The sequence below is a fragment of the Salvelinus alpinus genome, chromosome 2 (assembly GCF_045679555.1).
Source record: "Salvelinus alpinus chromosome 2, SLU_Salpinus.1, whole genome shotgun sequence".
Lineage (NCBI taxonomy): Eukaryota > Metazoa > Chordata > Actinopteri > Salmoniformes > Salmonidae > Salvelinus > Salvelinus alpinus.
The window spans coordinates 6,081,895-6,226,073 of NC_092087.1; the positions used below are offsets into that span (position 1 = coordinate 6,081,895).

The following is a 144,179-nucleotide window of genomic DNA, read 5'->3' on the forward strand; positions in this document are numbered from 1 at the left end:
TCCCTCCTCCTCCTCCTCCTCCTCCCCTCCATTTTACCTTCTCTGTATTATTCACACGGGAGATAGAGGGAGTGGGAGATAGGGGAGTGGGAGAGGGAGTGGGAGATAGAGGGAGTGGGAGAGGGAGTGGGAGATAGAGGGAGTGGGAGAGGGAGTGGGAGATAGAGGGAGTGGGAGATAGAGGGAGTGGGAGATAGAGGGAGTGGGAGAGGGAGTGGGAGATAGAGGGAGTGGGAAAGGGAGTGGGAGACAGAGGGAGTGGGAGACAGAGGGAATGGGAGACAGAGGGAGTGGGAGACAGAGGGAGTGGGAGACAGAGGGAGTGGGAGACAGAGGGAGTGGGAGAGGGAGTGGGAGACAGAGGGAGTGGGAGACAGAGGGAGTGGGAGACAGAGGGAGTGGGAGAGGGAGTGGGAGACAGAGGGAGAGGGAGACAGAGGGAGTGGGAGAGAGAGGGAGTGGGAGACAGAGGGAGTGGGAGAGGGAGGGAGTGGGAGACAGAGGGAGTGGGAGAGGGAGGGAGTGGGAGACAGAGGGAGAGGGAGACAGAGGGAGTGGGAGAGAGAGGGAGTGGGAGAGAGAGGGAGTGGGAGAGGGAGGGAGTGGGAGACAGAGGGAGATAGAGGGAGTGGGAGAGAGAGGGAGTGGGAGAGGGAGTGGGAGAGAGAGGGAGTGGGAGAGGGAGGGAGTGGGAGACAGAGGGAGAGAGAGGGAGTGGGAGAGAGAGGGAGTGGGAGACAGAGGGAGTGGGAGACAGAGGGAGAGCGAAAGAAAGAAAGAACTGAGGTCATAACATTTTTGTTTCACTAAGGTCACATGCTCAATGCAGAATATAAAAAGTAATATGACCAACTGTTATCCTCCTCTCCTCCTAGATATTATCCTCCTCCGAGATATTATCCTCCTCTCCTCCTATATATTATCCTCCTCTCCTCCTAGATATTATCCTCCTCTCCACCTAGATATTATCCTCCTCTCCTCCTAGACATTATCATCCTCTCCTCCTAGATATTATCCTCCTCTCCTCCTAGATATTATCATCCTCTCTTCTGAGATATTATCCTCCTCTCCTCCTAGATATTATCCTCCTCTCCTCCTAGATATTATCCTCCTCTCCTCCTAGATATTATCATCCTCTCCTCCTAGATATTATCCTCCTCTCCTCCTAGATATTATCCTCCTCCTAGATATTATCCTCCTCTCCTCCTAGATATTATCCTCCTCTCCTCCTAGATATTATCATCCTCTCCTCCTAGATATTATCCTCCTCTCCTCCTAGATATTATCCTCCTCTCCTCCTAGATATTATCCTCCTCCTAGATATTATCCTCCTCTCCTCCTAGATATTATCCTCCTCTCCTCCTAGATATTATCCTCCTCTCCTCCTAGATATTATCCTCCTCTCCTCCTAGATATTATCCTCTCCACCTAGATATTATCCACCTAGATATTATCCTCCTCTCCTTCTAGATATTATCCTCCTCCTAGATATTATCCTCCTCCTAGATATAATCCTCCTCCTAGATATTATCCTCCTCTCCTCCTAGATATTATCCTCCTCCTAGATATTATCCTCCTCCTAGATATTATCCTCCTCCTAGATATTATCCTCCTCCTAGATATAATCCTCCTCCTAGATATTATCCTCCTCCTAGATATAATCCTCCTCCTAGATATTATCCTCCTCTCCTCCTAGATATTATCCTCCTCTCCACCTAGATATTATCCTCCTCTCCTTCTAGATATTATCCTCCTCCTAGATATTATCCTCCTCCTAGATATTATCCTCCTCCTAGATATTATCCTCCTCCTGGATATTATCCTCTTCCTAAATATTATCCTCCTCTCCACCTAGATATTATCCTCCTCTCCTTCTAGATATTATCCTCCTCCTAGATATTATCCTCCTCCTGGATATTATCCTCCTCCTAGATATTATCCTCCTCTCCTCCTAGATATTATCCTCCTCTCCTTCTAGATATTATCCTCCTCCTAGATATTATCCTCCTCCTAGATATTATCCTCCTCCTAGATATAATCCTCCTCCTAGATATTATCCTCCTCCTAGATATTATCCTCCTCCTAGATATTATCCTCCTCCTAGATATTATCCTCCTCCTGGATATTATCCTCCTCCTAGATATTATCCTCCTCTCCTCCTAGATATTATCCTCCTCTCCTCCTAGATATTATCCTCCTCCTGGATATTATCCTCCTCCTAGATATTATCCTCTTCCTAGATATTATCCTCTCCTCCTAGATATTATCCTCCTCCTAGATAGTATCCTCCTCCTAGATATTATCCTCCTCCTAGATATTATCCTCCTCTCCTCCTGGATATTATCCTCCTCCTAGATGTTATCCTCCTCCTAGATATCATCCTCCTCTCCTCCTAGATATTATCCTCCTCTCCTCCTAGATATTATCCTCCTCTCCTCCTAGATATTATCCTCCTCCTAGATATTATCCTCATTTCCTCCTAGATATTATCCTCCTCCTAGATATTATCCTCCTCCTAGATATTATCCTCATCTCCTCCTAGATATTATCCTCCTCCTAGATATTATCCTCCTCCTAGATATTATCCTCATATCCTCCTAGATTATATCCTCCTCCTAGATGTTATCCTCCTCCTAGATATCATCCTCCTCTCTTCCTAGATATTATCCTCCTCTCCTCCTAGATATTATCCTCCTCTCCTCCTAGATATTATCCTCTTCCTAGATATTATCCTCCTCCTAGATATTATCCTCCTCCTAGATATTATCCTACACTCCTGGATATTATCCTCCTTCTAGATATTATCCTCCTCCTAGATATTATCCTCCTCCTAGATATTATCCTCCTCCTAGATATTATCCTCCTCCTAGATATTATCCTACACTCCTCCTGGATATTATCCTCCTCCTAGATATTATCCTCCTCCTAGATATTATCCTCCTCCTAGATATTATCCTCCTCTCTTCCTAGATATTATCCTCCTCTCCTCCTGGATATTATCCTCCTCTCCTCCTAGATATTATCCTCTTCCTAGATATTATCCTCCTCTCCTCCTAGATATTATCCTCCTCCTGGATATTATCCTCCTCCTAGATATTATCCTCCTCCTAGATATTATCCTCCTCCTAGATATTATCCTCCTCCTAGATATTATCCTCTTCCTAGATATTATCCTCCTCCTAGATATTATCCTTCTCTCCTCCTGGATATTATCCTCCTCCTAGATATTATCCTCCTCTCCTCCTAGATATTATCCTCCTCTCCTCCTAGATATTATCCTCCTCCTAGATATTATCCTCCTCTCTTCCTGGATATTATCCTCCTCCTAGATATTATCCTACTCCTGGATATTTCTCCTCCTCCTAGATATTATCCTCCTCCTAGATATTATCCTCCTCCTAGATATTATCCTACACTCCCCCTGGATATTATCCTCCTCCTAGATATTATCCTCCTCCTAGATATTATCCTCTTCCTAGATATTATCCTCCTCTCCTCCTAGATATTATCCTCCTCCTGGATATTATCCTCCTCCTAGATATTATCCTCCTCCTGGATATTATCCTCCTCCTAGATATTATCCTCCTCCTAGATATTATCCTCCTCTCTTTCTAGATATTATCCTCCTCTCCTCCTGGATATTATCCTCCTCTCCTCCTAGATATTATCCTCCTCCTAGATATTATCCTCCTCCTAGATATTATCCTCCTCTCCTCCTAGATATTATCCTCCTCCTAGATATTATCCTCCTCCTAGATATTACCCTCCTCCTAGATATTATCCTCCTATCCTGTTAGATATGATCCTCCTCCTAGATATTATCCTCCTCTCCTCCTAGATATTATCCTCCTATCCTCCTAGATATTATCCTCCTCCTAGATATTATCCTCCTCTCCTCCTAGATATTATCCTCCTCCTAGATATTATCCTCCTCTCCTCCTAGATATTATCCTCCTCCTAGATATTATCCTCCTCCTAGATATTATCCTCCTCTCCTCCTGGATATTATCCTCCTCCTAGATATTATCCTCCTCTCCTCCTAGATATTATCCTCCTCCTGGATATTATCCTCCTCCTAGATATTATCCTCCTCCTAGATATTATCCTCCTCCTAGATATTATTCTCCTCTCCTCCTAGATATCCTCCTCCTAGATATTATCCTCCTCTCCTCCTGGATATTATCCTCCTCCTGGATATTATCCTCCTCCTAGATATTATCGTCCTCCTGGATATTATCCTCCTCCTAGATATTATCCTCCTCCTAGATATTATCCTCCTCCTAGATATTATCCTCCTCCTAGATATTATCCTCTTCCTAGATATTATCCTCCTCCTAGATATTATCCTTCTCTCCTCCTGGATATTATCCTCCTCCTAGATATTATCCTCCTCTCCTCCTAGATATTATCCTCCTCTCCTCCTAGATATTATCCTCCTCCTAGATATTATCCTCCTCCTGGATATTTCTCCTCCTCCTAGATATTATCCTCCTCCTAGACATTATCCTCCTCCTAGATATTATCCTACACTCCCCCTGGATATTATCCTCCTCCTAGATATTATCCTCCTCCTAGATATTATCCTCTTCCTAGATATTATCCTCCTCTCCTCCTAGATATTATCCTCCTCCTGGATATTATCCTCCTCCTAGATATTATCCTCCTCCTGGATATTATCCTCCTCCTAGATATTATCCTCCTCCTAGATATTATCCTCCTCTCTTCCTAGATATTATCCTCCTCTCCTCCTGGATATTATCCTCCTCTCCTCCTAGATATTATCCTCCTCCTAGATATTATCCTCCTCCTAGATATTATCCTCCTCTCCTCCTAGATATTATCCTCCTCCTAGATATTATCCTCCTCCTAGATATTACCCTCCTCCTAGATATTATCCTCCTATCCTGTTAGATATGATCCTCCTCCTAGATATTATCCTCCTCTCCTCCTAGATATTATCCTCCTATCCTCCTAGATATTATCCTCCTCCTAGATATTATCCTCCTCTCCTCCTAGATATTATCCTCCTCCTAGATATTATCATCCTCTCCTCCTAGATATTATCCTCCTCCTAGATATTATCCTCCTCCTAGATATTATCCTCCTCTCCTCCTGGATATTATCCTCCTCCTAGATATTATCGTCCTCCTGGATATTATCCTCCTCCTAGATATTATCCTCCTCCTGGATATTATCCTCCTCCTAGATATTATCCTCCTCCTAGATATTATCCTCCTCTCTTTCTAGATATTATCCTCCTCTCCTCCTGGATATTATCCTCCTCTCCTCCTAGATATTATCCTCCTCCTGGATATTATCCTCCTCCTAGATATTATCCTCCTCCTGGATATTATCCTCCTCCTAGATATTATCCTCCTCCTAGATATTATCCTCCTCTCTTTCTAGATATTATCCTCCTCTCCTCCTGGATATTATCCTCCTCTCCTCCTAGATATTATCCTCCTCCTAGATATTATCCTCCTCCTAGATATTATCCTCCTCTCCTCCTAGATATTATCCTCCTCCTAGATATTATCCTCCTCCTAGATATTACCCTCCTCCTAGATATTATCCTCCTATCCTGTTAGATATGATCCTCCTCCTAGATATTATCCTCCTCTCCTCCTAGATATTATCCTCCTATCCTCCTAGATATTATCCTCCTCCTAGATATTATCCTCCTCTCCTCCTAGATATTATCCTCCTCCTAGATATTATCCTCCTCTCCTCCTAGATATTATCCTCCTCCTAGATATTATCCTCCTCCTAGATATTATCCTCCTCTCCTCCTGGATATTATCCTCCTCCTAGATATTATCCTCCTCTCCTCCTAGATATTATCCTCCTCCTGGATATTATCCTCCTCCTAGATATTATCCTCCTCCTAGATATTATCCTCCTCCTAGATATTATTCTCCTCTCCTCCTAGATATCCTCCTCCTAGATATTATCCTCCTCTCCTCCTGGATATTATCCTCCTCCTGGATATTATCCTCCTCCTAGATATTATCGTCCTCCTGGATATTATCCTCCTCCTAGATATTATCCTCCTCCTAGATATTATCCTCCTCCTAGATATTATCCTCCTCCTAGATATTATCCTCTTCCTAGATATTATCCTCCTCCTAGATATTATCCTTCTCTCCTCCTGGATATTATCCTCCTCCTAGATATTATCCTCCTCTCCTCCTAGATATTATCCTCCTCTCCTCCTAGATATTATCCTCCTCCTAGATATTATCCTCCTCTCTTCCTGGATAGTATCCTCCTCCTAGATATTATCCTCCTCCTGGATATTTCTCCTCCTCCTAGATATTATCCTCCTCCTAGACATTATCCTCCTCCTAGATATTATCCTACACTCCCCCTGGATATTATCCTCCTCCTAGATATTATCCTCCTCCTAGATATTATCCTCTTCCTAGATATTATCCTCCTCTCCTCCTAGATATTATCCTCCTCCTGGATATTATCCTCCTCCTAGATATTATCCTCCTCCTGGATATTATCCTCCTCCTAGATATTATCCTCCTCCTAGATATTATCCTCCTCTCTTCCTAGATATTATCCTCCTCTCCTCCTGGATATTATCCTCCTCTCCTCCTAGATATTATCCTCCTCCTAGATATTATCCTCCTCCTAGATATTATCCTCCTCTCCTCCTAGATATTATCCTCCTCCTAGATATTATCCTCCTCCTAGATATTACCCTCCTCCTAGATATTATCCTCCTATCCTGTTAGATATGATCCTCCTCCTAGATATTATCCTCCTCTCCTCCTAGATATTATCCTCCTATCCTCCTAGATATTATCCTCCTCCTAGATATTATCCTCCTCTCCTCCTAGATATTATCCTCCTCCTAGATATTATCATCCTCTCCTCCTAGATATTATCCTCCTCCTAGATATTATCCTCCTCCTAGATATTATCCTCCTCTCCTCCTGGATATTATCCTCCTCCTAGATATTATCCTCCTCTCCTCCTAGATATTATCCTCCTCCTAGATATTATCCTCCTCCTAGATATTATCCTCCTCCTAGATATTATCCTCCTCTCCTCCTAGATATTATCCTCCTCCTAGATATTATCCTCCTCTCCTCCTAGATATTATCCTCCTCTCCTCCTAGATATTATCCTCCTCCTAGATATTATCCTCCTCCTAGATATTATCCTCCTCCTAGATATTATCCTCCTCCTAGATATTATCCTCCTATCCTCCTAGATATTATCCTCCTCCTAGATATTATCCTCCTCTCCTCCTAGATATTATCCTCCTCTCCTCCTAGATATTATCCTCCTCCTAGATATTATCCTCCTCTCCTCCTAGATATTATCCTCCTCCTAGATATTATCCTCCTCTCCTCCTAGATATTATCCTCCTTTCTTCCTAGATATTATCCTCCTCCTAGATATTATCCTCCTCTCCTCCTAGATATTATCCTCCTCCTAGATATTATCCTCCTCTCTTCCTAGATATTATCCTCCTCCTAGATATTATCCTCCTCTCCTCCTAGATATTATCCTCCTCCTAGATATTATCCTCCTCCTAGATATTATCCTCCTCTCCTCCTAGATATTATCCTCCTCCTAGATATTATCCTCCTCCTAGATATTATCCTCCTCTCCTCCTAGATATTATCCTCCTCCTAGATATTATCCTCCTCCTAGATATTATCCTCCTCCTAGATATTATCCTCCTCCTAGATATTATCCTCCTCCTAGATATTATCCTCCTCTCCTCCTAGATATTATCCTCCTCTCCACCTAGATATTATCCTCCTCTCCTCCTAGATATTATCCTCCTCTCCTCCTAGATATTATCCTCCTCTCTTCCTAGATATTATCCTCCTCTCCTCCTAGATATTATCCTCCTCTCCTCCTAGATATTATCCTCCTCCTAGATATTATCCTCCTCTCCTCCTAGATATTATCCTCCTCTCCTCCTAGATATTATCCTCCTCTCCTCCTGGATATTATCCTCCTCCTAGATATTATCCTCCTCCTAGATATTATCCTCCTCTCCTCCTAGATATTATCCTCCTCTCCTCCTAGATATTATCCTCCTCTCCTCCTGGATATTATCCTCCTCCTAGATATTATCCTCTTCCTAGATATTATCCTCCTCCTAGATATTATCCTCCTCCTAGATATTATCCTCCTCTCCTCCTGGATATTATCCTCCTCCTAGATATTATCCTCCTCCTAGATATTATCCTCCTCCTAGATATTATCCTCTTCCTAGATATTATCCTCCTCTCCTCCTAGATATTATCCTCCTCCTAGATATTATCCTCCTCCTAGATATTATCCTCCTCCTAGATATTATCCTCTTCCTAGATATTATCCTCCTCTCCTCCTAGATATTATCCTCCTCTCCTCCTAGATATTATCCTCCTCTCCTCCTAGATATTATCCTCCTCCTAGATATTATCCTCCTCCTAGATATTATCCTCTTCCTAGATATTATCCTCCTCTCCTCCTAGATATTATCCTCCTCTCCACCTAGATATTATCCTCCTCTCCTCCTAGATATTATCCTCCTCTCCTCCTAGATATTATCCTCCTCTCCTCCTAGATATTATCCTCCTCTCCTCCTAGATATTATCCTCCTCTTCCCAGATATTATCCTCCTCTCCTCCTAGATATTATCCTCCTCTCCTCCTAGATATTATCCTCCTCTCCTCCTAGATATTATCCTCCTCTCCTCCTAGATTTTATCCTCCTCCTAGATATTATCCTCTTCCTAGATATTATCCTCCTCTCCTCCTAGATATTATCCTCCTCTCCTCCTAGATATTATCCTCCTCTCCTCCTAGATATTATCCTCCTCTCCTCCTAGATATTATCCTCCTCCTAGATATTATTCTCCTCTCCTCCTAGATATTATCCTCCTCTCTTCCTAGATATTATCCTCTTCCTAGATATTATCCTCCTCTCCTCCTAGATATTATCCTCCTCTCCTCCTAGATATTATCCTCCTCTCCTCCTAGATATTATCCTCCTCTCCTCCTAGATATTATCCTCCTCCTAGATATTATCCTCCTCTCCTCCTAGATATTATCCTCCTCTCCTCCTAGATATTATCCTCCTCCTAGATATTATCCTCCTCTCCTCCTAGATATTATCCTCCTCTCCTCCTAGATATTATCCTCCTCCTAGATATTATCCTCCTCTCCTCCTGGATATTATCCTCCTCCTAGATATTATCCTCCTAGATATTATTCTCCTCTCCTCCTAGATATCCTCCTCCTAGATATTATCCTCCTCTCCTCCTGGATATTATCCTCCTCCTAGATATTATCCTCCTAGATATCATCCTCCTCTCCTCCTAGATATTATCCTCCTCTCCTCCTAGATATTATCCTCCTCTCCTCCTAGATATTATCCTCCTCTCCTCCTAGATATTATCCTCCTCCTAGATATTATCCTCCTCTCCTCCTAGATATTATCCTCCTCCTGGATATTATCCTCCTCCTAGATATTATCCTCCTCCTAGATATTATCCTCCTCCTAGATATTATTCTCCTCTCCTCCTAGATATCCTCCTCCTAGATATTATCCTCCTCTCCTCCTGGATATTATCCTCCTCCTAGATATTATCCTCCTAGATATTATCATCCTCTCCTCCTAGATATTATCCTTCTCTCCTCCTAGATATTATCCTCCTCTCCTCCTAGATATTATCCTTCTCTCCTCCTAGATATTATCCTTCTCTCCTCCTAGATATTATCCTTCTCTCCTCCTAGATATTATCCTCCTCTCCTCCTAGATATTATCCTCCTCTCCTCCTAGATATTATCCTCCTCCTAGATATTATCCTCCTCCTAGATATAATCCTCCTCCTAGATATTATCCTCCTCCTAGATATTATCCTCCTCCTAGATATTATCCTCCTCCTGGATATTATCCTCCTCCTAGATATTATCCTCCTCCTAGATATTATCCTCCTCCTAGATATTATCCTCCTCTCCTCCTAGATATTAATTGAAACAAATACAAAGAATGATTGTGTTCTGTCCCTCATTCTGTCCCCCATTCTGGCCATCATTCTGTCCCTCATTCTGTCTCCCATTTTGTCCCTCGTTCTGTCCCTCGTTCTGTCCCTCATTCTGTCTCCCATTTTGTCCCTCATTCTATCCCTCGTTCTGTCCCTCGTTCTGTCCCTCATTCTGAGTGTTTGTGTGTGTGTGTGTTTGTGTGAGAGTGTGTGTCTGTGTGAGTTTGTGAAGGTGTCTGTGTGTGTGCACGCTTGTGTCTGCATACCACCTTGAGGACACACAGAGTGAAAAAAACTGGCATCAATACGTCTCCAAACTCGCACTTCTCCGACATCATTTGTCTGCTTGACACAAACTAAGAGGATTCAGATATATTGATCTGACCCTGATTCCCACTGGACTGGCCACATCGGTCCAGCACACTGCATGGTGACAGTGACCAATTGAATACTGAAACGTCGTGGCCAATGAACGGTCAATACTGCTGGAGGAAAAGAAGGGGAAGATCGGGTCGTAACTGTTGATAGACAGAGAGAGAGAGAGAGAGAGAGAGAGAGAGAGAGAGAGAGAGAGAGAGAGAGAGAGAGAGAGAGAGAGAGAGAGAGAGAGAGAGTAATCTCGGCTGGTCTAGTATCACCTTATACATCCAATATCAGTCTCAATGACCTGTTTCCCCTTCTGTTTCCCCTTCTGTTTCCCCTTCTGTTTCCCCTCTGTTTCCCCTTCTGTTTCCCTTTCTGTTTCCCCTTCTGTTTCCCCTTCTGTTTCCCTCTCTGTTTCCCCCTCTGTTTCCCTTTCTGTTTCCCCTTCTGTTTCCCCCTCTGTTTCCCCTTCTGTTTCCCCCTCTGTTTCCCCCTCTGTTCCCCCCTCTGTTTCCCCTTCTATTTCCCCCTCTGTTTCCCCTTCTGTTTCCCCCTCTGTTTCCCTTTCTGTTTCCCCTTCTGTTTCCCCCTCTGTTCCCCCCTCTGTTTCCCCTTCTATTTCCCCCTCTGTTTCCCCTTCTGTTTCCCCCTCTGTTTCCCCCTATGTTTCCCCTTCTGTTTCCCCCTCTGTTTCCCCTTCTGTTTCCCCTTCTGTTTCCCCTTCTGTTTCCCCCTCTGTTTCCTCTTCTGTTTCCCCCTTCTGTTTCCCTTTCTGTTCCCCCTCTGTTTCCCTTTCTGTTCCCCCTCTGTTTCCCCTTCTAATTTCCCTTGTTTGCCCTTCTGTTTTCCCTTCTGTTACAATGAAACAGTGAATCAGTCTGGAACTATTGCAGTGTCACCTTCCCTCTCTTTGTCCAACAGAGATGAACACCACCACCTACATGTCTGTCTGTCTGTCTGTCTGTCTGTCTGTCTGTCTGTCTGTCTGTCTGTCTGTCTGTCTGTCTGTCTGTCTGTCTGTCTGTCTGTCTGTCTGTCTGTCTGTCTGTCTGTCTGTATCTGTCTCCCTCTGTCTGTTTGTCTCTCTCTGTCTGTTTGTCTATCTGTCACTCTCTATCTCTCTCTCTGTCTGTTTGTCTATCTGTCACTCTCTATCTTCCTCTGTCTGTCTGTCTGTCTGTCTGTCTGTCTGTCTGTCTGTCTGTCTGTCTGTCTGTCTGTCTGTCTGTCTGTCTGTCTGTCTGTCTGTCTGTCTGTCTGTGTCTGTCTGTGTCTGTCTGTCTGTGTCTCTCTCTCTCTCTCTCTCTCTCTCTCTCTCTCTGTCTGTCTCTGTCTCTGTCTCTGTCTCTGTCTCTGTCTCTGTCTGTCACTTTCTATCTCTCTCTGTCTGTTTGTCTCTATCAGTCTCTGTCTGTCTCGTTAGCGGACATTGCATTCATGGTAAACGACGCTGCATATGTATTGGAAATGCCCTTTACATTTACTTCAGGGAATCTGTAACTCGTCAGCGATACGGATTAAATAGAGCTCTTAAAGAGGAAATCTACAGGTTCATTTCAAGGACACGCTAATGATTTTTGTAGAAGTATTTTAGCTGTCAGTACCTTGATTTCCACCGGACTTGATTTCCACTGCATGGTGACGGCGACCAATTGAATACTGAAAATGTAGTGGCCAATGAACGGTCAATAGCGCTGGAGAAAGTGGAGAGGAAGATGAGGTCATTTAACTGTTGATAGACTTGGAGAGAGCCTCTTGTGGCTGGCTGTTGTTGCAGTATCTGGCATGAAACAGAGATGGACTGAACACATCACTTCTTTACCAGTTTGGCCAATGCAGATTTTTCACCTTCAGTCCTTGGACTTTGGTTTCAGAATAAATGATAACTTTGCTTTTTATTTGAAGCAACAATTCTAGTTCTGGAATGTTATATCACTTTCCTTCTGCATCTACCAGATATCACATCACCATTACAGCAGGATATTTAACCTTCATTCTTCAGACTAGACTTTGTTTTCAGGATTAATTGAATAACTATATATATATTTATCCAGGGAAGTCAGTTAAGAAGAAATTCTTATTTATAATGACAGACTACCGAGGAACAGTGGGTTAACTGCCGTGTTCAAGGGCAGAATGACAGATTTTTAACTTGTCAGCTCGGGGGATTCGATCTAGCAACCTTTCAGTTACTGGCCCAACGCTCTAACCACTAGGCTACCTGCCTCTCCTCATACAGCTAAGAATAATTGAAATGAGAATGACCAATCAGCCAGACACAGAGTATTTACTAAGGCCTCTACTCACTACAGCTTTAATAGTTGGCTCTAATGTGTAATCTCGCTTCTCTAACACTTCCTGTTGCTTTAATGAGCTGAGGGGAAATACTGTGAAACAACACCGGCTAGATGAACTAGCTGGAGGTCTGTTGATCTGCCGTTCTATGGACCAGCAAGACTCATTTCACAGCCGTAGAGTGGCCAGTCCAAAGAGGGGTATTAGGATTTATTATGGCAAGGATTCTATCCAAGGGGCGTTGTATATTGTTTGACATTTAAAAGGTAGACTGAACAAAAACAGAAACGCAACATGCAACAACGTCAAAGATTTAACTGAGTTACAGTTCACATAAGGAAATCAGTCAATTGAAATTAAATTCTTTAGACCCTAATCTATAGATTTCACATGACTGGGAATATAGATAAGGTGTCTGTGACCAACAGATACCTTAAAAAACAAAATTGGGGTGTGGATCAGAAAACCAGTATCTGGTGTGACCACCATTTTCCTCATGCAGCACGACACATCTCCTTCGCATAGAGTTGATCAGGCTGTTGATTGTGGCCTGGGGAATGTTGTCCCGCTCCTCTTCAATGGCTGTGCGAAGTTGCTTGATATTGGCGGGAACTGGAACACGCTGTCATACACGTCAATCCACAGCATCCCAAACATGCTCAATGGGTGACATGTCTGGTGAGTATGTAGGCCATGGAAGAACTGGGACATTTTCAGCTTCCAGGAATTGTGTACAGATCCTTGCGATATGGGGCATTGCATGAAAAGGCTGAAACATGAGGTGATGGCGGCGGATGAATGGCAGGGCAATGGGCTTCAGGATCTCGTCACGGTATTTCTGTGCATTCAAATCGCCATCGATAAAGTGCAATTGTGTACATTGTCCGTAGCTTATACCATAACCCCACCGCCACCACTGGGAACTCTGTTCACAACGTTGACATCAGCAAACCGCTCGCCCACCATGCCATACATGCTCAGTGCCATCTGCCCGGTACAGTTGACACTGGGATTCATCCGTGAAGAGAAATTCTTCGGTTTTGCAAACTCACAGTTTCATCAGCCGTCCGGGTGGCTGGTCTCAGGTATAGAAGCCCGAATGTGGAGGTCCTGGGTTGGCGTGGTTACACGTGGTCTGCGGTTGTGAGGCCGGTTGGACATACAGCTAAATTCTCTAAAACGACATCCTATGGTACTGAAATTAACATGACATTCTCTGGCAACAGCTCTGGTGGACCTTCCTGGAGTCAGCCAATCGCACGCTCCCTGAACACTTCTGTAGCATTGCGCTGTGTGACAAAACTGCACATTTTAGAGTGGCCTTTTATTGTCCCCCAGCACAATAAAGCATCCGCTTTTTGATATGCCACACATGTCAGGTGAACGGATTATTTTAATAAGGAGAAATCCTCACTAACAGGGATGAAAAACAAATTTGTTGGCAACATTTGACCGAAATAAGCTTTTAGTTTATATGGAACATTTCTGGGATATTTTTAATTTCAGCTCATGAAACATGGAAACAACCATTAATATGTTACGGTTATATTTTTGTTAAGTGTCATTTCCGCCTGAGCATCTGCAGTGTTTACTGTGATCTCCACGAACATTGGGGAAATTGCCTTTAAAAAGCCGCAGTGTCTGTAGTATAGTGCAACGCTCCTGAGATTGAATCCCTGTCTGTCTTTCGTTTTTCTGAGATTTATCAAATCCTATTTCCTTGCCTCTTTTTTCAACCATTATGGAGGACAAGTTCTCTCCCTTCATAACTTCTCCTCCACTACTTTGAGAATGAGGCTCTAGGACAGAGAAGGGGACAAATTGAGGAGAGATTTAGACAGGACTTTTTGTAGCTGTCACATTCTGCAGTCAAGCTTCACAGCAACCAGCTGTTCATGCTGTTTTCAGCTGGTCTAAACCCTCTCTGTGGTGGTTGCAGGAGAGATCAGAGGATAACAGATCAGGGGATAACATGCTGACCAGACCGGACACGTCGCGTGCGCGAGCGTCGCAAAATAAATTTAGAAGTCCATGTTATTCAATTATTGCACCCACACTGCTCGCGCGCACCAACGAGCATCTGCGACGCCAAGGGCTAAAATAGAACTCATTCCTATTTCTGACGCAGATCGCGCTGCAGGTCCTGCCTCTCCCATCTCCTCATTGGTTTATAGATGTATACATGTATGTTTTGTTCGGTAAAGTTCATATTTATATCAAAAAATCTCAGTATACATTGGCGCGTTATGTTCAGTAGTTCCAAAAACATCCGGTGATTTTGCAGAGAGCCACATCAATTTACAGAAATACTCATAATAAACATTGATCAAAGATCAAGTGTTATACATGGAATTTTAGATCCACTTCTCCTTAATGCAACCGCTGTGTCAGATTTCAAAAAAGCTTTACGGAAAAAGCAAACCATGCAATAATCTGAGGTCGGCACTCAGACGCATCAAGATAAAAATATGCCCGCCATATTGTGCAGTCAACAGAAGTCAGAAATAACATTATAAATATTCACTTACCTTTGATGATCTTCATCAGAATGCACTCCCAGGAATCCCAGTTCCACAATAAATGTTTGATTTGTTCGGTAATGTCCATCATTTATGTCCAATTAGCTACTTTTGTTAGCACGTTTGGTAAACAAATCCAAAGTCACGAAGCGCGTTCACTAAAAGCAGACGAAATGTCAAAAAGTTCCATAACAGTCAGTAGAAACATGTCAAACGATGTATTGAATCAATCTTTAGGATGTTTTTAACATAAATCTTCAATAATGTTCCAACCGGATAATTCCTTTGTCTTCAGAAATGCGATAGAACAGAGCTCGCTCTCACATGAACGCGCTTGGTCAGCGCATGTTCAGGTCATGGTAGACCTTACTCAATCCCCTCTCATTCGGCCCCACTTCACAGTAGAAGCATCAGACAAGATTCTAAAGACTGTTGACATCTAGTGGAAGCCTTATGAAGTGCAAAATGACCCATATCCCACTGTGTATTCGATAGGCGATTAGTTGAAAACCTACAAACCTCAGATTTCCCACTTCCTGGTTGGATTTTTTCTCAGGTTTTTGCCTGCCATATGAGTTCTGTTATACTCACAGACATCATTCAAACAGTTTTAGAAACTTCAGAGTGTTTTCTATCCAACACTAATAATAATATGCATATATTAGCAACTGGGACTGAGGAGCAGGCAGTTTACTCTGGGTAGCTCTGGGCACCTTTTCATCCAAGCTACTCAATACTGCCCCTGCAGCCATAAGACGTTATGGAAGGTTTAGGAATCACTTCCTTTTAGGTGGTTGTAGAATTTAATGGCTCTTTTATGGATTTGGATAATTAGCGGGTATCGGCCTGCAAGCATTATTTGGTGTTTTATGTTGTACACTGAGGATATTTTTGCAGAATTATGCATGCAGTCTCAATTTGGTGTTTGTCTGATTTTGTGAATTTTTGGTTGGTGAGCGGACCCCAGACCGTTCAACCATAAAGGGCAATGGGTTCTATAACTGATTCAAGTATTTTTAGCCAGATCGTAATTGCTATGTTGAATTTTATGTTCCTTTTGATGTCATATAAGGCCCTTCTTGCCTTGTCTCTCAGATCGTTCACAGCTTTGTGGAAGTTACCTGTGGTGCTGATGTTTAGGCCAAGGTATGTATAGTTTTTTGTGTGCTCGAGGGCAACGGTGTCTAGATGGAATTTGTATTTCTGATCCTGGCAACTGGACTTTTTCCCCAAAACCACTTTCCATCAATTTGTATAGCAGACCCTGATGCGAAATTGAGTCAAAGCCCTTTTTGAAATCAACAAAGAATGAGAAGTCTTTGCCTTTGTTTTGGTTTGTTAGTTTGTCAATCAGGGTGTGCACGTGGTCTGTCATACGATAATTTGGTAAAAAGCCAATTTGACATTTTCTCAGTACATTGTTTTCACTGAGGAAATGTATGAGTCTGCTGTTAATGATAATGCAGAGGATTTTCCCAAGGTTGCTGTTGACGCATATCCCACGGTAGTTATTGGGGTCAAATTTGTCTCCACTTTTGTGGATTGGGGTGATCAGTCCTTGGTTCCAAATATTGGGGAAGATGCCAGATCTGAGGAAGATTTTAAAAAGTATAGTCAATTGCAATTTGTGGTCTGTATATTTTATAATTTCATGTAGGATACCATCAACATCACAGGCCTTTTTGAGTTGGAGAGTTTGTATTTTGTCCTGTAGTTCATTCAAGTTCACTCACAGTCTCTCTCAATTCAATTCAATTTCAATTCAAGGGGCTTTATTGGCGTGGGAAAAATTTATGTTAATCTCCCCTTCTCGTTCTCTCGCTCTGTCTCTAAATTCAAAGTGCTTTATTGGCATGGGAAACATATGTTTACATTTCCAAAGCAAGTGAAATAAATAATAAACAAAAGTGAAATAAACAATATAAAATGAACAGTAAACATTACGTTCCCAATTCAAATTGGCTTTTTATGAAATTACCACGAGGGTCTGCTATACAAATTGATGGAAAGTGGTGTTGGGGGTAAAACATCCGACATTATAAAATCCATGTAGACAAACAACAGATGTGCGGTTAAAACTGGCAAAAAAACACACACATTTCTTCCCACAGGGCCGTGGGGTGAGACAGGGATGCAGCTTCAACCCCACCCTCTTCAACATATATATCAACGAATTGGCGTGGGCACTAGAAAAGTCTGCAGCACCCGGCCTCACCCTACTAGAATCTGAAGACAAATGTCTATTATTTGCTGATGATCTGGTGCTTCTGTCCCCAGCCAAGGAGGGCCTACAGCAGCACCTAGATCTTCTGCACAAACTCTGCCAGACCTGGGCCCTGACATTAAATCTCAGTAAGACAAAAATAATGGTGTTCCAAAAATAGGTCCAGTTGCCATGACCACAAATACAAATTCCATCCAGACACCATTGCACTAGAGCACACACAAAACTATACATACCTTGGTCTAAACATCAACGGCACAGGTAACTTCCACAAAGCTGTGAATGATCTGAGAGACAAGGCAAGAAGGGCATTCTATGCCATCAAAAGGATTATAAAATTCGACATACCAATTAGGATCTGGCTAAAAATACTTGAATCAGTTATAGAACCCATTGCCCTTTATGGTTGTGAGGTCTGGGGTTCGCTCACCAACCAATAATTCACAAAATGGGACAAACACCAAATTGAGACTCTGCATGCAGTGTACAACATAAAACACCTAATAATGCATGCAGAGCAGAATTAGGCCGATACTCGATAATTATCAAAATCCAGAAAAGAGACGATAAATTCTACAACCATCTAAAAAGATGCGATTCCCAAACCTTCCATAACAAAGCCATCACCTACAGAGAGATGAACCTGGAGAAGAGTCCCCTAAGCAAGCTGGTCCTGGGGCTCTGTTCACAAACACAAACAGACCCCACAGAGCACCAGCACAGGAAAACAATTCGAACCAACCCAATCATGAGAAATATAAAAGATAATTACTTGACACATTGGAGAGAAAAAAAACTGAGCAAACTGAAATGCTATTTGGCTGTCACAGCAGCAAGATGTGTGACCTGTTGCCACAAGAAAAAGTCAACCAGTGAAGAACAAACACCATTGTAACAACAATCTATATTTGTTTTTACTTTTGTACTTTAACTATTTGCATATCGTTACAACACGGTATATAGACATATGACATTTGAAATGTCTTTATTCTTTTGGCACTTCTGTATGTGTAATGTTTATTGTTAATTTTTTATTGTTTATTTCCCTTTTGTTCATTATCTACTTCACTTGCTTTGGCAATGTTAACATATGTTTCCCTTTACAATAAAGCCCCTTGAATTGAATTGAGATTCACGCCACCCTCGTGCTTGATTAATTAAGGTCACTAATTAGTAAGGAACTCCCCTCACCTGGTTGTCTAGGTCACTAATTAGTAAGGAACTCCCCTCACCTGGTTGTCTAGGTCACTAATTAGTAAGGAACTCCCCTCACCTGGTTGTCTAGGTCACTAATTAGTAAGGAACTCCCCTCACCTGGTTGTCTAGGTCACTAATTAGTAAGGAAATCCCCTTACCTGGTTGTCTAGGTCACTAATTAGTAAGGAACTCCCCTCACCTGGTTGTCTAGGTCACTAATTAGTAAGGAACTCCCCTCACCTGGTTGTCTAGGGCTTAATTGAAAGGAAAAACCAAAAAGCTCTTTGTGGAAAGAGTTTGACGCCCTCGTGCTAAAGGGTTAGAGTCATGAAGGAAAGACGGGAAAGATATGAAAGATGTTTTGTATCACATTCCAATGATAAAACTGGGGGGGGGGGCAAACATGCAATTTCAGAATGTGTGGTACATGTCCCCAGTGAAAGTTGCACCCCTGTGCATATCTGTATTCCCAGTCATGTGAAATCCATAGATTAGGGCCTGATGAATGTATTACAATTGACTGACTTCCTTATACGAACTGTAACTCAGTCAAATCTTTGACATTGTTGCATGTTGCGTTTATATTTTTGTTATGACAACAGAATTCTAAAATATCAGTTGTGGAAATCAGCTGGTGAAACTAGAAACATGTGGGAAGGTTTTAGTGGCGGAGGGAACCGGAGAAATTCATGTTCATCGAGATAATCCCCCCCAAAAATGTATCTCTGCGAAAACAAATCAATGCTAGCTAGCTAGCTTTCAAATGTACCTACAATTTCAGTTTGTGTGGTTGTTGGTTTAGCTTACAGTAACTTTGTAGCAAGTACAGTCTGCATGTGTAGGTGCTTATTGCATCAAAGCCACCCAATTATCTGTCCCGTTATCTGGTTTTAACCTCCATTCTAGAATGCCCTTCTACCCAATCAGGAATGAGTATTTAACAATGCTGTGGTATAACAGTTTAAAAGATCCCTTCCCCCCCCAATTCATCTTCTTGAATCATCGCATCCGTTCACCACGTATCCATCTCAAAACGGCTTGGAGAAGGTCTGAGGGGAGGGAACTTGGACTTTCTTCACCAATATGGTTGAGGAGGCAGGAAGTGGGATGCGAGGTATCACGGAAAGACAAATTAAGATAGAGCCCATGTACTGTAGGATCCAAAGTTTTAAATGTTTGTTAACTACTGTTTGGGGACCACTCCAAGGGTGCAGAATAGTGTTGATAGGGGACCACTCCAAAGGTATAGAATAGTGCTGATAGGGGACCACTCCAAGGGTGCAGAATAGTGTTGATAGGGGACCACTCCAAAGGTATAGAATAGTGCTGATAGGGGACCACTCCAAAGGTGTAGAATAGTGTTGATAGGGGACCACTCCAAAGGTTTAGAATAGTGTTGATAGGGGACCACTCCAAGGGTGCAGAATAGTGTTGATAGGGGACCACTCCAAGGGTATAGAATAGTGTTGATAGGGGACCACTCCAAGGGTATAGAATAGTGTTGATAGGGGACCACTCCAAGGGTGCAGAATAGTGTTGATAGGGGACCACTCCAAGGGTATAGAATAGTGTTGATAGGGGACCACTCCAAGGGTATAGAATAGTGTTGATAGGGGACCACTCCAAGGGTATAGAATAGTGTTGATAGGGGACCACTCCAAGGGTATAGAATAGTGTTGATAGGGGACCACTCCAAGGGTATAGAATAGTGTTGATAGGGGACCACTCCAAGGGTATAGAATAGTGTTGATAGGGGACCACTCCAAGGGTATAGAATAGTGTTGATAGGGGACCACTCCAAGGGTATAGAATAGTGTTGATAGGGGACCACTCCAAGGGTATAGAATAGTGTTGATAGGGGACCACTCCAAGGGTATAGAATAGTGTTGATAGGGGACCACTCCAAAGGTATAGAATAGTGTTGATAGGGGACCACTCCAAGGGTATAGAATAGTGTTGATAGGGGACCACTCCAAAGGTATATAATAGTGTTAATAGGGGACCACTCCAAGGGTATAGAATAGTGTTGATAGGGGACCACTCCAAAGGTATAGAATAGTGTTGATAGGGGACCACTCCATGGGTGTAGAATAGTGTTGATAGGGGACCACTCCAAGGGTATAGAATAGTGCTGATAGGGGACCACTCCATGGGTATAGAATAGTGTTGATAGGGGACCACTCCAAGGGTATAGAATAGTGTTGATAGGGGACAACTCCATGGGTGTAGAATAGTGTTGATAGGGGACCACTTCATGGGTATAGAATAGTGTTGATAAGGGACCACTCCAAAGGTATAGAATAGTGTTGATAGGGGACCACTCCAAGGGTATAGAATAGTGTTGATAGGGGACCACTCCATGGGTGTAGAATAGTGTTGATAGGGGACCACTCCAAGGGTATAGAATAGTGCTGATAGGGGACCACTCCATGGGTATAGAATAGTGTTGATAGGGGACCACTCCATGGGTATAGAATAGTGTTGATAGAGACCACTCCAAAGGTATAGAATAGTGTTGATAGGGGACCACTCCAAAGGTATAGAATAGTGTTGATAGGGGACCACTCCAATGGTATAGAATAGTGTTGATAGGGGACCACTCCAAGGGTATAGAATAGTGTTGATAGGGGACCACTCCATGGGTATAGAATAGTGTTGATAGGGGACCGCTCCATGGGTATAGAATAGTGTTAATAGGGGACCACTCCAAGGGTATAGAATAGTGTTGATAGGGGACCACTCCATGGGTGTAGAATAGTGTTGATAGGGGACCACTCCAAGGGTATAGAATAGTGTTGATAGGGGACCACTCCATGGGTGTAGAATAGTGTTGATAGGGGACCACTCCAAGGGTATAGAATAGTGCTGATAGGGGACCACTCCATGGGTATAGAATAGTGTTGATAGGGGACCACTCCAAGGGTATAGAATAGTGTTGACAGGGGACCACTCCATGGGTATAGAATAGTGTTGATAGGGGACCACTCCAAAGGTATAGAATAGTGTTGATAGGGGACCACTCCAAAGGTATAGAATAGTGTTGATAGGGGACCACTCCAAGGGTATAGAATAGTGCTGATAGGGGACCACTCCAAGGGTATAGAATAGTGTTGATAGGGGACCACTCCAAAGGTATAGAATAGTGTTGATAGGGGACCACTCCATGGGTATAGAATAGTGTTGATAGGGGACCGCTCCATGGGTATAGAATAGTGTTAATAGGGGACCACTCCAAGGGTATAGAATAGTGTTGATAGGGGACCACTCCATGGGTGTAGAATAGTGTTGATAGGGGACCACTCCAAGGGTATAGAATAGTGTTGATAGGGGACCACTCCATGGGTGTAGAATAGTGTTGATAGGGGACCACTCCAAGGGTATAGAATAGTGCTGATAGGGGACCACTCCATGGGTATAGAATAGTGTTGATAGGGGACCACTCCAAGGGTATAGAATAGTGTTGACAGGGGACCACTCCAAAGGTATAGAATAGTGTTGATAGGGGACCACTCCATGGGTATAGAATAGTGTTGATAGGGGACCACTCCATGGGTGTAGAATAGTGTTGATAGGGGACCACTCCAAGGGTATAGAATAGTGTTGATAGGGGACCACTCCATGGGTGTAGAATAGTGTTGATAGGGGACCACTCCATGGGTGTAGAATAGTGTTGATAGGGGACCAATCCAAGGGTACAGAATAGTGCTGATAGGGGACCACTCCATGGGTGAGAAGGGCTTTATAAATAAATTCGATTGATTGAAATTTGATCGATTAACATTTTATCAGTATTCACCTTCCTTCATTTGAAAAGACACCGTCATCGTCCCCACACAAACCTCTCTGCAATGTCGCAGCTACAGAAAAAAAAACACGTGTTTCTTAAACCCATATAAAGTAGCTTGAGGGATATATGTGACGGAAATGAGACAACAAATGCTGCTCTCACACAGCGTCTTTGGGTTCAATATATATAATATATAATATATAATATAGGTATAAGTTCATTGAAGGCTACGTAGATCACAATAGTACTGCTTTCTGCTATCACAAGGATACAGGACAGTTAGCGTTGAGTACGACACGCTTCTAGTTGCAGTCGAGATACATTTTTGTTGTTGTCGAGCTTTCTGGTACAAATAAAATACATGTCCGTCAAGGATGAAACACTCCCATTGGTACAAGACCAAACAAGCCAATAAGAGAAGGTCACAATAATAGTTGGGTGAAAACACTTTTTTTTTTTAATACAAGATTTCAACATACAGTGTCTAGTGGCATAAATAAAACAATGTTATTAAAACACAGGAGAAGAAAAATGCATTTTTCACCATGCATTGTTTACTCAAGCATTCATACATGTGTACATCCCTCTTCTCTAGGTTGTAAGTTCCCTGCGGTCAAGGACGATTGTCAGGCTTTTCCCGACCGCTCCAGATGGAAATCCGTTTTCCTTCAATCTGCATTTTCTCAGTCCATGGGGTATCATCCCTCTATTTCCTCCACATGGGGTATCATCCCTCTATTTCCTCCACATGGGGTATCATCCCTCTATTTCATCCACATGGGGTATCATCCCTCTATTTCATCCACATGGGGTATCATCCCTCTATTTCCTCCACATGGGGTATCATCCCTCTATTTCCTCCACATGGGGTATTATCCCTCTATTTCCTCCACATGGGGTATCATCCCTCTATTTCCTCCCCATGGGGTATCATCCCTCTATTTCCTCCACATGGGGTATCATCCCTCTATTTCCTCCACATGGGGTATCATCCCTCTAATTCCTCCCCATGGGGTATCATCCCTCTATTTCCTCCACATGGGGTATCATCCCTCTATTTCCTCCACATGGGGTATCATCCCTCTATTTCCTCCACATGGGGTATCATCCCTCTATTTCCTCCACATGGGGTATCATCCCTCTATTTCCTCCCCATGGGGTATCATCCCTCTATTTCCTCCCCATGGGGTATCATCCCTCTATTTCCTCCACATGGGGTATCATCCCTCTAATTCCTCCCCATGGGGTATCATCCCTCTAATTCCTCCCTCCTTCCTTCTTCCCCATGGGGTATCATCACTCTAATTCCCCCTCCTTCCCCATGGGGTATCATCCCTCTAATTCCTCCCTCCTTCCCCATGGGGTGGCTTACAAAGAGGCTAGCTCTTTGTCATGTGTTTTAGCATGTCAATTGAACGTCTGTCTGATACGTGGCAATGTGTTAAGACAAGCCAAAATAACTTTTCACTGCGCTGTACTTTGGCAACCATTTTGTTTGCGAACCAGAGGAGTCCCATTTTTATTGGGAAGGCGGTGGGGGGGTGGGGAAACAGGTATTTCAAGTAACAAAATGACAAAAATGAAGGACAAACAGTGTATAATGTCCCCCTGAAACCATTATGATAACCATATTATTCTTGTAATTATTATAATCATCACTATCACTATTGTTACTATCATCATTATTCCAATCGTAAGTACTAATTCACTCATGAATTTAAAAACTAAATGAAGAAAACATTCTCTATAGCAAACAAAATAATATAGTAAAATATGCACCTTGTCGGGGCTTTAGGAGGCCTTCAGTCAGTCCTGCTTGCTGCATATGAAGAAATTAATTTCTAAGGCTGATTTGATTTGACACACACACACACACCAATCTCTACATTTCAAATGGGCCACAAAAAAAAAGGAAATCTAATGAAAGAAAATGGACAACACAGAAACACAGAAAAGCTAATGAGATGGAGGGCACTCGTCCATCGGCTTCAACAAAACGTAAAGGTTGACACACCTTAACGTGTATCCTTCAGGACCGCTATCGGGTTCTAAATGAAAAGAATAATGTTTTTTTTTGTGTGGATTCCATATCTTTTGCAATACCGTTGCTGATATCTGAACTGTAATGCAACTGAAATGTAGCCAACAGATATGATATTCTGTCAACAAGGCATTTGAACCAGTTACCGACTGCGATTACATTTCAAATTTTTTTTTGCATCGTTGGTTTCTTCTCCGTTAAGCTTCGCACAATCAGAACATCATCATCATCTCCTCTTAATTTGAGTCAAATGGGAATAAAACCCGAATTTGAGAAACATACGTCACTAACACTTTCTCTTATGGACATGTACGGGTTTTTAACACAACATGTGTGCTTGAGTGTGTCACACGTGCTTATCTTAAGTTAGGATTTGACTCAGTGTAACTAAGCCCGATTATTTTGCTAGCCTAATGAATGAATGGAGCTTAATGCTGAAATGACTACGCCACTAGAAAATATATATAAATCAACAAAACAAAAAAACTTACCTATTGTTCTATAAATCTCACTCAAACGTGGGAACAAAATCTTTGTCGATCTCAGTAACTGTCATATGTAATTATGTATTTATTATCTGACTAACTAACAACCCTATTGGGATAAACCATTTAGGACGATTACTGCAGCTTGTTCCTCGTCAGAAATCAAAAGAGCTGAAGTGATGACATGATCTGTGGACGCAGGGGGGGGGGGTCAGCAAGTTACTTTACATATAACTCATAAACCTAATCTGTATTTCACGGTGGTGAGTGTGATGGAAACATTGAACTGAAAGGAGATCTACAAACATGTTAACCTTTTTTTGAACGGTTCGAGGTTCAACGTCAAAATGTGTCATCTAGTCAAGATTAATAATACCAGTTTTAGTTCAAGGAGACAGAATTATGAACCAGTTATTGTGACAGGAATCAAGGGGTCTCAAAATGGCTGACATGATTAGATAGATGGATAACACGTCTTAATGAAACCTCTATGTACGTAGACATATTGACTCATCAATATGGGGAAGCATTAGAAAACCAATTATAACCCAAACTCATCAATAAAAAATAAATCTCTATATTATAATGTACGGCAACATACCAAGCAAGATATACCATCATAATCCACTCTGTTATATATATATATATATATATATATTGATGATTCATTCATTCCAATACTATTGGGACTTGTTGGATTAGAATTTCAAACGTGTGAAGAAGGAAGAATTATCTGGATATAGATAGACGGAGGTCGGCTTCCAGACACTCAAAAAGCAACACTTGGTATCTGACAAAAACAAACTATGGAGGTACATCGTCATCATTATGCGTGCACATCATCATCATCATTATGCGTGTACATCATCATCATCATTATGCGTGCACATCATCATCATTATGCGTGTAGTACATCATCACTCATCTAACCTGCATTGACCACTCACCACCACCAACACCAGGCAGCACCTTACGTTATTGCAAAGGGTCACTTTCAAAGTCGTTAGTGAAGAAGAATTTGAACATTAAATAAAACAGGTCATTCCGACTGTATAACAGGAGGTACATTTCAATTCGACAATATGGCAAAAAATGTAAAATAATCCTTTGAAATAGGTGACCAATGAGAAAAGGTATATAATAAGGAATCAATTGTCTACTCTAAGATTTTACAAATTGCAGTACACTATTCATGTATTTATAGATTATTTTTTTTAAACAATTTGATGCTGTATCAAAAACGGTGTAAAAAAATTAGATAGAGATTTTATTAACCATTTTTTTCTGTGTTTTCTGGTAATCTTGTAATTGGGATATTCCCATTTCTTTCTTTCTCTCCCTCTAACTCTCTCCCTCTAACTCTCATACCCTCCTCTCAACAATGACCTTTGAGTTGTGAATACATGCTGTATCCCTTTCAGGACATTCTCAATCACTCTCAACAGCCCTAAACTGTTTCCTGTGAAAACAAGAGCATCATCACTACATAAAAAAATAATGACCCCCTTGTCTAAAATAAACTGCAGGAGGCTTTTTTCCACATCTGACTTACACAAAACGTTGTTTTTTTTGGACTAAAAATACACACAGGCCGATCCATCGTTATTTACAGAAGACACTTGTCGCATCACCATAAAGGCAAAATGGCATTCAAATTGTCAATGTTATGATCATATTCGGATCATGATACTCGTTTTAACCCATTTTAAACAAGAATAGTAAAAAAGGGGCATTGTATTGTGTTATATTTCTCTCTTGAATGATTTTGGGTGGCTTTGGGAAACTCAGGCAAAGTAAAAACAAGAAATATAATAATAATAACCAGGCCAGGGTAACCATCTGGTAATAACCAGGCCAGGGTAACCATCTGGTAATAACCCGGCCAGGGTAACCATCTGGTAATAACCAGGCCAGGGTAACCATCTGGTAATAACCAGGCCAGGATAACCATCTGGTAATAACCCGGCCAGGGTAACCATCTGGTAATAACCCGGCCAGGGTAACCATCTGGTAATAACCAGGCCAGGGTAACCATCTGGTAATAACCAGGCCAGGGTAACCATCTGGTAATAACCAGGCCAGGGTAACCATCTGGTAATAACCAGGCCAGGGTAACCATCTGGTAATAACCCGGCCAGGGTAACCATCTGGTAATAACCCGGCCAGGGTAACCATCTGGTAAGAACCAGGCCAGGGTAACCATCTGGTAATAACCCGGCCAGGGTAACCATCTGGTAATAACCAGGCCAGGGTAACCATCTGGTTGTCATTGCCTTCCATGTTAACGTTCACTAACCCTGACTAGGCCTACCTACTAAGTGTACCGTTCATTTCTGATCGGGGGAAAATGAGATCCTGCAGGCTATTTCAGTCAGGAGATCTGCTCCACCGCCACCAAAACAATCCTATCTATCTATCTATCTATCTATCTATCTATCTATCTATCTATCTATCTATCTATCTATCTATCTATCTAATCTAACCTTAAAATATATAAAGTTTAGAAGAAAAAAAACAGAAAAAAACTTTTTTTTCTAATTCTTCTTTTAGGCTACCTTTGTTATGCTCATCTTGACTAGACATTGTGTGAATAAGGGTAAACATATACAATTAGTGTTAAAAGGCAAACCTTATTGAATCCAAACAGCCACCGCCACATCGATCAGCCATTGTGTTTAGCTGTCTGCAGGGCTGTCCCAGATCAACATGATTATGTTTGTGTTTCTTTTCATTCACAGAACTCTCTATCTCATCATTAAAAACCTTTTTGCCCGCAATGTGTTTGTTTATTGTCCTCTTGTATTATTCAAGATAAAAGAAGATTAAAAAGGCAAGTAGTTTGATCTTAAAGTCAAAAAACAGAAGAAAACCAGAACCAAAGACACAAAATAAAACAAAAAGGCCATTTAGTTTCAAATGGAGAAAAAGTTGCTGGGACAGGAGGGGCGTGTCTTCTCAATCTAGCTGTTCAGCTGTAGCCAATGAGACGACGAGAGACTGAATAGTGTCATTGTTGTGGCTACTGTTGCCGAGGCTACCACCTAGTTCTCCCTCCCTCCCATCGTTCAACCTTAACTCAGCCTTGATCAGATCAGCACAAAACCCTCCCAACCCAAAATGTCCGAAGTTCATTACCACTTTGCAGAGCCTCTACCCTCCTCCTCCCACCCCTTACTCCCAAACAGACAACACTGGTGTGAGACGGTTACAAGTCCCCCCTGCTTCCCCTCTCCTCCTCTGGAGGAGCCAGCTAACCTTAGGGTGGTACGTAAGGTGGTGGGGATCTGTAGGGGGTCATGTTCTTTGGACGAGAGCCTTTACCTTCCATGGGGACAGTGAAAGGGGGTGGAGGCTGGTAGGGAGGGGCATTGGGATCCTCATCCCTCAGAGCTGTGTACTCCCCCAGAAGGTCCTGGTTCAAGGGGGTGGTCTCTGGACTGGCCATGTTGGGGTACTCTGGCGGAGGCAGTGGGGGTTTCTCCTCCTGCAGGATGAGGGGCATGGAGGAGGACGGAGGGGGCTTGGAGTCGTCAAGCTCGTCTGCAAAGATTATGGGCACCCCCTTCTTAATGAAGGTAGCCTGGTCCTCGATGGTCAGCTTTCCCTTGCGCTTCTTACGGTAGCAGATCATGGCGATGATGCCGGCGATCAGCAATATGGCTGCCACCACCACTGCAGGGATGACCGTGTGGAGGTAGACGTCGTCCGTGCTCTGGCGTCCGGTGCCGAGCGTCGGGGTGACGGCCGGGGGTATAGGAATGGTGATTTCACTTGGCGGCACGAACATGTAGTTCCGGCAGGCAGCTGTCCCTTTGACCTTGATGTCGATGGGTTTGAATTCAGGCTCCATGGTGGAGATGAATGTCTGGGAGGGCCTTCCCTGGGCGTCAGAGATCCTCCTGGACATGGTCTGGATCTGCTCCTTGGGACAGGGGTTCTCTTGAAGGCTGTTGTTGGTCCACGCCACCATGATGGATCCCTTGGTGATGTTCCTCAGGGTGACTGTGCTGCTGTTGCGGTCCCCGAAAGAGTATGCCAGTTTCTTGATGAGCAAAATCTTCTTGTGGATGTCGTTGGTCACCTGGTGAGGTTCCCCGTGGAAGCGAGCCTGGAACAAGACCGGGGACTTATCGTTGGAAGCCCAGCGGTTCACACGGACCTCAAAGGCGTCGATCGCGTTCAGACCGCCCTTATCGGTGGCCTGCATGAAGTACTCGTGCTTCCCGATGTGGTTCGAGTCAGGTAGACCGTACAGCAGCTGACTTGTGCTATTAAACTGTATCCAGGAATCATCTCCGACCACTTCGTTGTGGTTCATCCTCAATGTCAACCTCAGCTTGTCTGTCGTACCGTCCTCCTTGTCAAAGAAAGTATCGGATGGGATTTTCACTTCAAAATATGTGCCCACAAAGGCATTGACCTGATCGATGGGGTTGCGGAGATCTGGTTTCTCGTTTCTTGGGTCAGGCACGATGGACGAAGGGGTGGTGCGCCTGACTGGTTTGACTGTGGTGGTCTTGGGCTCCCTTGGCATCGGAGTGGTCTTCGGTCTCTTTGGTTTCTTGGTTGGCTTTCTGGTGGCGACTGTGGTGGGTGGAGGGAGTGTCGGCGTAGCTTCCACAACGGTGTGCCTGGTCATGGTGGGTTGAATGGAGATGGTACTAGTGGACTCCATCACTCTGGTTGGCAGGGGTGCACCCTGAGTGGGAGTGTGGGAATAAGAGTCTCTGACACGGATCGTGGGCTTCATGGGCAAGGGCACAGGCCCTCTCATGGGTGGGGCAGAGCTGTCTGTGGGGGCAGCAATGGCAGGTGACGATAGGGTGGGTACAATGCGAACAGGGGGCTCGACGACAGACGTTGGGGGAAGCAAAGCTAGAACAGGAGTAGGGGTATTGTTGAGCTGGCGCCTCACCCGTTTTGGGATATGAGGCTTCTTGTTGGCGATGTGCCAACCGACGACCGGATATCCCAACTGAGCCGACATAGTGCCCTCTTTAGCCGGCGCCTGGACGCTACTAATATTAGGGACGTTACTCTGGTCCAGGGAACAGCCCAGCTTCCAGGATAACAGGGCTCCGTTCTCCACCACCTTTTTGGCATTTCCTGGTCCGGCCATGAAGGCGGACATATCGAACAATCTGTTGTTGACCACGGGAAGTATCTTCATGTGCTGGAGCGCCACGCCAGAGAACTTCTTCATCTTGCCCAGCAGCTCCACCCTCTGCCTGGAGCTCATCTTGGTCAGGTCGGCATCCAGAATCACTGTGAGCACCGTCACCGGCTCCTCGTTGCCACAGACGAATGGCTGTACCTCGTTGTTGGAGTTGTTGGACGCTGACTGGATGGCTACCTGGATCGGGTCGGTGTCAGCGTGCTCTTCTGGGTGAACCTCGACGGAGAAGATATCCTGGCTGCCGTTGGATGTGGAGACGGAGATATAGTGGACACCCTTGTCCTCCCCCAGTGGTAGACCCTGTAGGATGTTTCTCCTCCAGTCCCAGTGCAGCCATGTTGGTAGCGTCTCCTTGCCTGACTCAGTTATCTGGGGAAAAAAACAAAAGATAAAGAGTTGATAAGTCCCTTTTGTTTCAATTAATAATTTAAGATAAAAGAAAAGAAAACAACATAAAAAAAAAATACGTTCACGCCCACAAAATTTGCAACTTCTGTTCTACTTACAGAATGACTGTTTTCTTGATTGTGTAACTAGTTTATAAATCATTAAAGATGAACTATGCATAAATCACTCCGCCATTTCCTGGTTGCAAAAATTCTAATAGTTTGCCTTATTTCTGTTTACGTGACAAAACAAGCAAGTATAGTGTAGTATAGTATTTTGCATTGTATCATCAAAAACAGTTTTCAGTTGTTTGAAGCTGGTGTACAAAACGGAAAGCAAAAGACAAACATTTAACTTAAGAACGGGAAGCATAGAAATAACACACATGGAACAGATCTACCGCTTCTTAGACTTGCTTTCAATGAGAATGACAGATCTATAACTCAAATTTCTATGTGAATTTGGTCAGTTGCTCCCAAAAGTTTCATATTGCAGCCTTTAATAACAGAGAAGAAAATAACAGGAGATCTTGTTGTTGTTGTTGTATCTTGTGGGTTTATAAAAAATAGGAGATCTTGTTGTTTTAATCATTATAAATTTTGTACAAAGCTGCTACTGGTGATTTTCTTCACTCAATTTAAATTGTTTCTATTAGATTAGTGCAAAAATATGTTTCTCGATAAGGTTAAAGGTGAAATATAGTGAACAATTCACAAGATACAATTCAATTTTAACTTGTTATGGCTGCAGGGGGCGTATTGAAAAACTGGAAAATATGTGCCCATTTTCAAATGGCCTCTTACTCAATTTTTTTTTATTTTTTTTATTTCACCTTTATTTAACCAGGTAGGCTAGTTGAGAACAAGTTCTCATTTGCAACTGCGACCTGGCCAAGATAAAGCATAGCAGTGTGAACAGACAACACAGAGTTACACATGGAGTAAACAATAAACAAGTCAATAACATGGTAGAAAAAAGAGAATCTATATACAATGTGTGCAAAAGGCATGAGGTAGGCAATAAATCGAATAATTACAATTTAGCAGATTAACACTGGAGTGATAAATCATCAGATGAACATGTGCAAGAAGAGATACTGGTGTGCAAAAGAGCAGAAAAGTAAATAAATAAAAGCAGTATGGGGGGTGAGGTAGGTAAATTGGGTGGGTAGTTTACAGATGGACTATGTACAGCTGCAGCGATCGGTTAGCTGCTCGGATAGCAGATTTTTAAAGTTGTTGAGGGAGATAAAAGTCTCCAACTTCAGAGATTTTTGCAATTCGTTCCAGTCGCAGGCAGCAGAGAACTGGAAGGAAAGGCGTCCAAATGAGGTTTTAGCTTTAGGGATGATCAGTGAGATACACCTGCTGGAGCGCGTGCTGCGGGTGGGTGTAGCCATCGTGACCAGTGAACTGAGATAAGGCGGCACTTTACCTAGCATAGCCTTGTAGATGACCTGGAGCCAGTGGGTCTGACGACGAACATGTAGCGAGGGCCAGCCGACTAGGGCATACAGGTCGCAGTGGTGGGTCGTATAAGGTGCTTTAGTAACAAATTTTGCTCGTACAATATGCATATTATTATTACTATTGGATAGAAAACACTGTCTAGTTTCTAAAACAGGTTTAATTATTTCTCTAAGTGAAACATAACTCTTTTTACAGCCCATTTTCTATCCGGAAGTGAAATTTCCAAGAAGCTATGTCTCTCTTCAAGATACTCTCTATAAAAGGCCTTGGCACTTAGGACTGTAGAAACACGTCACACGCCTTCCCCTGGGTGTCATGCGGAAGTGAGAGAAGAAATGACTTGATTATCTCTGTCAGGGACTGAAAACAACATCTTGGAGTGAGAAGTGCGCACTTTATTTTTTTTTCTGGGCGCGAAGTAGGAACTGGACTGCGCTCCTGGAAAACCCTCGTTATAGGTGAATATGACCTCCGGCTTCGATTTTATTTGATACATGTCACAATATCATCCTAAAGTATGTTTTTTCAATATACTTTAATTATATTATTGAAATTTATTCTGGACTTTAGACGTGATGCGACGCAAGAATTTTGTCAAGACGGAGAGGTTAGCACGGCATGGCCAGTGTGCATGCTAATTCAAGAGGGACATCGTTCGTTCTGGGTCCAAATGAAGACGGTTCTGAACAAAGGACCCTTTGGAGAACATTCTGATGGAAAATCAACAAAGATAAGGACCCAATTTGGGATGCTTTTTCATATATCTGTCGAACTGTGCTATCGCTAGCGTTTGACTAGAATCAATGCTGCTGTGTGTTAGCTATTGTAGTAAGCTAATATAACGATATATTGTGTTTTCGCTGTAAAACACTTCAGAAATCGGAAATATTGTCTGTATTCACAAGATCTTTCTCTTTCATTAGCTATCCACCATATATTTTTCTGAAATGTTTTCTGATGTGTAATTAGTAGTTGACGTTGGTGTCTGTATTTTCTCTGGCTACTCCCGTGCGATTTCTGACTGTAGCTATGATGGTAGCAGTAATGTAAAACTGATTTATAGCTAAAATATGCAATTTTTTTGAACAAAACATAGATTTATTGTGTAACATGTTATAGGACTGTCATCTGAGGTAGTTTTTTCTAGGTTATTTAGGTTGGTTCTAGGTTAGTTAGGTTGGCTTGTGCATGCTACTTGGATCCTACTTGTGCTGTGAAAAATGTCTGTCCTCCTTTTTTATTTGGTGGTGAGCTAACATAAATATATGTGGTGTTTTCTCTGTAAAACATTTAAAAAATCGGACATGTTGGCTGGATTGACAAGATGTTTATCTTTCAAATGCTGTATTGGACTTGTTAATGTGTGAAAGTTAAATATTTAAAAAAAATAGATTTTGAATTTCGCGCCCTGCATTTGAGCTGGATGTTGTCATAGGTGTACCGGTGTCGGGCTGCAGCCATAACAGGTTAAAGTACATCTAGCCGCTGGAGAGCACCCTTACTTGCCGATCTATACATTTAATTGATCATGTGTAAATAACGTCTCCGTAATCGAGCATGGGTAGGATGGTCATCTGAATCAGGGTTAGTTTGGCAGGTGGGTTGAAAGAGGAGCGATTATGATAGAGGAAACCAAGTCAAGATTTAACCTTAGTTTGCAGCTTTGATATGTGCTGATAGAAGGACAGTGTACCGTCTAGCCATACTTCCAAGTACTTGTATGAGGTGACTACCTCAAGCTCTAAACCCTCAGAGGTAGTAATCACATCGGTGGGGAGAGGGGCATTCTTCTTATCAAACCGTATAACCTTTGTTTTGGAGGTTTTCGGAAAAGAAAGCTTGTTGGACAATAAGAAAGCTTTGTTGTAGAGGGTTTAACACACAATCCGGGCAGGGGCCAGCTGAGTATAATACTGTATCATCTGCATATAAATGGATGTGAGAGCTTCCTACTGCCTGAGCTATGTTGTTGCTGTAAATTGAGAAGAGTGTGGGGCCTAGGATCGAGCCTTGGGGTACTCCCTTGGTGACAGGCAGTGTCTGAGACAACAGCTGTTCTGACTTTATACACTGCACTCTCGGAGGTAGTTAGCAAACCAGGCCAAAGACCCCTCAGAGACACCAATACTCCTTAGCCGGCCTACAAGAATGGAATGATCTACCGTATCAAAAGCTTTGGCCAAGTCAATAAAAATAGCAGCACAACATTGCTTAGAATCAAAGGCAACATCATTGAGGACCTTTAAGGTTGCAGCGACACATCCATAACCTGAGTGGAAACCAGATTGCGTAGCCATGAGAATACTATAGACATCAAGAAAGCCAGTCAGTTGACAAGTTTTTTCAACACTTTTGATAAACAGGGCAAAATAGAAATTGGCCTATAACAGTTAAGATCAGCTTGATCTCCCCCTTTAAATAAAGGACACACTGTGGCTGCCTTTCAAACAATGGGAACCTCCCCAGAGAGGAGAGACGGGTTAAAGGTCAGAGATAGGCTTGGCGATGATAGGGGCAGCAACCTTAAAGAAGAAAGGGTCTAAACCATCTGACCCAGATGTTTTTTGGGGTGTAGTCTAAGGAGCTCCTTTAGCACCTCGGACTCAGTGACCGCCTGCAGGGAGAAACTTTGTAGCGAGGCAGGGGGAAAAGAGGGAGGAGCATCGGGGCTAGTCACATTAGAAGGAGTGGGAGATGAGGACATGTTGGACAGGCAAGGAGGCATGGCTGAGTCAAATAGGAATCCTGACTTCATGAAGTGGTGATTAAAGAGCTCAGCCATGTGCTTCTTGTCAGTAACAACCACATCATCAACTTTAAGGGACAAGGGCAGCTGTGAGGAGGAGGGTTTATTCTCCAGGTCTTTAACCGTTTTCCAGAACTTCCTGGGTGAGACACACAGAGAGAAAACTGCTCCTTAAAGTAACTAACTTTGGCCTTCCGATAGCCTGAGTGCACTTAATTCTCATTTGCCTGAACGAGAGCCAGTCAGCCTGAGTATGCCTGTGACGATCTTTCGCAAAATGCAATTCTTGAGGTGGAGTAACTCTACAAGATCACGGTCGAACCAGGGACTGAACTTGTTTTTATTTCTCATTTTCTTCATGGGGGCGTGTTTGTTAACAATACCACAGAAAATATTAAAAAATAAGGTCCAAGCGTCTTCGACAGAGGGGATCAAGTTTACAGAGGCCAGGTCATGAAGGAAGGCTTGCTCAAATCAGGACAGGTCGTTTCACTGAGCAGCCATTACGAACACAGGCTGTAAAACAGTGATCACTAAGATCATTACAGAAAACACCAGACTGATACCTATCAGGATTATTTGTGATGATAGCATCAAGGAGAGTAGCCTTTTCTGGGTGTTTGGAGTCATACCTTGTGGGATTGGTATTAATCTGAGAAAGATTGAGGGAGCCGCATTGCTTTAGTACTTGGTCAGGTGGTTTAAGCATGTCTCAGTTTAGGTCACCTAGCAGGACAAATTCAGACTTAGTGTAAGGGAACAGGAGTGAGCTTAGGGCAGGTAGGGTACAGGCCGGTGCTGATGGAGGACAATAACACCCAGCAACAGTCAACAAAGAGCTATTTGAAAGTTTAATGCTTAAAACTAGCAAATCAAATTGTTTGGAGACAGAATTGGTGGAGACAACCGAGTACTGAAGGTGTTCCTTGGTAAAGATTGCCACTCCACCACCATTGGAAGATCAGTCTTGCCGAAAAAAGGTTATAACCAGAAAGACTAATATCGGTGTTCAGAACACTTTCTTAACCAGTAACGACCAACACATCTGGATTGGAGCTGTGAACCCACACTTTCAAATTAGGTAATACGCTTCACTGAGCAGAACTCAGTGAAGCAGATATCAGAGCACATGTCAGAATTGGGGCTAGCAACAGTAGATGGGCCAGGGTGTACATGCACATTTCCAGATATCATCAACAGTAATACAATCAAGGCACGGCATTGGACAGGGAGAGCTCTGCAGTCCTGATTTCAAATCAAATCTAATTTTATTTAGTCACATGCGCCGAATACAACAGGTGTAGTAGACCTTACAGTGAACTGCTTACTTATTTGACATTTGAATGTGCAATAGATGACAACAAGATCATATTATACAGCAATTTCATCAGGTAACATGAATACAAAGCCGGCCAGTGGTGGGTAGAATAGGATAGGAGGCCCAAAGTCTGTGTAACCAATAGAGAGTCAGAGTCCTGAGTGTGGGAACAAACAGACTGTCCCACGGTTGGGTAAACAAGAAAGTTCATAGTACCACAAAGCACACAGGAGTCGTGAGGCAAAATAGCATTAAGCACAAGAGAAAAATATAACGACTTGGGGCTAGCCATTGTAAGTTCAGAGTCACTCGTCCCAACAGTGTGTGTGTGCTAGAGGTGAGTGAAACCTCGGGAAAGAGGGGGGAGTGTGAGGGGGTACCTGTACCAAACAGGGGGAGACAACCAGGGCAGACGGTGAACAGATCGCTAGGTGGAATCTAAGCAGCAGTGCAGTAGGCAACGGGAGTAGGTCTCACACACACTGGAGAAAAGCTTTTTTTCGGGAGGCAGATTCCTTGTAGAAAATCCCAGCTAGCTAGCTAACGTAGCTAGGAAGTCTCTGTCCACCCGGTCTTTCAACGTGGAAAAGGAGGTCGTTAGCTAGCTATATCTCTTCAGATTCGGCGGATGGTCCTTTACGACATCCAAACAAAATTGTCCTGTGGCTGTCGTAATTTGGGGATTGCGAGGAGGATATCTGATGTGATCAAAGCAACAATATCGTTTCTTATCGAGGTCATTTACAATTGAAGTGTCCTGGCTGCATATCAGTTCAAAAAAGAGATGAATCCAAGGGGTACTGTATTGTAATGACCTCTGCACAGAGGGAGGGAGCTTCAAAGGCCTCTGAATTTTGGTCGGAGGGCTGGGAAACTCTCCTGCCATTGTTGGGCTCAACGGCTTTGACACCTCTCACTTCACACTTCAGTGCTACTTGAAGTTGCACCTGGATCGGTTCTGTCCTAGCAAGCCTTACATTCAGTCCTTATAAAGTACAATATATCATTGTAATTGATTTATCTTCTTGGCATAAAAAGTAGCTTCAGACTAAACATTACTCACTCAGTTCCAGGTTGGATGGTGTTTTCAGGTTTCTTGTTCTTCTTTTGCCTGTCGTTGGTTTGCCATAGCATTTGCTGTACAAACCTTGGAAAAATGAATTTTTTGGTAGTAGGAATCCTTCCAGGTAATTTTGTCCAAAATCAGGTTGTAGGTTTGGAGTTTTGATTTGGAGTGAAGGTTACGTTGCAGAGGGTAGTATCCTGCATACAGTTGAAGTCGGAAGTTTACATACACTTAGGTTGGAGTCATTAAAACTTGTTTTTCAACCACTCCACAAATTTCTTGTTAATTAACAAACTATTGTTTTGGCAAGTCGGTTAGGCCATCTACTTTGTGCATGACAAGTAATTTTTCCAACAATTGTTTACAGAGAGATTATTTCACAGATAATTCAATGTATCACAATTCCAGTGGGTCAGAAGTTTACATACACTAAGTTGATTGTGCCTTTAAACAGCTTGAAAATTCCAGAAAATTATGTCAAGGCTTTAGAAGCATCTGATAGGCTAATTGACATCATTTGAGTTAATTGGAGGTGTACCTGTGGATGTATTTCAAGGCCTACCTTCAAACTCAGTGCCTCTTTGCTTGACATCATGGGAAAATCAAAATAAATCAGCCAAGACCTCAGAAATGTTTTTGTTAGACCTCCACAAGTCTGGTTCATTCTTGGGAGCAATTTCCAAACGCCTGAAGGTACCACGTTCATCTGTACAAACAATTGTACGCAAGTACTGTCTCCTAGAGAATTCTGTCTCCTAGAGAATAACGTACTTTGGTGCGAAAAGTGCAAATCAATCCCAGAACAACAGCAATGGACCTCGTGAAGATGCTGGAGGAAACAGATACAAAATTATCTATATCCACAGTAAAACGAGTCCTATATCGACATAACCTGAAAGGCCGCTCAGCAAGGAAGAAGCCACTGCCCCAAAACCGCCATAAAAAAGCCAGACAACGGTTTGCAACTGCAACATGGGTATGAAAATCGTGCTTTATGGAGAAATGTCCTCTGGTCTGATGAAACAAAAACAGGCCATAATGACCATCGTTATGTTTGAAGGAAAAAGGGGGATGCTTGCAAGCCGAAGAACACCATCCCAACCGTGAAGCACAAGGGTGGCAGCATCATGTTGTGGGGGTGCTTTGCTGCAGGAGGGACTGGTGCACTTCACAAAATAGATGGCATCATGAGGTTGGAAAACTATGTGGATATATTGAAGCAACATCTCAAGACATCAGTCAGGAAGTTAAAACGTGGTTGCAAATGGGTCTTCCAAATGGACAATGACCCCAAGCATACTTTCAAAGTTGTGGAAAAATGGCTTAAGGACAACAAAGTCAAGGTATTGGAGTGGCCATCACAAAGCCCTGACCTCAATCCTATTGAAAATGTGGGCAGAACTGAAAAATCATGTGCAAGCAAGGAGGCCTACAAACCTGACTCAGTTACACCAGCTTTGTCAGGAGGAATGGGCCAAAATTCACCCAATTTATTGTGGGAAGCGTGTGGAAGGCTACCCGAAACGTTTGACCCAAGTTAAACAATTTAAAGGCAATACTAATTGAGTGTATGTAAACGTCTGACCCACTGGGAATGTGATGAAAGAAATAAAAGCTGAAATAAATCATTCTCTCTACTATTATTCTGACATTTCACATTCTTAAAATAAAGTGGTGATCCTAACTGACCTAAGAGGGAATTTTAACTAGGATTAAATGTCAGGAATTGTGAAAAATGGAGTTTAAATGTATTTGGCTATGGTGTAAGTAAACTTCCGACTTCAACTGTATGTCCTGGTGACATAGTGAAGGTTATGTTGTGGAGGGTAGTATCCTGTATATGTCCTGGTGACATAGTGAAGGTTATGTTATGGAGGGTAGTATCCTGTATATGTCCTGGTAACATAGTGTCGTGGAGGGTAGTATCCTGTATATGTCCTGGTGACATAGTGAAGGTTATGTTATGGAGGGTAGTATCCTGTATATGTCCTGGTGACATAGTGTTGTGGAGGGTAGTATCCTGTATATGTCCTGGTGACATAGTGAAGGTTATGTTGTGGAGGCTAGTATCCTGTATATGTCCTGGTGACATAGTGTTGTGGAGGGTAGTATCCTGTATATGTCCTGGTGACATAGTGAAGGTTATGTTGTGGAGGGTAGTATCCTGTATATGTCCTGGTGACATAGTGAAGGTTATGTTGTGGAGGGTAGTATCCTGTATATGTCCTGGTGACATAGTGAAGGTTATGTTGTGGAGGGTAGTATCCTGTATATGTCCTGGTGACATAGTGAAGGTTATGTTGTGGAGGGTAGTATCCTGTATATGTCCTGGTGACATAGTGAAGGTTATGTTGTGGAGGGTAGTATCCTGTATATGTCCTGGTGACATAGTGAAGGTTATGTTGTGGAGGGTAGTATCCTGTATATGTCCTGGTGACATAGTGAAGGTTATGTTGTGGAGGGTAGTATCCTGTATATGTCCTGGTGACATAGTGTTGTGGAGGGTAGTATCCTGTATATATCCTGGTGACATAGTGAAGGTTATGTTGTGGAGGGTAGTATCCTGTATATGTCCTGGTGACATAGTGAAGGTTATGTTGTGGAGGGTAGTATCCTGTATATGTCCTGGTGACATAGTGAAGGTTATGTTGTGGAGGGTAGTATCCTGTATATGTCCTGGTGACATAGTGTTGTGGAGGGTAGTATCCTGTATATATCCTGGTGACATAGTGAAGGTTATGTTGTGGAGGGTAGTATCCTGTATATGTCCTGGTGACATAGTGAAGGTTATGTTGTGGAGGGTAGTATCCTGTATATGTCCTGGTGACATAGTGAAGGTTATGTTGTGGAGGGTAGTATCCTGTATATGTCCTGGTGACATAGTGAAGGTTATGTTGTGGAGGGTAGTATCCTGTATATGTCCTGGTGACATAGTGAAGGTTATGTTGTGGAGGGTAGTATCCTGTATATGTCCTGGTGACATAGTGAAGGTTATGTTGTGGAGGGTAGTATCCTGTATATATCCTGGTGACATAGTGAAGGTTATGTTGTGGAGGGTAGTATCCTGTATATGTCCTTGCGGAGAACATTAAATCTATATTTTTTGTAAAAACATGCTGAAAGATGCGGGTGGCCATCTACAAAGGGTTTTACATTTACTCCTGAGGTGCTGACCTGTTGCACCCTCGACAACCACTGTGATTATTATTATCTGACCCTGCTGGTCATCTATGAACATTTGAACATCTTGGCCAAGTTCTGTTAGATTTTCCACCCGGCACAGTAAGAAGAGGACTGGCCACCCCTCATAGCCTGGTTCCTCTCTAGGTTTCTTCCTAGGTTCTGGCCTTTCTAGGGAGTTCTTCCGTGCTTCTACACCTGCATTGCTTGCTGTTTGGGGTTTTAGGCTGGGTTTCTGTACAGCACTTTGTGACATCAGCTGATGTAAGAATGGCTTTATGAATACATTTGATTGATTGGTTTCTTCAACATGGGGTTTCTTCAACATGGGGTTTCTTCAACATGGGGTTTGTTACATCTTTTTTAAACATGGTCTAATACAGTTCACATAATAACTTAAAACATTCCAAGTGGATGACGGAGAAATACATCACAACAACAAACCACCAATGCGTCCTCTGCTTCTCAACAAGTTCATTTTGCGGCTGATAAATCGTATAGTTGATAAATGATGTAGATACCGGCGCTCCCTAGACGGATCATTAATGGTCTAACCAATACAGAGCCATCACCAGGGGAAGACACGAAACAGCATCTGGGCTTTTAACAGCATTCAGTCCCTCAGCCTCCGTGCTTTTAGAATCACTCCACGCACGCACGCACGCACGCACGCACGCACACACACTTGCATGTAGGCCAGTACGTTGGGACACGCAGACAGACATGTACGTAAATACATAGCCACACACACACACCATCTTCCCAATAATGCTTCTACACCTCCTACCGCTGCATCAGAGCAGATGTGGCTATTTTGGAGAGAAACTTTAATAACTATGATGATGGGTAATGTGGTGATGTATCAAAAAGCTTCTGGGTGCCATCACTTGAAGATGATGAGATGATGTGTGTGTGTGGGTGTGTGTGTGTGTCCGCGTGTGGGTGTGTGTGCGTGTGTGTGTCCGCGTGTGCGGGTGTGCGTGTGTGTGTATGCGTGCGTGTGTGTGTGTGTCCGCGTGTGGGTGTGTGCGCAGGTGTGTGTGTGCATGTGTGTGTATGCGTGGGTGCGTGTGTGTCCGCGTGTAGGTGTGTGTGTGTGTGTGCGATGAGTAAGCAGCAGTAGGTAGCTGCTCTGGCCCCTTCCTCCCCACCTTAATAGTTAATTAAACCAGGGGGCTGTTAATCTGGCCCCTTCCTCCCCACCTTAATAGTTAATTAAACCAGGGGGCTGTTAATCTGGCCCCTTCCTCCCCACTTTAATAGTTAATTAAACCAGTGGGCTGTTAATCTGGCCCCTTCCTCCCCACCTTAATAGTTAATTAAACCAGGGGGCTGTTAATCTGGCCCCTTCCTCCCCACCTTAATAGTTAATTAAACCAGGGGGCTCTTAATCTGGCCCCTTCCTCCCCACCTTAATAGTTAATTAAACCAGGGGGCTCTTAATCTGGCCCCTTCCTCCCCACCTTAATAGTTAATTAAACCAGGGGGCTGTTAATCTGGCCCCTTCCTCCCCACCTTAATAGTTAATTAAACCAGGGGACTGTTAATCTGGCCCCTTCCTCCCCACCTTAATAGTTAATTAAACCAGGGGGCTGTTAATCTGGCCCCTTCCTCCCCACCTTAATAGTTAATTAAACCAGGGGACTGTTAATCTGGCCCCTTCCTCCCCACCTTAATAGTTAATTAAACCAGGGGGCTCTTAATCTGGCCCCTTCCTCCCCACCCTAATAGTTCATTAAACCAGGGGGCTGTTAATCTCATCAAAGACACTAACTCTCCTTTCCCAAATGGCACCTTAGTCCCTATGTAGTGCACTACTTCTGACCAGAGAAATAGAAGATAGGGTGCCATTTGTGACGCGTCACTTCCTGTTTGATGAACACTGTTCTGATTTTTCCTCATAGCCCCCACACCCGCCGTGACTATCAGCGTCTCTGGCTATCAGTGTCTCTGACTATCAGCACTATCAGTGTCTCTGACTATCAGCACTATCAGTGTCTCTGACTATCAGTGTCTCTGACTATCAGCACTATCAGTGTCTCTGACTATTAGTGTCTCTGATTATCGGCACTATCAGCATCTCTGACTATCAGAACTATCAGTGTCTCTGACTATCAGCACTATCAGTGTCTCTGACTATCAGCACTATCAGCATCTCTGACTATCAGCACTATCAGTGTCTCTGACTATCAGCACTATCAGCATCTCTGACTATCAGCACTATCAGTGTCTCTGACTATCAGCACTATCAGTGTCTCTGACTATCAGTGTCTGACTATCAGCACTATCAGTGTCTCTGACTATCAGCACTATCAGTGTCTCTGACTATCAGTGTCTCTGACTATCAGCACTATCAGTGTCTCTGACTATCAGTGTCTCTGACTATCAGCACTATCAGTGTCTCGGACTATCAGTGTCTCTGACTATCAGCACTATCAGTGTCTCTGACTATCAGCACTATCAGTGTCTCTGACTATCAGTGTCTCTGACTATCAGCACTATCAGTGTCTCTGACTATCAGTGTCTCTGACTATCAGCACTATCAGTGTCTCTGACTATCAGCACTATCAGTGTCTCTGACTATCAGTGTCTCTGATTATCAGCACTATCAGCATCTCTGACTATCAGCACTATCAGTGTCTCTGACTATCAGCACTATCAGTGTCTCTGACTATCAGCACTATCAGTGTCTCTGACTATCAGTGTCTCTGACTATCAGCACCATCAGTGTCTCTGACTATCAGCACTATCAGCATCTCTGACTATCAGCACTATCAGTGTCTCTGATTATCAGCACTATCAGCATCTCTGACTATCAGCACTATCAGTGTCTCTGACTATCAGCGTCTCTGACTATCAGCATCTCTGACTATCAGCACTATCAGTGTCTCTGACTATCAGCACTATCAGCGTCTCTGACTATCAGTGTCTCTGACTATCAGCACTATCAGTGTCTCTGACTATCAGTGTCTCTGACTATCAGTGTCTCTGACTATCAGCACTATCAGTGTCTCTGACTATCAGCACTATCAGTGTCTCTGGCTATCAGCACTATCATCATCTCTGACTATCAGCACTATCAGTGTCTCTGACTATCAGTGTCTCTGACTATCAGTGTCTCTGACTATCAGCACTATCAGCATCTCTGACTATCAGCACTATCAGTGTCTCTGACTATCAGCACTATCAGTGTCTCTGACTATCAGCACTATCAGTGTCTCTGACTAGCAGCACTATCAGTGTCTCTGACTATCAGCACTATCAGTGTCTCTGACTATCAGACATTTCAGTGTCTCTGACTATCAGCGTCTCTGACTATCAGCATCTCTGACTATCAGTGTCTCTGACGATCAGCGTCTCTGACTATCAGCACTATCAGTGTCTCTGACTATCAGTGTCTCTGACTATCAGTGTCTCTGACTATCAGCGTCTCTGACTATCAGCGTCTCTGACTATCAGCACTATCAGCGTCTCTGACTATCAGCACTATCAGTGTCTCTGACTATCAGCGTCTCTGACTATCAGCGTCTCTGACTATCAGTGTCTCTGACTATCAGCGTCTCTGACTATCAGCGTCTCTGACTATCAGCACTATCAGCGTCTCTGACTATCAGCACTATCAGTGTCTCTGACTATCAGCGTCTCTGACTATCAGCGTCTCTGACTATCAGCGTCTCTGACTATCAGCGTCTCTGACTATCAGCGTCTCTGACTATCAGTGTCTCTGACTATCAGTGTCTCTGACTATCAGTGTCTCTGACTATCAGCGTCTCTGACTATCAGCACTATCAGTGTCTCAGACTATCAGCGTTTACACACTGTATGAGGAGAAAAGAGATCTATGATGTGATGGAGGAAAAGAAGGGAGGAACGAAGGGATGAGAAATTACAAGATGAGTGAGTGGTGTAGAATCAACATCTAAAGTATCAAAGACATTCCGTACTGTTTGTATTAATGATATGCTCTGCCCTAGATATAGGCCTATGTACACCACCGCTAACTAACCATGTCCTCATTCTGACATACATTAGCTAGGCATCATTTGGCTATAATATATTTGACATACACTATCAGCCTAGAGGAGGAGGAGAGGAGGTGGAGGAGGAGGGAAAGGAGGAGAGGTGGATGAGAGGTAGAGGAGAGGAGGAAGAGAGGATGAGGAGAGGAGGAAGAGAGGAGGGTGAGGAGAGATGGAGGATGAGGAGAGGTGGAGGATGAGGAGAGGTGGAGAGAAGGAAGAGGAGGAGAGGTTGAGAGTTGGAGGAGGAAGAGGGGAAGGAGGAGGAGAGCATGAGGAGGAGAGGAGGAGGATATGTGGAGAAGAGGAGGAGTACAGATGGAGGAGAGAGAGAGGAGGAGAGGTGGAGGGAGAGGAGGAGAGGGGGAGGAGAGACAGTTAGGGTGGGTAGCTAGACAGACCGTTTGGTTAGGTAGCTAGGCAGACAGTTAGGGTGGGTAGCTAGGCAGACAGTTAGGGTGAGTAGCTAGGCAGACAGTTAGGGTGGGTATCTAGACAGACAGTTAGGGTGGGTAGCTAGGCAGACAGTTAAGGTGGGTAGCTAGGCAGACAGTTAGGGTGTGTAGCTAGGCAGACAGTTAGGGTGGGTAGCTAGGCAGACAGTTAGGGTGGGTAGCTAGGCAGACAGTTAGGGTGGGTAGCTAGGCAGACAGTTAGGGTGGGTAGCTAGGCAGACAGTTAGGGTGGGTATGTAGACAGACAGTTAGGGTGGGTAGCTAGGCAGACAGTTAAGGTGGGTGGGTAGGCAGACAGTTAGGGTGGGTAGCTAGGCAGACAGTTAGGGTGGGTAGCTAGGCAGACAGTTAGGGTGGGTAGCTAGGCAGACAGTTAGGGTGGGTAGCTAGGCAGACAGTTAGGGTGGGTAGCTAGGCAGACAGTTAGGGTGGGTAGCTAGGCAGACAGTTAGGGTGGGTAGCTAGGCAGACAGTCGGATGTTTATGAGAGACTGGTCTCTCTTCAAATCCAACCCATTTTCAAACTGTTAAATCATTCATATATCACTCTATTCTATTGCTGTTCAGCACTAGAGCGATAGTATTATACCCCAGAGCACAGTCCTAGAATACACCCTTCCTTCTTTTAGTTTCCACTGTCAAACACACTGTGGATAACGGAAAATTATGATATCTATGCTGTGTGTCCGGGAAAAGTCTGAGAGAGCGAGAGAGAGCGAGAGAGAGAGAGAGCGAGAGAGAGCGAGAGAGAGCGAGAGAGAGCGAGAGAGAGCGAGAGAGAGCGAGAGAGAGAGAGAGCGAGAGAGAGAGCGAGAGAGAGAGCGAGAGAGAGCGAGAGAGAGCGAGAGAGAGAGAGAGAGAGAGAGAGAGAGAGAGAGAGAGAGCATTAACGGCAGACTCGTACATTTCCTCAGTGAAAACAATGTTTAAGGCAAATGTCAAATCAGCTATTTCTTACTATTATTTTAGGGGGGAGTTCGGTTTTAATGTTGCAGATAGATAGCTCTCTCTTGCAGATAGATTGTGGCTTCCATCAATGAATCATTTCCAATCCCCCATATTTTTTTGTAAATATATATTTTTATATCATTTCCTTTATTATATTCCCCTAAACCTACCACCTCTCCCCTAATTGGAGTAAACTAATGGACGACAACACTTAGGCTTCTACTTCCAGCTAATACATACTATAAACATTTTACAGACACAGTATATTTTACATTGATTATCATTTGCTTGTTATTAGTCCCTTCAGCATCACTCAACCCCTCCCATCTATCTCTGAACACAATCCACGTTCGGGAATTCCATTTGCCATATATTTTTCAACTGTGCTTTGATGTTTCACATCATATGGACAGTACCAAAACAAATAATCTAAAGTTTCTGTCTCTTTGCAGCAAAATCTGCAGAGCTGAAGTCAGAAGTATACATACACTTAGGTTGGAGTCATTAAAACTCATTTTTCAACCACTCCACACATGTATTGGCAATGCTACCAAATACTAATTGAGTATGTAAACTTCTGACCATGGCAATGTGATGAAAGAAACAAATCATTCTCTCTACTATTATTCTTACATTTCACATTCTTAAAATAAAGTGGTGATCCTAACTGACCTAAAACAGGGACATTTTACTTGGATTAAACGTCAGGAATTGTGAAAAACTGTGTTTAAATGTATTTGGCTAAGGTGTATGTAAACTTCCGACTTCAACTGTATATATAACATTCTATTGGCAAAATGTTGTATAATAATTTAAATTGAAACAGTTTTGAAACAGATCTGGTGTTTCTGTCCCCAATCCAATGAGGGCCTACAGCAGCACCTAGATCTTCTGCACAGATTCTGTCAGACCTGGGCCCTGACAGTAAATCTCAGTAAGACAAAAGTAACGGTGTTCCAAAAAAAGGTCCAGTTGCCAGGACCACAAATTCCATCTAGACACCGTTGCCCTAGAGCACACAAAAAAAACGTTACGTACCTCGGCCTAAATGTCAATGCCACAGGTAACTTCCACAAAGCTGAGAACGATCTGAGAGACCAGGCAAGAAGGACATTCTACGCCATCAAAGGAACATGAAATTCGGACAAACCAATTAGGATCTGTCTAAAAAATACATTAAAAAGTTATAAATCCCATTGCAATTTACGGTTATGAGCTCTGGGGTCCACTCACCAACCAATAATTTACAAAATGAGACAAACAACAAATTGAGACTCTGCATGCAGTGTACAACGTAAAATACCAAATAATGCATGCAGAACAGAATTAGGCCGAAATCCACTAATTATCAAAATCCAGAAAAGATCCATTAAATTCTACAACCACCTAAAAGGAAGTGATTCCCAAATCTTCCATAACAAAGTCATCACCTACAGAGAGATGAACCTGGAGAAGAGTCCCCTAAGCAAGCTGGTCCTGGTGCTCTGTTCACAAACACAAACAGACCCCACAGAGCCCCAGGACAGCAACACAATTAGACCCAACCAAATAATGAGAAAACAGAAATATAATTACTTGACTCATTGGAAAGAATTAACAAAAAAAACTGAGCAAACTAGAATGCTATTTGGCCCTAAACAGAGAGTACACAGTGGCAGGATACCTTACCACTGTGACTGACCAAAAACGGAAAGCTTTGACTATGTACGGACTGAGCATAGCCTTGCTATTGAGAGAGACCGCCGTAGGCAGACCTGGCTCTCAAGAGAAGACAGACTACGTGCACACTGCCCACAAAATGAGTTGGAAACTGAGCTGCAATTCTTAACCTCCTGCCAAATTTATGACCAAATTAGAGACACATATTTCCTTCGGATTACACAGATCCACAAAGAATTTGAAAATGAATCCAATTTTGATAAATTCCTGTAGCTACTGGGTGAAATACCACAGGGTGCCATCACAGAAAATGGAAACCAGTGAAGAACAAACACCGTTGTAAATACAACCTATATTTATGTGCATTTATTTTCCCTTTCATACTTTAACTATTTGCACATTCTTACAACACTGTATATAAACATAATATGATATTTGAAATGTCTTTATTCTTTTGGAACTTCTATGAGTGTAATGTTTACTGTTAATTTTTATTGTTTATTTCACTTTTGTTTATTATCTATTTCACTGGTTTTGGCAATGTTAACATATGTTTACCATGCCAATAAAGCACTTTGAATTGAATTGAATTGAGAGAGAGAGAGCGACAGAGTGAGACTTCAGTTCCCCAATAAACTCTAGTTTCCTCTCACTCAGGTAACCTCTAAGGATGCGTCAAAAATGACATCCTATTCCCTATGGGCCCGGGTCCAAACGTAGTGCACTATGTAGGGGATAGGGTGGCATTAGGGACGGAGAAAGACCCGAGGTGACCCTTAACCCAGGAGACACCAAGCTGTTCTGAACAGAGTAGTCATGAAGTCTTTTTCTAAAAGGAAAAAGCCACAACAACATTTGCTTGCAGTTACCATAATGAATAGTTATTGAGAAGGCGAACGAAGACGAGAGAGAGAAAGGAGGAGGAGGAAGAGGAGGACAAGGGAGACAAGCTACAGAGTACATGGAGAATTGAAGGCTGCAGAATAACACACACAGGGAATATTAGTGGTCTCTATGTTTTTGGCCGTATCACAGGGTATGTCCCAAATGCACTCTATTCCCTGTTTAGTGCACTACTTTTGTTCATGGCTCACAGGGCTCTGGTCTAAAGTAGTGTCCTATATGTATAGGGAATAGGGTGTCATTTGGGACCAGTGTAAAATAAAATGTGTAAACTCAACTCCACTTCTGCCAGGGTTCACATACTAACGCAGCTTTAGGAAAGACTTAGTCAACAGATACATATTTCAGTTGTGGGCTGTTGTGTTGTTGTGTTGTGTTCACTAAATAAAATACTGATCTTCCCTTAGTGTGTGTGTGAGGGCCCCCCATTTTAGTCGCCCCCTTTTTGACGGAGGAGAGAAAAATACATTTTGCCATGTGGTGTTGAGAACATTTTGCAGTTTTAAAGCTTTGATGATTTTCTAGAAGATAGTGCAATTTTATAACAAATGTAATGCAATTCTACAAAAACAAATGTTTAGCAGTTATACAGCTAATTTACTGCAAATCTATTTATTTTGACATGAAGTGGAGAGAGATTTTTGCAGTTTTAAAGCTAATTTCCTGCAATTCTACACTCCTGCCATGATTTACGCGATGTTAATATGATGGATTTTGTCAGTCTATGGAGGTCAGGGCCCTTGGGCATGTGCCCTGCATGCCCGGTCAGTATTCAGCCATGATTACTACACATGTAGATGGCTGGCTAGACTAACTACCACTCAGACAACTGTTATTTGACATGGCTAATTGAGTGACTGTCAGTGACGGACATAACACGAACAACTGATGAATGACGGACAACCACATTTCTAAATTGCACCTGGTGTATACTCTTACTCTCAATAGTAAGTTGAGACCCCGACAACACCTGAGACCCGGACTGAGACCCTGACTGAGACCCGGACCGAGACCCCGACCGAGACCCCGACCCCGACTGAGACAACACCTGAGACCCCGACTGAGACTCCGACTGAGAACCCGATTGAGACTCCGATTGAGACAACACCTGAGACTCCGACTCAGACCCCGACTGAGACCCCAACTGAGACCGCGACTGAGACCCCGATTGAGACCCCGATTGAGACAACACCTGAGACCCCGACTGAGACTCCGACTGAGACCCCGATTGAGACCCCAATTGAGACCCCGATTGAGACTCCGACTGAGACCCCGATTGAGAACCCGATTGAGACAACACCTGAGACCCCGACTGAGACTCCGACTGAGACCCCGACTGAGACCCCGATTGAGACAACACCTGAGACCCCGACTGAGACCCCGACAACACCTGAGACTCCGACTGAGAACCCGACTGAGACCCCGATTGAGACCCCGATTGAGACAACACCTGAGACCCCGACTGAGACCCCAACTGAGACCCGACAACACCTGAGACACTGACTGAGACAACACCTGAGATCCCGACAACACCTGAGACCCCGAATGAGACAACACCTGAGACACTGACTGAGACAACACCTGAGACCCCGACTGAGACACCGACTGAGACAACACCTGAGACAACACCTGAGACCCCGACTGAGACCCCGACTGAGACAACAACTGAAACACCGACTGAGACACCGACTGAGATCCCGACTGAGACCCCGACTGAGAGCCCGACTGAGACCCCGACTGAGACCCCGACTGAGACCCCGACAACGACTGAGAGCCCGACTGAGACCCCGACTGAGAGCCCGACTGAGACAACACCTGAGACAACGACTGAGACCCCGACTGAGACAACACCTGAGACAACGACTGAGAGCCCGACTGAGAGCCCGACTGAGACCCCGACTGAGACCCCGACAACGACTGAGAGCCCGACTGAGACCCCGACTGAGAGCCCGACTGAGACAACACCTGAGACAACGACTGAGACCCCGACTGAGACAACACCTGAGACAACGACTGAGACCCCGACAACGACTGAGACCCCGACTGAGACAACGACTGAGACCCCGACAACGACTGAGACCCCGACTGAGACCCCGACTGAGACCCCGACTGAGACCCCGACTGAGACAACGACTGAGACAACGACTGAGAGCCCGACTGAGACCCCGACTGAGACCCCGACTGAGACCCCGACTGAGACCCCGACTGAGACCCCGACAACGACTGAGACCCCGACTGAGACCCCGACTGAGACACCGACTGAGACCCCGACTGAGACCCCGACTGAGACCCCGACTGAGACCCCGACTGAGAGCCTGACTGAGACAACGACTGAGACCCCGACAACGACTGAGAGCCTGACTGAGACAACGACTGAGACCCCGACTGAGACCCCGACTGAGACAACGACTGAGACCCCGACTGAGACGCCGACTGAGACCCCGACTGAGACCCCGACTGAGACAACGACTGAGACAACGACTGAGACCCCGACAACGACTGAGACCCCGACTGAGACCCCGACTGAGACAACGACTGAGACAACGACTGAGACCCCGACAACGACTGAGAGCCCGACTGAGACCCCGACAATGACTGACTCCCCCTCTCCGCACATGTTTTTTATGCTTGGAGCCGGACCTGGACATGAGCTACATAACACCAGCAGCAGATAGAAGGGCTTGCCTCCAAACCCTGGCTGTTGCTACACAATTATAACATAACAAATAGAAAGGAATGGAGGGAGGCAGGGAGGGAGGCAGGGAGGGAGGCAGGGAGGGAGGGAGGGAGGGAGGGAGGCAGGGAGGGAGGCAGGGAGGGAGGGAGGGAGGGAGGGATACACATCTGGATTGAATGAACTGGATATATCTGACCAGAAACACATAATGAGTCACATATTTGACTCTTTTATCTGGTCATCCATCCTACTAATACAAGTTTTCCGCTGCCACGCCGCCAAGCCTAACTGGGTTCAGCGCAAGCCTCTCTGTGTCAGAAAGGGAGGGGTTTCAGGGAAAGAGAGGGAAATAGGAGAAAAAGAGAGTCCTGTCTGGTGACGGGTGAAGAGGAGAGAGAATATACACTGGAAAGAAAAGTAGTCTCACAAAGCCGTTTCCCCAGGGACGTCTAGGCAACAGGGAAGTCTAGGCAACAGGGACGTCTAGGCAACGGGGAAGTCTAGGCAACGGGGAAGTCTAGGCAACTGGGACGTCTAGGCAACGGGGAAGTCTAGGCAACAGGGGACGTCTAGGCAACAGGGAAGTCTAGGCAACAGGGAAATACACCACCGTTCAAAAGTTTGGGGTCATTTAAAAAAGTCCTTGTTTTTGAAAGAAAAAAACATTTTTTGTCCATTGAAATAACATCAAATTGATCAGAAACACAGTGTAGACATTGTTAATGTTGTAAATAACTATTGTAGCGGGAAACGGCTGATTTCTTTATGGAGTATCTACATAGGCGTTGTGTTAGCTAATCAACGTTTATACAGCGTTTATACTAGTCTAAAGAAGGCAAGTTTTATTGCTTCTTTAAATCAGGACAACAGTTTTCAGCGGTGCTAATATAATTGCAAAAAGGGTTTTCTAATGATCAATTAGCCTTTTAAAATGATAAACTTGGATTAGCTTAACACAACGTGCCATTGGAACACAGGAGTGATGGTTGCTGATAATGGGCCTCTGTACGCCTATGTAGATATTCCATTAAAAATCATCTGTTTCCAGCTACAAGAGTCATTTACAACATTAACATCCATTTGATGTTATTTTAATGGACAAAATCATTTGTTTTCCTTTCAAAAATATCAAAGTAAACATTTTTGAAGTGACCCGAAAACTTTTGAACGGTAGTGTATGTCTCAATTTTTGAGAAACGACCTGATTTCGCTGTAACATATTGACAAGTATCTGGACATTTCATTTTCCTTCTGCATCTTTCGGTGTTAAAAGGAGTTAAAAAGGAGATTTTAGACACACAGTTTTTCCTAATTATAATCGTGTGGCCGTGGGCTTGAAAACAACAAGAATCTCACAAGATGAAAAAAGGGTTGTGATGTATAAGTCTTCTACAGTTCCATTTCTTGTGATCTAACAAGCCATGCAAAACATAAGCTACTCCTATTCACTGAAGTAGCCACGCCCGCGAGTAGCCACGCCCGCGAGTAGCCACGCCCCCGAGTAGCCACGCCCCCGAGTAGCCACGCCCGCGAGTAGCCACGCCCACGAGTAGCCACGCCGTGAGTAGCCACGCCCGCGAGTAGCCACGCCGCGCCCGCGAGTAGCCACGCCCACGAGTAGCCAAGCCCGCGAGTAGCCACGCCCGCGAGTAGCCACGCCCGCGAGTAGCCACGCCCCCGAGTAGCCAAGCCTGCATGTTCTTGGAATCATCTAGAGGCTTCTTCCAGCCTGTGTTTCCTAGGTTGCGAATTCAAGGTTCACATGTATTCCTTTGTTGCCCGAGGTGACCTATTTTAAGAAATGCCATTGGTTTGTGGAGGAAAATGTTTAAGATCTTTGATAGGCTGATGAGGAATTTGTTACAGGAAATACAATCACTGCCACCTGGTGAGGCTAGCATAGGGCTAACGTGTGCCAGGTTATCTGATGGGACCAGCTACAATGTAGCTTACGACCACGTGACAGTACTTAACCATTTTAATTGGCCGATGCTTAAACTTAACATTGAAACATGTTGGCAAGTATCTGGACATTTCATTTTCCTTCTGCATCTTTCGGTGTTAAAAGGAGTTAAAAAGGAGATTTTAGACACACAGTTTTTCCTAATTATAATCGTGTGGCCGTGGGCTTGAAAACAACAAGAATCTCACAAGATGAAAAAAGGGTTGTGATGTATAAGTCTTCTACAGTTCCATTTCTTGTGATCTAACAAGCCATGCAAAACATAAGCTACTCCTATCCACTGAAGTAAACACGCCGCGAGTAGCCACGCCCGCGAGTAGCCACGCCCGCGAGTAGCCACGCCCGCGAGTAGCCACGCCCCCGAGTAGCCACGCCCCCGAGTAGCCACGCCCGCGAGTAGCCACGCCCACGAGTAGCCACGCCCACGAGTAGCCACGCCGTGAGTAGCCACGCCCGCGAGTAGCCACGCCGCGCCCGCGAGTAGCCACGCCCACGAGTAGCCAAGCCCGCGAGTAGCCACGCCCGCGAGTAGCCACGCCCCCGAGTAGCCAAGCCTGCATGTTCTTGGAATCATCTAGAGGCTTCTTCCAGCCTGTGTTTCCTAGGTTGCGAATTCAAGGTTCACATGTATTCCTTTGTTGCCCGAGGTGACCTATTTTAAGAAATGCCATTGGTTTGTGGAGGAAAATGTTTAAGATCTTTGATAGGCTGATGAGGAATTTGTTACAGGAAATACAATCACTGCCACCTGGTGAGGCTAGCATAGGGCTAACGTGTGCCAGGTTATCTGATGGGACCAGCTACAATGTAGCTTACGACCACGTGACAGTACTTAACCATTTTAATTGGCCGATGCTTAAACTTAACATTGAAACATGTTGGCAAGTATGGCCCCCGTTACATTTCAGAGAATGAAAGAGAGGCGAGTGGGAGTGTGAAGCCAAAGTAATTACACCAATAATTGTGAATAACTAGGCCCCACTAGATGGCTGTGAGAGTATCCCTTGTGTCCAAGGCCATTACAGTAACTGTGTGAATTGTTATCCATTATACATATGAATACCACATTCACAATACATAATGCATACCACATGCATTATACATGTTTAAACGCTCTGTCGTGCATCTCTGATTTTACACCATAAAACTTTAGACCTTATTATTGGTCTTGTGGTAGTCGAACATTGACGATCGCTTTGCTCTACAGCCTTGAGCTTAGGCTACCTGTGTATATGGGTGTGTGCCCATCAGATTTAGTGTGTGTGTGTGTGTGTGTGTGTGTGTGTGTGTGTGTGTGTGTGTGTGTGTGTGTGCGAGCGAGCGAGTGTGTGCTTGTCCTTTATTGCGTATATGTGTGTAAAAAAAGCAGGCTCTACTCTTTAGAAAATGGTGATAGGGCTTGGCGATAGGGCTTGGCGATAGGGCTTGGCGTTAGCATTCTTTAGCCCAGCTGTCAGGGATCCATATTCCCAATATGCAAAAGGACTCATGGTTTGGTGTATTGTACCAGGGACTTTTTTAACATGTGTTTGACAGGGCAGAACAGATCCCGTGAATACAGGACTACACCCGGAGACTGGGAGACACAGATTGTTATCATGGGACGAGGCCGGAATAAGTGCTGGGGTCATGCATTTCAAACAGTTGGAATGTTTCACAATCAATCCCAGACCAGCGTCTGTGGGGAGTCTGGGGCCCTCGTGGAAAGACATGGACAGATAACTAACTACAATCCAGCTAGTGTCTCTAAGCTAGTCTTAGGACAGGAATGTTTTCCCCATTTGACATATGTGTATATATATGCTGTAGAACTACTGTACCAGTCAAAAGATGTCAACAAGGCAAAACGGGTGGCTACTTTGAAGAGTCTCAAATATAAAAATATATTTTGATTTGTAGTGACCACTTTTTTGGTCACTACATGATTCCATATGTGTTATTTCATAGTGTTGATGTCTTCACTATTATTCTACAATGTAGAATATAGTAAAATAAAGAAAAATCCTTGAATGAATAGGTGTGTCCAAATCTTTTTGACTGGTACTGTGTGTAATGGGGAATATATACACTGCTCAAAAAAATAAAGGGAACACTAAAATAACACATCCTAGATCTGAATGAATGAAATATTCTTATTAAATACTTTTTTCTTTACATAGTTGAATGTGCTGACAACAAAATCACACAACAATTATCAATGGAAATCAAATTTATCAACCCATGGAGTGGAAAACCACACAACAGGCTGATCCAACTTTGATGTAATGTCCTTAAAACAAATCAAAATGAGGCTCAGTAGTGTGTGTGGCCTCCACGTGCCTGTATGACCTCCCTACAACGCCTGGGCATGCTCCTGATGAGGTGGCGGATGGTCTCCTGAGGGATCTCCTCCCAGACCTGGACTAAAGCATCCGCCAACTCCTGGACAGTTTGTAGTGCAACGTGGCGTTGGTGGATGGAGCGAGACATGATGTCCCAGATGTGCTCAATTGGATTCAGGTCTGGGGAACGGGCGGGCCAGTCCATAGCATCAATGCCTTCCTCTTGCAGGAACTGCTGACACACTCCAGCCACATGAGGTCTAGCATTGTCTTGCATTAGGAGGAACCCAGGGCCAACCGCACCAGCATATGGTCTCACAAGGGGTCTGAGGATCTCATCTCGGTACCTAATGGCAGTCAGGCTACCTCTGGCGAGCCCATGGAGGGCTGTGCGGCCCCCCAAAGAAATGCCACCCCACACCATGACTGACCCACCGCCAAACCGGTCATGCTGGAGGATGTTGCAGGCAGCAGAACGTTCTCCACGGCGTCTCCAGACTGTCACGTCTGTCACATGTGCTCAGTGTGAACCTGCTTTCATCTGTGAAGAGTGTTGGGCTGTAAGCACAACCCCCACCTGTGGACGTCGGGCCCTCATACCACCCTCATGGAGTCTGTTTCTGACCGTTTGACCAGACACATGCACATTTGTGGCCTGCTGGAGGTCATTTTGCAGGGCTCTGGCAGTGCTCCTCCTTGCACAAAGGCGGAGGTAGCGGTCCTGCTGCTGGGTTGTTGCCCTCCTACGGCCTCCTCCACGTCTCCTGATGTACTGGCCTGTCTCCTGGTAGCGCCTCAATGCTCTGGACACTACGCTGACAGACACAGCAAACCTTCTTGCCACAGCTCGCATTGATGTGCCATCCTGGATGAGCTGCACTACCTGAGCCACTTGTGTGGGTTGTAGACTCCGTGTCATGCTACCACTAGAGTGAAAGCACCGCCAGCATTCAGAAGTGACCAAAACATCAGCCAGGAAGCATAGGAACTGAGAAGTGATCTGTGGTCACCACCTGCAGAACCACTCCTTTATTGGGGGTGTCTTGCTAATTGCCTATAATTTCCACCTGTTGTCTATTCCATTTGCACAACAGCATGTGAAATTTATTGTCAATCAGTGTTGCTTCCTAAGTGGACAGTTTGATTTCACAGAAGTGTGATTGACTTGGAGTTGTGTTTGTTTGTGTTGTTTAAGTGTTCCCTTTATTTTTTTGAGCAGTGTATATTTTTTAAAGAAGAAAAAGTCAAACAATTTACACAATGAATGAAACAATGAATGCGCAAGAATTGGTGGGAGACAGCGGAGCCATTCTGGAGATGCACATATCTTCACCACACACTCCTCCTATTTTTCTTGTCTCAACATTTTTTTAATTGTATTCCAGACAAATTATTTTTCACGCAAACAGTATTTTAGATGCTTTTCTCTGACAGCGAAACTTAATAATCAACTAGGCCGATAATTGTGGGCTTCCAAAATAGGCATAGACCTACAAGCTTGTGATTTTATAACAATCCAAAGCAAAATAAAATGTCAAGAAGCTAATGATTCCTCTGTGGCTAAGTCAAGCTTTCTGGCAAAGTTTTTGAATGATTTGATATATGTCTGTATCGACGGGAGTTATAATTTCCATTTACTTCCCTATTGGACCCACCACTATGCCATTTCTCTCCTGTTCTGTTGGACCCACCACTACGCCATTTCCCTCCTGTTCTGTTGGTTTTCATATCAACTTTCTTTCGTTGTCCAGAAGCCAAAGTCACAATCCCAGTAACATTAAAAACCTATCCTAGTTGTTGCATCTTTAGTTTCCTCCTCTTTCTAAGCTTCTAACAGAGATTTTCATCTCTGCCACATACTGTATATCAAACCGCTATCAGGTGTGCTGTTTAGAATGGTGTTTTCCCCCAGGTGCTCTGTTTAGAATGGTGTTTTCCCCTGGTGTGCGTTTAGAATGGTGTTTTCCCCCAGGTGTTCTGTTTGGAATGGTGTTTTCCCCAGGTGCTCTGTTTGGAATGGTGTTTTCCCCAGGTGCTCTGTTTAGAATGGTGTTTTCCCCAGGTGCTCTGTTTAGAATGGTGTTTTCCCCTGGTGTGCGTTTAGAATGGTGTTTTCCCCCAGGTGTTCTGTTTATAACTGTGTTTCCCCTGGTGCTCTGTTTAGAATGGTGTTTTCCCAGGTGCTCTGTCTAGAATGGTGTTTTCCCCAAGGTGCTCTGTCTAGAATGGTGTTTTCCCCAAGGTGCTCTGTTTAGAATGGTGTTTTCCCCCAGGTGTTCTGTTTAGAATGGTGTTTTCCCCCACGTGCTCTGTTTAGAATGGTGTTTTCCCCCACGTGCTCTGTCTAGAATGGTGTTTTCCCCCAGGTGCTCAGTTTAGAATGGTGTTTTCCCCAGGTGCTCAGTTTAGAATGGTGTTTTCCCCAGGTGCTCAGTTTAGAATGGTGTTTTCCCCAGGTGCTCAGTTTAGAATGGTGTTTTCCCCAGGTGCTCTGTTTAGAATGGTGTTTCCCCCCAGGTGCTCTGTTTAGAATGGTGTTTTCCCCAGGTGCTCTGTTTAGAATGGTGTTTTCCCCAGGTGCTCAGTTTAGAATGGTGTTTTCCCCAGGTGCTCTGTTTAGAATGGTGTTTTCCCCCAGGTGCTCTGTTTAGAATGGTGTTTTCCCCAGGTGCTCAGTTTAGAATGGTGTTTTCCCAGGTGCTCTGTTTAGAATGGTGTTTTCCCAGGTGCTCTGTTTTAGAATGGTGTTTCCCCCAGGTGCTCTGTTTAGAATGGTGTTTTCCCCAGGTGCTCAGTTTAGAATGGTGTTTTCCCAGGTGCTCTGTTTTAGAATGGTGTTTTACCCAGGTGCTCTGTTTTAGAATGGTGTTTTCCTGCTAATTGCACTTCGGCAAATGTTTGAATATGATGTTTTACTGGCTGGTTCATACCTACGTGTTCTATGAAGATGCACCACCATCATGTAAATGTGATTTCTGTCATAGAATGACAGAATGAGCACCGTGGTGGACACCCTTCATGGGTTATGCACCCAATCCATGTGTGTCCGGTACATTTCTCAAATGGACGTTAAATTAAAATCTTCCCAGTCACATTGTCCCGGAAACCCTGAAACACACACACACAACACACAACACACAACACACACACACACACACACACACACACACACACACACACACACACCCACCCACCCACCCTCAGGGGCCTCAGTAATGATTGATTGGGGCTCTCACCTTCACCATGTTCCTGGTATAGTCCGTCTTCACCGGAACCTTCATCTGGAACACCCGGCCCACCACAGCAGACGAGTCTGGGACGCCTGACACTCCCCCTGCTCCTACTGCAGACTGCCGAACTGCATCCGCCACCGGCTCCAAGGCCTCCACAGCTGCCTCCACCACCTGGAAGTCTGACAGTATGGAGGAGTGCATGGAGGCCTCCAGCTCCCCGGGTCCGTCCACCATCATGTCCCCCAGCACCTCCACCTGTCCCTGGGATTGATCCAGTGGCCAGGCCCCTTGAGCCATAGTTATCATGAGAGCCAGTAGAAGCAACACACTAGCCCTGCAACCCACAGCTAAGCTCCCCAGACCAGGCATCCCAGTCCCAGCCGCCTCCTCCGCCGCTCGACACTCTCCTCTCTGTTTATTAGCCATTCTTTTGTCTTTTGTTAACTATCTCTCACACAAAGGACGATGTCCCCTGGAGAGGACAGCATGCAACCAAACCACACACCGACAGACACAAAGCTGATCCTACCCGACCCAACCTACGCTTTTCTTTTCAATAGGGGCCCCTTCTCTCTCTCTCTCTCTCTGAGAGTCCCCTCTCCTTTTCTCCTCCCGTGTCCCCTGTTCTTTTGTCAGAGGCTCTTCAGTGGTTCGTAGATCCCATTGTTAACCGAGCATTTGAGACCTGTAGAAAGAGAAGAAACAGAGATTCATTAGAACATGCTTTAAATACCAGGAGGAGTTTTAAAACTGCTAGACTGTTCAACATTTAACCTCAACTTTAAACACCTCGGAGATCATTCTCTCTCTAACACCTTAAGAGTTAGGTTAATTATCCGTAGTCTACACAAATCTCAATGTCAATAACATTCCAGGCAACAATGTGCATGCTTCCTATCGTTATGTAGCTATAGCAACACAATCCCAGGTGTGTAGCTATAGCAACACAATCCCAGGTGTGTAGCTATAGCAACATAATCCCAGGTGTGTAGCTATAGCAACATAATCCCAGGTGTGTAGCTATAGCAACAGAATCCCAGGTGTGTAGCTATAGCAACAGAATCCCAGGTGTGTAGCTATAGCAACATAATCACGTGTGTGTAGCTCTAGCAACATAATCAGATTAACATTCAAACTGAAAGAAACAACTTTCAACTCAAGGAGGAGAGGAGGGGTAGGAGAAGGACTCTTCTCTCTCTAGCCCTGCCGATACCGGATTCTAACATGCAGCCTTTGTTGTGATCTTTAAAAAAAATATATATCTGATCATTAGACGATTAAAGACACTTTGTGATCTGATTGTGATCTGATCTTATAAGTGTAAACAGACAAGATTGGGTCAAGATCAGGACAAATGGTGCATGTTAACGGGAAGATATAAACAGGGCTTCTCTCTCTCTCTCTCTCTCTCTCTCCGTCGTTCCCCCTTTTCTTTGCCTCTGTGTCTCGCTCTGTGAATTCCCCATTACAGCCAGAACAGTCCCGTCTTCCCCTGTAAAGGCAGAAAGAAGCAGGCCCCTGCCTCCCTCCCATTGACTAGTGGAACATGGTGAAACAGGGGTCACCATACAATACCAGCCCAGCTCAACAGAAGCTTTTCTTGGAAGTGCTGAGATGAATGCATGACTTTTCCATTGTATGGGCCTGGCTGGTGAGCCCGGGGGGGGGGCCCAACTCAGGGCTGTTTGTTTCTGTGTCACACACACACACAACTCAGGGCTGTTATTCATACACGTCTTTCATGGGGGGGGGGGAGGAGAAAGAGAAAGGGATGGAGCAACAGAGAGGAGGAGAAGCTGCCTAAATAAGTTGTGTGTGTGTGTGTGTGTGTGTGTGTGTGTGTGTGTGTGTGTGTATGTGTATGTGTGTGTGTGTGTGTGAGTAGGGGGGGGCAGCTCCACATTTCTATACAACACAGCTGATTTCCCTGGAGGACATGCTCAGCCCCTCTCTACTGGGAGCTCAGGGAAACAACTGAACCAGAGAGGTGGGAGAGGAAAGAAGACGTGGGAGAGATTTGGAAGGTGAGCGAGAGAGAGAGGTGGGAGAGATTTGGAAGGAGAGAGAGAGGTGGGAGAGATTTGGAAGGAGAGAGAGAGAGAGAGAGGTCGGAGAGATTTGGAAGGAGAGCGAGAGAGAGAGGTTGGAGAGATTTGGAAGGAGAGCGAGAGAGAGAGGTTAGGAGAGATTTGGAAGGAGAGCGAGGTGGGAGAGATTTGGAAGGAGAGCGAGAGAGAGGTGGGAGAGATTTGGAAGGAGAGCGAGAGAGAGGTGGGAGAGATTTGGAAGGAGAGCGAGAGAGAGGTGGGAGAGATTTGGAAGGAGAGCGAGAGAGAGGTGGGAGAGATTTGGAAGGAGAGCGAGAGAGAGGTGGGAGAGATTTGGAAGGAGAGCGAGAGAGAGGTGGGAGAGATTTGGAAGGTGAGCGAGAGAGAGGTGGGAGAGATTTGGAAGGTGAGCGAGAGAGAGGTGGGAGAGATTTGGAAGGAGAGCGAGAGAGAGAGGTGGGAGAGATTTGGAAGGAGAGCGAGAGAGAGAGGTGGGAGAGATTTGGAAGGAGAGCGAGAGAGAGGTGGGAGAGATTTGGAAGGAGAGCGAGAGAGAGATGGGAGAGATTTGGAAGGAGAGAGAGAGAGACGTGGGAGAGATTTGGAAGGAGAGCGTGAGAGGTGGTAGAGATTTGGAAGGAGAGCGAGAGAGAGGTGGGAGAGATTTGGAAGGAGAGAGAGAGAGAGGTGGGAGAGATTTGGAAGGCGAGAGAGAGAGAGGTGGGAGAGATTTGGATGGCGAGAGAGAGAGAGGTGGGAGAGATTTGGAAGGAGAGCGAGAGAGGTGGGAGAGATTTGGAAGGAGAGAGAGAGAGGTGGGAGAGATTTGGAAGGCGAGAGAGAGAGAGGTGGGAGAGATTTGGATGGAGAGTGAGAGAGAGGTGGGAGAGATTTGGAAGGAGAGCGAGAGAGGTGGGAGAGATTTGGAAGGAGAGCGAGAGAGAGACGTGGGAGAGATTTGGAAGGCGAGCGAGAGAGAGACGTGGGAGAGATTTGGAAGGCGAGCGAGAGAGGTGGGAGAGATTTGGAAGGCGAGAGAGAGAGGTGGGAGAGATTTGGAAGGAGAGCGAGAGAGAGGTGGGAGAGATTTGGAAGGCGAGAGAGAGGTGGGAGAGATTTGGAAGGAGAGCGAGAGAGGTGGGAGAGATTTGGAAGGCGAGAGAGAGAGAGGTGGGAGAGATTTGGAAGGAGAGCGAGAGAGGTGGGAGAGATTTGGAAGGCGACAGAGAGAGGTGAGAAGGAGAAGAAAGGAGAGAGATGAGAGGAACACACGAGAGCATTGGGAGAGGGAGAACATGAGAGAGGGAGAACATGAGAGAGGGAGAACATGAGAGAGGGAGAACATGAGAGAAACACAAGAGAGCATTGGGAAAGGGCAAGGCAGAAGTGGAAGAAACAAGAGAAGAGTCGAAAGGAGAGAGGTGAGCGAGAGGGACCTAGTCACATGTTTTGATTGTTCCCCAGAAGAGAGGAGAATGTAATTCAGCCTAAACAACAACTCAATGGCTCCTAAACCCACCAGAGCACCATGTTGTTTCCTAAGCTCTGATTTGGCCTGTCATTTACTGCACATAGCCAAGTTCTGAATTAATCCACAGAATGCAAAAGATTCCATTTGAAAATGTTCAAGTTAACAACAGTGCAGAATCTAAGAAAATACCAACTAAAAACATGTCGGGGTTTTTTGTTGGCAGAAAGTGACAGATATGAGGCCTAACGCATAACACGTATTATCATAGGAAACATCCAAAAGCAGGAGTCTGTATTGTGAACACAATCACTGAAAAGTGCAGTGAAAGCTTCTGCCCTCTGTTATTGAGTGCTTTGAAGTTGAAGCCACACAGGATTCCAGAATCAGAATCCCTGAAATCATATCATCCGTCATTGTTGATAACAGGTAGGCTACGGTGTCCACAAAGGTACAAACCCTTTCTCCTCCTTCAGAAACTCCCTCTAGTATTCAGCCTGAACAATAAGCCTGATGGACCAGGGAGTGGCCTGATGGACCAGAGAGTGGCCTGATGGACCAGGGAGTGGCCTGATGGACCAGAGAGTGGCCTGATGCACCAGAGAGTGGCCTGATGCACCAGAGAGTGGCCTGATGCACCAGAGAGTGGCCTGATGCACCAGAGAGTGGCCTGATGCACCAGAGAGTGGCCTGATGGACCAGAGAGTGGCCTGATGGACCAGGGAGTGGCCTGATGGACCAGAGAGTGGCCTGATGGACCAGAGAGTGGCCTGATGGACCAGAGAGTGGCCTGATGGACCAGGGAGTGGCCTGATGGACCAAGGAGTGGCCTGATGGACCAGAGAGTGGCCTGATGGAACAGAGAGTGGCCTGATGGAACAGAGAGTGGCCTGATGGAACAGAGAGTGGCCTGATGGAGTAGTGTGGCAGAGTGGCCTGGTGGAGTGGCCTGATGGACTGGCCTGGCGGAGTGGCCTGGTGGAGTGGCCTGATGGACTGGCCTGGCGGAGTGGCCTGATGGAGTGGCCTGGCGGAGTGGCCTGATGGAGTAGTGTGGCAGAGTGGCCTGGTGGAGTGGCCTGATGGACTGGCCTGGTGGAGTGGCCTGGTGGAGTGGCCTGGTGGACTGGCCTGGCGGAGTGGCCTGATGGAGTGGCCTGGCGGAGTGGCCTGATGGAGTAGTGTGGCAGAGTGGCCTGGTGGAGTGGCCTGGTGGAGTAGTGTGGCAGACTGGCCTGGTGGAGTGGCCTGGTGGAGTGGCCTGATGGACTGGCCTGGCGGAGTGGCCTGGTGGAGTGGCCTGATGGACTGGCCTGGCGGAGTGGCCTGATGGAGTGGCCTGGCGGAGTGGCCTGATGGAGTAGTGTGGCAGAGTGGCCTGGTGGAGTGGCCTGATGGACTGGCCTGGTGGAGTGGCCTGGTGGAGTGGCCTGATGGACTGGCCTGGCGGAGTGGCCTGATGGAGTGGCCTGGCGGAGTGGCCTGATGGAGTAGTGTGGCAGAGTGGCCTGGTGGAGTGGCCTGGTGGAGTAGTGTGGCAGACTGGCCTGGTGGAGTGGCCTGGTGGAGTGGCCTGATGGACTGGCCTGGCGGAGTGGCCTGGCGGAGTGGCCTGGCAGTATCAAAGAACTTCAGATCTGCTTCCCAAATGGCACCATATTCCCTATATAGTGCCTTACTTTTGACTAGGACCCATATGACTCCGTTCAAAAGTAGTGCACTACGTAGGGTGCCATTTGGGATGAAAGCCAGAACTGCCTCCTCTCTGGTAGTCTAGCAGATTGGTAAAGGAGTTCCTTTCAGCACTAGGAGAAGTGAAGGGGGCTATTCAGAGGGTAAAACCGTCCGTCATCACATAGCTGCATTCCACTCTTGATCAACCGACCCTTCACCTGTCACCCCGGTACAAGGAGAGACCTGAGACCGAGTCGTCTAAAACCGGCAGAAAAGACACACAGAGTCCGTCATTCAAAGTCCGAAGTGCGTCCCGAACGCCACCCTATTCTCTATGTAGTGCACTAGTTTTGATCAGGGTCCAAAGGGCTTTGGTCAAAAGTAGTGCACTATGTAGGGGATATAGAAATAGGGTACCATTCGGTACGCACACAGAGCCAGAGCCTGAACCTGAGCTGGCTGTGAGCTCTGAGCCGTGGAATGGAATGGTCTTTGGCTTCCTGATTCTCACATCAAAAGGAGGCTAGATCAGAGGGGTCTACAGGCACACAGACCTGGGCTCTGGCAGTACCGTCCACACTGACTGACTGGGCCTTTGTGAAAGAGAGAGACCGAGAGAGAGACAGAGAGAGAGACAGAGAGAGAGACAGAGAGAGAGACAGAGAGAGAGACAGAGAGAGAGACAGAGAGACAGAGAGAGAGACAGAGAGAGAGAGAGAGGGAGACAGAGAGACAGAGAGACAGAGACAGAGAGATAGAGAGAGAGACAGAGAGGCCAGTTCTAATGGCTGATACAGTCCACTGCCCAAAGCTCAGAGATTAAGATTTAAATAGAGGTGGGTGGCTAGGAGTGGTGTGTGTGTGTGTGTGTGTGTAGATGCCTGGGAGGTGGAATGAAAGGCGAGTGGGAGAGGTGAGGAGTGGACTAGTCTGAAAGACAAACTGCCTGAACCAAGTCACAACATGGAGGGGGTGACAGTCTGAACCAGGTCACAACATGGAGGGGTGACAGGCAGTTCCCAGTCTGAACCAGGTCACAACATGGAGGGGTGACAGGCAGTTCCCAGTCTGAACCAGGTCACAACATGGAGGGGTGACAGGCAGTTCCCAGTCTGAACCAGGTCACAACATGGAGGGGTGACAGGCAGTTCCCAGTCTGAACCAGGTCACAACATGGAGGGGTGACAGGCAGTTCCCAGTCTGAACAAGGTCACAACATGGAGGGGTGACAGGCAGTTACCAGTCTGAACCAAGTCACAACATGGAGGGGTGACAAGCAGGTACCAGTCTGAACCAGGTCACAACATGGAGGGGTGACAAGCAGGTACCAGTCTGAACCAGGTCACAACATGGAGGGGTGACAAGCAGGTACCAGTCTGAACCAGGTCACAACATGGAGGGGTGACAAGCAGGTACCAGTCTGAACCAGGTCACAACATGGAGGGGTGACAAGCAGGTACAAGTCTGAACCAGGTCACAACATGGAGGGGTGACAAGCAGGTACCAGTCTGAACCAGGTCACAACATGGAGGGGTGACAAGCAGGTACCAGTCTGAACCAGGTCACAACATGGAGGGGTGACAAGCAGGTACCAGTCTGAACCAGGTCACAACATGGAGGGGTGACAAGCAGGTACCAGTCTGAACCAGGTCACAACATGGAGGGGTGACAAGCAGGTACCAGTCTGAACCAGGTCACAACATGGAGGGGTGACAAGCAGGTACCAGTCTGAACCAAGTCACAACATGGAGGGGTGACAAGCAGGTACCAGTCTGAACCAAGTCACAACATGTAGGGGTGACAAGCAGTTACCAGTCTGAACCAAGTCACAACATGGAGGGGTGACAGGCAGTTACCAGTCTGAACCAAGTCACAACATGGAGGGGTGACAAGCAGGTACCAGTCTGAACCAAGTCACAACATGGAAGGGTGACAAGCAGGTACCAGTCTGAACCAAGTCACAACATGGAGGGGTGACAAGCAGGTACCAGTCTGAACCAAGTCACAACATGGAGGGGTGACAGGCAGTTCCCAGTCTGAACCAGGTCACAACATGTAGGGGTGACAGGCAGGTACCAGTCTGAACCAAGTCACAACATGGATGGGTGACAGGCAGTTCCCAGTCTGAACCAAGTCACAACATATAGGGGTGACAGGCAGTTACCAGTCTGAACCAAGTCACAACATGGAGGGGTGACAGGCAGTTACCAGTCTGAACCAAGTCACAACATGGAGGGGTGACAGGCAGTTCCCAGTCTGAACCAAGTCACAACATGTAGGGGTGACAGGCAGTTACCAGTCTGAACCAAGTCACAACATGTAGGGGTGACAGGCAGTTACCAGTCTGAACCAAGTCACAAAATGGAGGGGTGACAGGCAGTTACCAGTCTGAACCAAGTCACAACATGTAGGGGTGACAGGCAGTTACCAGTCTGAACCAGGTCACAACATGGAGGGGTGACATGCAGTTACCAGTCTGAACCAGGTCACAACATGGAGGGGTGACAGGCAGTTCCCAGTCTGAACCAGGTCACAACATGGAGGGGTGACAAGCAGTTCCCAGTCTGAACCAGGTCACAACATGGAGGGGTGACAGGCAGTTCTCAGTCTGAACCAGGTCACAACATGGAGGGGTGACAGGCAGTTCCCAGTCTGAACCAGGTCACAACATGGAGGGGTGACAGGCAGTTCCCAGTCTGAACCAGGTCACAACATGGAGGGGTGACAGGCAGTTCCCAGTCTGAACCAGGTCACAACATGGAGGGGTGACAGGCAGTTCCCAGTCTGAACCAGGTCACAACATGGAGGGGTGACAGGCAGTTCCCAGTCTGAACCAGGTCACAACATGGAGGGGTGACAGGCAGTTCCCAGTCTGAACCAGGTCACAACATGGAGGGGTGACAGGCAGTTCCCAGTCTGAACCAGGTCACAACATGGAGGGGTGACAGGCAGTTCTCAGTCTGAACCAGGTCACAACATGGAGGGGTGACAGGCAGTTACCAGTCTGAACCAGGTCACAACATGGAGGGGTGACAAGCAGTTACCAGTCTGAACCAGGTCACAACATGGAGGGGTGACAAGCAGTTCCCAGTCTGAACCAAGTCACAACATCCTGGAGGCGCCATGGTAACACCTTTGTCCAGCGTAGAATGAGGCCGGGGGACTAACTGGGGCTTTAGAATAGAAGGGACAGACAGGCTTTAGAATGACTAAAATTACTCATGTCCACTCCAGAATGTTCTAACGACACATTCTAGCCACTCTGAATGTTCTAACAACACATTCTAGCCACTCTGAATGTTCTAACAACACATTCTAGTCACTCTGAATGTTCTAACGACACATTCTAGACACTCTGAATGTTCTAACAACACATTCTAGCCACTCTGAATGTTCTAACAACACATTCTAGTCACTCTGAATGTTCTAACAACACATTCTAGCCACTCTGAATGTTCTAACGACACATTCTAGTCACTCTGAATGTTCTAACAACACATTCTAGTCACTCTGAATGTTCTAACAACACATTCTAGCCACTCTGAATGTTCTAACAACACATTCTAGTCACTCTGAATGTTCTAACAACACATTCTAGCCACTCTGAATGTTCTAACAACACATTCTAGTCACTCTGAATGTTCTAACGACACATTCTAGCCACTCTGAATGTTCTAACGACACATTATAGTCACTCTGAATGTTCTAACGACACATTCTAGCCACTCTGAATGTTCTAACAACACATTCTAGCCACTCTGAATGTTCTAACGACACATTCTAGCCACTCTGAATGTTCTAACGACACATTCTAGCCACTCTGAATGTTCTAACGACACATTCTAGCCACTCTGAATGTTCTAACGACACATTCTAGTCACTCTGAATGTTCTAACGACACATTCTAGCCACTCTGAATGTTCTAACAACACATTCTAGCCACTCTGAATGTTCTAACAACACATTCTAGCCACTCTGAATGTTCTAACAACACATTCTAGCCACTCTGAATGTTCTAACGACATGTTCTAACAACACATTCTAGCCACTCTGAATGTTCTAACGACACATTCTAGCCACTCTGAATGTTCTAACAACACATTCTAGCCACTCTGAATGTTCTAACAACACATTCTAGCCACTCTGAATGTTCTAACAACACATTCTAGCCACTCTGAATGTTCTAACAACACATTCTAGTCACTCTGAATGTTCTAACAACACATTCTAGCCACTCTGAATGTTCTAACAACACATTCTAGCCACTCTGAATGTTCTAACAACACATTCTAGCCACTCTGAATGTTCTAACAACACATTCTAGCCACTCTGAATGTTCTAACAACACATTCTAGTCACTCTGAATGTTCTAACAACACATTCTAGCCACTCTGAATGTTCTAACAACACATTCTAGCCACTCTGAATGTTCTAACGACACATTCTAGCCACTCTGAATGTTCTAACGACACATTCTAGCCACTCTGAATGTTCTAACGACACATTCTAGCCACTCTGAATGTTCTAACGACACATTCTAGCCACTCTGAATGTTCTAACAACACATTCTAGCCACTCTGAATGTTCTAACAACACATTCTAGCCACTCTGAATGTTCTAACAACACATTCTAGCCACTCTGAATGTTCTAACAACACATTCTAGCCACTCTGAATGTTCTAACGACACATTCTAGCCACTCTGAATGTTCTAACGACACATTCTAGCCACTCTGAATGTTCTAACGACACATTCTAGTCACTCTGAATGTTCTAACAACACATTCTAGCCACTCTGAATGTTCTAACAACACATTCTAGCCACTCTGAATGTTCTAACAACACATTCTAGTCACTCTGAATGTTCTAACGACACATTCTAGTCACTCTGAATGTTCTAACGACACATTCTAGTCACTCTGAATGTTCTAACGACACATTCTAGTCACTCTGAATGTTCTAACAACACATTCTAGCCACTCTGAATGTTCTAACGACACATTCTAGCCACTCTGAATGTTCTAACGACACATTCTAGCCACTCTGAATGTTCTAACGACACATTCTAGCCACTCTGAATGTTCTAACGACACATTCTAGTCACTCTGAATGTTCTAACGACACATTCTAGCCACTCTGAATGTTCTAACGACACATTCTAGCCACTCTGAATGTTCTAACGACACATTCTAGCCACTCTGAATGTTCTAACGACACATTCTAGCCACTCTGAATGTTCTAACGACACATTCTAGCCACTCTGAATGTTCTAACGACACATTCTAGCCACTCTGAATGTTCTAACGACACATTCTAGCCACTCTGAATGTTCTAACGACACATTCTAGCCACTCTGAATGTTCTAACGACACATTCTAGCCACTCTGAATGTTCTAACGACACATTCTAGCCACTCTGAATGTTCTAACGACACATTCTAGCCACTCTGAATGTTCTAACGACACATTCTAGCCACTCTGAATGTTCTAACGACACATTCTAGCCACTCTGAATGTTCTAACGACACATTCTAGCCACTCTGAATGTTCTAACGACACATTCTAGCCACTCTGAATGTTCTAACGACACATTCTAGCCACTCTGAATGTTCTAACGACACATTCTAGCCACTCTGAATGTTCTAACGACACATTCTAGCCACTCTGAATGTTCTAACGACACATTCTAGTCACTCTGAATGTTCTAACGACACATTCTAGCCACTCTGAATGTTCTAACGACACATTCTAGCCACTCTGAATGTTCTAACGACACATTCTAGCCACTCTGAATGTTCTAACGACACATTCTAGCCACTCTGAATGTTCTAACGACACATTCTAGCCACTCTGAATGTTCTAACGACACATTCTAGCCACTCTGAATGTTCTAACAACACATTCTAGCCACTCTGAATGTTCTAACAACACATTCTAGCCACTCTGAATGTTCTAACAACACATTCTAGCCACTCTGAATGTTCTAACAACACATTCTAGCCACTCTGAATGTTCTAACGACACATTCTAGCCACTCTGAATGTTCTAACGACACATTCTAGTCACTCTGAATGTTCTAACGACACATTCTAGCCACTCTGAATGTTCTAACGACACATTCTAGCCACTCTGAATGTTCTAACAACACATTCTAGCCACTCTGAATGTTCTAACAACACATTCTAGCCACTCTGAATGTTCTAACAACACATTCTAGCCACTCTGAATGTTCTAACGACACATTCTAGCCACTCTGAATGTTCTAACAACACATTCTAGCCACTCTGAATGTTCTAACAACACATTCTAGCCACTCTGAATGTTCTAACGACACATTCTAGTCACTCTGAATGTTCTAACAACACATTCTAGCCACTCTGAATGTTCTAACAACACATTCTAGCCACTCTGAATGTTCTAACAACACATTCTAGTCACTCTGAATGTTCTAACGACACATTCTAGCCACTCTGAATGTTCTAACAACACATTCTAGTCACTCTGAATGTTCTAACAACACATTCTAGCCACTCTGAATGTTCTAACGACACATTCTAGCCACTCTGAATGTTCTAACGACACATTCTAGCCACTCTGAATGTTCTAACAACACATTCTAGCCACTCTGAATGTTCTAACGACACATTCTAGCCACTCTGAATTGAAGTTCGAGTGCATTCGGAAAGCCTTCAGAACCCTTGACTATTTAGTAGTTACATTACAGCCTTATTCTAAAATTGATTAAATTGCTTTTTTCCCCCCATCAATCTACACACGATACCCCATAATGACAAAGCAAAAACAGTTTTTGGTGATATCTTTCCTAATTTATGGGGGGAGAAAATAAATAATAATGACATTTACATAAGTATTCAGAACCTTTACTCTACTTAGTACTTTGTTGAAGCACCTTTGGCAGCAATTACAGCCTCAAGTCTTCTTGGGTATGACACTACAAGCGTGGCACACCTGTATTTGGGGAGTTTCTGCTATTCTTCTCTGCAAATCCTCTCAAGCTCTGTCACGTTGGATGGGGAGCGTCGCTGCACAGCTATTTTCAGGTCTCTCCAGAGATATTCGATCGGGTTCAATTCCGGGCTCTGCCTGGGCGACTCAACGACATTCAGAGACTTGTGCAAAAAGCCATTCCTGTGTCGCCTTGGCTGTGTGCTTAGGGTCGTTGTCCTAATGGATGGTGAATTTTCGCCCCAGTCTGAGGTCCTGAGCACTCCGGTGCAGATTTTCATCAAGGATTTCTCTGTACTTTACTCCGTTCATCTTTCCCTTGATCCTGACTAGACTCCTAGTCCCTGCCGCTGAAAAACATCCCTACAGCATGATGCTGCCACCACCATGCTTCACTGTAGGATTGGTGCCGGGTTTCCTCCAGACGTGACGCTTGGCATTCAGGCCAAAGAGTTCAATCTTGGTTTCATCAGACCAGAGAATCTTGTGCCTTTTAGCAAACTCCAAGTGGGCTGTCATGTGCCTTTTACTGAGTAGTGACTTCCGTCTGGCCACTATACCATAAAGGCCTGATTGGTGGAGTGTTGCAGAGATGGTTGTCATGCAGAGATGGTTGTCCTTCTGGAAGGTTCTCCCATCTCCACAGAGGAACACTGGAGCTCTGCCAGAGTGACCACCTCCCTGACCAAGGCCCTTCTCCCCGATTGCTCAGTTTGGCCGGGCGGCCAGTTCTAGGAAGAGTCTTGATGGTTCCAAACTTCTTACATTTAAGAATGATGGAGGCCACTGTGTTCTTGGGGACCTTCAATGCTGCAGAATGTTTTGGTACCCTTCCCCAAATCTGTGCCTCGACAGAATCTTGTCTCAGAGCTCTACGGATAATTCCTTTGACCTCATGGCTTGGTTTCTGCTCTGACATGCACTGTCAACTGTGGGACCTTATATAGACAGGTGTGTGCCTTTCCAAATCAAGTCCAATCAACTGAATTTACCACAGATGGACTCCAATCAAGTTGTAGAAACATCTCAAGGATGATCAATGGAAACAGGTTACACCTGAGCTCAATTTCGAGTCTCAAAGGGTCTGAATACTTACGTAAATAATGTATTTCTGTTTTAACTTGTTCATACATTTGCAGACATTTCTACAAACTTGATTTTGCATTATGGGGTAGTGTGTGTAGATTGATGCGAATAAAAAACAATTTAATCCGTTTCAGAATACGTCTAACGTAACAAAATGTGGAAAAATTGAAGGGGTCTGAATACTTTCCGAATGCACTGTATATGCTTAATTTAGAGTCATTTATTCAACTTCACGTCCTTCTTATCGAATTCTGAGGAGCATATTGAAGATGTTAGAAGAACTGTCCACATTAACTTTTCAACCAACAAGATGAGTAGATGAGCCTAACAAACAACAAAAGCACTAGCCTATGTACATCTACTATCCTCCATAGTACAAAAGTTGACCTATTCTATTGGTCAACTTGTCGTTCTGTGCGAGAAAGAAATGTACCAAACATAGTCTGGAACAGTTGCGGTAGATCCCAAATGAATACACCCACTTGCATCGGCAAAAACTGTTCTTACGCAAAAGCTACTAGCTTCAAAAAAAACATTTAAAAGCTGCTGAGGCAGCAGATCAGAACATTTAGTTTAAAATGTGGATAAACGATTAGGCTATTTCTTCACATTATAAGCGCAACAATGCGCACAGGGTAGTAGTGCACACAGGGCAGTAGGCTATAATAAAAATATGTTGTTCTGCCCCTGAGCAAGGCAGTTAACCCACTGTTCCCCGGTTGCCGAAGACGTGGATGTCGATCAAAGCAGCCCCCCCCCCCGCACCTCTCTGATTCAAAGGGGTTGAGTTAAATTCAGAAGACACATTTCAGTTCAAGGCATTCAGTTGTACAACTGACTAGGTATCCCCCTTTCCCTTTTATAAGTGTGAATGCTCTAAAATGCAATCAATTAGCAGGAAAAAAAACATTCTCAAAAGTGACCGCAAATGCAATTACGCATGTAATGCTTTGTTATAAAGGTGCATTTTTATGGTGAAAATTATCTTCCCCAAACTAGAAACTCACGCGCCGCCTATGCCAGCTAAGCTCTACATGATAAAACGATTTTGGGGGTTGTATTGTTGTGCGGCTTTTGACATAATCGATCATAGTCTGCTGCTGGAAAAACGTGTGTGTTATGGCTTTACACCCCTTGCTAAATTGTGGATAAAGAGTTACCTGTCTAACATAACACAGAGGGTGTTATTTAATGGAAGCCTCTCCAACATAATCCATGTAGAATCAGGAGTTCCCCAGGGCAGCTGTCTAGGCCCCTTACTTCTTTCAATCTTAAAATAATGACATTCCACTGGCTTTGAGTAATGCCAGTGTGTCTATGTATACGGAAGACTCAACACTAAACAAGTCAGCTATTACAGCAACTGAAATGCCTGCAACACTTAACAAAGAGCTGCAGTTAGTTTCAGAATGGGTGGAAATTAATAAGTTAGTCCTAAATATTTAAAAACATTGTATTTGGGACAAATCATTCACTAAACCCTAAACCTCAACTACATCTTGTAATAAATAATATGGAAATTGAGCAAGTTGAGGTGACTAAACTGCTTGGAGTAACCCTGGATTATAAACTTTCATGATCAAAATATATACAAACAACAGTAGCTAAGATGGGGAGAAGTCTGTCTATAATAAAGCGCTGCTCTACCTTCTTAACAGCACTATCAACAAGGCAGGTCCTACAGGCCCTAGTTTTGTCGCTCCTGGACTACTGTTCAGTCGTGTGGTCAGGTGCCACAAAGAAGTTGCAATTGGCTCAGAACAGGGCAACACAATTGGCCCTTGGATGTACACAGAGAGCAAACATTAATACGCATGTCAATCTCTTCTGGCTCAAAGTGGAGGAGAGATTGACTTCAACACTATTGTATTTGTGAGAGGTATTGATATGTCGAATGCACCGAGCTGTCTGTTTAAACAACTAGCACACAGCTCAGACACCCATGAATACCCCACAAGACACGCCACCAGAGGTCTCTTCACAGTCCCCAGGTCCAGAACGGACTGTGGGAGGCGCACAGTACTACATAGAGCCATGACTCTATTCCACATCAGGAAACTGATGCAAGCAGAGAGTCGGATATAAAAAAAAACATAAAATATACACCTCGTGGAATAGTGGGGACTGTGAAGAGACACAAACATAGGCACGGACACATGCATACACACACATGATAACATACACACTATACACACACATGTTCACATGGATTTTGTGTTGTAGATATGTGGTAGTGGAGTAGTGGCCTGAGGGCACACACAGATGTTGTGAATTCTGTAATGAATGTATTGTAATATTTTAAAATTGTATAACTGCCTTAATTTTGCAGGACCCCAAGAAGAGTAGCTGCTGCCTTGGCAGGAACTAATGAGGACCCATAATAAACCCCAGGAAGAGTAGCTGCTGCCTTGGCAGGAACTAATGGGGGTCCATAATAAACACCAGGAAGAGTAGCTGCTGCCTTGGCAGGAACTAATGAGGACCCATAATAAACCCCAGGAAGAGTAGCTGCTGCCTTGGCAGGAACTAATGGGGGTCCATAATAAACACCAGGAAGAGAAGCTGCTGCCTTGGCAGGAACTAATGGGGATCCATAATCAACCCCAGGAAGAGTAGCTTCTGCCTTGGCAGGAACTAATGTGGATCCATAATAAACCCCAGGAAGAGTAGCTGCTACCTTGGCAGGAACTAATGGGGATCCATAATAAACCCCAGGAAGAGTAGCTTCTGCCTTGGCAGGAACTAATGAGGATCCATAATAAACCCCAGGAAGAGTAGCTGCTACCTTGGCAGGAACTAATGGGGATCCATAATAAACCCCAGGAAGAGTAGCTGCTACCTTGGCAGGAACTAATGAGGATCCATAATAAACCCCAGGAAGAGTAGCTGGTGCCTCGGCAGGAACTAATGGGGATCCATAATAAACCCCAGGAAGAGTAGCTGGTGCCTCGGCAGGAACTAATGAGGATCCATAATAAACCCCAGGAAGAGTAGCTGGTGCCTCGGCAGGAACCAATGGGGATCCATAATAAACCCCAGGAAGAGTAGCTGCTGCCTTGGCAGGAACTAAAGGGGATCCATAATAAACCCCAGGAAGAGTAGCTGCTGCCTTGGCAGGAACTAAATGGGGATCCATAATAAATCCCAGGAAGAGTAGCTGCTGCCTTGGCAGGAACTAATGGGGATCCATAACAAACCCCAGGAAGAGTAGCTGCTGCCTTGGCAGGAACTAATGGGGATCCATAATAAAACCCAGGAAGAGTAGCTGCTGCCTTGGCAGGAACTAATGGGGATCCATAACAAACCCCAGGAAGAGTAGCTGCTGCCTTGGCAGGAACTAATGTGGATCCATAACAAACCCCAGGAAGAGTAGCTGCTGCCTTGGCAGGAACTAATGTGGATCCATAATAAACCCCAGGAAGAGTAGCTGCTGCCTTGACAGGAACTAATAGGGATCCATAATAAACCCCAGGAAGAGAAGCTGCTGCCTTGCCAGGAACTAATGGGTATCCATAATAAACCCCAGGAAGAGTAGCTGCTGCCTTGGCAGGAACTAATGGGGATCCATAATAAACCCCAGGAAGAGTAGCTGCTGCCTTGGCAGGAACTAATGAGGATCCATAATAAACACCAGGAAGAGTAGCTGCTGCCTTGGCAGGAACTAATGGGGATCCATAATAAACACCAGGAAGAGTAGCTGCTGCCTTGGCAGGAACTAATGGGGATCCATAATAAACCCCAGGAAGAGTAGCTGCTACCTTGGCAGGAACTAATAGGGATCCATAATAAACACCAGGAAGAGTAGCTGCTGCCTTGGCAGGAACTAATGAGGATCCATAATAAACACCAGGAGGAGTAGCTGCTGCCTTGGCAGGAACTAATGAGGATCCATAATAAACCCCAGGAAGAGTAGCTGCTGCCTTGGCAGGAACTAATGAGGATCCATAATAAACCCCAGGAAGAGTAGCTGCTGCCTTGGCAGGAACTAATGAGGATCCATAATAAACCCCAGGAAGAGTAGCTGCTGCCTTGACAGGAACTAAAGGGGATCCATAATAAACCCCAGGAAGAGTAGCTTCTGCCTTGGCAGGAACTAATGAGGATCCATAATAAACCCCAGGAAGAGTAGCTGCTGCCTTGGCAGGAACTAATGGGGATCCATAATAAACACCAGGAAGAGAAGCTGGTGCCTATTTCGTGCCTTTGTTTTCTTATTATTATTATTAGCATTTATGAGCAAACAAATTCTTCACACGCTAACAATGTATTTCCTCCTGATAATGAAAAAGTCTCGGGTCCCAAAACACTCGTTTTCTGGAGACCTTTGGGAGGAGTGCTGACTGCGTTTCCCACTGTGTGCGCTTTCGGTGTGCCTGATTGGTCCAGAATGAGGAGAAATCCGCACACAATGCCTCCCTGACCACCTCCTGAAGTAGCAAACCAGGTCTGAACACAAAATCAGACCACAAAGCAACGTTCGTGTCTCTAGGTCCGTCTAATCAATGCGATCTTCGTAACCTGATAGGAGAAGCATGTTAAGTGTCAAGTGTAGGACATGACCTTCGAGACTTACCCAGAAAGACTCAGTGTTGTAATCGTTTGCCAAAGGTGATTTTAACATGTATTGACTCAGGGCGTTGAATACTTATCTAATCAAGATTTAAATTCAATTCCAAAAATATGTAAGATCTTTCTTCCACTGACATTACAGAGTATTTTGTGTAGATTGTTGACAGAAAATTACAATTAAATCCATTATATTCCCACTTTGTAACACAACAAAATGTGGAAAAAGTCAAGGGGGTATGAATCATTTTTAAAGGCTCTGTACATAAGAGAGTTCTGTTCATCTGTTCTAGTGCAGGTCTATGCAGGGGCATGTCGTTTGTCTGGACAGGATTGTAAATGTATTGTCATCGTGCCTATGACCCGTGACTGAAAGGTCATCCTGCTTGAGTTTAGTTTATTTAGAGATACCCCATTAGTCCATCAGGGAACTTCCTGTGTTCCTGCACCTAGCTTCCTGCTCTATACAGAGAATCCACAGCGTATTATAATCACGGGACTCTACTTTCTAGACTTGACCATCACACTTCCAGAATAACTCATGTCACGCTCAAAGTATTTATACACTGGGAGAAACGTATTCTACTTTGGGAAATGGAAATACAGCATCATACTGTTATGTTAGTGTAATTGTGTTCTCCCGTGTACTGCGACTTGAATTTGTTTGAGTTGTGTGTATTATTGTGTATTATTTGTACGTATTACTGCGCACCGTTGGAGGAAGGAACACAAGCATTTTGCTACACCTGCGATAACATCTGCAAAATATGTGTACGCCGAGACCAATAAAATTAGATTTGATGTGATACTGAATATAGCCATATTATTTTTATTTCATATTATTTTATATATACATATATTATATATATATATATATATATACATATATATTAATAAGGCTATATTCAGTTAGATTTGATGTGATACTGAATATAGCCATATTATTTTTATTTCATATTATTTTATATATATATATATTATATATATATATACATATATATTAATAAGGCTATATTCAGTTAGATTTGATGTGATACTGAATATAGCCACATTATTTATATATATACAGTATAATAAGGCTATATTCAGTATCACATCAAATCTAATTTTCTCTCATTCATATATATATATAAATAAAACAGCATGGTGTTTAAAGTTATGGTGTATTTTTATTGCATAATTAAGAGGGCAAAGGAATATTTAGGGTGAAACAATTATACACGGGATCATTACGCTCGGCTACGTTGGTATAATAAAGGTAAGGACTAAATGTAATATCAGTCCCTTTAAAAGCTACAGTCTGGGATCCGGGAAGTGTTCCCAGAGGCTCATCCCTCAACTGCTTAATAACCTGTTTGGGCTGCAATCCCCACACAGGTACACCTATGACAACTGCCATTTCAAGTGCATGGCGCGAAATTCAAAATCTAGTTTGTTAAAATATTTAACTTTCACACATTAACAAGTCCAATACAGCATATGAAAGGTAGACATCTTGTGAATCAAGCCAACATGTCCCATTTTTAAAATGTTTTACAGGGAAGACAAAATATGTAAATCTATTAGCTAACCACGTCAGCAAAAGAGAGCACTTTTCTAACTCCATCAGTTTTTTACTCCGTCACTAGCTATCACTAATTCGACCAAATAAAGATATATATAGCCACTAACCAAGAAACAACTTCATAAGATGACAGTCTGATAACATATTTATTGTATAGCATATGTTTTTTTTGAAAAATGTGCATATTTATGGTATAAATCATAAATTACATTTCAGCTACAATCAGAAATTGCACCGAAAGCAGCCATAACATTTACAGACACCAACGTCAAATAACTAATTACTCATCATAAAACATATCTGAGAAATACATACATTGCAGCAATTGAAAGACAGGATTCTTGTGATTCCAGACAATATTTCCGATTTATTAAATGTTTTACAGCGAAAACAAAATGTAGCGCTATGTTAGCATAGTCACAATAGCCAGACACACTTGGGCGCGCACGACCAGTTGACATGCACGACAGATATATGAAATAACATTATAAATTGGGTCTTACTTTGGCTGATCTTTCATCAGAATGTTGATCAGGGTGTCCTTTGTCCAGATGAGTCGTTGTTTTGAGTCAGGATGGCAACTTTCCCTTCTCACTTAGCATTGGCACTGGTCGACTGGCACGGATTTGTCCAACGTTAAAAAAATCAGAGACCGAAACACGGCAAAACTCCCGAAAAAAAATCAAATAATCTGATTAAACTATATTGAAAAAACATACATTACGATGATATGGTCTCATTTATCAAATAAAAACCCAGCCGGAGATTGTTCCCGTCCAAAACAGCAGCAAAACAGAACACAATATCACTCCCAAGACGCGCGCTTCAGACTTCCGGAAGTGGTCGGTCACGTCAAAGAAATAGCTCTTATTCAACCTCTGAACAAGATATTCACTAAATTTCTTCTCTCATACCCTCTTGACACCCAGAGCAAGGCGTACGGAGTATACGTAGGGTCTTACGTATAATGACCATGTATAGGCATAACGTTGAAGCGAGCATAGATTTCTGACATTCTACTTCTTGGTCAGGGAAAGTGCTGCCAAATGACTTCTGTACCACTCAGAGAAAAAATTAGAACGGTTTTAGAAACTAGAGATTGTTTTCTATCCAATATTAATATTAATATGCATATTGTAAGAGCAAAAATTGATTAAGAGGCCGTTTGAAAATTGGCACATATTTTCCAGTTTTTCCAATACGCCCCCTGCAGCCATAACAGGTTTTAAGAAAACAAAGTGGCGAGGTCCTCCATTTTGTTTTTTTTGTTGTTGTTGTTTTTCAAATCCCAGAATGTAGCTGTCCTGTCTGACAGACAACGTTTTCTTACTGGAGGTACACATTTAGGTGACAAGTTCCCCCAGTTGAACTATCCTGCTCCAAGGCCATCAGTATAAATGAACATAATTACCCGTTGAACTCCAATGTCATCTAATGATGATGTCATATTTGTGTTTTTTGGGGGGATGGTAGCCTAATGGTTCTTGTAAGCAGGCAGAGATGAACGTTTTAGGCGATGAATGTCTCTGAATTAAAAACAACAAATTCACACGGGGGACATGGAACGGGGACGACTGAGGCAAAAATGTGACAAACTAATTTAGGCCTAGGCCTGCTTTTAGCCCTAATGCTTCAGAATAACTAATGCTTTCCTGCTTTTAAAACAGTCTTTGGTGGAGTTGACGATATAGACTATACAGTAATTCCTTTTCTCAGGCTACTTCAGACCATGTCTCATCTATCCTAGATTAAACGCCTAACTTTATTGCTTGAATGAATGAGTGTAAAACCAGTAAAACAGACAGCCAACCCCAGCTTGTGGTATAACTGAGCATTTTAATGGAGAGCTGTTGCTTCCCAAAAGTAGGAATGCAGAGTATTGAAAAACAGAACCCTTAAAAAGGGACAGTTCACCCTAAAAACAACGTTTGTCAGATGTCTTCTGACGTCAAAAGCGGTCTTATGTTTTAGATACATCCACGTCCCAGGCCATTCTGTGGAGCAGTCCACCCAGCTACGTTCTGGATCCTCAATCCAAAATTAATTACAAAGATAATCACCATGGAAAGTCCAGACTTAATTCAGTTTATTCCTGTTTTTTGTTGTTGTCGAGGCTACTTAACCACAACACTAGGCTAACCGTCACTATGGATACTGTGTCATCGGGGGAAGCTTGAAGTCACGTGAGATAATATATTAGAAAGATGACGTCAACAGACTCCACCTCCAGCCATCTCTATCATTAAACCTAACATGACAACAGACTCCACCTCCAGCCATCTCTATCATTAAACCTAACATGACAACAGACTCCACCTCCAGCCATCTCTATCATTAAACCTAACAACAGACTCCACCTCCAGCCATCTCTATCATTAAACCTAACATGACAACAGACTCCACCTCCAGCCATCTCTATCATTAAACCTAACATGACAACAGACTCCACCTCCAGCCATCTCTATCATTAAACCTAACATGACAACAGACTCCACCTACAGCCATCTCTATCATTAAACCTAACATGACAACAGACTCCACCTCCAGCCATCTCTATCATTAAACCTAACATGACAACAGACTCCACCTACAGCCATCTCTATCATTAAACCTAACATGACAACAGACTCCACCTACAGCCATCTCTATCATTAAACCTAACATGACTACAGACTCCACCTACAGCCATCTCTATCATTAAACCTAACATGACAACAGACTCCACCTCCAGCCATCTCTATCATTAAACCTAACATGACAACAGACTCCACCTCCAGCCATCTCTATCATTAAACCTAACATGACAACAGACTCCACCTCCAGCCATCTCTATCATTAAACCTAACATGACAACAGACTCCACCTCCAGCCATCTCTATCATTAAACCTAACATGACAACAGACTCCACCTCCAGCCATCTCTATCATTAAACCTAACATGACAACAGACTCCACCTCCAGCCATCTCTATCATTAAACCTAACATGACAACAGACTCCACCTCCAGCCATCTCTATCATTAAACCTAACATGAAAACAGACTCCACCTCCAGCCATCTCTATCATTAAACCTAACATGACAACAGACTCCACCTCCAGCCATCTCTATCATTAAACCTAACATGACAACAGACTCCACCTCCAGCCATCTCTATCATTAAACCTAACATGACTACAGACTCCACCTCCAGCCATCTCTATCATTAAACCTAACATGACAACAGACTCCACCTCCAGCCATCTCTATCATTAAACCTAACATGACAACAGACTCCACCTACAGCCATCTCTATCATTAAACCTAACATGACAACAGACTCCACCTCCAGCCATCTCTATCATTAAACCTAACATGACAACAGACTCCACCTACAGCCATCTCTATCATTAAACCTAACATGACAACAGACTCCACCTACAGCCATCTCTATCATTAAACCTAACATGACTACAGACTCCACCTACAGCCATCTCTATCATTAAACCTAACATGACAACAGACTCCACCTCCAGCCATCTCTATCATTAAACCTAACATGACAACAGACTCCACCTCCAGCCATCTCTATCATTAAACCTAACATGACAACAGACTCCACCTCCAGCCATCTCTATCATTAAACCTAACATGACAACAGACTCCACCTCCAGCCATCTCTATCATTAAACCTAACATGACAACAGACTCCACCTCCAGCCATCTCTATCATTAAACCTAACATGACAACAGACTCCACCTCCAGCCATCTCTATCATTAAACCTAACATGACAACAGACTCCACCTCCAGCCATCTCTATCATTAAACCTAACATGAAAACAGACTCCACCTCCAGCCATCTCTATCATTAAACCTAACATGACAACAGACTCCACCTCCAGCCATCTCTATCATTAAACCTAACATGACAACAGACTCCACCTCCAGCCATCTCTATCATTAAACCTAACATGACTACAGACTCCACCTCCAGCCATCTCTATCATTAAACCTAACATGACAACAGACTCCACCTCCAGCCATCTCTATCATTAAACCTAACATGACAACAGACTCCACCTCCAGCCATCTCTATCATTAAACCTAACATGACAACAGACTCCACCTCCAGCCATCTCTATCATTAAACCTAACATGACTACAGACTCCACCTACAGCCATCTCTATCATTAAACCTAACATGACAACAGACTCCACCTCCAGCCATCTCTATCATTAAACCTAACATGACAACAGACTCCACCTCCAGCCATCTCTATCATTAAACCTAACCTGACAACAGACTCCACCTCCAGCCATCTCTATCATTAAACCTAACATGACAACAGACTCCACCTCAAGCCATCTCTATCATTAAACCTAACATGACAACAGACTCCACCTCCAGCCATCTCTATCATTAAACCTAACATGACAACAGATTCCACCTCCAGCCATCTCTATCATTAAACCTAACATGACAACAGACTCCACCTCCAGCCATCTCTATCATTAAACCTAACATGACAACAGACTCCACCTCCAGCCATCTCTATCATTAAACCTAACATGACTGTCTATATAGCCTAGAGTCTGTTTCTATGGATATCAGGCTGGTAGTAGGCCCCGGACGGCCCAGAGACTGTAGACCAGTTATTCCCAAACCCCAGGGGTACGCACAATGCGGTCGGGAGTACGCCAAATAAAAAAATGATTCACATTTATTTGATTAAATAATTAAACTATCTAGTGTTCAGCGAAATAAGAACAATGTCAAATACAGGTAGCCTAGTCAAATAATTAACATCCAATCACATTAACCGTTTTTTTATCTTCACATTTTCAAACAGTCCATTTATGTTTTCCCAACGGGGCTATACATTTGGGTGAGGTTTTTTTCTCGCCTGAGTTGCCTCGTTTCACTGCCAAAAATAAAACTAAACCATCTAGTGTTCAGTGAAATAACAACACAATGTCAGATACAGGTAGCCTAGTCAAATAATTAACGTCCAATCACATTAACCGTTACACTCTCGCGGGTAACGGTCCGTATGTAGCCAAACGTAGCTGCTGCTCATGTTGGTATCTGTACTGACGGCGCTAAAGCCATGACAGGGAGACATAGTGGAGTGGTAACGCGCGTGCAAGCAGTTGCTCCCGACACCACTTGGGTACACTGCAGCATCCACCGAGAGGCTCTTGCTGCCAAGGGAATGCCTGACAGCTTGAAAGACGTTTTGGACACTACAGTGAAATGGTTAACTTTGTTAAAGCAAGGCCCCTGAACTCTCGTGTATTTTCTGCACTATGCAATGATATGGGCAGCGACCATGTAACACATTTACATACAAAAGTGTGCTGGTTATCAAGGGGCAAAATATTGACACGTATTTTGAATTGAGACGAGCTAAAATATTTTACTGACCATCATTTTCACTTGTCTGACCGCTTGCATGATGACGAGATTCTCGGCCCTCACTAGCATGAAAACTAAATTGTAACGGCTGATGTCCTCCTCTTCGTCTGAAGAGGAGGTGTAGCAGGGATCGGACCAAAGTGCAGAGTGGTAAGTGTCCATGTTTTAATATAATTAACAGAACACGACAAAATATACAAAATAACAAAGTAACCTAACCGAAACAGTCCCGTGTGGCATGAACACAGACACAGGAAACAAACACCCACAAACCAACAGTGAAAACAGGCAACCTAAATATGGTTCCCAATCAGAGACAATGTAAAACACCTGTCTCTGATTGAGAACCATATCAGGCCAAATGACAAACCTAAACATAGAAACACATAACATAGACTGCCCACCCCAACTCACGCCCCGACCATACTAACTAAAGACAAAACAAAGGAACAATAAAGGTCAGAACGTGACACTAAATACAGGCACAGACTGTGTGTGGAAAATGATTTAAGACTGAGACTCTCTCCAATACAACCCAACATTGCAGAGTTATGTGCATCCTTTCAAGCACACCCTTCTCATTAACCTGTGGTGAGTTATTCACTATTTTCGATTAACAAATAAGGTTTTATATGTAAGATGGTTAAATAAAGAGCAAAATTATATTATTATTTGTGCCCTGGTCCTATAAGAGCTCTTTGTCACTTCCCACGAGCCAGGTAGTGACTAAAACTCACTCATTCTTATGTTTAATAAATGTATCGTATAGTGTGTGTGTGGCAGGATTACAATGATGGCAAAAAACAACATTTGAGAGTGCGCTGTCCCTGGTGCTAGAGGGGGTACACTGACCCTGGTGCTAGAGGGGGTACGCTGACCCTGGTGCTAGAGGGGGTACACTGACCCTGGTGCTAGAGGGGGTACAGCTGACCCTGGGGCTAGAGGGGGTACACTGACCCTGGTGCTAGAGGGAATACAGCTGACCCTGGTGCTAGAGGGGGTACACTGACCCTGGTGCTAGAGGGGGTACACTGACCCTGGTGCTAGAGGGGGTACAGCTGACCCTGGGGCTAGAGGGGGTACACTGACCCTGGTGCTAGAGGGGGTACAGCTGACCCTGGTGCTAGAGGGGGTACACTGACCCTGGTGCTAGAGGGGGTGCAGCTGACCCTGGTGCTAGAGGGGGTACAGCTGACCCTTGGGCTAGAGGGGGTACACTGACCCTGGTGCTAGAGGGGGTACGCTGACCCTGGTGCTAGAGGGGGTACACTGACCCTGGTGCTAGAGGGGGTGCAGCTGACCCTGGTGCTAGAGGGTGTACGCTGACCCTGGTGCTAGAGGGGGTACACTGACCCTGGTGCTAGAGGGGGTACACTGACCCTGGTGCTAGAGGGGGTACACTGACCCTGGTGCTAGAGGGGGTACGCTGACCCTGGTGCTAGAGGGGGTACACTGACCCTGGTGCTAGAGGGGGTACGCTGACCCTGGTGCTAGAGGGGGTACGCTGACCCTGGGGCTAGAGGGGGTACACTGACCTTGGTGCTAGAGGGGGTACAGCTGACCCTGGTGCTAGAGGGGGTACGCTGACCCTAGTGCTAGAGGGGGTACAGCTGACCCTGGTGCTAGAGGGGGTACAGCTGACCCTGGTGCTAGAGGGGGAACGCTGACCCTGGTGCTAGAGGGGGTACAGCTGACCCTGGTGCTAGAGGGGGTACACTGACCCTGGTGCTAGAGGGGGTACACTGACCCTGGTGCTAGAGGGGGTACACTGACCCTGGTGCTAGAGGGGGTACAGCTGACCCTGGTGCTAGAGGGGGTACACTGACCCTGGTGCTAGAGGGGGTGCAGCTGACCCTGGTGCTAGAGGGTGTACGCTGACCCTGGTACTAGAGGGGTACACTGACCTTGGTGCTAGAGGGGGTACAGCTGACCCTGGTGCTAGAGGGGGTACGCTGACCCTGGTGCTAGAGGGGGTACAGCTGACCCTGGTGCTAGAGGGGGTACAGCTGACCCTGGTGCTAGAGGGGGTACAGCTGACCATGGTGCTAGAGGGGGTACGCTGACCCTGGTGCTAGAGGGGGTACAGCTGACCCTGGTGCTAGAGGGGGTACAGCTGACCCTGGTGCTAGAGAGGGTACGCTGACCCTGGTGCTAGAGGGGGTACAGCTGACCCTGGTGCTAGAGGGGGTACACTGACCCTGGTGCTAGAGGGGGTACACTGGCCCTGGTGCTAGAGGGGGTACACTGACCCTGGTGCTAGAGGGGGTACAGCTGACCCTGGTGCTAGAGGGGGTGCAGCTGACCCTGGTGCTAGAGGGGGTACACTGACCCTGGTGCTAGAGGGGGTACAGCTGACCCTGGTGCTAGAGGGGGTACAGCTGACCCTGGTGCTAGAGGGGGTACACTGACCCTGGTGCTAGAGGGGGTACAGCTGACCCTGGTGCTAGAGGGGGTACACTGACCCTGGTGCTAGAGGGGGTACACTGACCCTGGGGCTAGAGGGGGTACACTGACCCTGGTGCTAGAGGGGGTACACTGACCCTGGTGCTAGAGGGGGTACACTGACCCTGGTGCTAGAGGGGGTACACTGACCCTGGTGCTAGAGGGGGTACGCAGCTGGAGGTTGAATGTTTGAAGGGGTACGGGACTATAAAAAGTCTGGGAAACACTGCTGTAGGCGGTCAGAGAGATGAGAGACGACAGTATCTATTTTGGCAAGCCAGGGAGGGAGGGGGGGGGGGGGGGGCGCCCCCGTCCGCTAGGAGATTCCATACCCAGTGTAATTAGGCTAACCCGTAAGACGACTGGAGGATAACCGACTAGACTCACTGACTGGTGGAATTCCAATACCAGCCAATGGGATAAGGCCTCCTGTCCCGTCAGAGCCTCTCCCGGTCAACACACCACATGCCCTTTTCAACGTCTCCCAGTAGGACCAGAGACACAGCTGATACCTATTCTATTACTGGCAGTAGGCAGGCAGGGTGAGAAGAGAGGGAGGGAGGGAGGCATTCCTATAACAGGAACAACATATGTTGAGGAGAGCGAGAGCTAAGCAGACAGGCGACAAGGCCAGGGAGGATTGGCGCCACACAGACACCCAGAACATCTCTTCAAAAGGCAGATTAGCATTTAGGGTCTGATTACTGAACTAAATATCCTGTTTAATAGAGAATCTCTATTTAGTCCACAACTAGGCCTACATTTAATCTGGTTCCAGATTAAATACGTTTTTTTAACGCTACAGGTCAACAAAATAGTTATAAGAAGAAGAAAACAGGCCAAATCATCCTCCTAGTTCAACTGAACATATTGTAGGAGGCTGTAGGAGGAGAGCATCCTCCTAGTTCAACCGAACATACTGCAGGAGGCTGTAGGAGGAGAGCATCCTCCTAGTTCAACTGAACATATTGTAGGAGGCTGTAGGAGGAGAGCATCCTCCTAGTTCAACTGAACATATTGTAGAAGGCTGTAGGAGGAGAGCATCCTCCTAGTTCAACCGAACATACTGCAGGAGGCTGTAGGAGGAGAGCATCCTCCTAGTTCAACTGAACATATTGTAGGAGGCTGTAGGAGGAGAGCATTCTTCCACCATATGTGTGCACCATAATGTGGTGTGTATCTCCATGCCAAGAAACGTAATAACAAGCTATTCTTAGCAACACACCAATGAGTCTGTGAATTATGAAGGAAGAAATGGGAGAGGATGGACCAGGCGGCGTTTCTTGGAACACAAAGACAATAAATAACCAGGGGTAGATTACTGGACTAGGAGGGATATTCACTAAACTGTTTAGCTAAAACTAATCTGCGACACAACTTGGAACAGGGTGGTAGGCAAGGCCAGTTTCTTGAATAATACAGACAGCAATAAAGTAGACTATCATCTCATAAAAGGCAATACTCCACCAAGCAACAGACAGAAAAACGCCTTTATTCTGCTCACTCCTCATGACTGCTGCTATGACTACAGCCTGAGACACAGTAGCCTATTCAACATCAGAGTGATATTCTACCAAGGCTTTATTACACTCCATTCTCCTCTCTGATCTTGGTTTCTCCATTGAGGCTATATGATGTGACTACCGGTTGTGGGGTGTGTGTGTGTGTGTGTGTGTGTGTGTGTGTGTGTGTGTGTGTGTGTGTGTGTGTGTGTGTGTGTGTGTGTGTGTGTGTGTGTGTGTGTGTGTGTGTGTGTGTGTGTGTGTGTGTGTGTGTGTGTGTGTCTAAAGAGGGTGTATGGTTACCCAGAAGGCTGAGAACATGGTGATCTGATCGTAACCACAATTTATACTGCCATAAATGCAAGGACAGAAAAGTAATGTTTTATGTCACACGATTTTGGACTAATCCGTCAAAACAACAACCACAATAAAGGGTTAAACACACGTTTTAAATCAACTTGTGAATTTGATTGAATATAGCTGAATATATATCTTCATGCAGATTATTATAAATGACTTAACAGCGGTAACAAGTTGTCCAGTGTACCACACCGGTACCCTAGTTTCTGGAAAGACCCTTATACGCTGCTGCCTTCGCTAACACACACATACACACACACACATACACACACACGCAAGCACGCACACACACACACACACATACACACACACGCAAGCACACTCACACACACACACACATACACACACACGCAAGCACGCACACTCACACACACACACACACGCGCATATACACACACACACACACACACACACACACACACACACACACACACACACACACACACACACACGCGCACACACACACACACACACACGCAAGCACGCACACACACACACACACACACGCGCATACACACACACGCAAGCACGCACACACACACACACACAAACACACACACACGCACACACATTCACACACACACACACGTGCATACACACACACGCAAGCACGCACACACACACATTCACACACACGCACACACATTCACACACACACACGCGCATACACACACACGCAAGCACGCACACTCACACGCAAGCAAGCACAAACTCACACGCAAGCACACACACATGCGTATACACACACACTCACACGCAAGCACACACACACACACTCGCACATAAGCACACACACACCCGCATACATACACACACACGCTGCCTGCTGCTGTCAAATTCACAAAGAAGTGTCTCAGAGTAGGAGAACTGATCCAGGATCAGGTCTTCTAACTCATTATGATATAAAAGGATTAGGCACATCAGAAATCCTACTCCTAGTCTGAGACGCTTTGTGAATACAGGCCCTGTTCCAACAAATTAGCCAACCTCGACTGCTGCTGAAGCCATGACGATGACACAAACACAAACACGGAGATGTGTGTGTGTGTGTGTGTGTGTGTGTGTGTGTGTGTGTGTGTGTGTGTGTGTGAATGTGTTAGCCAAAACAAATCCAGCTCCTTCAACTACAAAATAAAAGAGGTCTCCCTTCCTCAACTTTGTTCAGACAATCTAGAGCTAGGCTGCGATGGGCAGTACAACTGATGTAATCAGCCCTAATGAAATTATGATATTGGATAGAGTGAAGAATGAACAAAGTAACAAAAAACACATGCTGATCCTCAACACAGGTGGCCCCACAGGTGGAGGCCCCTCAGGGGGGGGGGGGTGGCCCCTCAAGGGGGGTGGCCCCTCAAGTTTGGTGACGACACAACGGTGTTAGGCCTGATCACAGACAACGATGACACAGCCTATATGGAGGAGGTTAGAGACCTGGCCGTGTGGTGCCAGGCCAACAACTTCTCCCTCAACGTGAGCAAGACAAAAGGAGCTGATCGTAGACTACAGGAAAAAGACTGGCCCGAACAGGCCCCCATTAACATCGACGGGGCTGTAGTGGAGCGGGTCAAGAGTTTCAAGTCCCTTGGTGTCCACATCACCAATAAACTACGATGGACCAAAGTCACCAAGAAAGTTGTGAAGAGGGCACAACAAAACATTTTCCTCCTCAGGATACAGAAAATACTTGTGGTGCACAGTGGAATTAAAAGGGTAACTACACCCCGAAATGTAACATTTCTCCCTGACGTGGTCTCCTGATGTGATTTAAGCATTGTTGTGGACTTAGAACATCCAATTGTGTGGTTTTTCTGTATTAAATGTGTGATTTTATCAGTGAAAACCTGACAAAACAGAATCCTGAAGAGAAAAAAAACTGAATCAGGTAAAAAAAATTAAACAGATTTCATAGAAACTCTACAGTCCCTCATGCTGAGGCAGACAGACAGCTGAGACAGACAGCTGAGGCAGCCAGCTGAGGCAGACAGCTGAGGCAGCCAGACAGCTGAGGCAGCCAGCTGAGACAGACAGCTTGGCAGACAGACAGCTGAGACAGGCAGACAGCTGAGGCAGGCAGCTGAGACAGACAGCTTGGCAGACAGACAGCTGAGGCAGACAGCTTGGCAGACAGACAGCTGAGACAGGCAGACAGCTGAGGCAGGCAGCTGAGACAGACAGCTTGGCAGACAGACAGCTGAGGCAGACAGCTTGGCTGAGGCAGACAGCTTGGCAGACAGACAGCTTGGCAGACAGACAGCTAGACAGCTGAGACAGGCAGACAGCTGAGACAGACAGACAGCTGGGCAGACAGACAGCTAGACAGCTGAGACAGGCAGACAGCTGAGACAGGCAGACAGCTGAGACAGACAGACAGCTGGGCAGACAGACAGCTAGACAGCTGAGACAGGCAGACAGCTGAGACAGGCAGACAGCTGAAACAGGCAGACAGCTGGGCAGACAGACAGCTTGGCAGACAGACAGCTTGGCAGACAGACAGCTTGGCAGACAGGGAAGTTGGTAGAGGAATGGACACAAACACACACAGTTTGTAGGGGACAGTTGTTTGACAGCTGGCATCTTAGTACCCCTCTTCAGTCACAGTAGGCACAGCCTCCCACCAATAATTGCATCTAGAACACTGTTACACCCTGCTAAACCCTAGTTAACCTCACTAGAACACTGATACACCCTGCTAAACCCTAGTTAACCTCACTAGACCACTGATACACCCTGCTAAACCCTAGTTAACCTCACTAGACCACTGATACACCCTGCTAAACCCTAGTTAACCTCACTAGACCACTGATACACCCTGCTAAACCCTAGTTAACCTCACTAGAACACTGATACACCCTGCTAAACCCTAGCTAACCTCACTAGACCACTGATACACCCTGCTAAACCCTAGTTAACCTCACTAGACCACTGATACACCCTGCTAAACCCTAGTTAACCTCACTAGACCACTGATACACCCTGCTAAACCCTAGTTAACCTCACTAAAACACTGATACACCCTGCTAAACCCTAGTTAACCTCACATCTAGAACACTGATACACCCTGCTAAACCCTAGCTAACCTCACTAAAACACTGATACACCCTGCTAAACCCTAGTTAACCTCACATCTAGAACACTGATACACCCTGCTAAACCCTAGTTAACCTCACTAGAACACTGTTACACCCTGCTAAACCCTAGTTAACCTCACTAGAACACTGATACACCCTGCTAAACCCTAGTTAACCTCACTAGACCACTGATACACCCTGCTAAACCCTAGTTAACCTCACTAGAACACTGATACACCCTGCTAAACCCTAGCTAACCTCACTAGAACACTGATACACCTTGCTAAACCCTAGTTAACCTCACTAGAACACTGATACACCCTGCTAAACCCTAGTTAACCTCACTAGAACACTGTTACACCCTGCTAAACCCTAGTTAACCTCACATCTAGAACACTGATACACCCTGCTAAACCCTAGTTAACCTCACTAGAACACTGATACACCTTGCTAAACCCTAGTTAACCTCACTAGAACACTGATACACCCTGCTAAACCCTAGTTAACCTCACTAGAACACTGTTACACCCTGCTAAACCCTAGTTAACCTCACATCTAGAACACTGATACACCCTGCTAAACCCTAGTTAACCTCACTAGAACACTGATACACCCTGCTAAACCCTAGTTAACCTCACTAGAACACTGATATACCCTGCTAAAACCCTAGTTAACCTCACTAGAACACTGATACACCCTGCTAAACCCTAGTTAACCTCCATCTAGAACACTGTTACACCGTGCTAAACCCTAGTTAACCGCACATCTAGAACACTGTTACACCCTGCTAAACCCTAGTTAACCTCACATCTAGAACACTGTTACACCGTGCTAAACCCTAGTTAACCTCACATCTAGAACACTGTTACACCCTGCTAAACCCTAGTTAACCTCACATCTAGAACACTGTTACACCCTGCTAAACCCTAGTTAACCTCACATCTAGAACACTGTTACACCGTGCTAAACCCTAGTTAACCGCACATCTAGAACACTGTTACACCCTGCTAAACCCTAGTTAACCTCACATCTAGAACACTGTTACACCCTGCTAAACCCTAGTTAACCTCACATCTAGAACACTGTTACACCCTGCTAAACCCTAGTTAACCGCACATCTAGAACACTGTTACACCCTGCTAAACCCTAGTTAACCTCACATCTAGAACACTGTTACACCCTGCTAAACCCTAGTTAACCTCACATCTAGAACACTGTTACACCGTGCTAAACCCTAGTTAACCTCACATCTAGAACACTGTTACACCCTGCTAAACCCTAGTTAACCTCACTAGAACACTGATACACCCTGCTAAACCCGAGTTAACCTCACATCTAGAACACTGTTACACCCTGCTAAACCCTAGTTAACCTCACTAGAACACTGATACACCCTGCTAAACCCTAGTTAACCTCACTAGAACACTGGTAAACCGTGCTAAACCCTAGTTAACCTCACATCTAGAACACTGTTACACCGTGCTAAACTCGCTGATGGGTTTCCATCTTTAAGATAATCTTTAAGATCTTTAAGATAATTTAGGATCCACAAATCTAAATTAAGGTTCATGTTTATGGTTTTTTAGAGAAAGATATAATAGCGGTGTAATCTGACCAGTTAGGAGCGAGGGGTTAGGAGCGAGGAGTTAGGAACGAGGGGTTAGGAGCGAGGAGTTAGGAACGAGGAGTTAGGAACGAGGAGTTAGGAACGAGGGGTTAGGAACGAGGAGCGAGGGGTTAGGAGCGAGGGGTTAGGAACGAGGGGTTAGGAGCGAGGAGTTAGGAGCGAGGAGTTAGGAGCGAGGATTTAGGAGCGAGGGGTTAGGAACGAGGAGCGAGGGGTTAGGAGCGAGGGGTTAGGAGCGAGGGGTTAGGAGCGAGGAGTTAGGAGCGAGGAGTTAGGAGCGAGGAGTTAGGAACGAGGGGTTAGGAACGAGGAGCGAGGGGTTAGGAGCGAGGAGTTAGGAACGAGGGGTTAGGAGCGAGGAGTTAGGAACGAGGGGTTAGGAGCGAGGAGCGAGGGGTTAGGAGCGAGGGGTTAGGAGCGAGGAGTTAGGAGCGAGGAGTTAGGAACGAGGAGTTAGGAACGAGGGCTTAGGAGCGAGGAGCGAGGAGTTAGGAGCGAGGAGTTAGGAGCGAGGAGTTAGGAGCGAGGAGTTAGGAGCGAGGAGTTAGGAACGAGGGGTTAGGAGCGAGGAGCGAGGAGTTAGGAGCGAGGGGTTAGGAGCGAGGAGTTAGGAGCGAGGGGTTAGGAGCGAGGAGCGAGGAGTTAGGAGCGAGGGGTTAGGAGCGAGGAGTTAGGAGCAAGGAGTTAGGAGCAAGGAGTTAGGAGCGAGGGGTTAGGAGCGAGGGGTTAGGAGCGAGGAGTTAGGAGCAAGGAGTTAGGAGCGAGGAGTTAGGAGCGAGGAGTTAGGAGCGAGGAGTTAGGGAAGCTTACAGTAGGACGGCAGTTGTTGCATTCAAGACAATGATGGAGATCTGTGTGTGTGTGTGTGTGTGTGTGTGTGTGTGTGTGTGTGTGTGTGTGTGTGTGTGTGTGTGTGTGTGTGTGTGTGTGTGTGTGTGTGTGTGTGTGTGTGTGTGTGTGTGTGTGTGTGTGTGTGTGTGTGTGTGCGTACGTACACTAATCTGCAGGAACAGAAGCAGAGAAAACAGTTTGCCATGTTTCCTTTAAGGCAAGGGGATGACAATAGCATTGAGCTTTAAAATAACCAGGGAAAGAGAGTCTTCCCCCTTTCTCATTGAGTTGTGTTGGGAGTCTGTCTGCAAGACTAACTCCATTAAAACAACTGCTTTGTTTAGTGTGTACTGGCCTGAAGACAGATACAGTGGGAAGGTTTTAGACATGCTATGGAGGAGTGAAGAGGCCCGGGGGCAAAGCAACAGAGGCTACAGATGGATGGGTGGATTACTGAAACTCTAAAAAGGGCATCTCTCTCTCTCTCTCTCTCTCTCGCTCAGAAAACAAAACAGTGTTTTTGCAAACAAACTATTCCCTTTGAAAAACACAATCGTATTTATTTTAAAATTGTATTTGTTGTATTTCTGTTCTCCAAAGGCTGTAAAATGCCCAAGGTGTTGGAAAAGGAGAACACCAATTTCTGTGAGTGCTGTCTGCTAGCGCTTCCAAAAGTAGCTTTGACAAAACACGTTAGCCTTCACTTCAGGAAACACGTTAGCCTTCACTTCAGGAAACACGTTAGCCTTCACTTCAGGAAACACGTTAGCCTTCACTTCAGGAAACACGTTAGCCTTCACTTCAGGAAACACGTTAGCCTTCACTTCAGGAAACACGTTATCCTTCACTTCAGGAAACACGTTATCCTTCACTACAGAAAACACGTTAGCCTTCACTTCAGGAAACACGTTATCCTTCACTTCAGGAAACACGTTAGCCTTCACTTCAGGAAACACGTTAGCCTTCACTTCAGGAAACACGTTAGCCTTCACTTCAGGAAACACGTTAGCCTTCACTTCAGGAAACACGTTAGCCTTCACTACAGGAAACACGTTAGCCTTCACTTCAGGAAACACGTTAGCCTTCACTTCAGGAAACACGTTAGCCTTCACTTCAGGAAACACGTTAGCCTTCACTTCAGGAAACACGTTAGCCTTCACTTCAGGAAACACGTTAGCCTTCACTTCAGGAAACACGTTATCCTTCACTACAGAAAACACGTTAGCCTTCACTTCAGGAAACACGTTAGCCTTCACTACAGAAAACACGTTATCCTTCACTACAGAAAACACGTTAGCCTTCACTTCAGGAAACACGTTATCCTTCACTTCAGGAAACACGTTAGCCTTCACTTCAGGAAACACGTTAGCCTTCACTTCAGGAAACACGTTAGCCTTCACTACAGAAAACACGTTAGCCTTCACTTCAGGAAACACGTTAGCCTTCACTTCAGGAAACACGTTAGCCTTCACTTCAGGAAACACGTTAGCCTTCACTTCAGGAAACACGTTAGCCTTCACTTCAGGAAACACGTTAGCCTTCACTTCAGGAAACACGTTAGCCTTCACTACAGAAAACACGTTAGCCTTCACTACAGAAAACACGTTAGCCTTCACTTCAGGAAACACGTTAGCCTTCACTTCAGGAAACACGTTAGCCTTCACTTCAGGAAACACGTTATCCTTCACTTCAGGAAACACGTTAGCCTTCACTTCAGGAAACACGTTAGCCTTCACTTCAGGAAACACGTTAGCCTTCACTTCAGGAAACACGTTAGCCTTCACTTCAGGAAACACGTTAGCCTTCACTTCAGGAAACACGTTAGCCTTCACTTCAGGAAACACGTTAGCCTTCACTTCAGGAAACACGTTATCCTTCACTTCAGGAAACACGTTATCCTTCACTTCAGGAAACACGTTAGCCTTCACTTCAGGAAACACGTTAGCCTTCACTTCAGGAAACACGTTAGCCTTCACTACAGAAAACACGTTATCCTTCACTACAGAAAACACGTTAGCCTTCACTTCAGGAAACACGTTAGCCTTCACTACAGAAAACACGTTAGCCTTCACTTCAGGAAACACGTTATCCTTCACTTCAGGAAACACGTTAGCCTTCACTTCAGGAAACACGTTAGCCTTCACTTCAGGAAACACGTTAGCCTTCACTTCAGGAAACACGTTAGCCTTCACTTCAGGAAACACGTAGCCTTCACTTCAGGAAACACGTTAGCCTTCACTTCAGGAAACACGTTAGCCTTCACTTCAGGAAACACGTTAGCCTTCACTTCAGGAAACACGTTAGCCTTCACTACAGAAAACACGTTAGCCTTCACTACAGAAAACACGTTAGCCTTCACTTCAGGAAACACGTTAGCCTTCACTTCAGGAAACACGTTAGCCTTCACTTCAGGAAACACGTTATCCTTCACTTCAGGAAACACGTTAGCCTTCACTTCAGGAAACACGTTAGCCTTCACTTCAGGAAACACGTTATCCTTCACTTCAGGAAACACGTTAGCCTTCACTTCAGGAAACACGTTAGCCTTCACTTCAGGAAACACGTTAGCCTTCACTTCAGGAAACACGTTAGCCTTCACTTCAGGAAACACGTTAGCCTTCACTTCAGGAAACACGTTAGCCTTCACTACAGAAAACACGTTAGCCTTCACTACAGAAAACACGTTATCCTTCACTACAGGAAACACGTTATCCTTCACTTCAGGAAACATCACATGTCAAGGTGTGAAGTGGAACTACAGCAGAAGGCCTTTTAAAGTAGAAAACACAACTGGTTTGTTTGACCTGGGAGAGAGGCCACAACCTGCCCTAGCAAGCAGGAAGTGTGTGCATGTGTGTAGGGGAAGGGGTGTGTGTGTGTGTGTGTGTGTGTGTGTGTGTGTGTGTGTGTGTGTGTGTGTGTGTGTGTGTGTGTGTGTGTGTGTGTGTGTGTGTGTGTGTGTGTGTGTGTGTGTGTGTGCGTGCGTGCGTGCGTGCGTGCGTGCGTGCGTGCGTGCGTGCGTGCGTGCGTGCGTGCGTGCGTGCGTGCGTGCGTGCGTGCGTGCGTGCGTGCGTGCGTGAAATGGGATGCTTTGGGGTGAGCTGAAGAGAGCAAACGGTTAACATTTCTGACCCGAGCTGCCAAAGAGTCAACCTGGAATGTCACCTGGTACTCAGACAGACCCCTCTGAGAACACAGAAACATGGTATAGAACGTGTAGGATACACATTAAATACAGACATAGGCTAGGTGGTGAACTGTGTCCTTGTTAGGCATCAAAGTGTTAAGCGATGTCTAAAACTATTATACTGATATCAGCCTTGTAGCCTAGTAGGTCGATCTCTGTTCAGCCTGATAGGTCGATCTCTGTTCAGCCTAGTAGGTCGATCTCTGTTCAGCCTAGTAGTTAGATCTCTGTTCAGCCTAGTAGTTAGATCTCTGTTCAGCCTAGTAGGTCGATCTCTGTTCAGCCTAGTAGTTAGATCTCTATTCAGCCTAGTAGTTAGATCTCTGTTCAGCCTAGTAGGTCGATCTCTGTTCAGCCTAGTAGTTAGATCTCTGTTCAGCCTAGTAGGTCGATCTCTGTTCAGCCTAGTAGGTCGATCTCTGTTCAGCCTAGCAGGTCGATCTCTGTTCAGCCTAGTAGGTCGATCTCTGTTCAGCCTAGTAGGTCGATCTCTGTTCAGCCTAGTAGGCCGATCTCTGTTCAGCCTAGTAGGTCGATCTCTGTTTAGCCTGGTAGTTAGATTTCTGTTTAGCCTAGTAGGTCGATCTCTGTTTAGCCTAGTAGGTCGATCTCTGTTCAAACTAGCAGGTCGATCTCTGTTCAGCCTAGCAGCTTGATCTCTGTTCAGCCTAGTAGGTCAATCTCTGTTCAGCCTAGTAGGTCAATCTCTGTGTAGCCTGGTAGGTAGATCTCTGTTTAGCCTAGTAGGTCGATCTCTGTTTAGCCTAGTAGGTCGATCTCTGTTTAGCCTAGTAGGTCGATCTTTGTTTAGCCTAGTAGGTCGATCTCTGTTCAGCCTAGCAGGTCGATCTCTGTTCAGCCTAGTAGGTCAATCTCTGTTCAGCCTAGTAGGTCGATCTCTGTTCAGCCAAGTAGGCCGATCTCTGTTCAGCCTAGTAGACCGATCTCTGTTCAGCCTAGTAGGTCGATCTCTGTTCAGCCTAGTAGTTAGATCTCTGTGTAGCCTGGTAGTTAGATCTCTGTTTAGCCTAGTAGGTCGATCTCTGTTTAGCCTAGTAGGTCGATCTCTGTTCAGCCTAGCAGGTCGATCTCTGTTCAGCCTAGTAGGTCGATCTCTGTTCAGCCTAGCAGGTCGATCTCTGTTCAGCCTAGTAGGTCGATCTCTGTTCAGCCTAGTAGTTAGATCTCTGTGTAGCCTGGTAGTTAGATCTCTGTTTAGCCTAGTAGGTTGATCATTTTAAACAATAATGAATGTTCAGTGCCAGACACAAACATTAAGAGAGAAAACAACCCATTATTAATCCATCTAATGTAGCTTAGCACAATAGCCTTTAGCTGCATACAGACAACACAGTCTGCTGTTAGGCCACCTGTAACAATGCTTCATGTAAGGTTGAAGAGAGATCCTCTGTGTCTGTAGATGTGGCACATCTGGGACGCATTAGGGAAGCAGACATGATGTGTGATGTGTCACTAAAGTGGCCACGGTCTCAGCCATCCTAATAGCTGAGGTGTTGATGTCCTATCGCCACTAATCAAACAAGGCCAGAGTCAGGGTCAGCTCAACACACCCACCCCAGCCCTGGCTTCCAGGTTACACACCCACCCCAGCCCTGGCTTCCAGGTTACACACCCAGCCCTGGCTACCAGGTTACACACCCACCCCAGCCCTGGCTACCAGGTTACACACCCACCCCAGCCCTGGCTTCCAGGTTACACACCCACCCCAGCCCTGGCTTCCAGGTTACACACCCATCCCGGCCCTGGCTTCCAGGTTACACACCCACCCCAGCCCTGGCTACCAGGTTACACACCCACCCCAGCCCTGGCTTCCAGGTTACACACCCACCCCAGCCCTGGCTACCAGGTTACACACCCACCCCAGCCCTGGCTTCCAGGTTACACACCCACCCCAGCCCTGGCTTCCAGGTTACACACCCACCCCAGCCCTGGCTTCCAGGTTACACACCCACCCCAGCCCTGGCTACCAGGTTACACACCCACCCCAGCCCTGGCTTCCAGGTTACACACCCACCCCAGCCCTGGCTACCAGGTTACACACCCACCCCAGCCCTGGCTTCCAGGTTACACACCCAGCCCAGCCCTGGCTACCAGGTTACACACCCACCCCAGCCCTGGCTTCCAGGTTACACACCCACCCCAGCCCTGGCAATGCCCACCAACACAGGCTAGTCCAATCAGTAGGAAGACTTGTCACTGAAGTCACCGAGCTGTTGACCCACAGAAAGAACGAGGAAGGTAAGGCCTGTAATCTAGTGTCGCAGGTTGCTACTCTCTTTTCAGTAAATGGTTGTGAGTCAGCTATACAGGGCGAGTCTCTTTCTAAGATTTAAACATTAGACCACCTTCCTGCCAGGTGAAAATCAATCTAGACATTTCAATCCTGTGAACGTCACTCTGTCTCTCCAACGTAAGCAAGAAAGGCCTTAACCTAACGCTGCGTGGTGCAGTTGGGTGAGTCATCGCAGGCAGCATTGTGACTACTGATGTTCTGACTGAAGGAATGCTTGTTGTCGTCTGTGTTCTGTGAGGAGGCCTTCACAGTAAACACAGGGCCCATTCTGTCTGACCTTCACTAGCCTAACATAACAGGCAACAAAAATACACCTGAGGTTTCTTTCATTCTGGTCCTGAGGAGACAAAAAAAACCTGTTCGAACCTGTTTAACCTGTTCCCTTCTGCACCGTTTAACCGGTTCTCTTCTGCACCGTTTAACCGGTTCTCTTCTGCACCGTTTAACCGGTTCTCTTCTGCACCGTTTAACCGGTTCTCTTCTGCACCGTTTAACCGGTTCTCTTCTCCACCGTTTAACCGGTTCTCTTCTCCACCGTTTAACCGGTTCTCTTCTGCACCGTTTAACCGGTTCTCTTCTGCACCGTTTAACCGGTTCTCTTCTGCACCGTTTAACCGGTTCTCTTCTGCACCGTTTAACCGGTTCTCTTCTGCACCATTTAAACGGTTCTCTTCTCCACCCGTTTAACCGGTTCTCTTCTGCACCGTTTAACCGGTTCTCTTCTCCAGTCCAGTAAATGTGGAGGTTAAGATGGAATGTCTCCTTGTTAACGTCACGCCACAGACTCTCCTTTCTATTTCCCCTGAAGACCTGAATCATCACTAGCTCTTTTAAACTGAGACAAAATGGTGCATGATGGGTCTTTCACTGTGTCTGGTGTGTCTGGACGAAAGCCTTTACTTAGGCTGTGTCAATGTGTGAGTGTGTTTGAACCAATAGAGGACTGTGTGTGATTGTGTGTATGTGCGTGTCTGTCCACGCGTGCATAGCCTACGTGTATGTTGGGGGGGGAGGTGACAACGAATGACTGAGTAAAGTAAAGCTCTCAAAACGAGGAACAATGTCCTCTATTTAAGTGTAAAGACACAGGTCAGTGTGAAAACAGAGCTGTGCTGTTTAACTGTGAGAAGTAGCATAGACATGTCCGTACCAAACGGGACTCTGTTTCACTTTACAGCGCCATATGGGATACAAGCAGAGGCTCATGTCTTCAACACCACTAGCCAGGTGGAAGATGGCATTGCTTGCCCCTATCAAAACAGAGAATAAGCATGACTGGTTAGCTCATTTAACCTTTAATTTATACATTCTCAAAAATCTAGTTTGCAAAAAAGGGCCTATACTACTCTACCTACCAAGGGTCCATTAATAGAATATAACTTTATTGTCCATCCAGGATATGGTTACACGATAAGAATATAACTTTATTGTCCATCCAGGATATGGTTACACGATAATAATATAACTGTATTGTCCATCCAGGATACGGTTACACGATAATAATATAACTTTATTGTCCATCCAGGATATGGTTACACGATAAGAATATAACTTTATTGTCCATCCAGGATATGGTTACACGATAAGAATATAACTTTATTGTCCATCCAGGATATGTTTACACGATAAGAATATAACTTTATTGTCCATCCAGGATATGTTTACACGATAATAATATAACTGTATTGTCCATCCAGGATATGTTTACACGATAAGAATATAACTTTATTGTCCATCCAGGATATGTTTACACGATAAGAATATAACTGTATTGTCCATCCAGGATATGTTTACACGATAATAATATAACTTTATTGTCCATCCAGGATATGGTTACACGATAATAATATAACTGTATTGTCAATCCAGGATATGTTTACACGATAATAATATAACTTTATTGTCCATCCAGGATATGGTTACACGATAAGAATATAACTTTATTGTCCATCCAGGATATGGTTACACGATAAGAATATAACTTTATTGTCCATCCAGGATATGGTTACACGATAAGAATATAACTGTATTGTCCATCCAGGATATGGTTACACGATAATAATATAACTGTATTGTCCATCCAGGATATGGTTACACGATAAGAATATAACTGTATTGTCCATCCAGGATATGGTTACACGATAATAATATAACTTTATTGTCCATCCAGGATATGGTTACATGATAAGAACATAACTTTATTGTCATTCCAGGATAGGGTTACACAATAAAGAAATGTAATCAAATATTGCAATTTGACTTGCAATACAGATCAAAACAGCTGGGTGAACTGTTGGAATCCAAGATATAGAATGATTTATATTAGGCCTTTTCAAACCGCATTGTGCTTATCCCCGGGCTATCTCATCCCCCAGGCTAGACTGTCCCCGGGCTATCTTATCCCCGGGCTAGACTGGCCCCAGGCTACCTTATCCCCGGGCTATCTTATCCCCGGGCTAAACTATCCCCGGGCTATCTTATCCCCGGGCTAGACTGTCCCCGGGCTAGACTGTCCCCGGGCTATCTTATCCCCGGGCTAGACTATCCCCGGGCTATCTTATCCCGGGCTAGACTGTCCCCGGGCTAGACTGTCCCCGGGCTACCTTATCCCCGGGCTATCTTATCCCCGGGCTAGACTGTCCCCGGGCTAGCTTAGCTTGTGTTCACACACGCATTTGTTAACCCTGGGCTAAGTATTCACACTTGTATTCCAAAGCCCTAGAATAAACGGACAAACACAACATGCCACCAACATTCTCTCTCTGCCACGTGACCACTGTTCTAAACAATATTTATTAAGACGTGAAGTCCTCTGCTTCTGGCCTAGCAATTGATTTCCAACAGTGATGGTTTGTATAAACCTTGCTGTCTACCTGTCCCGACATCAGAAACAATGTTTCACTTTTTAAAAAAATGTTGATCTCGCCTCGGTACAGAGAATGCTGTGATCTCGCCTCGGTACAGAGAATGCTGTGATCTCGCCTCGGTACAGAGAATGCTGTGATCTCACCCCCGGTACAGAGAATGCTGTGATCTCACCCCCGGTACAGAGAATGCTGTGATCTCACCCCCGGTACAGAGAATGCTGTGATCTTGCCCCGGTACAGAGAATGCTGTGATCTCACCCCCGGTACAGAGAATGCTGTGATCTCACCCCCGGTACAGAGAATGCTGTGATCTCGCCCCGGTACAGAGAATGCTGTGATCTCACCCCCGGTACAGAGAATGCTGTGATCTCGCCCCGGTACAGAGAATGCTGTGATCTCGCCCCGGTACAGAGAATGCTGTGATCTCGCCCCGGTACAGAGAATGCTGTGATCTCGCACCGGTACAGAGAATGCTGTGATCTCGCCCCGGTACAGAGAATGCTGTGGTCTCGCCCCTGTACAGAGAATGCTGTGATCTCACCCCGGTACAGAGAATGCTGTGATCTCTCCCCGGTACAGAGAACGCTGTGATCTCGCCCCCGGTACAGAGAATGCTGTGATCTCGCCCCCGGTACAGAGAATGCTGTGATCTCGCCCCCGGTACAGAGAATGCTGTGATCTCACCCCGGTACAGAGAATGCTGTGATCTCGCCCCGGTACAGAGAATGCTGTGATCTCACCCCGGTACAGAGAATGCTGTGATCTCTCCCCGGTACAGAGAATGCTGTGGTCTCGCCCCGGTACAGAGAATGCTGTGATCTCGCCCCGGTACAGAGAATGCTGTGGTCTCGCCCCGGTACAGAGAATGCTGTGATCTCACCCCGGTACAGAGAATGCTGTGATCTCTCCCCGGTACAGAGAATGCTGTGGTCTCGCCCCGGTACAGAGAATGCTGTGATCTCGCCCCGGTACAGAGAATGCTGTGGTCTCGCCCCGGTACAGAGAATGCTGTGATCTCGCCCCGGTACAGAGAATGCTGTGATCTCGCCCCGGTACAGAGAATGCTGTGATCCCGCCCCAGGTACAGAGAATGCTGTGATCCCGCCCCGGTACAGAGAATGCTGTGGTCTCGCCCCGGTACAGAGAATGCTGTGATCCTGCCCCGGTAGAGAGAATGCTGTGATCTCGCCCCCGGTACAGAGAATGCTGTGATCCCGCCCCGGTACAGAGAATGCTGTGATCTCGCCCCCGGTACAGAGAATGCTGTGATCTCGCCCCCGGTACAGAGAATGCTGTGATCTCGCCCCCGGTACAGAGAATGCTGTGATCTCGCACCGGTACAGAGAATGCTGTGGTCTCGCCCCGCTACAGAGAATGCTGTGATCCTGCCCCGGTACAGAGAATGCTGTGATCTCGCCCCCGGTACAGAGAATGCTGTGATCCCGCCCCGGTACAGAGAATGCTGTGATCTCTCCCCGGTACAGAGAATGCTGTGATCTCGCCCCCGGTACAGAGAATGCTGTGATCTCGCCCCCGGTACAGAGAATGCTGTGATCTCGCCCCGGTACAGAGAATGCTGTGGTCTCGCCCCGGTACAGAGAATGCTGTGATCTCGCACCCGGTACAGAGAATGCTGTGATCCCGCCCCGGGTACAGAGAATGCTGTGATCCCGCCCCGGTACAGAGAATGCTGTGGTCTCGCCCCGGTACAGAGAATGCTGTGATCCTGCCCCGGTACAGAGAATGCTGTGATCTCGCCCCCGGTACAGAGAATGCTGTGATCTCGCCCCCGGTACAGAGAATGCTGTGATCCCGCCCCGGTACAGAGAATGCTGTGATCTCGCCCCCGGTACAGAGAATGCTGTGATCTCGCCCCCGGTACAGAGAATGCTGTGATCTCGCCCCGGTACAGAGAATGCTGTGATCTCGCCCCTCTACAGAGAATGCTGTGAACGAAAGGAGACGTCAACTTTAGTGATCCAAGTTGGAATCATGCAACAGTATTATTATTATGGAAAAGAAATAGAAAATAGAAAAGCTATGAATACAGATGGGATATAGAGCGTTTTCTGGCCTTCCAGCTGTAGAGATTGTAGCTTTAGTTTTAAGTGAGAAGACATTAGCCAGCCTGCATAGCAACCATTTTTGTAAGTCATAGCAACCAATATTTTTGCACAAATTAAAATATTTTGGTTTCTGTCCTCAAATGGAAGGATTTAAATAAAACATATTACAGCCATCCCCAGCATATGTTAATTCAGTGAAAGTGATGGTTTTGTGATTGGACTCATTCTAGGTGTTGTTTTCGTCCCCCATTTCACACCGGCTATTTTGGCACCGTGTTTTTGGGGCTAACCCTGCTCCGGAGCACGGCCTGCAAGCCCTGGTCTACGGTTGGTGCTATCCCACTTTACAATGTACAAGTGTGAACACTCGCTTAAAAGCCCTGGGCTAAGGTTGGTGCTATCCCACTTTACAATGTACAAGTGTGAACACTCGCTTTAAAGCCCTGGGCTAAGGTTGGTGCTATCCCACTTTACAATGTACAAGTGTGAACACTCGCTTTAAAGCCCTGGGCTAAGGTTGGTGCTATCCCACTTTACAATGTACAAGTGTGAACACTCGCTTAAAAGCCCTGGGCTAAGGTTGGTGCTATCCCACTTTACAATGTACAAGTGTGAACACTCGCTTAAAAGCCCTGGGCTAAGGTTGGTGCTATCCCACTTTACAATGTACAAGTGTGAACACTCGCTTTAAAGCCCTGGGCTAAGGTTGGTGCTATCCCACTTTACAATGTACAAGTGTGAACACTCGCTTTAAAGCCCTGGGCTAAGGTGCAGTGTGGAACATGCCTATTAAAAAGCAAAAGATGAAAGGCAGCATTGTTCCTTGTTTGGACCAAAGCGAGTTGACTGCATGACCTAACAGAACAGCACGCAAACGAATAGTGACTAACAGACAAGAGGAGGAGCGGAGCTGCTTGAGTGACAGGGGGCGGGGGCTTGGTGTGTTTGGGGAAGCAGCCGCAAGAGAGAAAAAAAATAAAAGAGTCAACTAATAAAAATGTAATTTACGCAGCAGCTGAGTAACGTTTCAACATGTTGAATGTGATAATGATATCTTGCGATATGAGAAAAAGAAAAGAAAAAAAGAGTCCATTTTAAAATGGCTAACCAGTAATTCTACGTTCCAAATGACAACCTATTCTGTCTTTAGTGCACTACTTTTGACCAGGGTCCATAGGGAAGTAGTGCACTATATAGGGAATAAGGTGCCATTTGGGATACTACCCTACATGGCAGACACCCATTCATGTTGAACACACTAGGAAACGAACTCCATCGCCCTGGAACCATCTGACCTGGTACAGGCCTGTGTTATAACAAGTCTTTCCTCTACGCTGAAGGCTACCAGATAAAGGGTGTTTTAGTTCATTATCAAAGTGGTTTGCTGGTGCATTCAGGACGTTTCTAGGTGGCCAATGGATAGGCCTAAATAGTGACTGGATAAGCCAGTGTGTTGTTAAAGATCGGTTGATTTATAAGTAGGCCAAACTTCACAATTGTCTCCTCCTCCTGACACCCCCCCCTCCTCCTGACACCCCCTCCTCCTGACACCCCCTCCTCCTGACCCCCTCCTCCTCCTGACCCCCTCCTCCTGACACCCCCTCCTCCTGACCCCCTCCTCCTCCTGACACCCCCCCCTCCTGACACCCCCCCCCCTCCTGACACCTCCTCCTCCTGACACCTCCTCCTCCTGACACCTCCTCCTCCTGACACCTCCTCCTCCTGACACCTCCTCCTCCTGACACCCCCTCCTCCTGACACCTCCTCCTCCTGACACCTCCACCTCCTGACACCTCCTCCTCCTGACACCCCCCCTCCTGACACCCCCTCCTCCTGACACCTCCTCCTTCTGACACCCCCTCCTGACACCTCCTCCTCCTGACACCCCCTCCTGACCCCGCCTCCTCCTGACACCCCCTCCTCCTGACACCCCCTCCTCCTGACACCCCCTCCTCCTGACACCCCCTCCTCCTGACACCTCCTCCTCCTGACACCCCCTCCTCCTGACACCCCCTCCTCCTCCTGACACCCCCTCCTCCTCCTGACACCCCCCCTCCTCCTGACACCTCCTCCTCCTGACACCCCCTCCTCCTCCTGACACACCCTCCTCCTCCTGACACCCCCTCCTCCTCCTGACACCCCCTCCTCCTGACACCCCCTCCTCCTCCTGACACCCCCTCCTCCTCCTGACACCCCCTCCTCCTCCTGACACCCCCTCCTCCTCCTGACACCCCCCCCTCCTCCTGACACCCCCCCCTCCTCCTGACACCTCCTCCTCCTGATACCCCCTCCTCCTGACACCCCCCCCTCCTCCTGACACCTCCTCCTCCTGACACCCCCTCCTCCTGATACCCCCTCCTCCTGATACCCCCTCCTCCTGACACCCCCTCCTCCTGATACCCCCTCCTCCTGACACCCCCTCCTCCTCCTGACACCCCCTCCTCCTGACACTCCCTCCTCCTGACACCCCCTCCTCCTCCTGACACCCCCTCCTCCTCCTGACACCCCCTCCTCCTCCTGACACCCCCTCCTCCTCCTGACACCCCCTCCTGACACCCCCTTCTCCTGATACCCCTCCTCCTGACACCCCCTCCTCCTCCTCCTCCTGACACCCCCTCCTGACACCCCCTCCTCCTGACACCCCCTCCTGACACCCCCTCCTCCTGATGACACCCCCTCCTGACACCCCCTCCTCCTGACACCCCCTCCTCCTGACACCCCCTCCTCCTCCTGACACCCCCTCCTCCTCCTGACACCCCCTCCTCCTGACACCCCCTCCTCCTGATACCCCCTCCTCCTGACACCCCCTCCTCCTCTCACCTAGTTCACCACACACACACACACACACACACACCCACACACACACACACACACTCCTCCACTTCAACAAACAGGACCATTCACAGACATCAAAGAGCACCTCTATGCATTGACTGTGCAGTGCTGTGGAATTAAGCATCTCACTACACGACTCCTGTTGAGCGTGTCACTGTTGACAGAGGCTCATGATAAAAGCTCAGTTAAGAATATTAGTTATGGCCGGATTATCTATAGAGAGAATTATGAGATCAGATAATATAGGATAAGATGATTATAATGACTCCTAAACACACAATCAATCAGGACGTTAACACACAGACACAACGACAATAGACGAGAATAACACAGATCGAGCATATTTTCCCGCTTTAACAACTAGCCACTTCAAACAGGTACAGTATGGAAGTTTAGCCTAGTTGCTAGGCTAATTGTTTACATCAAAATGTTGGATTGTGTGTTGGCGGCATGCTTCAATAGACCTTTCGGAGTTCGTGTAGCTTTTGTTATTCTATAAAAGAAGCAGGATGAATCATTTAAAAAAAACAGAACAATTGTAGATGCTTTATCCACATTTTTGTTTAGTGGGAGACAAAGAAAGAAAGAAAGAAAGAAACAAAGAAAGCCTTCTGTCAGATTGATGTCTCAACTATGGTTGAGTAGGCCTCAGCCTACTTTTAACGGCTACAATGAACACACTGTTTTGGAATACCAGAGGAAATGCATCTACTGCTGTTTCAGCCGATATCGGTCCCCGCCTTTGTGCTTAGTCTGCCTATAAAAAAAAGTACACTGTCCATGAATCATTTTGAAAAAAAGTATTGAATAAACCTAAGTTAAGTTTTTTTCTCTTTTTCTTTAATGTAAAAATGTTTTGAAGGAATATTGATTAGCAGATAAAAATAAAAAACATCTATAAAATGACTTGGCTATAAACAGTTTTAGCCTAGAGTACAAAGTAAACAACAACATGTTTACATCAGGCCTTGGTAAACAAACCAGTAGGGCTAGGACAATAGAAGTGTCACAATATGTTTCCCCCTATGACTAAAATGAAAAACATAAAGCAGATGACACTATTTGTTCCTTTAAAAACCTGCTGTATGATGTAAAATATAGTGTTCTGTAGCTTGGAAAATAAATACATGTGACTCTGGCTGACAAAATAATGATGTCTGTTTCCAACATTAGGGCTGTTTTTCCTTGAGGGGGGGGGGGGCGGGGGGGTGTATATAGTTACATATCAGAATATTATTTTTGACGATATATTGTATCGTATCGTTTTGACAATATCTCAATATCATTTTTGTGCTAGTCGGCTGTACCTGCACCAAAACTCCAGTATTTTTCCTTCATAGCTTGTTCTCCATCTTCTTTTTAAATTGGGAGACAATTTGTTTACAGCCATTTTATTTCCATGATTGATCATTTTCTCATGGCTCTCTCTCTCGTCCCTCCGTGGCAGACATATGCTGAGCAAAACATGTATGTTTGGAACATCGAATCGCAATGAAATCACAGTATCGAATCACAATACATATAGAATCGTGAGAATCACAATAAATATAGAATCGTGAGGTCCCTGGCAATTCCCACCCTACTGTTTTCCTAAAAGAAGTCACGTTCGCTTCGTGTTTTGTTTCCTTGCTACGATACTAACGAGTATTGCAATACTGGTATCGTCCCGGCCCTACAAACAAATCTGTCTCTGCACCATTTGAGAACCACCATAGTTTCAATAGGAGCTGATGATCTCACAAGAAGAGACCTCCAAGGCAGCTGAATCAGAACCAGTCCTATCCGTCTGTACAGAACCAGTCCTATCCTAACCGTCTGTACAGAACCAGTCCTAGCCTAACCGTCTGTACAGAACCAGTCCTATCCTAACCGTCTGTACAGAACCAGTCCTAGCCTAACCGTATGTACAGAACCAGTCCTATCCTATCCGTCTGTACAGAACCAGTCCTATCCTAACCGTCTGTACAGAACGAGTCCTATCCGTCTGTACAGAACGAGTCCTATCCTAACTATCAGTACATAACTAGTCCTATTACCTACAGAACTCCAGTTTGAATCCTCCTTTTAAATCAATACAACATGTTTTACCTAGAACCATCAAGGCGGCAGGTAGCCTAGCGGTTAGAGTGTTAGACCAGTAACCGAGAATCTGTCGATATGCACTCGAGAAAGGCACTTTAGGCCTAACCCTAATTGCTCAAGGGTTGCCATTGATAATAGCAGTCCCTGGCAGTCACCCCACTCTCCGAGGGTGTCTCAGGGAGAGGTAGTACATGCAACAAACAAACACAAAAACATTTCCAATTCACACGTATGTATCAATACACACTTGTACATGTGTGACAATCGGACAAATATAAGAACCCACTATTATGTTATTATATAAAGTGTTCGTCGGCTTGTGTCTGTGGGTCAGAAAACGCTTCTGTAATTCCAGGCAGAACTTCTTCTTTTTTTTCACCCAACAAAATAACCCTCGAGGAACCCTTTTTAGTTGGGAGAATACAGCTACGGTACCTTTCAACCTTTTACAAAAGTTGAACCACTTTATGTTCTGAAAAGAGGAGAAGGGAGATGCCAGTATTTACACATTATTGCATGTGGAGCTGCGTTCGTTGTTATGGCGTCACTTTCCTACTGAAAAGTCAGAATCTCCCCTTAGTTTCCTTCTGTAGCCAGTACCTTTGTTGCTTTCTACTGCTTCACTGCAGACGGATCATTAAAGGGGCATGCGTGACTCGCTCCTAAACCTTTCCCCATACCCTTTAAGACAACCCACCGCAGGTTATTTACAGGCAACAGAGCAGGAACATGTAGGTTAGGCTCCAGACGACTGCTGCAGCTGAAGGACTATTACACAGCGCTGTGTGTACTTCAGCAGACAGAGGCAGTGATCCAAATAGCACCCTATATCTTATATGGTGCACTACTTTAGACAGGGGCCCTGGTCAAAAGTAGTGCACTATATAGGGAATAGGGTGGTGTTTGGGAATCATGGAGAAAGTGGTGCTGCCTCAGAAGACCGCTGCTACCGCTCACAGGACGATAAACAAGACAACAGCTGCTACCGCTCACAGGACGATAAACAAGACAACAGCTGCTACCGCTCACAGGACGATAAACAAGACAACAGCTGCTACCGCTCACAGGACGATAAACAAGACAACAGCTGCTACCGCTCACAGGACGATAAACAAGACAATAGCTGCTACCGATCACAGGACGATAAACAAGACAACAGCTGCTACCGCTCACAGGACGATAAACAAGAATACAGCTGCTACCGCTCACAGGACGATGAACAAGACAAGAGCTGCTACCGCTCACAGGACGATAAACAAGACAACAGCTGCTACCGCTCACAGGACGATAAACAAGACAACAGCTGCTACCGCTCACAGGACGATAAACAAGACAACAGCTGCTACCGCTCACAGGACGATAAACAAGACAAGAGCTGCTACCGCTCACAGGACGATAAACAAGACAACAGCTGCTACCGCTCACAGGACGATAAACAAGACAACAGCTGCTACCGCTCACAGAAAGATATACAAGACAACAGCTGCTACCGCTCACAGGACGATAAACAAGACAACAGCTGCTACCGCTCACAGGACGATAAACAAGACAAGAGCTGCTACCGCTCATAGGACGAAAAACAAGACAAGAGCTGCTACCGCTCACAGGACGATAAACAAGACAACAGCTGCTACCGCTCACAGGATGATTAACAAGACAACAGCTGCTACCGCTCACAGGACGATAAACAAGACAACAGCTGCTACCGCTCACAGGATGGTAAACAAGACAACAGCTGCTACCGCTCACAGGACGATAAAACAAGACAACAGCTGCTACCGCTCACAGGACGATAAACAAGACAACAGCTGCTACCGCTCACAGGACGATAAAACAAGACAACAGCTGCTACCGCTCACAGGAAGATAAACAAGACAACAGCTGCTACCGCTCACAGGACGATAAACAAGACAACAGCTGCTACCGCTCACAGGACGATAAACAAGACAAGAGCTGCTACCGCTCACAGGACGATAAACAAGACAACAGCTGCTACCGCTCACAGGACGATAAACAAGACAAGAGCTGCTACCGCTCACAGGAAGATAAACAAGACAACAGGTGCTACCGCTCACAGGAAGATAAACAAGACAACAGCTGCTACCGCTCACAGGAAGATAAACAAGACAACAGCTGCTGCCGCTCACAGGAAGACAAGACAACAGCTGCTACCGCTCACAGGATGATTAACAAGACAACAGCAGCTACCGCTCACAGGAAGATGAACAAGACAACAGCTGCTACCGCTCACAGGATGATAAACAAGACAACAGCTGCTACCGCTCACAGGACGATAAACAAGACAACAGCTGCTACCGCTCACAGGACGATAAACAAGACAACAGCTGCTACCGCTCACAGGACGATAAACAAGACAACAGCTGCTACCGCTCACAGGACGATAAAACAAGACAACAGCTGCTACCGCTCACAGGAAGATAAACAAGACAACAGCTGCTACCGCTCACAGGAAGATAAACAAGACAACAGCTGCTACCGCTCACAGGAAGATAAACAAGACAACAGCTGCTACCGCTCACAGGACGATAAACAAGACAACAGCTGCTACCGCTCACAGGACGATAAACGAGACAACAGCTGCTACCGCTCACAGGAAGATAAACAAGACAACAGCCGCTACCGCTCACAGGAAGATAAACAAGACAACAGCTGCTGCCGCTCACAGGAAGACAAGACAACAGCTGCTACCGCTCACAGGACGATAAACAAGACAACAGCTGCTACCGCTCACAGGAAGATAAACAAGACAACAGCTGCTGCCGCTCACAGGAAGAGAAGACAACAGCTGCTACCGCTCACAGGACGATAAACAAGACAACAGCTGCTACCGCTCACAGGACGATAAACAAGACAACAGCTGCTACCGCTAACAGGAAGATGAACAAGACAACAGCTGCTACCGCTCACAGGATGATAAACAAGACAACAGCTGCTACCGCTCACAGGACGATAAACAAGACAACAGCTGCTACCGCTCACAGGAAGATAAACAAGACAACAGCTGCTGCCGCTCACAGGAAGAGAAGACAACAGCTGCTACCGCTCACAGGACGATAAACAAGACAACAGCTGCTACCGCTCACAGGAAGATAAACAAGACAACAGCTGCTGCCGCTCACAGGAAGACAAGACAACAGCTGCTACCGCTCACAGGACGATAAAACAAGACAACAGCTGCTACCGCTCACAGGACGATAAACAAGACAACAGCTGCTACCGCTCACAGGACGATAAACAAGACAACAGCTGCTACCGCTCACAGGACGATAAACAAGACAACAGCTGCTACCGCTCACAGGACGATGAACAAGACAATAGCTGCTACCGCTCACAGGACGATAAACAAGACAACAGCTGCTACCGCTCACAGGACGATAAACAAGACAACAGCTGCTACCGCTCACAGGACGATGAACAAGACAACAGCTGCTACCGCTCACAGGACGACAAGACAACAGCTGCTACCGCTCACAGGACGACAAGACAACAGCTGCTACCGCTCACAGGACGACAAGACAACAGCTGCTACCGCTCACAGGACGACAAGAATACAGCTGCTACCGCTCACAGGACGATGAACAAGACAAGAGCTGCTACCGCTCACAGGACGATAAACAAGACAACAGCTGCTACCGCTCACAGGACGATAAACAAGACAACATCTGCTACCGCTCACAGGACGATAAAACAAGACAAGAGCTGCTACAGCTCACAGGAAGATCCAGGCTGCATATATATTACTACATGGGTCATGGAGAGGTGGTACTACTATATTACTACATGATGTATTAGGGTCATGGAGAGGAGGTACTAGTATATTACTACATGATGTATTAGGGTCATGGAGAGGTGGTACTACTATATTACTACATGATGTATTAGGGTCATGGAGAGGAGGTACTACTATATTACTACATGATGTATTAGGGTCATGGAGAGGAGGTACTAGTATATTACTACATGATGTATTAGGGTCATGGAGAGGAGGTACTAGTATATTACTACATGATGTATTAGGGTCATGGAGAGGTGGTACTACTATATTACTACATGATGTATTAGGGTCATGGAGAGGAGGTACTACTATATTACTACATGATGTTTTAGGTTCATGGAGAGGTGGTACTACCATATTACTACATGATGTATTAGGGTCATGGAGAGGTGGTACTACCATATTACTACATGATGTATTAGGGTCATGGAGAGGTGGTACTACCATATTACCAATCTGTGTGCTGTTTGCAAGTGAGACATGTATTGTGGTCCGAAAGGCAGTCTATTCCCTACTCCATAAAGCACTACTTTTAACCAGAGCCCCCTGTGTTGTAAAGGGAATAGGGTGCTGTTTGGGACTTGTGCATTGTTTTCAGTGTCCAGAATGCATTCCAAGTCCCTACTAAAAGCACGTCCCATTGATTATTTAATTACAGAGCAGCTCTCTGAGGTACTACATCAATGTTGTGTCATCAAATAGCGAAGGCATAGAAATGAACGGCCAAACCAAAGCAAACAAAATATCTTATCTTGTTTCCAGACGTAAAAAAAACAAAACACCGAAAGTGGAGAGCCACAAACCAATAAAAAAATGTTTTAAAACAACCCATCTGAAAATAGGACAAGAGGACATAATTGTATAAACCTCTTGTCCCTCAATATGTAACCTAGCGTAGCAAACGTAAAAGAAACACCTGAAAATAGATCCCCCTACATACTGGTCTTGACGATAAGGAGAAAAAAAACTGTTGGGGGAGTTTCTCTTCTGCATTGTTCAACCAATCCAGTAAAAGTGGAGGAGGAGTTAAGATGGAAGTGTCGCCATTTTGTATTTTATTTTTTTGTATAGAGGTCAATGAGAGTGTTGAAATTTGGTTAACCCAAAAAAATGTATGGCTTATTTGCTACGTTGTGACTTTTTTGATCTAATAGAATATTCATAATGATTAGGATGTTACGGGTGTACTGATATAAGTAGGACATGTTACATCCCGGAAACTTTGAGAAAAAAAAACATTTTATATATATCGGAGTTGTGCCTGGTTGTCACTTGTTACCACAGCCACAAACTCATAAACCCCGCCTATTTCTACAATTGATCTTCTTAAAATTTCATTTTAAACCCAAGTCTAATCTTAACCACACTGCTAACCTTACGCCTAACCCTAACCATTAAAACCAAAAAGTAAAATGTTTTGTTTTCATGAATTGTTTACAATACATTGCCAATTTTGACTTTGTGACTGTAGTAACTAATGGAAACCGTTGTACCTGTTGTTCACACACGTATTTGCCCTCTCATTGGCTAGAACGGTCCCACCTGATCTTGCCTCTTCCCCAGCTGCCTTCCATTTTTGAAGATAATTTGCTTGACTTCTTAGAGCGCGCCACTACAGCATCTGGTTAATATAATGGATAATCTATGGTGTCACGTTGTTAACGTCCAAAAGGGGGAAGTCAAGTCACAAGCTCTCTCCATTTCCCCTGAAAACCCGGAACATCCGGTTGGTTGTTGGGGATTCGGCAAAGGCTACTCAATATGTCACTGCTGTTGTTCATTATTATAAACGTGGTTTTTCAAGCCTTGAATGCTGATTGGCTGACAGCCGTAGACACGGTATATCAGACCGTATACCATTGGTATGACAACAACTAAAAAATTCTTCACTAATTACATTGGTAACCAGTTTATAATAGCAATAAGGCACCTCGGGGGTTTGTGATATATGGTCAATATACCACGGCTAAGGGCTGTATCCAGGCACTCCACATTGCATTGTGGGTAAGAACAGCCCTTAGCCGTGGTATATTGGCCATACACCACACCCCCTGGGCCTTATTTTAACCCCCTGAGGTAGGTGCCTTATTGCTATTATAAACTGGTCACTAAAGTAATTAGACCAATAAAAACAAAATGTTTTTGTCATACCCGTGGTATAACGGTCTCATATACCACGGCTGTCAGTCAATCAGCCTCCAGGGCTGGAACCACCCAGTTTATAATGCTTCATTAGAAACAGTTTAAGCCTCCGAATGCAGTGCCACTCCTAACAGGCAAACCGCCAAGGTTTCAAGTATCTATGACTAAATAGGCTATGAATAATTTTTGGACCAACACCTCCCAGTGAATCAGAACAATAAACAAACATACAATGGTTTAAATAAACACTAATCGATTTATATTCCTAAGTGTTTTAGTGCACCTCAGGGAAAAACACTCGGATAGGTCATGTAAAAAAAACATAGAGACTCACACACAAATACCTCGAAAGATTATTATTTATTTTTTAAACAAGTGTGATGTTATCAAGATTTTTTTTTTTTTTAAAGGACCACACAAACATATTGAAACCAAAAGGGGTTTCTAAAGACTGAAAGTGTGGTCGTACTGTCGTAGCCTTCATAAATGTTTCCCTGACATATGGTTGTCTGTCCTCACTCGGAGAGAAAGCTTTTTCGCGTTCGGGCCATACAGAGATTAGAGATATCCCCCCGATGGAAGGTTTCAAACGTCTCCATGGAGAAGGGGACGTGAGTCAAATATTAAAACACATCCCACGGTAAAATTATAACACACTTGTATTATTGAACCAAGCCGTGTGGTATTTTGATGTGAATCAAACAGTAGCGGTATCGAGATGACTGCGTTACATTGTAAGATTGCAGTAAAATGTTACCGAGCCGTGATGCACAGAATCTAACGCATTCTGCCTCATTTTTTTCTAATCAAGGTAACCAAAATTGGACCCCCAACTGTTCTCTCGCAACGCAAGAAAAGCACATGTGTGCACATGAACGGAAAACAAATAGCTGTAACCTACATTAAATAAATAGCTACTGGCTCCTCTAGCCTGACATAATGTGGAATTGGATCTAGCCACCTAATAAATGTTTTGAGCAAATCGGTGGCTATAGTGCAATAACATTGGGTAAAATACGATCAACTAGTAGGATTTATTCATATAAACCACATCTATATTGTAGATGAAGATGTAAAGTAATAATGAGTCTACTCAGCTAATCTAACGTACCATTATATAACGTATGTTTACTGTAATCTAACGTAACATTATATAACGTATGTTTACTGTAATCTAACGGGAACATTATATAACGTATGGTTACTGTAATCTAATAAACTATTAGACAGTATAGCAGGCTAAGTGTAAACAACCTTTCCAAGGCAGGCCATGAAAAGTAGAAATGCAATAATGCTGAAATAACTAAAGTTATATCGCTAGCCATAACTTCACCTTGCAAATCTCACTGTACAGTCCTAATAACTAAGTGGGATACCGATATAACTGTAGTAACACCATAGAAACCCACGATAATCGGTTAAATAAATAAATAGTAAACCAATGTTATTAGCTAACTACATACAGTACGTTCGCGCATTGCCATCTCGTACAGTCACCACATATGTCCTTGCACATATGCACCTGTTTTTAGCCCAGTTTGAAATCCCCGAAACGGCCGGCAGCGACGTGACTAACACCAGCAGCTGCGAAGGGCAAAACCGTGAGGTCTGAAATAGAAGCTTGCTAAGAAGCAGGCAGAAGAGAAGGCTTAATAGCTAGCTACCGCGGAGGACCCACCTCAGCCAATGCTAGATAGCTACAGCCAGATATCTGGCTATGGCTTGGGCAAGTTTCCCGTTCTGTAGCTAAAAAAATGCACCAATTAGCTATCCGTATATACACTTACCTCGATTGCATTCACCGAATTCACATTAGTTTGCTTAGCTAAACGTGTATCACAAACTCAATCGTATGTTGACTTGCCCGTCCTCTCATGTTTGTATCCTCAGAAGGGAGACTAGGAATGATCGCTCTCCTTCTCCTTGAGTGTTCTCGCTATTCTCAAACACTTTCACTGACAGAGCCGGCAGACTAGATCAGTACACCCAATAATCATGAAGGAAGAAGACAGAAGCAGAGATTCTTTTTTTAAATATGAAGCCGTTATATATCGGGAACTGACCTTTTTAATCTGTGGCATATATTATATTCCTTGAAATCCTCTTCTTTGTAGAAGGACTGAAAAGAAGACCCAGCTGCAACGACCCAGGTGTAGCGAGAGGCACTCCTTCTCTGGACGTCTCCAACAAGTATTAAGGTGTTCCGCTGTTGCCTTTGCTAGATGGTAGTGAGTCTCCACAGGAAGCTTGTGTTCGGGTCCACCACCCTTTTGGAACGCAGAAGCCCTAGCCTACCCTACTAAAAAACGCACCACCGGTATTTGATTACAAGTCCTAGCCTACTTGGCTTCTCTGCGGTGGTAGGTAGGCTGCTTCTGCAAATCAAGTTAACAAAAAAAAGAAAAACCGAAGGATAACAAGCCCAGGGCAATCACATGACGGGCTAAGTGACAAAACAACCTCCCGGATCAGCTAGAGAGGTCTACACTCATTTAGCCAGCTCTCTCCCTCTCTTTCTTTCTCTCTCTCTCTCTCTTTCCCCGAGACGCACACAAATGTCTCCTAGCTACGTCTTTGAGCTCTGTCCGAGGAGCCAGAGCCAGCCCTTTAGGAATTAATTCTCCTCCACTCCACTGGCCTGAGTGGGAGGGACGTAAGAATTACTCCGCCCCAAATTGGCTCTCCACCTTTATTTCCACCGTTCTCAAAAATAAGTCTGACATTAAGCAGAAGCCTAGTGGAAAAATAAATATGCATAGTATTTCAGACCTTTACCACAGTCACCCAAACACATGAACATGATTAGTTTAGAATAGGATTGAATAGAATAGAACAGACTAGAATACAGTAGAATATAATAGAATATAATAAAATAGAATAGAATATAGTACAATATAATAGAATAGAATAGACTAGAATACAGTAGAATATTATAGAATAGAATAGACTAGAATACAGTAGAATATAATAGAATATAATAGAATAGACTAGAATACAGTAGAATATAATAGAATAGACTAGAATACAGTAGAATATAATAGAGTAGAATAAAATAGAATAGAGTAGAATAGAATGGAAACAAAAGATCCCATTCAATTCCATGTTATTACTAATAATAAATAATCCAATCGATCAGTCAACCATTGAATCAATCAAATGTATCTACCGAACCCTTTTCACAACAGTTGGCACTATTAAGAACCCAAAATAACTGCTAAATGACTATGTAACAAATTGTTAAAAACCTCTTAAGGATCAGCCCCTTTTTTATTTCAATTTTCGCCTAAAATGTCATACCCAAATCTAACTGCCTGTAGCTCAGGCCCTGAAGCAAGGATATGCATTTTCTTGGTACCATTTGAAAGGAAACACTTAGAAGTTTATGGAAATGTGAAAGCAATGTAGGAGAAAATAACACATTAGATCTGGTAAAAGATAATACAGTTGTTACTGTGCAGTCAGTCTGTGTTGTTACTGTGCAGTCAGTCTGTGTTGTTACTGTGCAGTCAATCTGTGTTGTTACTGTGCAGTCAATCTGTGTTGTTACTGTGCAGTCAGTCTGTGTTGTTACTGTGCACTCAGTCTGTGTTGTTACTGTGCAGTCAGTCTGTGTTGTTACTGTGCACTCAGTCTGTGTTGTTACTGTGCAGTCAGTCTGTGTTGTTACTGTGCACTCAGTCTGTGTTGTTACTGTGCAGTCAATCTGTGTTGTTACTGTGCAGTCAATCTGTGTTGTTACTGTGCAGTCAATCTGTGTTGTTACTGTGCAGTCAATCTGTGTTGTTACTGTGCACTCAGTCTGTGTTGTTACTGTGCAGTCAGTCTGTGTTGTTACTGTGCAGTCAGTCTGTGTTGTTACTGTGCAGTCAGTTTGTGATGTTACTGTGCAGTCAGTCTGTGTTGTTACTGTGCAGTCAATCTGTGATTGGCTCATGTGAGGACAAGACAATCAAAATAATTTGAATGAGGTCGCCTTCCCCTGCTCAACCAATGGTTGCGTGCAACGTCATCGACTGTGTCATCGACTGACAGATTGCCATAACATATAATGTGGTTAACTGATATGTCAAAATACCTGTCCTGGCGTTGTAAGATTTGGCAGGTGTCAGCAACACCTGAGCAGATGAACGGGCCCTGAATCTACTCTGGTGTTTGATGGGAATTTTTGAAAGAGTGTCTAGAGCTAAGAACATGGTATGTGATTCATAATGATGCAATGCGCTGTGGAATCTGCGCCGGATAAAACGCAAGTAATTAGCTTTAAAACTGCCAAAAAAAATATTCTCCACCCCATGGCAAAATGTGTATAATTGCAGAAAACGTGCTTTAAAACTGCAACATTTTCTCTATGCCCCATGGAAAAAATATGTAGAATTGCATGCAATTAACTTTCTCCCTGCCGTCAAGAGCGGGGGAGAGGGGGGGGGGTGCGACTGAAGTGTTTTAGGGCCCCCAAAAAGCTAAGGTCGGCCCTGAATCAGTTACCCAACCAAGGCAGGGCCCCCCAGTTACACATGTGGGCCACTTACCTCATCTCCTCCCCACATCTGATGATTAGCAGATCGGGCAGCATTGAGATTGGGCTCGTGTGATTGGTGGTTGCAATAAAAATATTTTTATATATACATTTCAATGTTTCTCTGCCTGTGCCCTCTACGGTCTTGGGCCCCCTACGGTCTTGGGCCCCCTACGGTCTTGGGCCTCCTACGGTCTTGGGCCCCCTACGGTCTTGGGCCCCCTACGGTTTTGGCCCTCCTACGGTCTTGGGCCCCCTACGGTCTTGGGCCTCCTACGGGCTTGGGCCCCCTACGGTCTTGGGCCCCCTACGGACTTGGGCCTCCTACGGTCTTGGGCCCCCTACGGTCTTGGGCACTCTACGGACTTGGGCCCCCTACGGACTTGGGTCCCCTACGGTCTTGGGCCCCCTACGGTCTTGGGCCCCCTACGGTCTTGGGCCTCCTACGGTCTTGGGCCCCCTACGGTCTTGGGCCCCCTACGGTTTTGGCCCTCCTACGGTCTTGGGCCCCCTACGGTCTTGGGCCTCCTACGGGCTTGGGCCCCCTACGGTCTTGGGCCCCCTACGGACTTGGGCCTCCTACGGTCTTGGGCCCCCTACGGTCTTGGGCACTCTACGGACTTGGGCCCCCTACGGACTTGGGTCCCCTACGGACTTGGGTCCCCTACGGACTTGGGTCCCCTACGGACTTGGGCCCCCTACGGACTTGGGTCCCCTACGGTCTTCGGCCCCCTACGGACTTGGGCCCCCTACGGACTTGGGTCCCCTACGGTCTTCGGCCCCCTACGGACTTGAGTCCCTTACGGTCTTGGGCCCCCTACGGTCTTGGGCCCCCTACGGTCTTGGGCCCCCTACGGTCTTGGGCCCCCTACGGACTTGGGCTCCCTACGGTCTTGGGCCTCCTACGGGTTGGGCCCCCTACGGTCTAGGGCCTCCTACGGACTTGGGCCCCCTACGGACTTGGGCCCCCTACGGTCTTCGGCTCCCTACGGACTTGAGTCCCTTACGGTCTTGGGCCCCCTACGGTCTTGGGCCCCCTACGGACTTGGCCCCCCTACGGACTTGGGTCCGCTACGGTCTTCGGCCCCCTACGGACTTGAGTCCCTTACGGTCTTGGGCCCCCTACGGTCTTGGTCCCCCTACGGTCTTGGGCCCCCTACGGTCTTGGGCCCCCTACGGTCTTGGGCCCCCTACGGACTTGGGCCCCCTACGGTCTTGGGCCTCCTACGGGTTGGGCCCCCTACGGTCTTGGGCCTCCTACGGACTTGGGCCCCCTACGGACTTGGGCCCCCTACGGTCTTCGGCCCCCTACGGACTTGAGTCCCTTACGGTCTTGGGCCCCCTACAGTCTTGGGCCCCCTACGGTCTTGGGCCCCCTACGGACTTGGGCCCCCTACGGTCTTGGGCCTCCTACGGGTTGGGCCCCCTACGGTCTTGGGCCTCCTACGGACTTGGGCCCCCTACGGACTTGGGCCCCCTACGGTCTTCGGCCCCCTACGGACTTGAGTCCCTTACGGTCTTGGGCCCCCTACGGTCTTGGGCCCCCTACGGTCTTGGGCCCCCTACGGTCTTGGGCCCCCTACGGTCTTGGACCTCCTACGGGCTTGGGCCCCCTACGGTCTTGGGCCTCCTACAGGCTTGGGCCCCCTACGGTCTTTGGCCCCCTACGGTCTTGGACCCCTGGGGCTTCAGCTCCTATTAAACCGCTGCATTATTCGGGCCCTGTCTTGAATAATTTGTCATTTCTCTGAACTAGAATGCCTGATAATGTAATTCATACCCTACAGTACAGCGGATTGCCCGCCTGTAGTTTAACATAGGCTACTGTTTCTGATATATCATACTAATGTACTCCATCACAACGTGAGCTAGATCACATTATAATGTCATGTATACAGACGGTAGAGCACTTCCTGTTTAGTTTTAACAAAGGCCACCGTATCTGTCATATACCATCAGGGACAGTCGTCTGTATATTATCTCAGGTGTAGGCTGGATCGTTTCTGAGGTTATGCTCAATGTTAATTCACATTGAAAGACACTGTCTCGGAGAGAGTTATGTACAGAATGTATAATGACAAATAATGAGATAACCAGAAGGAAAGCAAAATGTAAAGGTTTAGTATGACACTGTGAACGTCAGAGGCAATCCATCTGAGAGTGTCTAACAACAAGACAACCAGGGAAACTCTTCAGAGAACATTACACTTTGCCAGGCTTCAAATCCTATTGGCTTGTTATTTTGTTGTTGTTGTCTTTTTCAGTTGCAGGTATTAGTGAAAGTCAAGGGACCACAATGACTGTGTTCCAAATGGCACCCTATTCTCTATGTGGTGCTTTACTTTGGACCAGAAACCCATAGGGTTATTGAGGAGACCAAGGCGCAGCGTGATATGAATGCATTCTTCCTTTAATGAAGAAAAACACTAAACAAACTAACGTGAAGCTATATAGAACGAGTGCTGACACAGGCAACTACACGTAGACAAGAACACACAAAACCAAAATGGGAAAATGACAAACCTAAATAGGATCCCCAATCAGAGACAACGATAAACAGCTGTCTCTGATGGAGAACCAATTCAGGCCACCATAGATCTACAATATGCCTAGACTAACAAACACCCCTAGACATACAAAAAACCCTAGACAGGGTAAATCAAGCATACCCACCCTCGTCACACCCTGACCTGACCAAAATAATACAGGAAACATAGATTACTAAGGTCAGGGTGTGACAGCCCATAGAGAACTGGGACCCATAGGTCTCTGGTCAAAAGCAGTGCACTATATAGGGTGTATGGTGGCGTTTGGGACACATAAAAACAATTCCGTTTTACTTCTTGAAATCTGTTATGCCTCAAGAGAATGTATTGTCACACATAAAGTGATGATTCTGTGATGATTCTGTCATTCTCATTATTTGGGAAAATATGGTTATTAACGCTGTATTGGAAGCGATAATGTAATGAGAACTTCCTGGATGGAAGCTTTTCTTAGCATGTCAAGTTATGAATTGGCAATTTTGGATGGACAACACTATTGTATACTCAAAGCTAAACCCAGGTACATACATTGACCAACAGCTATAGGTACTGTATAAATGAACATAAACCTCATATGATAATTTGTCTTGCAGTAGCATATTATAGCCACATTATCACCCCAGACATTGCTTATTAATGTGTTTGAGGGTGTCCTGGTGCAAATTATAATGTATCAGACAAATATTTACATGGTCAAAATCTGAGTGAAGGTGTGTGTGTTTTCTGCTTCGAATCACCATTGACCCAGTCAGTTAAATAGCCTCCTCAGGACATCTCAGTAAATATGCTGCCTCCCTTATTAATATTGCATCTCAACCTCATAAAAATGAGATACAAAACACTGAAAGGAGGAGAGGAACTGGGAGCAGAGAGAGAGGAGAGAGAGAGAGGGGGTGGAGAGAGAGAGGTTGGTAGGGGATAAGAGACGAGAGAAAGGGACTGGCAGCATGAGCAGGGAGAAGGGGGAGCAGGCAGAGAGCCGGGGAATCAGGGAGAGAGAGCAGGAGCAGGAAGAGAGGGGGGGGCGCAAAGAGACAGAGGGAGGGGGGATGGAGAGCAGAGAGAGAGAGATGGCTGAGATAGATGGAGAGGAGAGAGGGGGAAAGAGAAAGGGAAAGAAGATAGAGAGAGCAGAATGAGAGAGAACAGGGGATGCTTATAAGGGAAGCAATCCGTGCCCAGACGTTGTATTCCACGTGTAGGCAGTCGACCCGCGTGGTCACATGGTCTACGGTGGTCACAGTGGCTAATGGATCATCAATATGCATGGAGCTGACGGATGACAGTGGCAGCAGGTTATGGGAGATATTTAAAGGACTCTGATGTAGAAGCCTTCTCATCGTCACTTCCTGTTGACATGCCAGATTACTCTTGCGGGTTCAAAGGAAGTATACTGTAAATGTTGAATATCAACCTTTTTTTTTTGGTTCATGGATCATCAATATGCATGGAAAAGGACTTCAGCGGTGTCTGTTTGAGGAAGACAGAGAAAAAGGATATGTACTGTTTTATTTTGCTGCTTCTACACATCATCTTTAAAAAAAAAAAAAATCCTACTGTGTTATTGACTTGTTTATTGTTTACTCCATGTGTAACTCTGTGTTGTTGTCTGTTCACACTGCTTTGCTTTATCTTGGCCAGGTCGCAGTTGTAAATGAGAACTTGTTCTCAACTAGCCTACCTGGTTAAATAAAGGTAAAATATAAAAAATACCACCTGAGTGATATGATCACAGCATTTCCACAAACTTGGTGTTTGTCAGTTTAACTTCACCTGACATGACCCACAGCCATATACTGTATACCCACAGCCATATACTGTATACCCACAGCCATATACTGTATACCCACAGCCATATATACTGTATACCCACAGCCATATACTGTATACCCACAGCCATATACTGTATACCCACAGCCATATATACTGTATACCCACAGCCATATATACTGTATACCCACAGCCATATATACTGTACACCCACAGCCATATACTGTATACCCACAGCCATATACTGTATACCCACAGCCATATATACTGTATACCCACAGCCATATACTGTATACCCACAGCCATATACTGTATACCCACAGCCATATACTGTATACCCACAGCCATATATACTGTACACCCACAGCCATATACTGTATACCCACAGCCATATATACTGTATACCCACAGCCATATACTGTATACCCACAGCCATATATACTGTATACCCACAGCCATATATACTGTATACCCACAGCCATATATACTGTACACCCACAGCCATATACTGTATACCCACAGCCATATACTGTATACCCACAGCCATATATACTGTATACCCACAGCCATATACTGTATACCCACAGCCATATACTGTATACCCACAGCCATATACTGTATACCCACAGCCATATATACTGTACACCCACAGCCATATACTGTATACCCACAGCCATATATACTGTACACCCACAGCCATATACTGTATACCCACAGCCATATACTGTATACCCACAGCCATATACTGTATACCCACAGCCATATATACTGTATACCCACAGCCATATACTGTTTACCCACAGCCATATACTGTATACCCACAGCCATATACTGTATACCCACAGCCATATACTGTATACCCACAGCCATATACTGTATACCCACAGCCATATATACTGTTTACCCACAGCCATATACTTTATACCCACAGCCATATACTGTATACCCACAGCCATATACTGTATACCCACAGCCATATACTGTATACCCACAGCCATATACTGTATACCCACAGCCATATACTGTATACCCACAGCCATATACTGTATACCCACAGCCATATACTGTATACCCACAGCCATATACTGTATACCCACAGCCATATACTGTATACCCACAGCCATATATACTGTATACTGCATATTAACTCTCTCAGTCTTGTGGGGTTGTGATGTGGAAGCCTTATTTCTCATCATCCGGTCGGCATGCAGGCTTGCCTTAGCGGTCAGGGACGTCATATACTGTATGATTCACATTATAGACTGATTCATATTGATTCCTCAAGGGGCCGATTCAATAGGGCAACCTGAGTAAATGTTCAGTTGAATGTTCAGGTTTTGTTCACCATGTTTCATTCTCATCACCCGTATTCTGTATCTCATCAAGCTTGGTTATAGACGACCTAAATATTAATATACTGTATATATATACAAATCGAATCTCTGTTGATAATGTGTCCTCCTTGCAGGTGTATTTTACATAGGTTGTTTAAGCAATATGCACATGACATGTTTGTCATGATGACAACACTATAGCTGGTCTTGCTCATTGAAATAGAATCCAGGGTTAGAGGTTCCAACCCCTTTCTCTATATTATATTGAAATAGAATCCAGGATTAGAGGTTCCAACCCCTTTCTCTATATTATATTGAAATAGAATCCAGGATTAGAGGTTCCAACCCCTTTCTCTATATTATATTGAAATAGAATCCAGGGTTAGAGGTTCCAAACCCTTTCTCTATATTCTATTGAAATAGAATCCAGGATTAGAGGTTCCAACCCCTTTCTCTATATTATATTGAAATAGAATCCAGGATTAGAGGTTCCAACCCCTTTCTCTATATTATATTGAAATAGAATCCAGGATTAGAGGTTCCAACCCCTTTCTATGTATTCTATTAGAATATAATCCAGGATTAGAGGTTCCAAGCTTTTTCTATATATTATATTGAAATGGAATCCAGGATTAGAGTTTCCAAGCCGTTTCTATGTACTCTATTGGAATAGAATCCAGGATTAGAGGTTCCAACCCCTCTCTATATATTATATTGAAATAGAATCCAGGATTAGAGGTTCCAAGCCCTTTCTATGTATTCTATTGGAATAGAATCCAGGATTAGAGGTTCCAACCCCTCTCTATATATTATATTGAAATATAATCCAGGATTAGAGGTTCCAAGCCCTTTCTATGTATTCTATTGGAATAGAATCCAGGATTAGAGGTTCCAACCCCTTTCTCTATATTATATTGAAATAGAATCCAGGATTAGAGGTTCCAACCCCTCTCTATATATTATATTGAAATATAATCCAGGATTAGAGGTTCCAAGCCCTTTCTATGTATTATATTGAAATAGAATCCAGGATTAGAGGTTCCAACCCCTTTCTCTATATTATATTGAAATAGAATCCAGGATTAGAGGTTCCAACCCCTCTCTATATATTATATTGAAATATAATCCAGGATTAGAGGTTCCAAGCCCTTTCTATGTATTCTATTGGAATAGAATCCAGGATTAGAGGTTCCAACCCCTTTCTCTATATTATATTGAAATAGAATCCAGGATTAGAGGTTCCAACCCCTTTCTATGTATTCTATTGGAATAGAATCCAGGATTAGAGGTTCCAACCCCTTTCTCTATATTATATTGAAATAGAATCCATGATTAGAGGTTCCAACCCCTTTCTATGTATTCTATTAGAATATAATCCAGGATTAGAGGTTCCAAGCTTTTTCTATATATTATATTGAAATGGAATCCAGGATTAGAGTTTCCAAGCCGTTTCTATGTATTCTATTGAAATAGAATCCAGGATTAGAGGTTCCAAGGCCTTTCTATGTATTCTATTGAAATAGAATCCAGGATTAGAGGTTCCAAGGCCTTTCTATGTACTCTATGTCTATGGTCTTACGTTCCCTTTCCTGACACATTTCAGCTAGATCACAGCTTTTAGTTCCACGGTAATAATTACTGTGAACTTGTATCCACGCCTCTCCGCAGAGGTGCTGAGCTTTCTAAGATTACCACAGGTATTATTTCTAAGATTACCACAGGTATTAACGCCGGGATTACCTTTCAATAATTACCCTAATCTTCCATTCTCTACAGATCAACTTTACATGAAGATACTCTGTCTATCTAAGTGTGATTCTCATGGTGTAAAATGACATTTCACAGCATTTAACGCGTGCTGTGAGATTTGTAACACGTTCTAGAGTTCTAGAGTGTTTCTACATCTGCATTGCTTGCTGTTTGGGGTTTTAGGCTGTGTTTCTGTACAGCACTTTGTGACTTCGGCTGATGTGAAAAGGGCTTCATAAATACATTTGATTGATTGATTGGCAGAGTTACCGGCTCTACTTGTGAATGGTGTTAAGTGCGTCATCATGGCAATTCCCAGTCAAAGGGCTCTGTTTGTTTTTTATTAAATCTTTATTTCAGCAGGTTGTCCACATGAGGTCAAAATATTCGCTTTTCAAAAGGGATACCTGGCTTGTACTAAAAGCTACTGTATTTTCCAAATGATTACAAAGGTTACAAAGTCAGTCTCACCATGTTTAATCCGTCTCACCTTCATGTTTAATCAGTCTCACCTTCATGTTGAATCAGTTTCACCTTCATGTTTAATCAGTCTCACCTTCATGTTAAACCGTCTCACCTTCATGTTTAATCAGTCTCACCTTCATGTTTAATCAGTTTCACCTTCATGTTTAATCCGTCTCACCTTCATGTTTAAACAGTTTCACCTTCATGTTTAATCAGTCTCACTTTCATGTTTAATCAGTCTCACCTTCATGTTTAATCAGTCTCACCTTCATGTTTAATCAGTCTCACCTTCATGTTTAATCAGTTTCACCTTCATGTTTAATCAGTCTCACCTTCATGTTTAATCAGTTTCACCTTCATGTTTAATCAGTCTCACCTTCATGTTTAATCCGTCTCACCTTCATGTTTAATCCGTCTCACCTTCATGTTTAAACAGTTTCACCTTCATGTTTAATCAGTCTCACTTTCATGTTTAATCAGTCTCACCTTCATGTTTAATCAGTCTCACCTTCATGTTTAATCCGTCTCACCTTCATGTTTAATCCGTCTCACCTTCATGTTTAATCCGTCTCACCTTCATGTTTAATCCGTCTCACCTTCATGTTTAATCCGTCTCACCTTCATGTTTAATCCGTCTCACCTTCATGTTTAATCAGTCTCACCTTCATGTTTAATCAGTCTCACCTTCATGTTTAATCAGTCTCACCTTCATGTTTAATCAGTTTCACCTTCATGTTTAATCAGTCTCACCTTCATGTTTAATCAGTTTCACCTTCATGTTTAATCAGTCTCACCTTCATGTTTAATCCGTCTCACCTTCATGTTGAATCAGTCTCACCTTCATGTTTAATCATTTTCACCTTCATGTTTAATCAGTCTCACCTTCATGTTGAATCAGTTTCACCTTCATGTTTAATCAGTCTCACCGTCATGTTTAATCAGTCTCACCGTCATGTTTAATCAGTCTCACCTTCATGTTTTATCATATGCCGCTTCAATAACCCAATCTGCAAGTGTGAAATACCTTTCAGTCCCTCAGCACAATGGAGACTTACCAGGAACAAGATGTGTAGAGCTAGATAGAGACTGAGGCAGGCAGAGGTGATGTGTAGTGCAGGAGGCACCATGCAGACTGTGAACTTTGATGTAATTCCACAGCCAATAAAGTCCCTAAAGGAGTGTACCTCCCTGTCAAAGAATTTCAGATGAGGCGTCTAAAGCCAGGCGGCTGCAAGACCCACCCTACCTTAATAGCAGTCCTTTAGGGCCTAGGGGCTTTAGGAAAGTTAGGGGAAAACCCCATTACTGTCACAGTAGGTAGCTCTCTATCTCCACCTCCCCACCTCTTTCTCTGGCCCCTCATAGGCCCCTGGGAATCAGGACAGGTCACTAAAGTCTCTCTTTGTGGAGAGAAAACGTGCAAAGTCATGTCATTGATCCTTTGTCTTGTAATTATTTTTTTTACAAAGGACTCCTATCTGTCTCCAGAGTCAGTGCTTTAGGCCACATTCGTTTGTAATCTCACAACACAGGTGTCTGCCCAGCTACCTGGGGCTGTCTACTGACCACGACCAGGGAGAGGGAAAGGTTGACATTGGCAAGGTCCAAAAACTAAGGAACATGAAGACGCGCGCACACACGCACACACGCACACACGCACACACGCACACGCACACGCACACGCACGCACACACACACACACACACACACACACAGACACACACACACAAAGGGATCTCTTCTTATTGATCTCACATTCTTTCATGAAGTGGTCTGTTTTTCTCCTAACAAAACAGGTGGAGAGGTTCAGGTACATTGTTAGAAGGGAAAAATGCTTAGTAAAACCATACAAGTTTCTTTGGTTTATGTCCCCGTAGAGGAACACGAGAACTATGAACGGTTCCACCAGCCTTATTAGCCTTTAAAATTATAACAATAATGACATACTATATATCATAAGGCCTATCATTGAGGACCTATTTATATCCTGACAGGAGTGTTAGGAAACTCCTGGTTTACAGGCCACGTCAGGCCTGCAAGTGATGTGTAATTCCTATCGGAATCCAGCCAGTTAGAATATTAGTGTAATTTTTATTTTTACATTTTTTAAATGTTTTATCACCCGTAACCTGCATTCAGATTGACTGCCAAGGTGGGGAAGATTGAATTCTGAGACTACCTCAATCACATAAACTGGACATCCATCCTGGTAACGGAAGCAATAAGTCCAACTACTAACATATTGGATTCGTTTAGAAACATTTACGTTATTTATTTTTGTGTATCACAAAGTTATTCAAACAATCAATGTACATGCAAAAATACAGATAATTTTTTTTTAAGAATTCTGAAAAATCATCCTGCAATAGAGCATGCTGAGAAATATGATATATGGCTCTATGAAGAACCATTCTTGCCTTCCAAAATATCATCAAAGAACCATTTCTTCCAAAAAATTGTTCTTCAGATCAAAATTGTTCTTTGTTAGAACCCTATCCCTTCACATAGAAAAAAAGGGTTCCAAAACAGTTCTAACGGTGTAGTTTGAAGTGAAAGGGTTACTGGTTCAAATCCCCAAGCTGTGTCCTTGAACAAGGCACTTAACCCTAATGACTCCTGTAAGGCGCTCTGGATAAGAGTGTTTACTGTGAGGTAAGGATTGTGCATTTGCTTAAAGGGAAATGTATTGCTTATTGAAAAGGCCTTTGTTGCTCTGAATTTGCAACAAGATCTCACAGTCTCACTTCAGTGTTCAACGTTTGTCCGGGGAGGGATAAACATCAAATGTAGACTGTTAAACTTAGGTATTCATTCCAACTAGATAAGGATTTGGTTAAGGTTTGGGACAGAGTAAAAAAAAAAAAAATGATGATTCATTTTAGGCATTAATTCTGAATGGTTATGGTAAGGGTTAAGGTAGAGGTTAGGGTAAGGGTTAGGGTTAGGGTAAAGGTTAAGGTAAGGGTTAAGGTAAAGGTTAAGGTAAGGGTTAAGGTAAAGGTTAAGGTAAGGGTTAAGGTAAAGGTTAAGGTAAAGGTTAAGGTAGGGATAAGGTAAAGGTTAAGGTAGGGTTAAGGTAAAGGTAAAGGTTAAGGTTGGGTTAAGGTTAAGGTAAAGGTAGGGTTAAGGTAAGGGTTAAGGTTAAGGTTTGAGGTAAGGGTTAAGGTAAGGGTTAAGGTAAAGGTAAAGGTTAAGGTAAGGGTTAAGGTAAAGGTTAAGGTAAGGGTTAAGGTAAATGTTAAGGTAAGGGTTAAGGTAAAGGTAAAGGTTAAGGTAGGGTTAAGGTTAAGGTTAAGGTAGGGTTAAGGTTAAGGTTAAGGTTAAGGTAAGGGTTAAAGTAAGGGTTAAGGTAAAGGTTAAGGTAAGGGTTAAGGTAAGGGTTAAGGTAAGGGTTAAGGTAAAGGTTAAGGTAAAGGTTAAGGTAAAGTTTAAGGTAAGGTTTAAGGTAAAGGTTAAGGTAAAGGTTAAGGTAGGGTTAAGGTAAAGGTTAAGGTAAAGGTTAAGGTAGGGTTAAGGTAAAGGTTAAGGTAAAGGTTAAGGTTAAGGTAGGGTTAAGGTAAAGGTTAAGGTAGGGTTAAGGTAAAGGTTAAGGTTAAGGTTAAGGTAAGGGTTAAGGTAAAGGTTAAGGTAAAGGTAGGGTTAAGGTAAAGGTTAAGGTAAAGGTTAAGGTTAAGGTTAAGGTAGGGTTAAGGTAGGGTTAGGGTAGGGTAAGGGTAAGGGTTAAAGGTAAGGGTTAAGGTAAAGGTTAAGGTAAAGGTTAAGGTAGGGTTAAGGTAAGGGTTAAGGTAAAGGTTAAGGTAAAGGTTAAGGTAGGGTAAAGGTAAAGGTTAAGGTAGGGTTAAGGTTAAGGTTAAGGTAGGGTTAGGGTAAGGGTTAAGGTAAGGTTTAAGGTTAGGGTAAGGGTTAAGGTAAGGTTAAAGTAGGGTTAAGGTAGGGTTAAGGTAGGGGTTAAGGTAAAGTTTAAGGTAGGATTAAGGTAAAGGTTAAGGTAGGGTTAAGGTAGGGGTTAAGGTAGGGTTAAGGTAAGGGTTAAGGTTAGGGTAAGGGTTAAGGTAAGGTTAAAGTAAAGGTTAAGGTAGGGTTAAGGTAGGGGTTAAGGTAGGATTAAGGTAAATGTTAAGGTTAGGGTTAAGGTAAGGGTTAAGGTAGGGTTAAGGTAAGGGTTAAGGTTAGGGTAAGGGTTAAGGTAGGGTTAAGGTAGGGTTAAGGTAAGGGTTAAGGTTAAGGTTAAGGTAGGGTTAAGGTAGGGTTAAGGTAGGGTTAAGGTTAGGGTTAAGGTAGGGTTAAGGTAGGGTTAAGGTAGGGTTAAGGTAGGGTTAAGGTAGGGGTTAAGGTTAAGGTTAAGGTAGGGTTAAGGTAGGGTTAAGGTAGGGTTAAGGTTAAGGTTAGGGTTAAGGTAGGGTTAAGGTAGGGTTAAGGTAGGGTTAAGGTAGGGTTAAGGTAGGGGTTAAGGTTAAGGTTAAGGTAGGGTTAAGGTAGGGTTAAGGTAGGTTTAAGGTAGGGTTAAGGTAGGGTTAAGGTAGGGGTTAAGGTTAAGGTTAAGGTTAAGGTAAGGGTTAAGGTAGGGTTAAGGTAGGGTTAAGGTAGGGATTAAGGTAGGGTTAAGGTAGGGGTTAAGGTAGGGTTAAGGTAGGGTTAAGGTAGGGTTAAGGTAGGGTTAAGGTTAAGGTTAAGGTTAAGGTTAAGGTAGGGTTAAGGTAGGGTTAAGGTAGGGTTAAGGTAGGGTTAAGGTAGGGATAAGGTTAGGGTTAAGGTAGGGTTAAGGTAGGGTTAAGGTAGGGTTAAGGTAGGGGTTAAGGTTAAGGTTAAGGTAGGGTTAAGGTAGGGTTAAGGTAGGGTTAAGGTAGGGGTTAAGGTTAAGGTTAAGGTAGGGTTAAGGTAGGGTTAAGGTAGGGTTAAGGTAGGGTTAAGGTATGGGTTAAGGTTAAGGTTAAGGTAAGGGTTAAGGTAGGGTTAAGGTAGGGTTAAGGTAGGGTTAAGGTAGGGGTTAAGGTAGGGTTAAGGTAGGGGTTAAGGTAGGGTTAAGGTAGGGTTAAGGTAGGGTTAAGGTAGGGGTTAAGGTAGGGTTAAGGTAGGGTTAAGGTAGGGTTACGGTAGGGTTAAGGTAGGGTTAAGGTAGGGTTAAGGTAAGGTTAAAGTAGGGTTAAGGTTAAGGTAAAGGTAGGGTAAAGGTAGGGTTAAGGTAGGGTTAAGGTAGGGCTAAGGTAGGGTTAAGGTTAAGGTAAAGGTAGGGTAAAGGTAGGGTTAAGGTAGGGTTAAGGTAGGGTAAAGGTAGGGTTAAGGTAGGGTTAAGGTAGGGTTAAGGTAGGGTTAAGGTAGGGTTAAGGTAGGGTAAAGGTAAGGTTTAAGGTAGGGTTAAGGTAGGGTTAAGGTAGGGTTAAGGTAGGGTTAAGGTAAGGTTTAAGGTAGGGTTAAGGTAAGGTTTAAGGTAGGGTTAAGGTAGGGTTAAGGTAGGGTAAAGGTAAGGTTTAAGGTAGGGTTAAGGTAGGGTTAAGGTAGGGTTAAGGTAGGGTTAAGGTAGGGTTAAAGTAGGGTTAAGGTAAAGGTTGAGGTAGGGTTAAGGTAGGGTTAAGGTAAGGTTAAGGTAAAGGTTAAGGTAAAGGTTAAGTTTTGGGATAGAGTTGAACATATCAAATTAAAACGATAGCCTAGCACTGGGATTGCACCTGTGATCCTTAGAGCCGGAGCGTGCTGTTTACGCCCTTTCCTCTACCCCCATTCACAACGCTCTAGCAAACCGACAGCCTACGACATGGTAATAGGCACTCACATAGCCCTTTGTGGACGGTATTGAAGGTATCTCCTAATGTCCTGTGGACCTGAACAAACGTTGAATACTGAAGTCGATCTTGTGTGACCTGGCTGGTATATGTGATGGAATAACACATAGCACAGATGAATAAACCAAGACAGGTTTAAAAACATTGCCTAAGGCACATTCATTTCTATCGCTATGGTGTTGATGTAACATCAAGACACTTTGAGGGAAAGAAATACTGTCATTATCTCAACTTGATCTTACAAGCCCGGGCTGCTTATCTAATACAATAATAAGTTAAGGGGTTTGGATTCATCGCTAATTTGAATCATTGTTGTGCATGGCTGGCTCCCTGCCTGCTGATGAAACGCACGCACGCACACACGCACACACACACACACACACACACACACACACACACACACACACACACACACACACACACACACACACACACACACACACACACACACACACACACACACACACACACACACACACACACACACACACACACACACACACACACACACACACACACACACACACACACACAACCTGCCTTCTGATGACACAGAAACAAACTATCTGTTCTGAAGGTTTTGGGTTTCTCTCAGAGACCTAAATGAGCCGTACACTGGAAATAGATAGGCTCCTGTGGGTCTTCCTGGTCCTTTTGTTCTCCCGATCTGGAATACATCACCATCAAATGTCAACCGCATTACCTCCCGAGATCATTTTTCATCGGTCATCGTCCCTTCTAAACTGGACTTTAGGCAAACTGGAAACCAATCTGAGGGAAAGGCTGCCGGCCCAGACGGCATCCCAAGCCACGTCCTCAGAGCATGTGCAGACCAGCTGACTTGTTCATGGACATATTCAATCTCTCCCTATCCCAGTCTGTTGTCTCCACTTGCTACAAGATGTCCACCGTTGTTCCAGTACGCAAGAAAGTGAAGGTAACTCAACTAAATGACTATCTCTCCCTGTAGGACTCACTTCTGTCATCATAAAGTGCTTTGAGAGGCTAGTTAAGGATCATATTACCTCCGCCTTACCCGACACCCTAGACCCACTCCAATTTGCTTACCGCCCCAATAGATCCACAGACGATGCAATTACCATTGGTAAGAATGCTGTTGATCGACTACAGCCCAGCTTTCAACACCATAGTGCACTCCAAGCTCATCAATAAGCTCAGGACCCATGAATCTAATCCCTGCCCAGTGAAACTGGGTCCGCGACTTCTTGACGGGTCAACCTAAAGTGGTGAAGGTAGGCGACAACACCTCCGCCACACTGATCCTCATGGGGGCCCCACAGGGGTGCGTGCTCAGCCCCCTTCTGTATTCCTGTTCACCCATGACTGTGTGGCCACGCACATCTCCCACTCAAGTTTGATGATGACACAACAGTGGTAGGCCTGATTACCAACAACGACAAGACAGGAAAATAAACTCTCACTCAATGTCAACAAAATGAAGGATCTGATCGTGGACAACAGGAGACAGCAGAGACAGCACGCCCCCTATCCACTTAGACAGGGGCCGCAGTGGAGAGGGTCAAAAGCTTCAAGTTTCTCTGCGAGCACATTTACTGAGGACCTGAAATCAAATCAAATCAAGTTTATTTTATATAGCCCTTCGTACATCAGCTAATATCTCGAAGTGCTGGACAGACACCCAGCCTAAAACCCCAAACAGCAAGCAATGCAGGTGTAGAAGCACGGTGGCTAGGAAAAACTCCCTAGAAAGGCCAAAACCTAGGAAGAAACCTAGAGAGGAACCAGGCTATGAGGGGTGGCCAGTCCTCTTCTGGCTGTGCTGGGTGGAGATTATAACAGAACTATGCCAAGATGTTCAAAATGTTCATAAGTGACAAGCATGGTCAAATAATAATCATGAATAATTTTCAGTTGGCTTTTCATAGCCGATCATCAAGAGTTGAAAATAGCAGGTCCGGGACAGGTGGCGGTTCCATAACCGCAGGCAGAACAGCTGAAACTGGAATAGCAGCAAGGCCAGGTGGACTGGGGACAGCAAGGAGCCATCACGCCCGGCAGCCCCGACGCACGGTCCCAGGGCTCAGGTCCTCCGAGAGAGAGAAAGAGAGAGAGAAGGAGAGAATAAGAGAGAGCCAAGATTTTCAAAATGTTCATAAATGACAAGCATGGTCAAATAATAATCAGGAATAAATGTCAGTTGGCTTTTCATAGCCGATCATTAAGAATTGAAAACAGCAGGTCTGGGACAGGTAGGGGTTCCATAACCGCAGGCAGAACAGTTGAAACTGGAATAGCAGCAGGGCCAGGCGGACTGGGGACAGCAAGGAGTCATCATGCCCGGTAGTCCTGACGTATGGTCCGAGGGCTCCGGTCCTCCGAGAGAGAGAAAGAAAGAGAGAAGGAGAGAATTAGAGAGAGCCAAGATTTTCAAAATGTTCATAAATGACAAGCATGGTCAAATAATAATCAGGAATAAAAGTCAGTTGGCTTTTCATAGCCGATCATTAAGAGTTGAACAGGTAGGGGTTCCATAACAGCAGGCAGAACAGTTGAAACTGGAACAGCAGCAAGGCCAGGTGGACTGGGGACAGCAAGGAGTCATCATGCCCGGTTTGCCGTGACGTATGGTCCTAGGGCTCAGGTTCTCCGAGAGAGAGAAAGAAAGAGAGAACGAGAGAATTAGAGAGAGCATACTTAAATTCACACAGGACACTGGATAAGATAGGAGAAGTACTCCAGGTATAACCAACTGACCCTAGCCCCCCGACACATAAACTACTGCAGCATAAATACTGGAGGCTGAGACAGGAGGGGTCAGGAGACACTGTGGCCCCATCCGATGATACCCCCGGACAGGGCCAAACAGGAAGGATATAACCCCACCCACTCTGCCAAAGCACAGCCCCCACACCACTAGAGGGATATCTTCAACCACCAACTTACAATCCTGAGACAAGGCCGAGTATAGCCCACAAAGATCTCCACCACAGCACAAACCAAGGGGGGGCGCCAACCCAGACAGGAAGATCACGTCAGTAACTCAACCCACTCAAGTGACGCACCCCTCCTAGGGACGGCATGAAAGAGCACCAGTAAGCCAGTGACTCAGCCCCTGTAATAGGGTTAGGGGCAGAGAATCCCAGTGGAGAGAGGGGAACCGGCCAGGCAGAGACAGCAAGGGCGGTTCGTTGCTCCAGAGCCTTTCCGTTCACCTTCACACTCCTGGGCCAGACTACACTCAATCATATGACCTACTGAAGAGATAAGTCTTCAGTAAAGACTTAAAGGTTGAGACCGAGTCTGCGTCTCTCACATGGGTAGGCAGACTATTCCATAAAAATGGAGATCTATAGGAGAAAGCCCTGCCTCCCGCTGTTTGCTTAGAAATTCTAGGGACAATTAGGAGGCCTGCGTCTTGTGACCGTAGCGTACGTGTAGGTATGTACGGCAGGACCAACTCGGAAAGATAGGTAGGAGCAAGCCCATGTAACGCTTTATAGGTTAACAGTAAAACCTTGAAATCAGCCCTTGCCTTAACAGGAAGCCAGTGTAGGGAGGCTAGCACTGGAGTAATATGATCAAATTTCTTGGTTCTAGTCAGGATTCTAGCAGCCGTATTTAGCACTAACTGAAGTTTATTTAGTGCTTTATCCGGGTAGCCGGAAAGTAGAGCATTGCAGTAGTCTAACCTAGAAGTAACAAATGCATGGATTAATTTTTCTGCATCATTTTTGGACAGAAAATGTCTGATTTTTGCAATGTTACGTAGATGGAAAAAAGCTGTCCTTGAAACAGTCTTGATATGTTCGTCAAAAGAGAGATCAGGGTCAAGAGTAACGCCGAGGTCCTTCACAGTTTTATTTGAGACGACTTTACAACCATCAAGATTAATTGTCAGATTTAACAGAAGATCTCTTTGTTTCTTGGGACCTAGAACAAGCATCTCTGTTTTGTCCGAGTTTAAAAGTAGAAAGTTTGCAGCCATCCACTTCCTTATGTCTGAAACACAGGCTTCTAGCGAGGGCAATTTTGAGGCTTCACCATGTTTCATTGAAATGTACAGCTGTGTGTCATCCGCATAGCAGTGAAAGTTAACATTATGTTTTCGAATAACATCCCCAAGAGGTAAAATATATAGTGAAAACAATAGTGGTCCTAAAACGGAACCTTGAGGAACACCGAAATGTACAGTTGATTTGTCAGAGGACAAACCATTCACAGAGACAAACTGATATCTTTCCGACAGGTAAGATCTAAACCAGGCCAGAACTTGTCCGTGTAGACCAATTTGGGTTTCCAGTCTCTCCAAAAGAATGTGGTGATCGATGGTGTCAAAGGCAGCACTAAGGTCTAGTAGCACGAGGACAGATGCAGAGCCTCGGTCTGACGCCATTAAAAGGTCATTTACCACCTTCACAAGTGCAGTCTCAGTTCTATGATGGGGTCTAAAACCAGACTGAAGCATTTCGTATACATTGTTTGTCTTCAGGAAGGCAGTGAGTTGCTGCGCAACAGCTTTTTCAATTTTTTTTGAGAGGAATGGAAGATTCGATATAGGCCGATAGTTTTTTATATTTTCCGGGTCAAGGTTTGGCTTTTTCAAGAGAGGCTTTATTACTGCCACTTTTAGTGAGTTTGGTACACATCCGGTGGATAGAGAGCCGTTTATTATGTTCAACATATGAGGGCCAAGCACAGGAAGCAGCTCTTTCAGTAGTTTAGTAGGAATAGGATCCAGTATGCAGCTAGAAGGTTTAGAGGCCATGATTATTTTCATCATTGTGTCAAGAGATATAGTACTAAAACACTTGAGTGTCTCTCTTGATCCTAGGTCCTGGCAGAGTTGTACAGACTCAGGACAATTGAGCTTCGGAGGAATACGCAGATTTAAAGAGGAGTCCATAATTTGCTTTCTAATGATCATGATCTTTTCCTCAAAGAAGTTCATGAATTTATTACTGCTGAAGTGAAAGCCATCCTCTCTTGGGGAATGCTGCTTTTTAGTTAGCTTTGCAACAGTATCAAAAAGAAATTTTGGATTGTTCTTATTTTCTTCAATTAAGTTGGAAAAGTAGGATGATCGAGCAGCAGTGAGGGCTCTTCGGTACTGCACGGTACTGTCTTTCCAAGCTAGTCGGAAGACTTCCAGTTTGGTGTGGCGCCATTTCCGTTCCAATTTTCTGGAAGCTTGCTTCAAAGCTCGGGTATTTTCTGTATACCAGGGAGCTAGTTTCTTATGACAAATGTTTTTCGTTTTTAGGGGTGCAACTGCATCTAGGGTATTGCGCAAGGATAAATTGAGTTCCTCAGTTAGGTGGTTAACTGATTTTTGTCCTCTGACGTCCTTGGGTAGGCAGAAGGAGTCTGGAAGGGCATCAAGGAATTTTTGTGTTGTCTGAGAATTTATAGCACGACTTTTGATGCTCCTTGGTTGGGGTCTGAGCAGATTATTTGTTGCGATTGCAAACGTAATAAAATGGTGGTCCGACAGTCCAGGATTATGAGGAAAAACATTAAGATCTACAACATTTATTCCATGGGACAAAACTAAGTCCAGAAATGGTCCATCCACACAGACAGCGTGGTGGAAAAGGCACAATCTCATAATTCCACTGTCCCACAGCCGAGGCAGGATATTCATAAACTTCATCTCCCGCGGGAATAAAGCAAACACACGTTAATTGCCAATGCTACTATTTGGTTTCCAACAGTTGAGTGGTTGTATAAACCTCTATAACCTAAGAAATAATGTATAATTTTTCAAATGTGATCTCTTCCATACCAGTAGGCTAGCTAGCCCAAGAATGAATGTGAATGTCACGCCCTGACCTTAGAGAGTCTTGTTATTCTCTATTTTGGTTAGGTCAGGGTGTGACTAGGGTGGGTACTCTAGTTTTTGTATTTCTATGTTGGCCTGGTATGGTTCCCAATCAGAGGCAGCTGTCTATCGTTGTCTCTGATTGGGGATCATATTTAGGCAGCCTTTTTTCCCACCTGTTGTTTGTGGGATCTTGTTTTTGTGTAGTGCCTGTGAGCACTGCATAGCTTCACGTTTCGTTTGTTTCTGTATTTGTTTTGGTGAGTTTCATTTATTAAAACTTGTGGAACTCTACGCACGCTGCGCCTTGGTCCATTTATTCCAACGACGGCACAGTGAAACTAATAATTCACAGTGGAAACCGTAAATTCCATTAATTCATTAACCAGCACAGTGAAGCCTATGATATTTATTAAATAGTTATTCTTGTCTCTCATCATCATTGGATCTCTGCTCACTAGCTACGTACTGTACATGCCAATGATTTATTTAGCATAGCAACGTCGAATGAATCGAATGAATAGAATTAACCCGATTGGGTCAAAACATGTGAAAATAATGGTAATGCAAAAATGAATTTAAAATATATTTTTTTATGATAAACTTTAAATAATATTTTCATAAATATTTTGGCAATTATCGTGTGATGACTCCCAACTAAGGACTGTTCTCATTCTGATATTATTTAATTTCCTTTCTTTTTTTAACTTCCTGTATTATGTATTGTTTTGTATTGTTAGCTATTACTGCATTGTTGGAGCTAGATAACATAATAATTTCGCTGCACCTGCCATAACATCTGCAAAATCGATGTATGCGACCAGTAAACTTTCATTTGATTTGGTGATAAACATCAATCTGGGAGTCAACCCGAACGGATCGCTTGGATGTTTTTATTGTTATTATGACACTCGATCAGAATTTGATCAGAACAGTAGCTTACACCAAGCATAACTGTTATTTAGAATTTCCTAATTATAATCTGTATTATTTACAGAAAGCTTTCTATTGTAACTTGATGGTAATAGGATGAATACAGACTGACAATATAGTCTCCTTCAAATGTGTCTAAGTCATTGCTAACGGGGATCCATAATAAATACAAACACAAATTGCAATTTCATTTCAAGAAAGCGGTGTCTGATGCTGATATTAAACAGTACCATTATAAAACCCTGAAATAAGCACCATGCTGTCATATCAGCTATTGTAAAGTTACTGCGTGGACTTTACAGTGGTGCAAAAAAGTATTTAGTCAGCCACCAATTGTGCAAGTTCTCCCACTTAAAAAGATGAGAGAGGCCTGTAATTGTCATCATAGGTACACTTCAACTATGATGTCATATCAGCTATTGTAAAGCTATTGTGTGGACTTTACAGTGGTGCAAAAAAGTATTTAGTCAGCCACCAATTGTGCAAGTTCTCCCACTTAAAAAGATGAGAGAGGCCTGTAATTGTCATCATAGGTACACTTCAACTATGATGTCATATCAGCTATTGTAAAGCTATTGCGTGGACTTTACAGTGGTGCAAAAAAGTATTTAGTCAGCCACCAATTGTGCAAGTTCTCCCACTTAAAAAGATGAGAGAGGCCTGTAATTGTCATCATAGGTACACTTCAACTATGATGTCATATCAGCTATTGTAAAGCTATTGCGTGGACTTTATATAACACCCAATATATTGTCATTAATGCCAGTTTCCGACAATAACACACTGTTATATTATATACACACTAACACACAGCCTGTTATATTATATACACACTAACACACAGCCTGTTATATTATATACACACTAACACACAGCCTGTTATACTATATACACACTAACACACAGCCTGTTATACTATATACACACTAACACACAGCCTGTTATACTATATACACACTAACACACAGCCTGTTATATTATATACACACTAACACACAGCCTGTTATACTATATACACACTAACACACAGCCTGTTATATTATATAGACACTAACACACAGCCTGTTATACTATATACACACTAACACACAGCCTGTTATATTATATACACACTAACACACAGCCTGTTATATTATATACACACTAACACACAGCCTGTTATATTATATACACACTAACACACAGCCTGTTATACTATATACACACTAACACACAGCCTGTTATATTATATACACACTAACACACAGCCTGTTATATTATATACACACTAACACACAGCCTGTTATATTATATACACACTAACACACAGCCTGTTATACTATATACACACTAACACACAGCCTGTTATATTATATACACACTAACACACAGCCTATTATATATTATATAGACAATAACACACAGCCTGTTATACTATAGACACGCCTATAAACAGTCAGGCACCCAGAACTGAAAAGATTTATCCTGGTAAATAAGACAGTAGGTAGTGTGTGTTCGACGCATAGTTTCTCAACATTCAAACCTGACAAGCAAAAGTGCTTACAGTGACAAATGGGTCTACCGTGGAAAACTGTGAGCCCCGGGTATAAATAATGGATTCTTCCTTTACCACTCGCCTATATTATGTACTATGAAATAAGGCACAGGTCTAATCATCTCATGGGAGATGTATAAATAGCAAGGTTTCGTACAGTATGTGCTTCGATGATCCATGTCTGCAGTAGTTCCCCTAGTGAGTCTACTGAATGCCGTGTCCTCTGGAGACTCGTCTCTCTACAGTACAGACTGATGTGATTAAAAAAATGTTATAATGTTATTATTATGCCATTTGACTAGACGAGAATAAACTTCCCAATACGTCGTAGCCTATCTGTCCCCGTCGATAATAGATACGTTGTGAAAAGGAGCAAGATAAAAACAAAAAAGGGATTTTAAACTTGTTAAAAACCACAGATGGATTATTGTGGCATGGAGAACAACTAGGGAGTAAAAAGACAGGAGGGGACTGCTGACTAAGGTAAGAATAATTATTTTATCCCTCTCTTTCAGCATTTCCCCCTGGAACCAGCCTCCCTCCCTCCCCAGAGTGGATCAATGTTGTCGAGGCTGACTTGGTGACTAGATGGATCAATGCTGATTACCTGGAGCCCTCTGCTATTTGTAATTGCAAAGTTAGGAGAGATGGGCTGGCTGCATGGGCTGCATGGACGCCACAAGGCACAGACAGACAGACAGACAGACAGACAGACAGACAGACAGACAGACAGACAGACAGACAGACAGACAGACAGACAGACAGACAGACAGACAGACAGACAGACAGACAGACAGACAGACAGACAGACAGACAGACAGACAGACAGACAGACAGACAGACAGACAGACAGACAGACAGACAGACAGACAGACAGACAGACAGACAGACAGACAGACAGACAGACAGACAGATTATTATGTTCATGATTCTGATGATATACAGCCGGTCATTTACAGTAAATCCTATTGGTCTAGCTCTCCCCAGTCAATCCCTTCTTAACAACAGGACTACCTGCCGTAAGGTAGAGTCAAAGATGATTCACATGGCCAAGATGATGTACTCTGTCGATAGTATTCACTTGAAAAATGTAAAAGGTAGTGCCAAACTACTACCAAAACTAAGACTGCTAAAACTACTTGTATCTATTTATTAAACCCTTCTTTTACCAGATAAGTTGACAGACAACACATTGTCTTTTATAGCAACTATCACTGGAAAAAGTAACTGTGTAACTCATTGAGTAACGGCTCAAACATCTCCAACGGTCAGTCGAACATCGTGAAAGTGGTAATAACTTAGACGTCAGTAAGATGTCTTGTCACTTAATGTTTTTTGAATACTGTTAACGAAGACTAGGTTATTGAGTAAATTTAACTTTATTCATTTGTTGTTCTGCTAATCGAAAGGTATTGAGTTTTTTTTTTACAAGTTATGATTATTTCATATTTTTTTAAGTCAATCTAACATTTATTAAATAAGTTGTTCTTGATTTATTATATTACATTTTACGTCTTTACTTAAAATGATAAAGTAGTAGTAAGGCGAATTGATATTGAGTAAAAAAGTACTTGATTTATCTGTTGTGCTGATGTAGAATTATAACTTTTATGCATGTTATGAATACTTATTAGTGCCAAATGGCTCTGTTTTTAGAGGATTGTGGGTAATTCAACATTTTCAGACATAATGAGAGTTTTACACAATGTTGTATGCATTCATGAAGAAAGACAATTATATTTAGAAAATAGTGTTAAACTGTTTGTTGTGCTACGAGGTGTCATTGATCACAATGAACGAATATCAAAACCGTCGGAGAAAATCATTAATAAAATTTAGAAAATCCATTCCCACAAACAATATCATCATGTTTTTAATGAATGGGGCAAACGCAGTGTCCTGTAATGCAAACAGCTCTACTACTAGTTACTGCTAGAGGGATGAGCACTGTGTTCAACAATGACTGGTTACAGCTCTACTACTAGTTACTGCTAGAGGGATGAGCACTGTGTTCAACAATGACTGGTTACAGCTCTACTACTAGTTACTACTAGAGGGATGAGCACTGTGTTCAACAATGACTGGTTACAGCTCTACTACTAGTTACTACTAGAGGGATGAGCACTGTGTTCAACAATGACTGGTTACAGCTCTATACTAGTTACTGCTAGAGGGATGAGCACTGTGTTCAACAATGACTGGTTACAGCTCTACTACTAGTTACTGCTAGAGGGATGAGCACTGTGTTCAACAATGACTGGTTACAGCTCTACTACTAGTTACTACTAGAGGGATGAGCACTGTGTTCAACAATGACTGGTTACAGCTCTACTACTAGTTACTGTTAGAGGGATGAGCACTGTGTTCAACAATGACTGGTTACAGCTCTACTACTAGTTACTGCTAGAGGGATGAGCACTGTGTTCAACAATGACTGGTTACAGCTCTACTACTAGTTACTACTAGAGGGATGAGCACTGTGTTCAACAATGACTGGTTACAGCTCTACTACTAGTTACTGCTAGAGGGATGAGCACTGTGTTCAACAATGACTGGTTACAGCTCTACTACTAGTTACTGCTAGAGGGATGAGCACTGTGTTCAACAATGACTGGTTACACTTCTACTACTATCTACTGCTAGAGGGAAGAGCACTGTGTTCAACAATGACTGGTTACAGCTCTACTACTAGTTACTGCTAGAGGGATGAGCACTGTGTTCAACAATGACTCGTTACAGCTCTACTACTAGTTACTGCTAGAGGGATGAGCACTGTGTTCAACAATGACTGGTTACAGCTCTACTACTAGTTACTGCTAGAGGGATGAGCACTGTGTTCAACAATGACTGGTTACAGCTCTACTACTAGTTACTGCTGGAGGGATGAGCACTGTGTTCAACAATGACTGGTTACAGCTCTACTACTAGTTACTGCTAGAGGGATGAGCACTGTGTTCAACAATGACTGGTTACAGCTCTACTACTAGTTACTGCTAGAGGGATGAGCACTGTGTTCAACAATGACTGGTTACAGCTCTACTACTAGTTACTGCTAGAGGGATGAGCACTGTGTTCAACAATGACTGGTTACAGCTCTACTACTAGTTACTGCTAGAGGGATGAGCACTGTGTTCAACAATGACTGGTTACAGCTTTACTACTAGTTACTACTAGAGGGATGAGCACTGTGTTCAACAATGACTGGTTACAGCTCTACTACTAGTTACTGCTAGAGGGATGAGCACTGTGTTCAACAATGACTGGTTACAGCTCTACTACTAGTTACTGCTAGAGGGATGAGCACTGTGTTCAACAATGACTGGTTACAGCTCTATACTAGTTACTGCTAGAGGGATGAGCACTGTGTTCAACAATGACTGGTTACAGCTCTACTACTAGTTACTGCTAGAGGGATGAGCACTGTGTTCAACAATGAC

At 44.7% G+C, this 144,179-nt stretch overlaps 2 protein-coding genes across 3 annotated transcripts; one reads left to right on the plus strand and one right to left on the minus strand.

Moving 5' to 3' along the window:
• Window positions 1-22,819: 22,819 nt before the first annotated feature.
• On the minus strand, window positions 22,820-116,907 carry LOC139553207 (dystroglycan 1-like). 2 transcript variants are annotated; one of them, XM_071365267.1, is made up of 3 exons: window positions 116,379-116,907; window positions 58,435-59,116; window positions 22,820-30,456 (listed from the first exon to the last, which is right to left on the minus strand). In XM_071365267.1, exons 2-3 carry the CDS (start codon window positions 58,855-58,857, stop codon window positions 28,168-28,170), a joined length of 2,712 nt encoding a protein of 903 aa, XP_071221368.1. In that variant the 5' UTR covers window positions 58,858-59,116; window positions 116,379-116,907; the 3' UTR covers window positions 22,820-28,167. The 2 variants fall into 2 exon arrangements, with proteins under 2 accessions (XP_071221368.1, XP_071221378.1); XM_071365277.1 differs by lacking the exon at window positions 116,379-116,907 and adding an exon at window positions 116,103-116,223.
• Window positions 110,022-112,182, plus strand: LOC139568824 (repetin-like). Its single transcript, XM_071390922.1, has 3 exons — window positions 110,022-110,096; window positions 110,239-111,055; window positions 111,416-112,182. Exons 1-3 carry the CDS (start codon window positions 110,022-110,024, stop codon window positions 112,180-112,182), a joined length of 1,659 nt encoding a protein of 552 aa, XP_071247023.1.
• Window positions 116,908-144,179: the final 27,272 nt, after the last annotated feature.

Bases quoted from the DNA above. Each gene is read 5' to 3' on its own strand.
- LOC139553207 (XM_071365267.1), bottom strand. From the start codon at position 58,857: ATGGCTAATAAACAGAGAGGAGAGTGTCGAGCGGCGGAGGAGGCGGCT. The intron at 30,457-58,434 runs GTGAGAGCCCCA...TTTTTTCCCCAG, and splicing joins ATACCAGGAACATGGTGAAG to ATAACTGAGTCAGGCAAGGA.
- LOC139568824 (XM_071390922.1), top strand. From the start codon at position 110,022: ATGATTAACAAGACAACAGCTGCTACCGCTCACAGGACGATAAACAAG. The intron at 110,097-110,238 runs GTAAACAAGACA...TACCGCTCACAG, and splicing joins CTGCTACCGCTCACAGGATG to GAAGATAAACAAGACAACAG. The intron at 111,056-111,415 runs GCTCACAGGAAG...TGCCGCTCACAG, and splicing joins ACAAGACAACAGCTGCTGCC to GAAGAGAAGACAACAGCTGC.